The 144,179-nt window shown below is 33.8% G+C and overlaps 2 protein-coding genes, 18 non-coding genes and 4 pseudogenes across 20 annotated transcripts; 5 read left to right on the top strand and 19 right to left on the bottom strand.

Moving 5' to 3' along the window:
- The first annotated feature begins 41,389 nt into the window (after nucleotides 1-41,389).
- On the top strand, nucleotides 41,390-50,962 carry LOC132603124 (calmodulin-binding receptor-like cytoplasmic kinase 3). The gene is made up of 7 exons (XM_060316027.1): nucleotides 41,390-42,598; nucleotides 43,151-43,405; nucleotides 44,185-44,462; nucleotides 48,518-48,683; nucleotides 48,769-48,858; nucleotides 49,524-49,822; nucleotides 50,423-50,962. The coding sequence occupies exons 1-7, from the start codon at nucleotides 42,343-42,345 to the stop codon at nucleotides 50,630-50,632; spliced, it is 1,554 nt and encodes a 517-aa protein (XP_060172010.1). The 5' UTR covers nucleotides 41,390-42,342; the 3' UTR covers nucleotides 50,633-50,962.
- A 684-nt stretch (nucleotides 50,963-51,646) lies between these two features.
- Nucleotides 51,647-51,842, bottom strand: LOC132604663 (U2 spliceosomal RNA). The gene has a single exon (XR_009568782.1). It is a non-coding gene; the product is annotated as a U2 spliceosomal RNA (small nuclear RNA).
- A 3,223-nt stretch (nucleotides 51,843-55,065) lies between these two features.
- On the bottom strand, nucleotides 55,066-55,256 carry LOC132604660 (U2 spliceosomal RNA). Its single transcript, XR_009568780.1, has one exon. It is a non-coding gene; the product is annotated as a U2 spliceosomal RNA (small nuclear RNA).
- A 6,110-nt stretch (nucleotides 55,257-61,366) lies between these two features.
- On the bottom strand, nucleotides 61,367-61,562 carry LOC132604661 (U2 spliceosomal RNA). Its single transcript, XR_009568781.1, has one exon. It is a non-coding gene; the product is annotated as a U2 spliceosomal RNA (small nuclear RNA).
- A 2,378-nt stretch (nucleotides 61,563-63,940) lies between these two features.
- On the bottom strand, nucleotides 63,941-64,136 carry LOC132604652 (U2 spliceosomal RNA). Its single transcript, XR_009568772.1, has one exon. It is a non-coding gene; the product is annotated as a U2 spliceosomal RNA (small nuclear RNA).
- Nucleotides 64,137-65,532: 1,396 nt separating this feature from the next.
- On the bottom strand, nucleotides 65,533-65,728 carry LOC132604656 (U2 spliceosomal RNA). Its single transcript, XR_009568776.1, has one exon. It is a non-coding gene; the product is annotated as a U2 spliceosomal RNA (small nuclear RNA).
- Nucleotides 65,729-67,203: 1,475 nt separating this feature from the next.
- TRNAG-GCC (transfer RNA glycine (anticodon GCC)) lies at nucleotides 67,204-67,274 on the top strand. Its single transcript has one exon. It is a non-coding gene; the product is annotated as a tRNA-Gly (tRNA).
- Nucleotides 67,275-68,115: 841 nt separating this feature from the next.
- On the bottom strand, nucleotides 68,116-68,292 carry LOC132604667 (U2 spliceosomal RNA; annotated as a pseudogene).
- A 12,865-nt stretch (nucleotides 68,293-81,157) lies between these two features.
- On the top strand, nucleotides 81,158-81,260 carry LOC132604687 (U6 spliceosomal RNA). Its single transcript, XR_009568801.1, has one exon. It is a non-coding gene; the product is annotated as a U6 spliceosomal RNA (small nuclear RNA).
- A 415-nt stretch (nucleotides 81,261-81,675) lies between these two features.
- LOC132604671 (U2 spliceosomal RNA) lies at nucleotides 81,676-81,892 on the bottom strand (annotated as a pseudogene).
- A 2,078-nt stretch (nucleotides 81,893-83,970) lies between these two features.
- Nucleotides 83,971-84,072, top strand: LOC132604700 (U6 spliceosomal RNA). Its single transcript, XR_009568811.1, has one exon. It is a non-coding gene; the product is annotated as a U6 spliceosomal RNA (small nuclear RNA).
- Nucleotides 84,073-91,477: 7,405 nt separating this feature from the next.
- On the bottom strand, nucleotides 91,478-91,673 carry LOC132604665 (U2 spliceosomal RNA). The gene has a single exon (XR_009568784.1). It is a non-coding gene; the product is annotated as a U2 spliceosomal RNA (small nuclear RNA).
- A 1,093-nt stretch (nucleotides 91,674-92,766) lies between these two features.
- Nucleotides 92,767-92,870, bottom strand: LOC132604669 (U2 spliceosomal RNA; annotated as a pseudogene).
- Nucleotides 92,871-93,933: 1,063 nt separating this feature from the next.
- On the bottom strand, nucleotides 93,934-94,129 carry LOC132604668 (U2 spliceosomal RNA). The gene has a single exon (XR_009568786.1). It is a non-coding gene; the product is annotated as a U2 spliceosomal RNA (small nuclear RNA).
- Nucleotides 94,130-98,857: 4,728 nt separating this feature from the next.
- Nucleotides 98,858-99,053, bottom strand: LOC132604650 (U2 spliceosomal RNA). Its single transcript, XR_009568770.1, has one exon. It is a non-coding gene; the product is annotated as a U2 spliceosomal RNA (small nuclear RNA).
- Nucleotides 99,054-103,099: 4,046 nt separating this feature from the next.
- On the bottom strand, nucleotides 103,100-103,219 carry LOC132604670 (U2 spliceosomal RNA; annotated as a pseudogene).
- A 1,878-nt stretch (nucleotides 103,220-105,097) lies between these two features.
- LOC132603123 (uncharacterized) lies at nucleotides 105,098-110,544 on the bottom strand. Its single transcript, XM_060316025.1, has 2 exons — nucleotides 108,726-110,544; nucleotides 105,098-106,929 (listed from the first exon to the last, which is right to left on the bottom strand). Exon 2 carries the CDS (start codon nucleotides 106,616-106,618, stop codon nucleotides 105,977-105,979), a length of 642 nt encoding a protein of 213 aa, XP_060172008.1. The 5' UTR covers nucleotides 106,619-106,929; nucleotides 108,726-110,544; the 3' UTR covers nucleotides 105,098-105,976.
- Nucleotides 108,059-108,254, bottom strand: LOC132604649 (U2 spliceosomal RNA). Its single transcript, XR_009568769.1, has one exon. It is a non-coding gene; the product is annotated as a U2 spliceosomal RNA (small nuclear RNA).
- Nucleotides 109,641-109,836, bottom strand: LOC132604658 (U2 spliceosomal RNA). The gene has a single exon (XR_009568778.1). It is a non-coding gene; the product is annotated as a U2 spliceosomal RNA (small nuclear RNA).
- Nucleotides 110,545-114,620: 4,076 nt separating the features above from the next.
- On the top strand, nucleotides 114,621-114,723 carry LOC132604693 (U6 spliceosomal RNA). Its single transcript, XR_009568806.1, has one exon. It is a non-coding gene; the product is annotated as a U6 spliceosomal RNA (small nuclear RNA).
- A 3,669-nt stretch (nucleotides 114,724-118,392) lies between these two features.
- Nucleotides 118,393-118,588, bottom strand: LOC132604654 (U2 spliceosomal RNA). The gene has a single exon (XR_009568774.1). It is a non-coding gene; the product is annotated as a U2 spliceosomal RNA (small nuclear RNA).
- A 1,465-nt stretch (nucleotides 118,589-120,053) lies between these two features.
- On the bottom strand, nucleotides 120,054-120,249 carry LOC132604653 (U2 spliceosomal RNA). The gene has a single exon (XR_009568773.1). It is a non-coding gene; the product is annotated as a U2 spliceosomal RNA (small nuclear RNA).
- Nucleotides 120,250-121,205: 956 nt separating this feature from the next.
- Nucleotides 121,206-121,400, bottom strand: LOC132604664 (U2 spliceosomal RNA). Its single transcript, XR_009568783.1, has one exon. It is a non-coding gene; the product is annotated as a U2 spliceosomal RNA (small nuclear RNA).
- Nucleotides 121,401-128,722: 7,322 nt separating this feature from the next.
- LOC132604666 (U2 spliceosomal RNA) lies at nucleotides 128,723-128,921 on the bottom strand. Its single transcript, XR_009568785.1, has one exon. It is a non-coding gene; the product is annotated as a U2 spliceosomal RNA (small nuclear RNA).
- Nucleotides 128,922-144,179: the final 15,258 nt, after the last annotated feature.

Here is a 144,179-nt window from a genome sequence, read left to right as displayed (position 1 = left end):
TGGGTTGTATAATTATGAGATTTTTAAAAGAGACAGACATGAATAATTTTAAATTGTTCAGTAGTTATCAAGTCGCACACTTTTTACTTTTTAATACTAGATGGCGTATGCCCTACGGGCCCAACACTTTGGATTGTAGTGTATCTATGCGTATGTAGTTGCGTACAATTGTAAAGATTTATGTATTGGGTAGTATTAGTATATATATTTTATATTGGATAGTGTTAGTATATATATTTTATATTACTTATAAACATACAAAGATACATAATTTTGCACTGTTTATGCATATATATATATGCATATCATTTATATTATATATTTGCAGAAGCTGGTATTGATAAACAGTTAAAAAGTAAAGTAATTGGGTATTTTGTTAGTAGCAGTCATGCATGTTGTAGCTATGCGACGCCATGGCTGACAAAATACCTGTAGAAATTTGTTGTTAAAATTAGCGGAAGTGTTCAAGTGATAGATGTAGAGAGTGTAGTAGTAGTGCAGTTGAGTTAGTTGTGTCATATACCTTTTCAAAGCATAGGACGTCACATATGCTTGTAATCCAGCTTTTCAAAAAGACAGTGTTGTGGCAAAAAGATAGATGTTTGTGCTTCAAAAACTTGTTGGCAAAATCAAAGACCAAAGGTGACCTGATAACAAAGTGATGCCAGCATTGTCTAGCAATGTAGATGTTCATCAAATGATTAAACATAGTAGCTAAACATATATTCCTGCAAGTTAAATTAACATTGATATTTCTAAGAATAAAATAAATGAGGTGAGATTAAAAGATGTGAGGGCAGAAACAAAGACCAAGCATCATAACTATAAAATTAGGCAAAAACACTTCTTCATCTTGAGATAATATATAATCTTATAGTAATAAATCATTGAAAGTAAATGAAAAAAACAAAGGACTCCAACAGAAATCCCAAACAACTTATGTCACTCTTTTTTCTTTTTACGACTACCTGGTTATTGGATAGCAAACAAATCATTGAAAGTAAATGAAAAAACCAAAGGACTCCAACAGAAACCCCAAACAACCTATAAAATATCTAGCCACTATGTCCTCCATTAGCCACTCCAATTCACAGATCAGCATTACACAAAAGTGGTTTAGAGATATAAAGAAATTTAAATCAGCAGAAGAGCTCAAAATTTTCTCAGTATACATCCTATCGAACTTAAATAATGATACGAATATCTTGACATTGGTCACCGTTGAATTATATTTCATAGACATCAGTCTGATACTATAAAGGCACCACCAAATATTTATTGCTATCTTATGCATCCTGAAGAAGGGCTCCAAATTTCAGTTAAATGTGTAAGAAGATATCAAATAGGGTGTTCATGTAATTTCTTATGGGACAAACAGAAAGATCTACAACATGTGCAGTGAGAAGGGTAACATGTCATGCATAATTCGGCAAGTACTAATACACGCCATAATATATAACATCCAAACAAACCAGCAGAAGAACCAAATGAGCAAAGAAAAATGTCAATTTGGGTATATGTTCCAGATGTACCAGAGGTCCGTCAACACATCAAACTACAGCTCAAAAATTCGAGTGCTGCTTTTAGTTAATCAAAAGCATTTTCTATGCATTTCTGTTGGCCAAAGAAAGGAAGTTGACAACTTTTTTAACTTAGGAAAGTACCATTTTTCTACTTTTAAAACTTAGAATTAAATAGGCAAACTGATAACAAAAATCAAAACCGCATAATATCACTATGGCAGCATTGTAGCTTCTAACATTACAACTGCAAATTAGCAAAATATTAGAATCATCATAAGGTTTTGACTAACAATTACTGATATCATGAATAAATTCATCAAGAAACTGTTCAGAAAGATAGGAAACAAACACACACACAGACACACACACACATATATATATCTACTAATTTTCCAACCCACAATTTGGTACATTAAACCCCCCCAAAAAAAATGGAGTAAATCTACATCAAACTCCTTCATATCCCTCCATATTCAAATGACGAAGCTTTCTGTTTTTAGATCCTTAGTCCACTCAGTCTCTTCTTTATTCATCTTTTCTTTTCTTTATTCAAGTAATTTAGACTTCAAATATATGAATTTTTTCTTCCTAAAAAAGCGTTTCAAATACCATATTTCTCTTATTTGAGGTTTCTCTACTATAGACTATCTTTGCCTGCAGGTTTAAGATGAACATAATATCACAACAACTCAAACAGACATGAACAGTAGCGGTACGCAGAAGTACGCAGAAAGGAAGAGAAACTGAATAATTTTCTTAACTTCATGAGTACTTAGCAATGGTATAAATAGAGGATTAAAGCAAATGCATTAGTTCAAATCTACCGGGCATAAGATTTACTGTGCCACCATCGTTTAGTAATCAAAGTAAATCTACAAACAGCAAAAAACATAAGCTTTGGATACACCAAAAACTAATGATAAATCTAAAAGTAAAGAATGAAGAAGGAAAAGGCAACTTGAAGGCATTACAAATACTACTGATACTATGTATGTCAATTGTCAAGTAAATAAGTAAATGTCGGTAATAGCAAAATATGTTTAGAGGACTCCAAACAGAGAAGTGATACTTATAACGTAAGCTAGAGAAGATTCCCCGAAATGATAACTTCAATAATGATAATAAGTAAGGAGAACTAGAAAGGGTAGTTATAAGGTAAGTTAGAGAGCATTTTAGCCTGGGAAGTGATTCCACTAAGTTGAAGTTATAGCAGCACACATGAAGCAAATATCTTTAGCCAAAAAAGAATCGAGGAACCTATTAATCAGTTGGTTCTAAGTATTCTACTATGGCACACAATAGAAAACTACATTCAAGCAGTTAGTAGAAATAAATTACTACACCATCTAGAGGTGTGAAATTCATGTGTATTAAAATTGGTAAAGATAACGTAGCAGGTAATAGATTTAGAAGTAATAGAAGATTCAGTTATGTGTGAAATTGTGAGACTTACATTTCGAGTAGCTTTCAGTCCCTTTTGATAGGAGCCTTGGTTTCTGTTTTTTGTCTAGTGCTGGAAGGTCCGTCTTTGGTGGGCAAGTTTTGCTGGTTCCTTGGTTCTGAGCCAATCTCCATAGCCTTGCGCTTGCTTGCTTCAGCAGTGCCCATCATAGGTAGGCCTGTGCACGAATCGGTTCGGTTCGATTTTAGCCATCATCGAGTAGAAATTTTGAAATTCGACTTTACAAAATTCTCAACCGAGTTGCTTCGAATCGGTTCGGAAATTCGGGTTGAACCGATTTGTGCACAGGCTTAATCATAGGTGCAGTTGGTAATGGTTGGTTCTTTTTCCTCATAATTCAAAACAGCTAGCTTATCCTGATTTTTGGAAAATAATCTTTTCATTTGGATTCTGAAAGTCTTTGCTCTTAATTGTCTATGCGTATTGTCAAGAAGTAGCGCTTTTCTCTGTAGTGAGAAAGTAAGTTAGTCATGATGATTGTCGTAAGTTTATAAATTCGATCATATGAAATACCTTTGCAGGACAGATGTCATAAATCTCTTGTACTGTGAGGTTCAACATCTTCGCTGCTGATTGATCCGAGATGGAGGCTATTGTGCTACCAGTGTGATCGGTGACCATAACTTCAAATTGGATTCTGTTACAAAGTAGTATTTTTTTTTTTTTGAAGTTTAATAGGTGAGGAACATAAATGAGCTACTTAGTACAGTAGTATCATAGCAGTTTCAGTGGTTGAGTTGAACAATTTAATCGCACAGATGTGTAGTTAAGGGTAATGTAAGTGTACTTTTTATAAATGAAGCAAAAAAATCCAAACATGTTTCAGTACTTCTTTAAAGGTTGAATATTTCTTGATGCTATGTTTATTAGTAATACCTGGGAATAAGTTGGGTGGATCGTTCGCAGTGCATGCAGTAGATTGGCCTTGGTGAAGTAGTTCTTAAAAATGGCATCTTACAATCTGAGCACGCCATGGAGCAGAAATGTTGGTCTTCATTTATCAGTGAAAGTTCACCATCGATGTAGAATAATTGTCCTTGTAAATTCAGAAATTGATTTAGTTTTTGTTGAGTGGAAAAATAGTTGCAAAAAACTGAAAGGTTAAATGTCACTCTTCGTTGTTGTACCTGTGGCTGCATTTGGATATCGGATATGAATATTGATTCTTTTTCAAAGGGAACAAAAGGAAGAGTGCCTTCTGGGGATATGCTTCTAGCTGTGTACTCAATGAGTTGTCGTTGAATTGTTTTGGCCCTGCAAAACAGGTGGTTTCAGAAATGCTGTTTCACCTGTGTTTGATCCTTGAAAATTACACTACTTTTAAAGGATCTGACACGCACCCGTGGATATTTTTGAAGAGTCTAAATAAGTTATTTGAAGCAAATGTTATAAAAGTTGTATTGTCATTACCATGCAGCTAATGTGGTAGCTTCTGGATATGTGGGATCTAGGAGTATTGTCGTGTTGTATCTGCTCTATATATATGGATATTTATTTTTGGTTAGCCGTTGGGTGTTTAGAAAAAGAAAAAAAAAACGTAATTCTTTATGTATTTTGCCTGATGATGATTTAATCACTCTTCTAGCCAGGAAGACGGATAGTCTTTCACCTTCTTTGAAAGTTCATTTCCATAATGTTCAACGGAATCCTCCCAAAGTGTTAGCTTTTTAGGCTTTTTTCTGTGGATGATACAAAGCAGATGTTTAACCATTCGAATTGAAGTAAACTTCATCAAAACAAATTGAAAACAGACCAAGAGAACTCTGCACAACAACAATTGTTAAGTTTGTTAATAAAAAGTCAACCAGTTATGATATGACAAAGATAAAGTTCCATTCATGTTGTTCATTATTACAGAGACAAAATGACAAACCATCACCAGTTTCGCCCACAATTTTCAATTTTAAGAGAAATAGAGTTTTTGATAATATGTTTGGGAGGAGGTCGGAAAAAAAGAATAGCATTTGTAACCTACTTGTTCTTTACATCATTCTTGTAATTGTACTTGCGTTCAAGGATTATGTGGAACAAATCGGGTTTAAAATGCTATCTTTGCTGAAGCCTTTTGAACATTGCAACATTTAGAGTTTTCAAGATCAACTAATTTTCTGTTTCCTTCTATTTTCTCAAACTATCTCGCCAGTGATAGTAAATATAGACATTTCAAGTAGATCCAAAATACATTTTAAAATATGGAGCAACTCACTGATGACTACAGTACCCGTGACTTCTGGTCACCGGCAGCAGTGACCTTGGGAGTTTACTCAACGGGCAAGACTCTTTACTTATACAGTAACCAAATTTCTTTGCTTCTCAGTACTCTCCATTTTTTGAAAACAGTAAATACACAAATAAGATACTCGGAAATCAGCGTACAGGATTATTAGATTAAATAATTTTCGTCACAAAATTTCATGACTTATGAATGGACATTAAGCTTCTCAATCCAGAGCATTTTTTTTCCTGTATAATAAATAATGGTACTACATGGTATTGTATATAAATTGATTGAATATATTAATCTATGCATACAGAAAGGTGAATTCAATTCCCAGAATAGCAAATTGAGTTGCTTAAGGTCACATCATTAAGCATCTTGATGACTTTCTTGAAACAATTATGTGAACCAGAACTCGGTTAGTCCCAATTATCTATTTCAAAATTCTGAAATCTGATTTCAATTTTACCGTGCGGAATAGACCTTTTTTAAAATAATTTGATACCATCAGAACCTAAAATCACGTAAAAAATACAAAGCTAGTTTACGTGAAAGCCAAGGTGAATATTGAAATTAGTTAGTCGGGCAATACTCGAGAGAGTATAGACTTACTGAGTATCCATAATGATGAATTCTTGAATTTTCTTCCCATTTGATGCATTACTTGGAAGTCCAGCATTAATAAGTAGACCAAGGACATCTTTAGATAAAGAAACAATAAATTAATAAGTAAAAAATAGAGTGTGAGTTTGTAAATGAGATATTGAAGGTTTTTTACTTACCAAATTCAAAATCTTTCACTTGATACTCAACAGCCTCAAAAGGGGTGGTAGCCAATAGTGTTGGTGGCAGTGATGAATTCTTTGGAGGGATGACTTTCTCAATTGGTTCAACATTAGTATTTCTGTCAATTGTCCAAGTGTATTTATTGAATGGATTAGCATATGCGGGATTCGGTTCTTTCACTTGTGCAACTGACACTAGGTATGTTTGGAATGGCTTAAAATACTTGTCCAAACTACAGTATATCAACATTCCAAATGATGGGTTGAATTTGATTTTCCTGCAATTGAATAGCACATAAGATTGTTATTAAATTGTGGAAACATGTGTACTTCGTAGAGTATAAAAGCGGCAAAGGCACCTCTTCATCCTGCAAAACCATCAGTTGGTATTTTCCACTTTTGTCTTTCTTGTCTCTAGGAGGATATTTATCTACTGCTTGAATTTTGCATATCCAATCCTCAGTTTTTGAAGTGATTGACTTGATAGTAGATTTAACTGTCATGTCGATCTAATCTGCAATTACATAACAAACAGACATCAATACAATATATATTAACAATGATAGCTGTGACAATGTTCTATACACTAAGAAAAGGTAGATAACAACACAGTTGTTTATGTGCTGAACCAAATGGTAGCCTCAATCCACGGAAAAAGTCTTTTCAATGATTTCATCATAGACTACATTATAGGTAGAGTGGTCGTCGTTGTCCTCAACGGTAGATGGTCTAATTAATTCCTTCACGCAGTTAGAACTTTTGGCTCATGATAAAGCGACATATAGTTGACCATGGGAAAATGTTGGCTCACCTAGGTAAACACCAACAAAATCTAACGTTTGACCTTGCGCTTTATTTATAGTCATGGTGTAACATAATCGTATTGGAAATTGTGTTCTTTTAAACTGAAGAGGCAATTTTTCATCCTGCGATGTTAGGAGAGGGATTCGTGGAATGAATACATGTTTGTTTTTAAAATCCCCACTTGATATTGTTGCACTGATGATATGATTTTTGAAATCATTACATATTAATCTAGTTCCTTTACATAGATCGTCACAAGGATTTAGATTACGTAATAACATAATCGGACAATTTTTTTGTAACGTCAACTTGTACGGAGGTAAACTTGCAGGATTTAAACTGTGCATGAAATCTTCATATTCGCTTTGATCTCTTGGATCAATTGTTTCATCAATAGCCAAGTAATAAATGAAGCATCCGAATGATGTACATGTAAATTGGGATAAGTAACTCTAAATAGAAGCTGTAGGGATTCTTGTTCGGAAGTAAATGGAATAATTAAAGAATGAGGAATTGTAATTTTTCCTTGTATTTTTCTTTTCGTTCCCATTACCAATTCACATTAAGTACTCACAGAAAGCAGGATCTGTTTTTGCACGCATATTTTCTGTCAATTGTAATTTTTCAAGTTGATTCCAAATATCAAAGCATAATAAACTTTCACGAATAAAATCCTCTTTTTTTCCACTTCGTACAACGGGAAGGGTCTATCTAAAATCACCGCTGAAAACAACTACTTTTCTACTAAATAGTAAATTGGTCTCCATTAAATCTTTTAAAAGTAAATCTAAAGCCTCAACCATTTTCTTTTTTGCCATTGAGATTTCATCCCATACAATTAACTTAGCGTCTCGAATCAAAGAAGCTAATGAACTTTGTTTGCTTATATTACAACTAAAATTTTCTTCAATGTCAATAGGTATTTTAAAGCGTGAGTGAGCAGTTCGACCTCCGGGAAGGAGTGAAGCTGCAACACCTGAGCTTGATGTAGCTAAAGCTATGAACCTGCTATGTCTAACAGTAGCTAATAAGGCACGGTATAAGAAGCTTTTGCCAGTTCCACCGGGGCCGTCAATAAAGAAAGCGCCTGATCTGTTTGAAAATATTCTTTCAATTATGATATGGTAAGCTCTTTTTTGTTCGATATTTTTTTTTTCTAATAATAAATCTTGTTCACTAACTGTAATACTTCTTTCGAAATGAACATTTTTAGCTTCTTGTCTATCTCAGGGGGTTTTATCATTTCTGGTATAAGCTGAAATTCGTTGATATCACGACCCATTGAATGTAAAATATCATTAATATGATTCAATACTCTGTAACGTATATCTCGTGTGCCTAAGTTGGTATATTTCTTAAAATTCTTTTGGATTAGTAGAATTGCAATAAATTAATAATGTAGCAAATAAATGCCTCAGACTGTATGGCATTCGGTAACTTATAGCTTCAGACATACATTCTCTTCCAAATTGTTATCGCAAAGTAACAATCCTCTTTTTTCAACTGATTCTCTAAATGTATTGTATGGTATTCTATTTACAGTTCGTAGATCTTGATAAGATTTTGGTCCTCTTACATTCATTAGTAGAAGTCTAAGATAATATCTTTCTCCTTCTGTTGGATGGCATGTTACAACACGACCGATAACTTTTCCTTGTTTGCGACGGTACCATGTTTTATCTGTTGACCACACAAAGTATTCTGGAATTCTCGATATAGTAAATTCAGGTTTTTAGCATCTTCATCTTCAGCATTCATCAAGAAGAATTCTGTCAACATTGTTTTTCCGATCGTAGGATTATTTAGAATTTTAGTAATGTTATCAGTATTTCTGAAGGAAACAAATTGCTGTCCTTCTAGATGTAGTTGAAGGTGATATACACTTGGAATCATTTCACTGATATGAAAAGCAAATATACGCAATGTAGCTTCTGGCGGTGATACCCATCTAGCAGATTGATATTCTTTTATTTCATCTATTCCTATATTTGTATCATTTGAATGTACATGAAACGCAATTTTATCATGTCCTTTGCAAATATACTTATAAATGTATTTAATAACTTTTATATCTGAACATATCTCTACATTTATATGACAACTAAATTTACAAAGTAAGGATGGATTATAAGGAACAACCCATGAATTATCAATTAGATGTTCTCTAATTTTTACACTTTTTCTGGTGTTTCGTCTTCTATAAATTGGATATGAATTTTTTCCCTTGCTTGTTTTTTTAGCAAAATCTCTTGGATACTTAAACTTGCAGTAACCTTTCTTTCTAGTACACATAATTGCTGGATTTAACGCACCACAAGGACCATGAATTATATGTTTTGTAACAAGTGCATATAATTCAGGGTTGGTATCAGGATCTGGTAATTCAGCACAAACATAATTGTTATATGCTTCAGGAGTAAATAACTTGTATTTCTCCTCTAATATAATGAGAAAATGAGCATGCAGAAGTCCCCTTTTTTGGAATTCTACAGTATACATAAATGTCGTAACTTTACCAAACATATTTCTCCTTAAGATGTCTTTTTTTAACTCTTCTAATTTTGCATGAAATATTCAGCTAACTAAATCCGGTCTATTTTGTACTTCATCTATTCGTAGGATATTAGCTTTCATTTTAGGCCATGCAGGATTACATGTCATAGTCAAAAATATATCAGGTTTTCCAAAACGTTGCACCAATGCAATAGCATCCATATATCGGTGGCGCATGTCTCGTGGACCTCCTGTAAAGCTATGAGGAAGATATCTATTTCTACCTATTTGCGAAGCTTCTCTTTCTCCATGACGTAACATATCTAAGAGTCCTCCTAACATATCTATTCTAAATAAATCTTGATTAAGCGAAGCAAAATCTAATCGTTGGCTTTCAATTTTAATTCATTCATCCACTGTATAATGTTGAAATAATCTTCCAGAATGCAAAATTATATTTTCATCTTCTCTTAATTGTAGTTTGTAACAATAATACTCATGGCAAGAAACAATATTTCTTGTGCATTTTCCTTTTTACATGTTTTCAGCTTCCATATCAAGAAAACCATCTATTGAACACATATTTCTTACACTGGGCAATTCTTCATGTTCACAATACATTAGGTTGTTGGGTCTGACAATTGAAGGTTTTATTTTTTTAATACCACAGTGCCGTCCATTTTGACCATAAGGCAATAGTAATGGATATTGTAATGAATCATAACAACCGTAATAGTAATTTACTATTTGACTTCTATTACTTTCTGTATATATGCGAATATGCGGCGCAGACACACAATTATTATTATCATCTTCTACCCATATCGCAGCAACTTCTGAAACTGTTGGTAAGTTATAAATTCGTTGATCTAGACCAGCATCACATCTAAGGGCAATGTAGAAATCAGACAATTGGGAAATGTTTATTAAATACTTCAAAAAACTTAGAGTAGGGATTGTAAGATATTAAGATTTCCATCAAAGATTTCACAATTTTTTCATTAAGCTTGTTTGAGCATGCCATTCGATTTTTCAATTCGTTTTCACTATCAAAGAAATACAATTTTAAGTTCTTAGCTTTTTGATTAGTTGGAACCAAACCATTTATAAAATGGTACATTTGTCCTTGGACTTTAAAGGTATAAACTCCATTACTTCGTTTTGCCAATTTTTTATCATAAGTTACTCCGAGTGATGTGAAGGCGAATGTGTTATTGTATGTTCTAATGTAAGTTCGAAATTCCTTTGATTCCTTAGTGTTTTCCAAATAAAAATTTCTTAACTCTTGTGGCATTTGATGTGAAATTAAGTGAATCGAACCATTACTACAACAAAATGCAGGCGGTTCATATTCCAACTTTTTGGCTCCATAAAATTCACAATTTGGAACATCTTTCAAGCTAATATAACTGGTTTTTGCTTCTACACTACTTAAGGTACCAACTTGTATGAAATCTCTTCCTGCATATTAAACTTTAACGTAAGCACGAAGTAATAGGCAATTTAGGAAATGTGTTGCGATTATTATTTTTAGTGAAACGGTTGGAACCAACCTTGATTTGTAGTCATCACTGACTTTTTACCATGATGTGTAGGCTTTGTGCCTTATGACGATCCTGTTTATTGAATAAACAAAACCTTTTAGCTTAAGTTATTTTTTAGGTAAATTTGTAAGTTGTAGAAAAACTGCCTACCCTGTTTCATTAAGAAGCAGTGACTGTCTTACAACGGAGGAAGCCTGCTCTGCGAAAGAAGTGCAAACTTCAAAGGATGATGGATTAACTGAATTAGCTAGAACTGAATTGTCGTGCAGACAACGCTTTTTTATTTTTGCTTTGTTTGTTCGTTGTCGAGCTAAACATGCCTCCTTTTTTTCAGGTGCCATTAGCTTATATAACTCCCGTTGCCTAGCTCTTGTCTTAGCATTTATGGTTTTAGAGGTTTGATCTTTTGTACATTTATCGTCTGACATTGTTGCAATTTTTGCAATATTTTTTGTAAATAGACTTTAATGAGTGCCGTATATTCAGTTTGACTGTATAATTTTAAGAAAACAACTCAAACAAATGTAGAATACATATTTTCTATACTCAAAGTAAATAAACAACAAATCAAGAGATAGGAAAATCTCATAACAACAAAATAAATTGAAGAGGCAATTTGACGATAAGCTAACAATGCAGAAGAGTGAAACTTACTTAAATCAAAGAGGCTGAACACACATATGTACACAATTACTGCAACACGGAGTCAAACCTGCAACAAATAAGATCAAACATAACATAGCAATCCAACTATTAGTAATATAAAACTTATTGTTATTTTCTAAACATAAGGATTTAAAATGAAAATTTTAGTTTAAATCCAACCGACAAATTTCATTAACAGATTCAGCCAATTTTGTCACTAACATAAGCATTTGTAACTGAAAGTTCCAACTTTATAGTAATGGTAGAAATCAGACAACCTTCACACTATTATGTACCTCAGACAACATTAACACTATTACAGATAACAACTAGAACTGCAATTGTTGTTTATGGAGTAGATAAGCACATATGAGAAGTTCCTTTTTGTGGTGATGTGATATAAAAAGGTCTATTTGCAAATATAAACATATGAAAGAAAACTTCATTTTTGTAGAACATTTGCTTTAAGTATTGGAGATCCGGTCACTCAATGGTTAAAATCATGGGGTATTTCAATATGCAGAAGTTAATTATGAAAGAAAACTAAGTGCATTAGATAAATCTTGAAACCAGTAGAACATAAGATTTTACTGATCAAACAAAGCAAGTGGAACTTTCAGAAAGTCTTCACATTTCAGAAACTTATGGTAATTTCATTTTCTTGTAGAAGAAACAACATCTGCAAGCTTTCATTTTACTACTCATTATCTCTGTGCCTATCAATCAAAAGACTACAGTAGCATCTTCCCAGATTAGTGTACTTCATTGACAGTTCTAGGTATTAAACCTTGTAGAGCCTTTGAAAGAAAGGGAAAATAGAATTTAGAAGCAGGAAAGAGTGGTAAAAAAGAAACTACCAGTTAAGAGTGTCTCATACTTAATAACATGCTTGGAAACTACAACAAAGGTTAGAATATTTTCTTTACAGTGCTAAAAGAATAAAAAATTGTGACCACCTCATGCAGATTTCACCAAAAATAGTAGTATTTTTTAGAAGGTATACATTATTCTTCTACAGAGCAGTACAATAATCATTTTAAACTTTAAAGTGGATCACTGTCAGTCACCAAACCACATTAGAAACATGAACATCTATTAAATCAAGCTAAGATAAACACACAAATAACCTAAGACACACTATAGGCCCTTCTGGGATGGATGTGTAATTTCCAGTTTGCTGAACATAGAAGCATTTCAATCTCAATCACATTGAGCACAAAATGAGACACACCAGATTAATAATGAAGAAAAAGATGCTCCTTTCTTTCCTTCTTATCAACGCAAAGGCAGGCATAACAATTATAGAAAACAATGGCTACATAACAAAGACAACCCCACATCTTAAATCTAATGTGTAATTAATTACCCAAGTGACTCCTTCCAGGGCCAGAGTTAGTAGCTGCCAGTGATACACCACACCCAGAGAATGATATAAAAAATCAATTTATTGCAATCCCCTTTTTGACTCATATCTTGGTAATAATCAAAACTTTATGAAACCACAGAACTAAATCCATCAAATGCCCAAATAGATTGAGAAATACAAAGTTATGTATTGTGAGTGAAATTGAATATAATAATAAACCCAAGAATTAGCAAGCGGAAAAACTGAGAACAAAGAAAGAGGAGAAATTAAAAACTGATCAAAATTTCTACTTTATTAGAAGAGTCAAAGCGAAAGACAAAATTGGAGACGAACGGAGAAGAGTTCAAAAACAAATACCTGAAAATTGCAGCAACGGTCTGAGCTAGATGATATGAGCGAAAATTATACTGTATTTTTTGGTATAAGAAGATGAGAAGCTTCTTGATTTGGTGATAAAGTAGAAAATGTCATAATTGCCCTTAAATAAAGAAGGGACCAAAGATGGACGACAATACTTGCTGTAAACCGACTCTTCTAATAAAGTAGAATATTTAGGTTTAATCATAGTTATTGAGACTTTTATGGAATTAGTATATTATTTATTTTATGGTATCAGAGCTCTAAAAGCTCACACGAGTACGATTCCAAGCTCTTTTTCCAATACTACTGTCTCACACATAAACAATTCCCCCCCAACACCACTGTTTTTTATGCGGTCATCGTGTCATATATTTTTTTCACTAAATTGACAGAAGATTTACTGTAAATTTGTAATTTAATTAATTTTGGAAAACAATACTTTTGGTCCCTCTGTTACTCATATATATTCAGATTTTAGTCCACGTGTTATTCAACTTATCACTTTTAACTTTCAATTGAATTATGTAGGCGACTTTAGTCCAATCACTAACAATGTTAAAAAAATCAGACCGTCTGTGTACTACTGCAAAGAAAATATTTGGCATGTAAATGTCCAGTTTCTTTGTAATGAAAAATGTCTCCTTTTTTTTTTTTTTTTGGTAACTAAACAATGTATCCTTTGAATATGAATAAGGTGATTTTGTAATTATCTTTTATGCCACATGGCAGTAAATGAGTGTATATTCTTCCCCAATGTTCTACTTTTCCAATTCCATTGACCTGCAAGTGCTCCTTTTTTTTTTTTTTCAATAGTAAAACTAGGACAAATGATGTGTTAGAAGTAGCAAGAAGTAACAGATATGTGTTGTGTCGTTGATAATAAATTTTGTAGTACCAACATTCCTTTTGTGGTAGCAAATTGTCGGACTTTTCACGACTATTAGTGAGTGAACCAAATTCACACACACATTTTAATTGAAGGTCAAATGTGATGAGTCGAATAAAATAGGGTCAACACTTACAATCCTATATGAATCCAAGTTTATCCCTTGCACTTCAAACAGCCGTTGATAATATGGGGACTAAAATTGAAATATATGAATAACAGAGGGACTAAAAGTAAAATTTTCCCATTAGGTTTCAGATAACCACTTGAACAAGTACGAAGAGTCAAAGACTGGACAATTACAACAGTCACAAACGTTGTTGTTTTGATAGCAAAATTTATAGGTAGGCCAAAGAGTGTATGCTGCACTTATTTTGTCCCGTGTTTGGTATGATGAGAAAAAATATTTCCTTTCAGGTGTTTGATAGTTCAAAAATATTTTTCAACAAAAGTACTCTATCCCCACTAAACATGAGAGAAAAGACTTCTCATTGGGGGAACCAACATACGACTTGCGGGTTCGGCCGAATCAGTAACTTTGGTTCAAACTCTGTATTTGTCTTGAAAAATTCATTGAATATGTATAAATTATTACTTTAGAACTCAGTAGCTTAAACAAATTAGAATCCTGAATCACAAGCTTCAAATGCTGACTTCGCCTCTGCTTCTCATATAGTAACTGTCGTTCACAATTATTGCAATTCTCAACTTCTATAACCACACACAAACTTTTAGATTACTACCGATCTTTTATATTGAAAAATTTATCAAAATACGATCCCGTTTATAATAATTATATTATGAATCTTTAAAATATGTTTTTCGAAAATATATTCCACCCTCTAGAAATACACCAAAACGTATTTTTCAAATATAACTCATTTTTTCGAAAAACATGTTTTAGAAAACGTTTCCTCTTACCAAACACATTAAATAATTTGATTTGATATCTAAATAAACCATCTTTACCTACACTATTAATTAATGATCATATAAGTAAATACGATCACTATTACGACTAACTTTAAAATGTTAAAAAATAAACTATTTTAGAATTTCAATTGTCTAAAGCACGTGGATTTGACTTTAAGCTAGTAAAAGAACGTTGTTATAATAAGAAAAATAAATAAATAAGGAGTTGAGTTCTTTTAGGGCTTGCAGTACACGGCACTCAGTTGAAATCTTCGTTTTAAAGTTTTTTTAATTATTGTATTAGTAAAAACATACTCTTTGATATTAAGTTCTTTAATTAGGTTTGATGTCAGATTATGATCCATCTTTTGTTTCCATCTAAACCCATAATATCATATTAGTTTACACTGCAATTCTTTCTTTCTTTCTTTCTTTTTTCTTTTCTTTTTTTAATTCGGCGGTGTAGATAACGGTACATGTATCAACAATACATACTTGGTTAAAATCATCTAAATGATACATAGGAATAACTTTACTATTACTTATTCTCTTAATTATTTCTTACTCAATATTATCTTTCATTTCTCTGTAATAATAACTATAATGTTGATTTGAAATAAAGGGAAGTTTATTGAAGAAGTTGTCCATATTACAAAGAGGAAATAAGATTAATTTATGATTGATCAATGCCTTTATGTTGATATAAATATAACATTCTAATTTCAGCTTTCTTTAAACATTGTTGAACTTAAAATTGGAGTAATTAGAAACTACAATGTTATGTTTTTAATTCCTCACTATATTACTCTGATATTTTAATGAGCTATATATGTTAATAACCAAACACTAGATCCTACATAAGCTGATGATGCAATATGGACCAAGGATATAACTTGGACACCAATGTTATCCAATTTATTTAGTTATTTCCTAGGAATATGTTCCACATACTTTACAGTTTACTTTGTCATGTCCATCCATACACTTTGAAAAAAATATGTCCATCCATACACCTAAAATAATTTCTTCTTTAGATATTTGAATACATCTTATATGATATTCATATTTTCTATAGAAATCAGAATTTAACTTGGCGACATAGTGTGTGCATATACACTGTGAATGAATCTGAGTATCCAATTCAAAACTTTACGTGTATTTTCTAACACCTTCCATAACATACAACTCGGTTTGTGGTTTACACGTGATTTAAGTCGTGAAATAGGGATTTCCTTTTGAAGTTGAGAGAAGGCTCAACAAGAGTAAATATGAATGAGAGAGACAACTTAGACTCAACAAGCTAATGAGTGTAACTAGAGTAATATCAGTGGCTCGACGAGCTGATTTGAGAGAGAGAAGCCTAGAGCAATCAGAGCGTAAAACATGAAGAGATAACGCATTGGTGGTATGGGCTCACCAAAGTTTGTCCATGTGAAAAATTGGAGCATTCGATCCAAAATCTCAACGCTATTGTGTCGTCTAGGATATTATAAATCTCTTTGAAAACTCTTATAAAAGCAATGAGAAATAAGTGTATTTTCCAACTTATACGTACAATAATTTTTATACAACTTTTTCTGTTGAGTTGTATATATTATGCATTTTCCATATAAAAATTTCATTTTTTTCCCTTTTTGTAGATTTTACTTTTTCTTTAAAATAAAGAACCATAAGAATAGCCTACTCCTTGGGTATGGAGCTGATGTTCTACCCAATGATAGTTAAATTGCCTTTCCCCATGCCATGTAACCATGTCTTTCAAAACTTTGATTAATTATTACAAAATGTTTGCATACGACATTAGTTTTCAAAGGACTATCGTCATTAATTATATAGAGTTTGGTAAGTAATACTAGTACTTCCTCCGTCTCAAAATACTTATCATGTTTTTCATTTACTTGCCCCTTTAAAAAAAAAAACAGGAAGGATGTTTGACCTTTTTACCCTTATTAATGTCTTAAGATAATCTCTCTTCATTACATATTGGCTGAAGTGGTTAAGACACCCCTAAACTTGGCGCGGATTATTACTTTAGTCCGTGAACTATGTCTAGTATTAAAAACACCCCTAAGCTTGATTAACTGAGTTTAAAAACACACCTGAGCTGCCACATGGCATAGCAAGTGGTCTCAGTCTCTTCTACACGTGTGAGAGCTTTAAAAACATGCCACATAAGTAGCCAAAAAGCCAAGAAACCTCATTATTTACATTTTCCTTTATTTATAATCCAACCCAAAAGCTAAAAAGGCTCTTTCTTCTTTATTTAAATGCTCCTCCATGTTTCACCACAAGTTGAACTCAAATTTTTTTCTTGATCTTCTTCTCTAATTGCTAAAGTTCTTTGTTATATTTGTAGGTTTCTCTCTCAATTATCTTCATAAGCACTAAAGTTTAAGATAGAAGGAAAAAAAGAATTGGGTATTGAAGTTGCTATCCAAAAAAGACGGTCCAATTGAAAAGGATGAGGTAAATGCGTTTAAGAGCTGATTAAAACTCCAGCCATTGAAGGACACTGCAAAAAACTTCAATTTTTTTGCAAGTGATACAGTTGAGAAGAAAAGATTCGAATTGGGTATTTGAAGAAGACAAGTAAAATGGCTAATCAATCCACGAACTTGAACCCATCCACACTTAATAAACCCAAGAACCAATAGAATAAGACCCTTCCACCCGATGTTTATCGAGATTTCAAGGCTAAAGTACTAAGATTTCTATGGAAATAAAATGGGTTTTGCGATTTGAGAGAGTTCTGAGACAGAGGGAGATTTCTAGAGGGTTTTAACGGGTTGGTGATTTATTTAATCAGGTGGGTTATTGGGTCGGGTATTTTGATAGGTTAGTCTTTTTTCTTTATTATTTGGCTTTTAATCATCCACACGAAGGATACATCAGCTGAAAATTCTAGCTAGACCGCGAGTTACTACACTCACTAAGGTGTAAGAACTCGGGGGTGCATTAAAATCCACTTAGCCAAGCTTAGGGGTGTTTTTAAGACTAGCCATGGTTTGGGGACTAAAGTAATAATCCACGCCAAGTTTAGGGGTGTTTTAACCTCTTCAGCCTTAAATATTTACTCTATATATGTGCTATAATTGAGGTATTTGTCTTCAAGAACAGTTACTACTAATGGTAAAATTAGGAAAAAAATAATTAATTTTATCTTGAACTTCTAAAATGACAAGCATTTTGAGACAGATATTTTTAGTAAGGACAACAATTATTTGGGGACGGGGCATAATAAGTTTATAGTTAATAAAGTGCGCCTACTTAGTTTATTTTAGTACTCCCTTCATCTCAAGTTATATGTGGTGATTCTCCCCTTAAGAAACATTAATTAAGAGAGAATTTTAACTATTTTACCTTTTATTGATATTTGAACAACCTTAACATCAATCCATAATTGAGGTGTTTGTAGTATTCAAGAACAATTACTACTAAGGATAAAATAATGAAAAAAAATAGTACTAATTTTGTCTTGAACTTCTAAATTAATAAACAATTTGAAATAATTATTTTTGAAAATCACGATAGATAATTTGAGACCGAAGGAATAATAAAAAGAAAAAAAAGTAACAGATGGAAAAAAGTGAAAACTCCAAATCACTAAACAATCTTAAAAAAAGGTGGTTCTAAACAATCAAATATATTAACATGCATTGAATAATTAAAACCGATAGTGTAATTTAATGTGATATATACTTTCAAAAATTGTGTACGACAACAGTAATTTTCTAGAAAAGCATTTCTTAATAATTTATTACAAGTGTGTTTTGTTGGATTTCATGGTGGAAAACTATTATTCGAAATGAGGTTCCCCCTTATAGTCCCACGATGAAAGCCTGAGATTCACCATGTGAATAAAACTTATCTACTTATTATTTTGAGGTGCATTTATACTATAGAAAAATATAATTGAGTCGGCTCCATCCATAAAGGGTATTAGTTGGGTCACAAGTTTACTAATAATATTTTCATATAAAACTCTAGGGCTAGCATATATAAACACCATTATGGATGTTTAAGAATGGTGTTTTCATCATAATAGAAATTGCTAGCATTTTCAAACAAGATCTATATTTGCATCTGAGGGATAGTAGACCGCGGATTAAGGGAGTTCATCCACCTCGTGAGCAGGACCGGCTACACCCCAAAGCCATTCAAGCAATGGCTTTAGGCCCCTAGATAATTAAGGCCCCAAAAATTACTTAGTATAATATTTACTGTATTACTTATCAAGTGATAAATGTTATCTTTTCAATAATATGTTATCAAGTAAAAGTAATTACATATGAAAGTTGTAGATAATGTAAATAACATATATTTTCTACCGTTGTCTTAATTCACTCCAACTTAATCAATCTCCTTTATAACATTGCCTTTATATTATTTCTTTTCTTCAAATTTCTGAGTGCTTATGTACGTATTTTTCTAGCTAATTGGATTACTAATGTTGAATCATCATTTTATGTTTCTTGAAGTAAAATAGTCATTATGGTATTATTAATTTCAACTTAATTATTTCTGGAATTATAAGTGTTATGAAAACTTGTATAAGCAGAAAATAATTTAATTGTCATACCCAATCGAGTAAGAAGTGTCTTTTTTTTTTTTTTAAAAAAAAGAAGAATTATATTGCTTAAAGAATAATTTTAAAAAATTCCTTTACCATTACCTCAGTTGGAAGAGAAATTCAAAACTAAAATCAATAAAATCTCACACAATATCAATAATGTCTCAAGAAAGGTTAATGAGACTAGCTACATTGTATCAATAAAAACAATTAATCACGTATAAAAATACAGTAATTACTTTGCATTTTAAGAAGCTACTAAATTATAAGACTAAATTTTAATTAAATTATAAAAAAGTACTAAAAATGTTTAACCCTCTTTTGAAATTTTGGCTTTAGGCCACCTAATATGTTGAGCCGCCCTGCTCGTGAAAATTCCTGAGGTGACACAAGATCCACTTCCATTAAGAGAAAATCATAAGTCTCCTAACTAGTATGTACGCTTAAATACTACATACTTTCAACAGTTGCTGCAGTTACGCACATTATTTTCAATTCAAGCTCTCTACATATAGAAAATCGACAAAATCTAAACGATAAATATTTACACTTGATAGCTTTGCCGGTTTAAGTATCATAAAGTATACTTAATTCTTAATCTGAATAAAAAGGAAGAGATACGATAATCTTATAGTCTTACAAGTAATCACTAATTAAGTAAATAAGTCTAACATGAATCTCTTGATATGAGTTAGAACTGTTAGAGCGGGTTACAGTCCCACATTGGTTGGGGACTGAATTGGTGGTCTCCTTTTATAAACTTGAACAATCTTCCCCACATGAATTATGAAGTAGAGTTGTGAATCCATGGGAGATCCAGTACGGTTCAACTTGAAGGAGAGAACAGTACTGGTACTCCCAAGGGATACATACATTTAGCTTCATAGTTTTACATGCGATCAAACCTAGGTTCATCTCTATTTGAGCGCCCGGTTCACATTTCAGTTGGGCCTCGGCGTGGGGGGGGGGGGGGGGAAAGAGTGGGTTAGAGTCCCACATTGATTGGAGAAGAGACTGCAATATCCAATTTTTACCTAAGGATGGAACATGTTACTTTATCTGTTTTATGCTAGCGTCTTGCAGAATATAAACATCAGGTAGGTAAAGAACACATGAATTTTACATGGAAACCACCCGGCTCACAAGGGCGATGAAAACCACGACCTACACTTCTGTTGGATTTTCCCCAAAACTCCACTACAACAGTATTTGTAAATTCAAGTTACAAACTCTGTAACTGAGGAACTAACCTTTAATCTCTATATTACTAATCAACCTATGAGTAGCAAGCAACCTTCAAGTTGACCTCCAAATTGAAGTTGAATTTACAACATTTTGTATCTAACTGTAATGCTTCTAATAAAGCGAATAAAGATACAACTCGATAACCAAACCTAATACAAGTTTTCAAGACTCAAGAACAGTAAAACTTAAATTTTATTTGACAGTTTCTTCAATCATCTTCTCGTACTAGGGACGCATGCCTTGATTCTGAATATTCTTGGTATTTTCATTGATCGCTCAATATTTTGAAATCTCTCTTTCTAGGTGCGCAAACCTTATTCTTGGTAAGACTTAGATATATATAGCATTGAGTGCATAGTGAGTCAGCAAACACAAAACCTTATTCGAGTAGGCCCATGAGATATATCAGGGTTTGTGTTGAATTGAGATTCTTGACTTTTGAATCGATTTTATTGTCCTTATAGGAGTCCGAAGAACCTTGTTTAATTATGGTAAGGAATCCACTAATCTTGACCATCAAGTCTTTACCATAAAATTGCAAATTCTAGTTGCTATAGGACTTGCTCTAGAACATGTTCACGAACTTGTTTCATCCACCTGGTTCATCCGCTTCTAAATCTCTGCACTATCTGAGATGGAACATGTTCATGCACCTGTTTCATCGTTCCTTTCTAGTTCATTCCTCTGACTCTATCTTGAGCCTGCTTTTGTGATGGATGATGGAGCATATTGATAAACATATTTCAAGCATCATGCTCTTTGCTCTGTGTCTGTATTCTCTTCACTCAAATTTATTCGTTGCTAGAATAAATCATGTCTTCAGCCTTGTATCATTCTGTGACTCTGCTCATGTACTTCTAAGTCCTCTTCACCTTTTCTCCTCATGATCCCTTTCTCTTTTGTTTCCTTCATCACTGCACGTGATGACTCTTTGAGATAGAACATGTTTTTAAGCTTGTTCTATTTTTCATTAAATTGCTTTTTTGACTGAGTCATCTCTTTCTCATTGAACTGTACTTGTCTGCATCTGTCTCTGTGAATGAATCATGTATGTGGATGGTTCATTCTCTCTCTGATCTGATCATTGCACTTGTCTTTGCATTGACACACATGTTTGCGATTTGGGTTCATCTATATGTTTTTTTCTGTAGCTTCTTTGCAATGGAACATGTCTATGGACCTGTTCTAATCATCTAGTGTGTTTTTGCTCTTTCAAATATATCACTGTGTTTGGAACATCTTCTGAACCTCAACCATCTGTCTAGACCTGGTTTATTCACCTTGTATGTTTACTCTGTTCACTTTGTCAATCATCAAAATCCAGACGTATATTTAGACTTGCTAATGTCAACAGGTAACCTTTTGAGATTGAATTAGGCTCAAGATACATTGGTTTAGAAGAAGATGATAAATAGAAAGAATTTGAATAACTAATTCCAGCTAATTTGTGATTGAAAAATAAATGCACGATTCAATTGTCACAAGGATTAATGAGTAGTCTAAATACACTAACCTAAATTCTTAGATCAATCTCTTCCTTAAACCAAAAAGGGAGAAAAGTAAATGACATGATACAATTGTCGCGAGGAGTAATGAGCACTACATCATAATTCTATTTTTGGCTCCTTAATAGACGTGCCAAGCCAATACATGACAAGTAAAAATGGACGGAGGGAATATTTGAACAATCATAACATCAACCCATAATTGAAGTGTTTGTGGTATTCAAAAACAATTATTACTATGGATAAAATGAATTTTTTGTTAATTTTATCTCAAACTTCTAAATAATAAATCATTCGAGACAATATCTTTTGAAATCACGACAGAGACCAAAGGGGTAATAAGAAGAAAAGAAAGTAACATATGGGAAAAAGTGAAAACTCGCGAATCACTAAACAGTCTAAAAAAGGTGGTGCTAAACAATATAATAAATTAACATGCATTGAATAATTTAAACCAATAGTGTAATTTAATGTGATACACTTTTAAAAATTGTGTACGACAACAACAATATTCTCGAAAAGCATTGATTAGTAATTTATTACAAATGTGTTTTGTTGGATTTCATTGGTGGGCAAATTATTAGTCGAAATGAGGTTTCCCTTTATAGTGCCACGATGAACTGCTGAGATTCACGTGGGGAAAATTGTCTACCAATTGAAAACTATTATTGGGTCAGCTTCACCCTTAAAGGGTATTAGATGGCCCACAAGTTTATCAATAATTTTTCACATAAAACTCTAGAGCTAGCATATATAAACACCATTATGAATGTTTAAGAAATGACGTTATCATCATAATAGAAACAGCTAGTGTTTTCACTTAAGGTCTATATTTGCATCTGAGGGATTAGTAGACTATGGATTAAGGGAGGTCATCCATCTCGTGAGGATTCCTAAGGTGACACAAGATCGACTTCCGTTAAGGTGAAATCTTAAGTCTCCTAACTAGTATTTATGGTTAAATAATGCATATTTTCAACAATTGCTGCAGTTACGCACATTATTTTCAATTCAAACTCTCTGTATATAGAAAATCGACAAAATCTAAACTATAAATATCTACACGTAATAGCTTTACCACTTTAAGCATCATAAAGTATACTTAATTCTATATCTGAATAAAAAGGAAGAGTTACGATAATCTTATATTCTTACAAGTTACCACAAAGTAAATTAGTCTAACATGACTCTCTTGACAAGAGTTAGAACAGTTAGAGCGGGTTACAGTCCCATATCGGTTGGGAATGTCAAGATATAACTCGATGGGTCGAGCGGGCACTCACGCTACCCCCCCCCCTCCCCGGGTGAGCGAACCCTTCCCTTAACTCATTTGATTTTAAAAAAAAAACATGCGGAAATTAATATAACAACACAACAGTCTCAATTTATATACGTACTAAATAAGTGCGGAAATACAAATATATAACTCCAAGGATCTGGTCTGAATACAGTACCAGAGCCACTAACATAAATAAAAGTCTGTAATGGAATACTAAAGTTGAAATCCTAATAATAACTGTCTCAGAAGAAGGTAAATGACAGATAATAGAGATAAAGAGGCTTCGGGCTGCGGATCTGGTAATACTCACCCTAAAGACTCTGATATGAAGGCCTCGGGATCACTCGTGAGGCTGTGACAGGAAGCTGAAGTGAACTCTGCACTCAGAAAAGGAGTACAATAAGGTAGTATCAGTACAACACAGTACTGGTAAGCATCATAGGCCGACAACAATTAGTTCACATATATAAAAGACAGAAATCAACGAGTAAGCAGATAAGCAATCAAGCACATTCCAAGAATAGCCTCAGTATAAAGTCAAACATTAATAAGATCAGTAGAAATATAGAATCAATCAAAATATAAATATCAGTCAAGGCACAGAATCAGTCAATGCAAATGAGTGTATTAATATGCGATGCAATGCACTAGCCAACCTTTCTGTACTGTACACACATGCTAAGGACCAAGTCTCATAGCCATGACCTATGGGGGACCTGCGAAGTCCATGTACACCTCATCCCAGCAATACACCTCGAGCATCGAACACACTCTCTCTCTCCGGTAAATGACCTCGAATCCCAAGCACACATTCTGATCCGATAACAACCTCGGATCGCGAACTCTCATCTCTCTTTTACGCTATCCGGCAGAAACCTCGGAGGCTACACTCTCTCACTTATCATCATATCCAACACAGTTCATATCAAATCATTATGTGAATAAGAATGTATGCCATGCATGATATCAACATCGACAATAATCATATCAATCGCATCCTTTACTTGCCATGAATTACACAACACAAATTCAAGCCTATTTCAAGATTTTTCCTTTTTTCGATGATAAGTGAGAAGACAAGAGAGAGATGAATGCACACGAACTAATAGATATAGCAAATATGGCGACAAGCCCAAATAACAGCTGACGGAACCAACCTAATTGGATTTAACCTCTACACCATGCCTGGAGGTCTATCATACATTCCCCGTCAATAACTACTTCTACATATGCGTCACTAATCAAAGTTTAACCACAAGGTAAGTCGTAACCTACCTCAATGTCGAGCTGGTGCCAGGAACTATCTCACACGAACTTTCCCTTTACGAAAAGCTTCCGAACGGTCGAAGTCTATTCAAGAACATAATTTACGTTAGAAATCGGAACTGTCGATACCCATATTGCCATAAAAATAGTCGAATAAAAAAACGACCTGTAAAAGAAGAAGCTCGAGCCCACAAGGGTAAAAATGGAAATTCTAAGTTGGAAATGGTTAACCTCAAGCCTAAAAAGTCCAAAAACCAATTATTATCACAACCTAGTCCCAATTTAGCATTAATTCCATCATTAATTAAAAAAAAACAAATTTAGAGAAAACCCCAAATTCCATAACCTAGATTCTTGAAATAAAAGAAGGATTCAAGCCTAGGATTAATTACCCATAGATTAGATGATAGAAATCAGTAAGTTTCCCTTCAAAAATCAAATAGGTTGAAAAAGGATTCATAACAGTCAACCTAGGGTTATGACCCCATCTAATTATGAAAACTGTCATAGAATCCAACTTAAGCCATAAATAAAAGGAAAAGAGAGTGTAAGAAACTTATCCCAAGAAGAATCACTCACAAGCTTCCACAAATTGCCAAAAAATCTCCTCTAGGTGTATGTTTTGTGACTGGAAAAGAAATGGTTCGAATTGGGGAATTAAAAGTTTTCTGTTCAGTGATGTTCGCATCCACAGACACCTTGTCCGTAGATGCAAACTCGCCTCCATGACCTAACGCTCACATCAGTAGAGCCACTTAACACCTCACATCTTCACATTTGTAGGCCAAGTCCCGCGTGGATACCCATAGACGAACACATACCCACAGAAGCGGGACACCAGAAACTAGCAAAATCTAGGTTTTCACCAAGTCTAACCCAAAACCCGACACTCATCCGAGACCCCTCAGATACAAACCAGATATGTAGCCTAAAGTAAAAACATGCAATGAATCCACCCGTACCCCACGGAATTCCCAACGAAGCTCATTTTGACTCGGTCAACCCCCAAAACCCTAAAAATAAGTTTCCAACCAAGGACCCAAAATGCTCTCGAGTAAGTCGGGAATCAAACTTATCATCCAACCAAGTTATAAACAACTCTCTAAATCTCATGGAATTGACGGAATTCCTAAAAAGGTTCGTTTATCGAAAAGTCAACTATTGGTCAACGATTTTTCACTTTAGCCTCTAATTTCTTCAAAATCAATCCCGATCACCTAGGGAACCTCTCTACCCACCTCCACGAGTCAAACACACTCTAATAGAGCTAGGAAAAGGGTCAACAGGAGTAAAAGGGTCAAAAGGGCCTAAACAACTAAACGGGTCGTTATAGGGAATGAATTGGTGGTATACTTTTATGAAATTGGGCAATCTTCCCTCTATGAATTATGAAGTAGAGTTGTGAATCCATGGGAGATCCAGTATAGTTTAGCTAGAAGGAGAGAACAGTACTAGTACTCCAATAGATCCACACCTTTAGCTTCATACTTTTTAAAATGCTATCAAACCCAGGTTCATCGTATTTGAGCTCCCGGTTCACGCTTCAATTGGGACTTGGCGTGGAAGGGGGGGGGGGTGTTATAATGGGTTAGAGTCCCACAGTAATTGTAGAATAGACTGGTGATTTACTTATAGCACTTGGGAAATTATCCTCTCATGAGAAACCTTTTGAGTTTGAATTAGGCCCAAGATACATCGCTTTTCTTCAAAAAGATGATGAATAGAAAGAATTTTGAATAACAAATTCTAGCTAATTTATGACTGAAAAATAATTGCACAATTAAATTGTCATAAGGATTAGTGAGTAGTCTAAATACACTAACCTAATTTTTTGGATTATTCTCGACCTTAAACCTAAAAGGGAGAAAATTAAATGACATGATACAATTGTCACGAGACTTAATGAGCACTACATCAGAACTTATTTTTGGCTCCTAAATAGGTATGCCAAATCAATACATGACAAGCAAAAATGGACGGAGGGAGTATTTGAACAATCATAACATCAACCCATAATTGAATATTTGAGTATTCAAGAAACAATTATTACTAAGGATAAAATGAATTCTTTTATTAAATTTATCTTAAACTTCCAAATTAATAAATAATTTGAGACAGTTTCTTTGGAAATCACGACAGAGACCGAAGGGGTTGTAACGACTCGTTTGGTCGTTATTGCACTTTTGACCCATTTACCCCTGTTGACCATTACCCGAGCCCTGTTAGTATAATTTTGACCCGCGGGGATGGGTGAAATGGTTTCCGAGGTAATCGGGCTAGTTTTATAGCAATTTACGAGAATTAGAAACTTAAAGTGAAAAACCTTTGACCGATAGTTGACATTTGAGTAAACAGACCTTTTTCGAAAATCCATCATTTCCATCAGTTCCGGAGGTTGATTATGACTTGGTGGGGGGTGTTCAGTTCGATTTCTGAGGCACTCGGGAGCATTTTGGACTAATGGTTGGAAAGTTGGTTTTTGACCGTTGGGGGTTGACCAGGTCAAATAGACCTCCAATGGGAATTTTGAGACAACGAGTGAGTCCGTAGCGTGTTTTTATGTATGTGTGCATATCCGTTTTGTATCTGGGAGGTCTCGAGTGATTGTCAGGATTTGGGGAGAACTTGGTGAAAAACCAGAAATTACTGGTTTCTGATGTCTCGCCCCAGCATACCCGCCTCGGTGAGGCTTGGTCCACCGGCATGGAAGTTGTGGATTTTATAGAAATCTACCCTAGCGGTTGGTATTCAGCTGAGGCAAATGCACGGCAGCAAGACTTCTTCCGCTAGAGCGGAAGACGCTGCTCCAGATTCATTAGATGCCTAAGTTAAACCCTTCATTTCCCATTCCCAAAATCATTTCTCTAAAGTGTCTTAAGGGAGATTTAAAGTGTTACTGAGTGGATTATTCTCGGGGTAAGTCTCTTCCACCTTATTATCCATTATTTACCTTTCCTAAGCTTGAATCTTTGGTGAAAATCTAGAAAGCTAGTTGAAGAAGATGAGTCTCAACCTTAATTTTGTTATTTGAATTTTAGGCTTCAAATGTGAGATTAATTGATGGATTTCTCTAATCTAAGCATGGAATTTCATTAATTAGTAACCAGTAGACTTAAATCTTCCAGTTGAGTTAAGAAATTGAATAAGGAAAAGCTAGGATTTATGCCTAATTTGGGGTTTTGCGTTGAATGATTAAATTGATCAATACTTGAGCTAATTTAGCAATTGGAGAGTAGAATTGAACTTCTAGAACATTGAGTTACCAATTCCATCTTTCAAATATTCATTTTACCCTTGTGGGTCTGATTTCCCTCTTTCCTTAGTTTGATTTTCAATTCAAAACGAATGTATAGAAATATGAGTATCGTTATTCCGCATTTCTAACTTAGATTTTGATAATGACTAGACTATGAGTATTCAAAGGCTCTTTGGAAGGACAAGGCTCACATTTGACTGTTCGTGGCACCAATTCGGCATTGAGGTAGGTTACAGCTTACCTTGGATAGACTCAAATTAGTGGGGCATATGTAGGAGTTAAATATTAACAGGGAAAGCATGCTAGGCCTTCAGGTATGGAGTTGGGATGGAATTCTATTAGGTTGGTTGCTATTGATTCTAGGCTTGTCGCCTTGTTGTTATGATTGGGCATGTTGCTTTGTTGTTGTGATTGGGCTTGTCGCCTTATTTGCTATGTTGTGACTTGATTATGTATTCATATATCTTTATTATGTTGCTTATCATCGGAAAAAGGAAGAATTATGAGATTAGGCTTGAATTTGATGTGTGCTTATGATAAGACACGGGTGAGATTCTTTTTACGATTTATTGTCGATTACGATATCATGTATGGCATACATACTCATTTTCCCATGATACATTGATGTGAACATTATGGCTCGGTACTGATGACAATAAGGGAGAAAATGGAACATTTTGGTGACAAAAGACTTAATTGTGAGGTGCACTTGTGATAAGGCATGAATGAGATCTTGATTATGATTTACTGATGGTAACGATATTGTGGAAGATTTGATACGACTTATGGTGCTTGTGATCTTCATAGCATATTCATTTGCATTGATTTCACTAATTCCTCATTCTTGCATTCATACATTATCGAAATGGTTCAGAATTGATTGATGAAAGACTTATGGTAACTATGAAAGAAAATGTTTCAAAGCTTGATGGGAAATGGTTCCGGGAGATATGTTGTGAAATGATATGATATGGTTCTCATACTCTGAAGGGGAAGTGTTCCGGATGTAGTGAGAGGTACATGGACACCATGGGTCCCCCGCGGGTCATGACTGCCGAGTATTCCGGTCGGAGCATGTGTGTACAGGTTTGAGGTATTTGGCCAGTGCATTGCATTGTATTACACATCATTACATTTCACCCCACATCATCACATGGCTCTTTTATTTTTGATTTGGTATGGCTTGTTTGAATTGTTGTTGTGGTAAGCTCTGATTATTGACTAGACAAAATTGTGGATTGGTGACTGTACCTAGGTTCAGGACTTGGGTTTGAGATTCTTGAGATTTGGCAAACTTGTGGTTTAGGAGCTTCACCTAGGTCTATGACTTAAACAATTGAGTTTCCGTGTGACTTATGTGTGGGTAGAATTCCTTGATTATTGTGATGATATGATTCGTGAGTATGCTTGATTGCTTATTTGCCTACTTGTTGATTTTTCAGATATGTGAACTAATTTTTGTCGGCCTATGATAACTACCAGTACATAGTGTTTGTGCTGATGCTACCTTGCTGCACTCTTTTTTGGTTGCAGAGTTTGCTACAGGTTTCCCTTCAGGTCCTCGAGAGCGTTTTTTTTTCGAGGTTGTGCTATCCTAGTTTCCAAGGTGTGCTATGTTTCTGATTTGCTACCTGGAAGACTCTTCTCTTTGGATATCTGTCCTTCGTTATCAGACTATATTATTCAGATATTGATGTATCATTAGTATTCAGAATCATAAAATACTTAGTAGCTCCTGTACTGCTACTTGACCAGATTCCGTGGTTAGTTGTTGTACTTCCGCACTTATATACTTTTACATGATATTGAGACTGCTTGGTATTTCTATTTTCTTCCGCAAGTTCATTTTGAATGTTGATTTTGGGAAGGGTTCGCCCACCAGAAGGGTTAGTGTGGGTGACCGCTCGACCCACGTGTTGGGTCGTGACAGGGGTATAAGAATAAAATAAAGTAACATATGGAAAAAAGTGAATACTCGCGAATCACTAAACAACATAAAAAAGGTGGTGCTAAACAATCTAACAAATTTACATGCATTGAATGATCCAATAGTGTAATTTCATGTGATATAGTACTTTTAAAAATTGTGTACGACAACAACAATATTCTCGAAAAGCATTTATTACAAGTGTGTTTTGTTGGATTTCATGGGTTGGAAATTATTAGTCGAAATGAGTTTCCCCTTTTTAGTTCCACGATGAACTACTGAGATTCAACATGGGCAATCATATTATCCTTAGTATCTGTAGTACTCAAAAGCAATTATTACTAAGGATAATATGAATTTTTTTAATTAATTTTATCTTAAACTTTTAAATTAATAAATAATTTGAGACAATTTCTTTAGAAATCACGACAGAGATCGAAGGGGTAATAAGAAGGAAAGAAAGTAACATATGGAAAAAGTGAAAACTTGCGAATCACTAAACATTCTAAAAAAAGGTGGTGCTATACAATCTAATAAATTAACATGCATTGAATGATTTAAACGTAAAAAAATGCCATATACTTTTTAAAATTGTGTACGACAACAACAATATTCTCGTAAAGCATTTATTAGAAATTTATTACAAGTGTGTTTGGTTGGTTTTCATGGGCGGGCAATTATTAGTCGAAATGAGGTTTCCCTTTATAGTGCCACGATGACCTCATGAGATTGACCATGTGAACAAAACTTGTCTACCTATTATTTTGAAGTGGATGTACAATTGAAAAATATTATTGGTCGGCTTCACCCATAAAGGGTATTAGATGACCCACAGGTTTATTAATAATTTTTTCACATAAAACTCTAGAGCTAGCATATATAAGCACCATTATGGATGTTTAAGAAATGGCATTTTCCTCATAATAGAAACTGCTAGCGTTTTCAAATAAGATCTATATATTTACATATGAGATTAGTAGATTGGATTAAAGGAGTTTATCCACCTCATGAGGAATCCTGAGGTGACACAAGATCCACTTCCGTTAAGGATAAATCGTAAGTCTCCTAACTAATATTTACAGTTAAATACTACATACTTTCAACAATTGCTGCAGTTACGCACATTAGTTTCAATTCAAGCTCTCTGTATATATAAGATCGACAAAATCAAAACGATAAATATTTACACTTAATAGCTTTACTAGTTTAAGTATCATAAAGTATACTTAATTCTATACCTGAATAAAAAGGAAGAGTTACGATAATCTTACATTCTTACAAGTTACCACTAATTAACTAAATAAGTCTAACATGAATCTCTTGACATAAGTTAGAACTGTTAGAGCAGGTTACCGTCCCACATCGATTAGGGAATGAAATGGTGGTATGCTTTAGTGAACTTGAGAAATCTTCCCCTAATGAGTTATGAAGTAGAGTTGTGAATCCATGGGAGATCCAATACAGTTCAGCCAGAAGCAGAGAACAGTATTGGTGATCCCGTTAATTGGTTTCGCACCTTTAGGTTCATAGTTTTTATATGCGATTAACACCAAGTTCATCCCTATTTGGACTCCAGGATCACGCTTCCATTGGGCTTTGGCATGAAAGGGAGGGGGGAGGGGGGGGGGGGGTGTTAGAGTGGGTTAGAGTTCCACATTGATTGAAGAATTGACTGGTGGTCTACTTATATGGACTTGGACAATTCTCCTCTTATGAGCAATTTTTGAAATTAAAATAGGCTCAAGATACATTGCTTAACAAGAGGATGATGAATATAAAGAATTTGAATCACAAATTCCAGCTAATTTGTGATTGAAAAATAATTAAATGATTCAATTGTCACAAGGATTTATGAGTAGTCAAAATAAACTAACCTAAATTCTTGGATCAATCTCTACCTTAAACTCAAAAGGGAGAAAATTAAATGACATGATCCAATTGTCATGAGGAGTAATGAGCACAACCTAAGAATTTTATTTTTGACTCCTTAATAGGCGTGCAAATTCAATACATAACAAGTAAACACGGACGGAGGGAGTATTTGAACAATCACAACATCAACCCATAATTGAAGTAAATGTAGTTTTCAAAAGCAATTATTACTAAGGATAAAATGATTTTTTGTAATTAATTTTATCTAAATTTTTTAATTTAATAAATAATTTGAGATAATTTCTTTGAAAATCACGACAGAGACTGAAGGGGTAATAAGAAGGAAAGACAGTAACATATGGAAAAAAGGTGAAAACTCACGAATCACTAAACATTCTAAAAAAAGGTGGTGCTAAAAAATCTAATAAATTAACATGCTTTGAATAATTTAAATGTAATTTAATGCCATATACTTTTAAAACTTGTGTACAACAACAACAATATTCTCGTAAAGCATTTATTAGTAATTTATTACAAGTGTGTTTTGTTTGATTTCATTGGTGGGCAATTATTAGTCGAAACGAGGTTGCCCTTGATAGTGCCACGGTGAACTCTTGAGATTCACCTTGTGAAGAAAACTTGCCTACCTATTTTTTGAAGTGGATGTACAATTGAAAAATATTATTGGGTTGACTTCACCCATAAAGGGTATTAGATGGCCCACAGGTTTATTAATAATTTTTTCACATAAAATTCTAGAGCTAGCACATATAAACACCATTATAGATGTTTAAGAAATGACGTTTTGCTCATAATAGAACTACTAGAGTTTTCAAATAAGATCTATATATTTACATCTGAGATTAGAAGACTGGATTAAGGGAGTTCATCCACCTCATGAGGAATCCTGAGGTGACACAAGATCCACTTCCGCTAAGGATAAATCGTAAGTCTCCTAACTAGTATTTACAGTTAATTACTGCATACTTTCAACAATTGCTGCAGTTACGCACATTAGTTTCAATTCAAGCTCTCTGTATATATAAGATTGACAAAATCAAAACGATAAATATTTACACTTAATAGCTTTACTAGTTTAAGTATCATAAAGTATACTTAATTCTATACCTGAATAAAAAGGAAGAGTTACGATAATCTTACATTCTTACAAGTTACCACTAATTAACTAAATGAGTCTAATATGAATCTCTTGACATAAGTTATAACTGTTAGAGCGGGTTACCGTCCCACATCGATTAGGGAATGAAATGGTGGTATGCTTTAGTGAACTTGAGAAATCTTCCCCTCATGAGTTATGAAGTAGAGTTGTGAATCCATGGAGATCCAATACAGTTCAGCCAGAAGCAGAGAACAGTATTGGTGATCCCGTTAATTGGTTTCACACCTTTAGGTTCATAGTTTTTCTATGCGATTAACACCAAGTTCATCCCTATTTGGACTCCAGGATCACGCTTCCATTGGGCTTTGACATGAAAGGGAGGGGGGAGGGGGGGGGGGTTAGAGTGGGTTAGAGTTCCACATTGATTGAAGAATTGACTGGTGGTCTACTTATATGGACTTGGACAATTCTACTCTCATGAGCAATTTTTGAAATTAAAATAGGCTCAAGATACATTGCTTAACAAGAGGATGATGAATATAAAGAATTTGAATCACAAATTCCAGCTAATTTGTGATTGAAAAATAATTAAATGATTCAATTGTCACAAGGATTTATGAGTAGTCAAAATAAACTAACCTAAATTCTTGGATCAATCTCTACCTTAAACTCAAAAGGGAGAAAATTAAATGACATGATCCAATTGTCACGAGGAGTAATGAGCACAACATAAGAATTTTATTTTTGACTCCTTAATAGGCGTGCAAATTCAATACATAACAAGTAAAAACGGACGGAGGGAATATTCGAACAATCACAACATCAACCCATAATTGAAGTAAATGTAGTTTTCAAAAGCAATTATTACTAAGGATAAAATGATTTTTTGTAATTAATTTTATCTTAAACTTTTAATTTAATAAATAATTTGAGATAATTTCTTTGAAAATCACAACAGAGACTGAAGGGGTAATAAGAAGGAAAGACAGTAACATATGGAAAAAAGGTGAAAACTCACTAATCACTAAACATTCTAAAAAAAGGTGGTGCTAAACAATCTAATAAATTAACATGCTTTGAATAATTTAAACGTAATTTAATGCCATCTACTTTTAAAAATTGTGTACAACAACAACAATATTCTCGTAAAGCATTTATTAGTAATTCATTACAAGTGTGTTTTGTTTGATATCATTGGTGGGCAATTATTAGTCGAAACGAGGTTGCCCTTGATAGTGCCACGGTGAACTCTTGAGATTCACCATGTGAAGAAAACTTGTCTACCTATTTTTTGAAGTGGATGTACAATTGAAAAATATTATTGGGTTGGCTTCACCCATAAAGGGTATTAGATGGCCCACAGGTTTATTAATAATTTTTTCACATAAAATTCTAGAGCTAGCACATATAAACACCATTATAGATGTTTAAGAAATGACGTTTTGCTCATAATAGAATTGCTAGCGTTTTCAAATAAGATCTATATATTTACATCTGAGATTAGTAGACTGGATGAAGGGAGTTTATCCACATCGTGAGGAATCCTGAGGTGACACAAGATCCACTTTCGTTAAGGATAAATCGTAAGTCTCCTAACTAGTATTTACAGTTAAATACTACATACTTTCAACAATTGTTGCAGTTGCGCACATTAGTTTCAATTCAAGTTCTCTGTATATATAAGATCGACAAAATCAAAACGATAAATATTTACACTTAGTAACTTTATTAGTTTAAGTATCATAAAGTATACTTAATTCTATACCTGAATAAAAAGGAAGAGTTACAATAATCTTATATTCTTACAAGTTACTACTAATTGAGTAAATGAGTCTAATATGAATCTCTTTACATGAGTTAGAATTTTTATAGCGGGTTATAGTCCCACATCGGTTGGGGAATGAATTGGTGGTCTACTTTTATGAACTTGGACAATCTTCCCCTCATGAATTATGAAGTTGAGTTGTGAATCCATGGGAGATCCAGTACAGTTCAGCTAGAAGGAGAGAACAGTAGTGGTACTCCCAATGGATGCACACCTTTAGCTTCATAGTTTTTATAAGCTATAAAGCCAGGTTCATCCCTATTTGGGCTCCCGTTTCACTCTTCAGTTGGGCCTTGGCATTGGGGGAGGGGGGGGGGGTTAGAGTGGGTTAGAGTTCCACATTGATTGGAGAATTGACTGGTGGTGTACTTATACAGACTTGAGCAATTCTCCTCTCATGAGAAATTTTTGAAATTGAATTAGGCCCAAGATACATTGCTTTACAAGAGGATGATGAATATAAAGAATTTGAATAACAAATTCCAGCTAATTTGTGATTGAAAAATAATTGCACGATTCAATTGTCACAAGGATTTATGAATAGTCAAAACAAACTAACCTAAATTATTTGATCAATCTCTACCTTAAACCCAAAAGGGAGAAAATTAAAGGCCATGATCCAATTGTTACGTGGAATAATGAGCACTACATAAGAATTCAATTTTTGGATCTTTAATAGGCGTGTCAAGTCAATACATGACAAGTAAAAATGCGCGGAGGGAGTATTTGAACAATCATAACCGTTACACCCCTTATCTTCGAAGAAGCACTTATTAAATTTGAAACACAAGTACGTTGAGTTATGGTTAAGTAAAACCACTTTGGAATATAAGGAGCAAACATTATTAAGTATATTTAATGAGTGAAGGATGTATATAAGGTATACCGGAAGGTTTTATAAGGAAATGAGTGGAAGAAATGGAGTAGTACGACTTTGGAGAAAGGATGGGTAAAGTTTCGTGTGATACATTTGGTCCAACTTGAGGGAAGAATATCTCTTAACATATGAAGTGTTTTGAAGTGAAACAAAAGCCTAAAATGAAGTTCGTCGAGTCTAGTTTCCAAGTCAACAAATCGCTCATCGATATGACTTCGGAGTAGATAATTATTGACGTTACAAGTTCGGCTGACAAACCAGAAATGCGTGCTACATTACTGCTACAGTAACCGACTTGCTACAGTGACCCGAGCCGAATTTGACCCTTATATAAAGGGTAATAACCCCCTTTTTCATCAAATTTTGCCCAGAAATTAGAAGATCGAGAGCGAGGGAATCAAAAAGTGAGCAATTTTCAAGTAGCAGAGTAGTAGTTTAGGTCTGGGTAACGCATGGTTGTGATTCTAGTATTGTTTTGCGGTGGATTTTAGCGTGGATATTGAGGATATTGCTGTTTTAAAAAGAATAAGGTATGAATCTCTTTCTATTTACGTTAATACCGGTTTATTCTCGAAGACAAAGTCGTTAAATAATTGTGTAGTAAGTTGGTTAGTTATGGAAGTTGGAAAACAGCGTGTGGGCTGCTTTATGGTACATATTGGTGTTGGAAATGTTGTTATTTATGTTGGTATATTTGTTGTTGTTGGTTGCTGAATTGAGGTTTCAGGCTAGGCATATAAGCAGGGGAGATGCTGCCCGATTTTCGGCAGGATATAGAACGTTTAACTTGAAAGCTTAACACGAGTATACTATGATGAGTCTAACGATAGTGTGAATCCTTTTAAATGTAGACTTACGAGATCGGACGAATATGTGTAGATAATTGGAGAGTGAGCAGGTATGTAACGTTACCCTTCTTTCTTTTTGGCATGAATTACATAAACTGAGCGAACAACGAACATGCATGACTCCAATAAATTCTAATCCTCAGTGGTACTTGACATGATAGTTGTCTTTGATTCTCAAGTGTTGGTTCATTCTAATTATTCTATTGAGTCTCAAATTAGTCTAACATGAATCTCTTGACATTAATTAGAACTGTTAGAGCGAGTTACAGTCCCATATCAGTTGGAGAATGAATTGGTGGTCTACTTTTGTGGACTTGAGCAATTATTCCATCATGAACAAGCTTTTAAGGTTGAATTAAGCCCAAAATGTCAAAAATATGAAGCTAGGGCACTGGATCCATGGAAGATCTAGTAAACTTCAGCTAGAAGTAGAGAATTTTACGGGATCTACCATGGATCCGCAGCTTTAGCTTCATAATTTTGAAGTTTTTGCACGGATTTCCCTTCAAATACATTGGTCTTTAATTTTTGTCTCTGTTCATTTAATGAGAATTTATGATCCAAAGTACCCTTTACTATCCAGACCTGCTTCACTCGGCATAATTTCTGTAACTTTTATAGAGCTTTATCTTGTGAAACTGAACTTTTGCTTCGCTCGGTATAAGTTCTGTAGGAATTAAGTTATACAGCATAAGTATTGTAGCATTTTCAGAATTTATTGTATTGTTCAAAAGCTGGAGTTATGGTTTTTGGAGCATATGTTCTTTAACTGTTTTTGAGAAAAAATAATTTAGTAACTAACGTGGGATGATAGACTATATGTGTGGGTCTGTGTTTTTTTTTTTTCGGGGGGGGGGGGGGGGGGGGTGGGGGGAATACATTATCCCCTCCCAGCATAACTTGTGTAACATTTATAGAGTTTCTTTTTATTTTCTGAAACTGAACTTTCTCTTCGCTAGACATAAGTTCTCTAGGAATTAAGTTATGCAACATAAGTTGTGTAGTATTTCAGAATTTGTTGTAGTGTTCAAAAACTGAAGTTCGTTGGATTTGGGAGATATGTTCTTTATCCTTTTTGAGTTGAATAACATGCATGTTTTTGTGGAGTTTGATGTGTTTTTGGCTATTTTAATGTCGAGTTTTGAAAATTTTGCCGTGTCTAGCATAACTTGTGGGATATTATGATACAAAAATATAAACTTATGCCCTGCAAACAAGTTGTTTGGGGTAGTTTCGTCCTCTTATTTTTGGCTTAAAATGTTGAACGACAAAAATTTTAGACCACATATTAGAGGGACAAAAACTAAAGACCACCTCGAAATAGGGCCATTTGTGCGAATGACTCCCATAGATTTTACATGCTATCAGAACCAGGTCCATTTCTATTTGGTCTCCCGGTCCATGCTTCAGTTGAGCCTGAGCGTGAATGAGGGTGTTAGAGTGGGTTAGAGTTCCATATTGGTTGGGAATGAACTTGTGGTCTGTTTGTATGGAGTTGAACAATCCCCCTCATCAGCTAACTTTTGAAGTTGAGTTAAGCCCAAGATTCATTTCTTTACAAAAACATATGATGAATGGAAAAGGATTTGCATAACAAATTCCAGCTAATTTGTGATTGAAAAATAATTGCAGGATTCAATTGTCAGAAGGAGTAATGAGTACTCTAAATAACCTAAATTCTAGCTTCAATCTCTACCTTAAACCCAAAAGAGAGGAAATTAAAGGACATGATCCAATCGTTACGAGGAGTAATGAGCAGCTGAGCATTACATCAGATTGTTTGGCTCACTTACTAGTTATGTGAATATTATAATGCAGGAATAAATAATAAAAAGATTATGATAAATTATTAATAATGAGTAAAGTATTAGGCTTGATTATTTAATTTGAAAGACAATTTTTGTTCTTTAAATATCTTAATTCACACATTGCTAGTTCACATTCTTATTTCACGTTTTATTCTACATGAAATAATATATTTTTCCGCACATTATTAATATAAGTATTATTTTATACCGCCAACTAAAGGTTGCATTAGTTATGTGACAATTTATTTTTACGCAACCAATAAAAATTATATTATCTTATACGTAATTTTATATAGGAACTAATTGCTCCAGTACTACAACCAAACAACCCCTAGCTAAATCCATCAACCTAAATTCTGGGATCAACGTTGACAAAATCAAAAAATGGGTTAATGATACTATTGGTCCTTTAGTTATTGATACATTATGATTGTAGTTCTTGTGATATTTAATTAAACATATTAATTTTCAATTAATTGAAATGTGCACTCTTGATCCCTTTATTGTAAATATTCATAAATTTCTCATAATTATAAATTTTTTCATCACTTAATTACTTATGTGTTATGTTAAGTTTGTATTACTACTCCAGATTTAACAATGATATAGCTCTAAATATACTCCATATTTCCTAAATGAAGGAATAAAAAACAATATATTGATCAAAATAAGACTTTATCTATAACCGAGGAGCGAAAAATGCAATTATTAACACTTTAAAAATATAAGAATTAATGGTAAAAACACACCTAAACTTCATTTTTCGCAAGTTTCACACCCAGCTATCAGCTGTTCCCTTTTCCTACTCGAACAATCACCATATATCTACTCAATTAGGTTCGTTTAATACATAGATAGTGATAGTTCACGTAGAAAAATGTAACAATTGATAATAACGGCGTGGAACTCACGAAAAAAATAATAATAGTTCAAGTGTGTTTTTCTCAAATTATATATATATATATATATATATATATATATATATATATATATATAATAGAGAGAAAAGGAGAAGAAGACCATGTTTGGTTAACTTGTATTTTAGACACCACCAAAAGGATGTGGTCAAGGGCAGAGCCATAATTTTTGTTAAGAGGGTTTAAAATTATAAAGAGGTAAACACACGAATATATATATATATAAAATAGTTTTAATCTTGTATATTTCATTTTAATTTTTTACTGAAAGGGGTTCGAACCTCCTGGGTCCAACCTAACTCCGCCCCTAGATGTGGCGCAACAGATAGGGCTGATACTCTCTTAACTAGAGGTCTCAATTTCGAGCTCTGGGTATGAAAAAATCTGATAAAGAGAGCTTCCCGAATAGATCCTACGCAAAATCTGGATTAGTCGGGCTGGTTTTCGGACACCGGATGAGAAAATAAAAAAATTAGACTCCCTCGGTCTCAAAATATTTGTCGTCCTTACTAAAAATACTTGTGTCAAAATATTTGTGGTTTTATATACTCAAGATAAAATTAAATAACTTTTTTCAATTTTACCCTTGTATTAATTACATCAATGAGCTAATTTTGTGAGTTCACATACTAACATTTAAGAGTTTTTATCGTTAATGGAGTAAATATTTATTGAGGAGAAAGAACATAATAAAATATATTAAGAGACTAAAATAGTCAAAATGCTATTTTTATAAATATTTTCTTAATGAGCATGTAAATGAAAAATGTGATAAATATATTGAGACGGAGGGAATATTTTATTTTATTAGAGGTAATAAAGTAAAGAAAGAGTGAGCAAATGAAAGAAGAGGAGAAAAGGCCATAAATAGTCTCTTATCTATGGGAGTAGGTCTAAAATGATCCCTTAACTATACATTTATCGATTTTAGTCCTTTAACTATCCAAAAACTTATCAAATTTGGTCTCCGTCTATTTTTTTTATACAAACAGCTTACAAACTCATAAACCTTCATGAGATTAATCATTAAACCATTCCTCAGACCTATATTTCTCTCTCCCTGCTTCTTTTTCCTCAAGTTCCTCTTGTTTTTTTTTAAAAAGAAAAAAAAGAAAAAACAGCATTCTGGCACTGGTGTCGCTCTCTAGTCTCTAAAATTCGAAAAGACAAACTCAAGCAAAAAATTTCTATAACCATTCTTCTCAAACACTACTAAAAAACTGGTAAAAACCGACGAAAAAAAACGGATGGAAAAAACCACCGGAAAGACCGACAAATTTTGTCGGTTTTTTTAATATTTTTTTTAAGAAAACCGACGGACTGCGTCGATTATTTTTTGCACAAAAATGCGCGAAAAAATATAATTATTTGTTATATTATTTTCTAAAATAAACCGATGGAGTCCGTCTGTTTTTTATTTTAATTTTTTAATTTTTTATAAAAAAACCGATGGAGACGAAGTCCGCCGGTTTTTAGAGTGAAAAAACAGTATAAATTAAATCAATGTAAGTATATGAACAAAAAATATCAGTGGTCTAGTGGTAAAGCCCTTTAATGCCAAGGAACATACCCGGGTTTGACTCCAAGTTCCTATGGAACATAAGGAATGTAAGTCTGGTTTTTTTTTTTTTAACAAGAGGAACTTGACGAAAAAGAAGTAGGGAGAGAGAAATATAAGTCTGAGGATTGGTTTAACGATTAATCTCACGAAGGTTTATGAGTTTGTATAAAAAAATAGATGGAGACCAAATTTGATAAGTTTTTAGATAGTTAAAGAACTAAATCTGATAAGTATATAGTTAAGAGATCATTTTAAACCTACCCATAGATAAGAGACTATTTATGGCCTTTTCTCGAAAGAAGAGAGCGTATAGAAGGGTCAAGCATCTTGAGCGTTAAGTTGTCTGAATGCATACGTATGCATTGACTTCATATATTACCTCACTTGCCCCCACCAAGATTAGTCTATTATTTATTTTTTTGGAAATTACTAAAAACATCTCTAATCTTTTTATTTACATTTCTATGTTATTTCCAACAACAACCTTAGCCGCCTTTATTTTGCAGGTTTGTTTACAATCCATATTCACTGCTTCTTTTCTTTTGGTCTTTGTAAAATATTATGCTAAGGTCAACAGTGATTGATCCTAGTGTTTCAACTTCAATCAGTTTTCTTGGTCATGTTTTGTCAATAAGGGGTTGTTTGGTAAAGTGGGTGGGACAAGTTTTGTGAAAATACTAGCTTTTTGGAGAATTGGGTGTTTAGGATTTTAAGGTTTTAAGGTTCTTGATCTGATTTGTATGTTTGGGTTGTTTGGTGAAGTGGGTTAGACAAGCTTTTAATTCTCATATTGTAAAGATTCTAGCTTTTTGCAGAATTGGGTTTTTGAGGTTTTCTTGATCTGGTTTGTCTATTTGGGTTGTTTGGTGAAGTGGGTAAAGACAAGTTTTAATTCTCATATTGTAAAGATTCTAGCTTTTTGCAGAATTGGGTATTTGGGGTTTGAGGTTTTGTTGATCTGGTTTGTCTTATTTAAGTGATTGGTGAAGTGGTTAAGACAAGTTTTAATTCTCATATTGTAAAGATTCTAGCTTTTTAGAGAATTGGGTATTTGGGTTTTTGAGGTTTTCTTGATTTGGTTTGTCTTACTTAAGTGATTGGTTAAGATAGTTAAGAGAGCTTATCTTGAATTTATTGTGTCAATTGGAGTTCTATCGCAGTTCTGGATTGGTAAAACAAGAGAAATAAGAGATTCCAATCTGAACTTTTGAAAGTCCTGATTTTGAAGTTCTGAGGCTTTCGATTTCCGTTGGAATTTTAAAGTGAGTTGACAATTGAATCTAGATCTGAGTTGTTTAGTTGAAGTCTGAAAGAATCTGGAGTGTTTGGTTATTTTGATTGTCGAGTGAGGTAGTTTCCACTCTGGTCCTGTTGGGATTGGAAGAAAAGTTGACTAAAGAATTTGCGCAATGGATCGATTATATTTTGGTTTTATGAAATGGGGTGATTATGACATTTTTTACTGAAAATGGCTGTAGTTGTGCTGTGTTTACTGTTGCTGTTGCAAGTCCCGCTAATACCTGCTTCTTTGTTGTTGGGACATAAAGAAGCTTGTGGAATTTATCGAGTTGATTATTCAGATGATCTAAATCGCCAAGTATTTTATGTAAATGGCGTATTAGTAGATAAAGATTTATTCTGCAACACCCTCAAAAACGATCGTGCAGAACATTGCGGTATCAAAAATGTTGGGTTTGGATATTGTGGATCGTACTTATTGATTGGTATGCACCAATATACACTACAATATTGTTTTCAAATGTTTTTCCGCGAAATCCTCCTAGACGTTCTTCATTAGAAATCATTGAACTTTCTCTGTATCTTTCCTAATTGCTTCAATTGGATATCGCGGTTTATAATTTGTGTATGGGTTAATAGCACTTTTGGTCCCTCAGTTATTGATAAATTATACTTTTAGTCCTTGTGATATCTCATTAAGGACAGTTAATCTTCAATTACTTGAGATGTGCACTTTTGATCCTTTTGCTTATATTCACAACTTTCAGATTTATAATTGTTCCACCGTTTAAGTACATGTGTTATGCTAAAATTGTACTGTTATTCCATATAATTTGAGGGTAACATACTACTTGAAATAGTTCAAATATGCATATTTCCTACAGAAAGGGATCAAAAACACACATTCATAATGATTGAAGGTTAAATGTAATGAGTCATTTATCACAAGGACCAAAACCAGAATTTAACAATAAGGAGGGACAAAAAGTGTTTTTCTTCCGTTGTGTATTGATATACTAGTCCACACCATCTTGCAGATGAGTTGCATTTCAAGTCTGGAAGAAAATTTATACAGAAGGTGGTCAGACAAGGATCCAACGGACACAATTTTGATGATACATCACGGAAGGCCAAAGAAAAGCATCCTGATGATTTTTCAATAACCCCCCAAAAGTTGTCCATGGCAGGAGTACCAGCATTTTTTATTCTATGCTGTGGCTTAATTTGCCCCTGTTTTCGCACGAGGAAGAAGGAAACGGATCAATCCGCTCTTGTGAAAGATCCTAATTCAAGTGAGTTAACCGTTTCAATGTTCTATGTTCCTGTATTCAGTTCATAGTTGTTTACTTTCTTCTTCATAGATACTTGGTTCGCAAACAAAATATGGCCGTCATCTGTTGGACCTTTTTTTCTAATTAAAAAATGGCTTAATACATCGATAGCGCCATTAAACTTGCCAGTAAATTTCATTTAGATACTCGAACTACATTGTGGGATTTAACTGGTTATGTTGTTGTTGTTGTACTCGAACTACAGCTTGTACCAATCGAGCACATGAACACACGATAAAGTGTTCTTATCAGACACTTTCGGTTCAAATTTTGGAAAAACTTTTGCGTGTGTTCTCAGGTGCCAATTACATAGATAAGTTAACCACGTAAATATGTCACATCCTTTAATTATACGCATTAGCCTCAATAAGCCGTAAAACCTCAAGCATGTTCAAATTGAGGCGGATGTGTATAATTAAATGAGATGACATATTTTACGTGGTTAACTTAACTATCTAATAGACATTTGAGAGCACACACAATTTTTTTAACCGAAAGTGTCTAATAGGACCACTTTATCATGTGTTCTGGTGCTCAATTGGAACAGAGGGGTTGTCGATAAATTAGGCCAAGAAAACTGGCATTTCTGATTCAGAAGATAAGTTTACTTTAAGCACTGTCGGAGGAAAATTCCATTGACATGACTCCTTTTGTATCTGTTTAGTATCTAGTGAAACCCTGACACTTGCTGCTTTGTTAGATTTGAAGGTTATTTATAAAGATATGCATTTACCTTGCAGTGGACTCCTCTCTGGAGATGAATTTTGTTCCTGAAAAGGCACCAGGCAGTCCACTACGACCGCCACAGAGTCCACTTCGAGTGCCGCCTAGTCCCTCTAGATTTAGCATGTCTCCGAAACTCAATAGAATTGGCTCCCTTCACCTCAACATGAATCAGGCTCTCAAAGCGACCCAAAATTTCTCTCCAACCCTAAAAATTGGAGAGGGAGGGTTTGGAAAGGTCTACAAAGCTCAACTACCAGATGGCCAAATAGTTGCCATTAAACGCGCAAAGAAGGTAAGTTACCATTTGGTCTCTAGTGGTCTTTGAATATGCAAATCTTATACTCTGTGTTTCAATTTATGGGGCTTGATTCAGAGTACATGGGTCAAACTAATGAATGTCTGGAGTGTATCCGGACATAGTATTTTCAACTTTTTCAAAATAAAATTTACATATTTAGAAACTACATAAAAAGTAATATGAGTCACAATAATTAACAATTTATTCAAAATATTTAGAAAGTATTTGAACTGAAGGGGAGCCTTGGCGTAACTGGTAAAGTTGTTGCCATGTGACCAGGAGGTCACGGGTTCGAGCCGTGGAAACAGCCTCTTGCAGAAATGCAAGGTAAGGCTGCGTACAAAAGACCCTTGTGGTCCGGCCCTTCCCCGGACCCCGCGCATAGCGGGAGCTTTAGTGCACTGGGCTGCCCCTTTTTATTTAGAAAGTATTTGAACAAAGCATGGTCAAAGAAAATATCCTTTGACTCTCCAAAACTAATACATATAAATTAAAACAGAAGGAGTATATATTATGATTCTTTGATGATTTATCAGAAAAACCATTTGGAACAGCCTTTCACTATCAAGTCAAAGTTGCTGATTCAACATGAAAAGGCAAAGTAATTTTCCTACTTCCTCTCTCACCGATCTCCACAATTTAAGGGAATGGTTTAACAAAGTTTACTTGCACTTTTAAGTTAATTGAAGGCCTCTGCATATTATTAAGGATTCCTAGTTCAGGAATTCTTGACTTGGTTACGATATCTTCTTCACTGTTGGAAATTAGCCAACGAAAGCCGCACCTAACGGTGGGGCCTCGTGGTCATGAAAGAGAACCATGATGCCTCAAGTTAAAATCCCAGCAGAGACAAAAAAACATTAGCTGATTTCTTCCCATCTGCCTAAGCTTTAGTGGGCATGTACTGGTGGGACGTAGTAGGGTACTCGGTGGAATATCGAGATGAGTACAAGCTGGTCCCGACACCATCATCATTTTTAAAAATTAGAGAGCAAAGGCCTCACAGCTGATTAATCTAGTAGTTGATGTTGTGAGGCATTGAGTTTTGGCTCATAGTATTTGTTTCTCATATTCATTTCCTTTCTGCAATTTACCCTCATAAATCAGAGGTTTATTTTCTTGTCTAGTCATTTGAAATTGCTACAAGTGTAAAAAAAAACAATGATCAAGAGAATACCAAAGTGCATTTAAGAGAGTAATAAAGACCGATCTCTTCCAGGGATAGAGAGACTTGCCTAAGTAAGCAGACTATTGGACCATATAATGCATCTTCTATGAATATGCTATAGACGATAATCACCAGTTTGAAAATCAGAAACGGGTCAACGATGCATGAATTTAGTTTCAAACTCAATTGCTAGATTAAGAGCTATTTATCACCTGCTAGGTTACAAACATAACTAGTTTCTTCTAATGTGAAGAATCTTGTTGGTCATAATTCTTTCACAACAAAGGGGAAAGGGGGTCATGATTTAGGTTTTGTAAAGATAATTTGTATGTTCGACTTCTATGCTTCCTCTATTGTAGGCAAAGAACTCTCATTTGAAGTCACGTCTCAGTTTTTATCTATGAGTTTGTCTTTTTAGTTAGACTAATAATATTATAGAAGGCATAGGTTCTTAAATTCTGAACATGCCTAGTAAATGCTTTACCCTTGTTGAATTGTTTTTCGTGTGAAAGAGGAGGAAAGACGAGAAATTTAGCTAGGGATATAAGAGAGGATCTGCCAGTTAAGACATGGAAGGATCTTGCACTAATTTTGTGTCAAAAAGTGTAACATGCGTCAGTCAAAAGCCGAAGGACCTGTGAACAGTCCTAGCTTGTTCAAAAGAAAGATGTAGGTTATAAAAGCAGAGTAATAGATACACTGGGTTGTGAGTCTTGTGAGTTGTGACACATGTGCAAGTCAACTTAGAAACTGAGGCAAGAACTCCGATTTGGGACAAATGGAAAGAGAAAGGAATTGTGACTTGCCTGGAGTGTCCATACAAACTAAATTCTTATCCACTCTTGCAGAGAATGACTAAGTTGAAAGGGAAAGTTCGTTGGCTGCCTTCTTTACAATGTGCTGGGTTTCCTCATGTTGGGAATGGATAGTCTATGGAATTAACTCAATAAGATGTTCAAGATTTCAGGAGTAGAAATGTTTCGAGAAATTCCCCCCCCCCCCCCTCCCCCCCCCCCCCTCTCTTGTCTCCTCCTTTTGTCTTTATTTTTTTTGGGGGTGGGTGTGGAAGTGTTGTCCTGGCCCATGCATACGTTCAAAGTAGGCACGGAGATAAAGAACCGTTGGAAGACATTTGAAGTTGAAGTTACAAAAAATTGACGTTGAAATTGGAGAAAAACACTTGTGGATGCTGAACTTTGGGTAATTGTAGTTTTTTGAAAAACAAATTGTGGAAGTTGAAGACTTGTGAGTGGAAGTCGAAGATTTGAAAACTTCACTTGAACCTCAATTGCCACCACAATCTCAAGTACCAGAAAGAAAGAGGAACCCCAACTTTCACCATTTCAATATGCCTATTGGGATGCCGAGGATTAAGCCCGCATCAAGCACAATATGAAATGAATGAAAGAGTCCATCATGGGAGGTATAAAGCTAGAAGGGAGGCTTATTTAATACATCTTCAAGCCCCATCTTTTCAAGCTTGAACTTGGCATTTTCTTTGTAAAGTAGTTCTTATTTCTAACTACACAATTAGAAGGACTCTAAACCTTTCCTTTAGATATAAGGAATGAGATTTTGCCATATTAGTGATTTCCTAATTCTTAACACTCGCCCTCTTCAAGTTCGAGTGTACATATGGTATGCTCCTAACTTGCTACAAATATACTCAACCTCATTTGATGAGTGCTTGATCGAAGCAGAGGATGTTGTTGGAGTAGGCAATGAGTCACTAGGCGGACTTTGTGTACTAGGTTGAGCTTGCAACTGTAGATGAGGATGATAACGGTTGCTTTACATTCTGGGACTATCTAATCAACACCCGCCAGGGTAATAGGATGAGGTGTTCAATTGCTCTTGCATCTGATGAAGGTGGGTTTCCATTTTGTTCTTTGTAAACATAAAAATCCTCTACTGTATATCGGACTGTGATAAGAAAACAGTTCTACAGGGTGGACATAGTTACCTACCCCTTACTAGTGTGAGATGGCAAGTATTCTATAGAATTAGTCGAGGTGCGCGTAAGCTGGTCCGGACACCACAATTATATTTATTTTTTTTAAAAAAACAGTTCTGCAAGACCAAAAACAATAGTTACAACAACAAAACTAAATTAGCATGTGTTAGCACATTGTTGTAGGTTGCACTGATTGATGGGCACTACCTGGCCCCCGAGACGACTCACTAGGAGTGTCGTGTGACGGTGGGCTGTGAGTCATCTCGGGGGCCAGGTAGTATACATCAATAGGTGGGGCCTAGAACAATATGCTAACATGCGCTAATTTAGTTTTTGTAAATATTGTTAGACCATATAAGGAGACCAATTACGCAGCCCATATCCGATGTGGGACTCTTAACAGTCTGTTACGTCCAGACCTCGTTAACTGGAGTGTGTACAAGGAAAGTAATCTTGAAGAGGAAAGGAAAGTAATTCCTATGTCTAGCCAAGCGGGGTTTACCCTGTGCGCACCCAAAGGGTAGCGGCTGCGGGTTCCCTTGTCATAAAAAATATATTTAAGGAATGACATCTAGTCATATTAATAATTTTCCTAATTCTTAAAATTACTTTTTTCAAGTTCTGAGTGAAAAAAAAAAAAAACAATAACCAACTGAAAAAATATTACATGCAAGTGGATGGAAAAACCCCCACAAACAAATAGCACCTAAATTCTAGTAGGATACTCGTCGTTGATGACTATCTATTTTTCGTGTAGTTTGTTGCTTGAATTCTAATGGCTAACCGCTTTCTTAGGAGGAAAGATTGAACTTCTTTCTTGTTCCATTTATAGCTACTATCTGATTTTATCTGTGTGAGAAAAAACTTAACTAATTTTATTGTGTAAGAAAAAAACTTAAATCAGTCTAATATCTGAATATTTTACAGGAGCATTTTGATGCTTTGAGCAATGAATTTAAAAGTGAAGTTGAGCTTTTGGCAAAAATTGAGCACCGGAACTTAGTTAGGCTTCTTGGTTTTGTTGATAAGGGAAATGAACGCCTCATCATTACGGAGTATGTACCTAATGGTACACTAAGAGAACATCTAGATGGTATATCATTTCTTAAACTTAATGCACTGACCACAACTTCCACTCTGGTAAATGTGGAGACGATAATTTTTGAGTTTTCTGGCAGGTGGACGTGGAAAAATCTTAGATTTCAATCAGCGACTTGAAATTGCAATTGATATTGCTCATGGCCTAACTTACCTCCATCTATATGCTGGTATGATACTGTTCATCGCTAGTTTTTATTTTTTCTTAGTTAACAATTGTTTATCGATGCTTGAAACTCCATACGTAACCAATAAACAAAGTTGAAGAAAAGCGAAAAGATCAAATCTCCATTGGAATTTCTAAGACCAACTATGGTTAGATTTATAGCTTGTTTGGCCAAGCTTCTGGGATGCCAAAGGTGTTTTTTTAAAAATTTTATAAATGCTTATTTTAGAGAGTTGAGGTGTTTGGCCAAGCTTTCAGGAAAAAAACGTGCTTTTGAGTAGTAGCAAAAGCTGAAAATAGTAGTATTTTTCCAGAAGCATTTTTGGAACCTTGCCCCAGTACAAATTGCTGTTGTAATATCTGCAAAAAGTGCTTTTCAAATAGATTAGCCAAAACACAAACTCCACTCTCTAAAAGTGCTTTTTCGAAAAGAACTTTTGACAAAAAACTTTTTGAAATAAGCAAATTTTGGAAGCTAAGCAAACAGACTACTATTGACCTGATAGATTTTGTTAGTCGAGATCTTTTCATTTCTTATCTTTCAAGATGGATAAGGATAGTTTTGCCCATATAATCTATCCTTATGTTGAGCTTCAAAATTTCATAATCCATTCTTTTAAACCCGGATTCAAATGTTTTGATCGATTCCTATTTTTTTTCTTGCCACAGAGAAGCAAATTATCCATAGAGATGTCAAGTCATCAAACATTCTCCTGACAGAGAGCATGCGTGCCAAAGTCGCAGATTTTGGATTTGCCAGGCTTGGAGGCTCGGAGGCCGATAAAACTCACGTTTCGACCCAAGTGAAAGGAACCGTTGGTTACCTTGACCCTGAGTACATGAAAACATATCAACTCACACCAAAAAGTGATGTCTACTCATTTGGGGTACTTTTATTAGAAGTTTTAACGGGTCGTCGTCCTGTGGAGCTTAAAAGACCTCCTGACGAGCGGGTGACACTTAGATGGGTAAAAATTCTTCTACTTCTGTTTCCTCATTAAGTTAAATTTGGGTAAATCTTATATTGTTGGCTCTAGTTCTACCAATCATCTCCGTTATTACCCTATCTGTCCAATTTATGTGAAGGTGTTTGACCGGGCACGAAGTTTAAGAATGAAAGAAAGACTTTTGAAACTTGTGGTTTAAAACAACCCATAATTTTTTTTTTTTGTGGCTGTAAATCATTTCAGTGAGGGTAAAATAGTAAGTTTAAAGTTTAATTGCTACAAAATATAGAATGGTGTCATTCTTTTCAAACGGACTAAAAAGGAAAGAGTCACATAAATTGGGATGAAGGGAGTAATTAATTGCGGAATTAGCTTGTTTTTGCATCTGTTACTTTTACTGGTATCTTGCTCAGATCTTCCAAAAATTCCTGCGCACCCGTGACGGATCCTCCAAAAAAATCAACTACTTTTGAAGGATCCGACACATAGCTGACGGTATTTTTGAAGGATCCAAACAATGTAGGTCTTTAGAATATGAGAGAACATGTGATGTTTCAAATAATACATAAACTAATCCATATATATTAACTTATCGGGTACAAATATGATATGTATATGCAGGTTTTTAGGAAATACAACGAAGGATGCGTATTGGAGATGTTGGACCCTCAAATGAAGGAATCTGTAAACGGGGAGATACTAGTGAAAATGTTTGGTTTGGCAATCCAGTGTGCAGCTCCTACACGAAAAGATCGCCCGGATATGAAGATTGTTGGGGAGCAGCTTTGGGCGATTAGAATGGATTATTTGAGGAACGGAAGGAGACAGTAAGATACTGATACTGTGAATATACCGAGTCTTCCGCCAATTGACAGAAATGGCAGCCGGAATTCGAGAACAGTCCATCCTAGTTTATATCCCCTAGAAAGGAAGGAGATTCAGAGATACTTATTGCTCAATCTTCCACTTGTTGTATTTTATTGTATATGTAAAGAGCAGTTAAGGTATTTCTTTTCTTGATGTTGATTAATCGAGTTACGAGTGAGTAATAGGAAAAGAGTTCCTTACTGGCAGTAGTTCTAAGGTTTGATTTTCTTTTTTTTTTGATAAATGAAAATTTCCCGATTACCAGTGGTGCATGGTTTTAATTGTTCTTGGTAATTAGTCCACGTTTCTACCCTTCTTTACTTAAATACAGGTTTTTATCTATGGTGGGTTCGTACTAGCGACGTTTGCTTAATTCACATATCACGTGTTGTGCTCTTACTACTGGACTAGAAGCCTAGTGAAGTGATAGTTCTTAGGATCAATATTGTGCTGGGGCTGAAAGAAGCTTCTTTTGATAAGTATTTTTATGTCATTCTATTGACCAAGTATTTTATTATTCCATTTTTCTGCATCACTACTGGTAGGCATTTCTATCCTAATAAATGGTTCACGTACCACCTTTTTAATCCAACAAGGGGCATATGACAAGGGATCCCCTGTCACCCCACCTCTTCATTTTATGTATAGAAAGCTGTTATGAAAAATAATGAGCTAATGGTTAAAAACACACCTGAACTATCACTTTTTGGTGAGTTTTCTATTTGAACTATTAGGTGAGCGAGGCAGGAAATACTTCTCATTCTGCTCACTTTTCCTACCTGAATGATATAGCTGAATTGCTCACTTTTCCTGCCTAAATGATATAGGTAGGAAATACTTCTCATTCTGTGGGAAGAGTGTTTGCCAATGTTTCGGCATACAAGAAAACAGCGATATTAATAAATAAATTAAAAAATTCAGTTAACTCACCACAAAGTTTGTTTTAAGGTAAACTAGGTTTTAACAAAACTAAAATTGGTGGGGTGCGTCAGGCCAAGGCAATAGTGCATCGCCTAGGTGACACATGAAGACCGCGATAGCAAGCTACCGTGGTGGACCTTCCCCCTTAAAAAATTGAGTTAATATCATGTGAACCGATGACCCACATATTAGATATTAAACTGATAAGAACAGCTACTACACTTGATCTTAGCCAAAATGCCGAGAAAGGTATGCTTTTGTACGTTTTTATGAGCCCTTTTATATTTCATTTCTTACATAGGAGCTCTTCGAGTCCGGAGCCAAAATAACATATTTTTACAGCCATTAGACAAAAATAGTATGCCTTTTTTTTTTAGACCAAAATGGGTATTTCGTTGGATAACCAACGAAATACCCACACAGCGTACTGTTCCGTGCCGGTGAATTTCTTGCATTTCGCTACATGTGTAGCGAAATGCAAGAAATTATTTTTGGCTCCGGACTCGGAGCTCTTCTGTCTATTCAGTATGGGACTAATGAACTTTCTGCACTTCAAAAGTGAAAATATAGTATGCTTTATAATCATCAGAAGAATCTCATAACGAACAAACTTTTCAGTTCTGATAACACTATTATCAGAACTGCAGAACATTTTCCACAGTATCTTGCACCAAAATGTTGCTATCAATTGAACCTCAATGAAGAATACCTCTCTGAAATTGGTTTATTAGTACCAATTTTTTTCAACCATATAGTATGTGAAGATACTTTGATTTATTTGAGTTCACGTCGGTTAAGTTCCTCTAAGTGGGAAAGGAGCTCCCTGCCGAAAGATTCAATATTTCCTCGACTCGAACTTGAGATCTCTAATTAAAGTTGGAGGTATCAGACCATCTTAACATACTCGGTGGTCATGGAGAATAGTAACTTCAAACATACTGCGACTATATATATATTCTAAGTTCATCCACTAGAAAGAGATTTAGAAATGTTTAATTTATTTTCTAATCTTGTTTATATCTGAAAGCTGTTTAAGTTATTATCTGATGTTTGATTCACTAAACTCTGGCTAGTCCAAAGTATACTGTTTCTCTGAGTTGTCTACCCCATTCATTTATGATCAAAAAGTAATGAATGAGTTATAGCACAAAGGTGCCTAACAAAGGAATTGTTTTTAGTGGGAGTTGAAACAGTAGATCATTTGTTGTTAGTTTAATTCTTTACGATTCAGTTGAACATAGAGATTGCTTCCCAATGCTAAAAGATTTTCATCAAATTTTTCCTATCTTTGCTAAAAATCTAACATTCTACTGTGAAGAACCTGAAGAAATTTAACAAGCTTTATTAGCTATAAGAGGAACAATATATACAGTATAAGTGCTGAGAGTATTTAGTGGGGTCAGTGGCAGAATCAAGAATTTATTACAAAGAGATTAAAATATAAAGAATGTCACGTATGGGATTTAAACATGTGATCTAACAGCTATTTTGGACCCCTCTATGACACTTCATTAAACTTTTTCCTTATATTAAAGAGATTCAATGGTTTATATATAAAAAAAGGCAGCCCGGTTCACTAAAGCTTCCGGGGAAGGGCAAGACCACAAGAGTCTTTTGTACGCAGCCTTACCTTGTAACTAAAAATATTTGTTTTTTTCACTCTTTATGCAGTATAAATATTCAAGGAAGGAGACATCCTTCCCTCCTCTTAGCTCCGCCATGGGATAGGATATGCTCAATGAAGAACATATACATGCCTGATAATTAAATTGGCGTATAAACATTATATTTTAGGCATTACAAATGCATCAAGGTACTTAAATCCATACAGGTCCCCCAGTTCAAGTCAATTAGATATATTCCCCCATAATTTGTTCTTTTATGGTAATTTTCTTTTATCTCATATCAATAACTGAAATGATAAGTTTACAATTTCAATTGATAGTTTAGATCATCTGATACTTCTTGACAAGTAAATACAATGGAATTCTTGAAAAACATCAAGCACCAGTGGTCTAGTACTAGAATAGTACCCTGCCACGGTACTGACCCGGGTTCGATTCCCAGCTGGTGCATTATATGAGTGCTGTGATGATAATTGTGCTATGTGTGAGAACTTGGGTCTTCACCATGTCTGATAATAGACGACAAAATAGCGCATCTCAGCCTCTCTTTTTCTTTGAATTTATTTTTTCCATCATAAAGCTTTAGTTATGGCATTACTGGAAACTTAAACCATTTGACATATTTAACATGTCCTTTGTTGAGTTCTACCCAGTCCTGTTCTGTGTTATTTAGCAATGTCTAGGCCCTGCTTTAGTTTTCTTGCTATCCTGATGTTGCTTCTGCTTTACTTGAGCCGAGGGTCTATCGGAAACAACTTCTTTACCTGCCAAGGTAGAGGTAACGTACACACTCTACCCTCCCCAGACCCCATTTGTGGGATATGTTGTTGTTGTTGTAGGTCCTCAAGTATTTGAACTTTTGCTTCCCAACTGCTAACATGCTCTTTGATGTCACCAACAATGTTCTTAGACCACTGACTAAGTCTAGTGCTCACAGTGTTCAACGTCAAAGTCTCCACATAGCATTGCCTTCAACCTGTAAATTCAAAGAAACCAATTTGATTAGTCCAAAAATTAAGAAATCTAAAATATTTGATACATATTTGTTGGTCATTGTGGCTATTCATTAGTAGAGGCCTGTGGTCTGATCCAGTTCTCACCAAATGTCTAATGTTGTTGTGTTGGAATTCTTGAGTACATTGATCGTTAACAAGGATCGTATCAAGTCTTTTCCAAATTGGCTTTCTAGGTCTTCTATTGTTGCACCAAGTAAATTTTGGGCCAGTTAAGCCTAAATTAGTACATACGCAGGCTTTCATAGTACTTAAAAAGTCCATGATTGTGTGAGGTCTACCATCTAACCTCTCCTCAGGGGCGATTATGATATTGATGTCTCCTCAAATACACCATGATCCATTAATAGAGTTGGCAGTGTCTTCATGCTATTGTGCATTTGGCATACACAGAAGTAATGAAGAGGTCATATTGCACACAAAACTATAAATGTTAAAGAGTATTTTATTGATCATTGTTAGCACGAACATTCACATGATCTGATTAATTCCAGAAGCACCATATTTTGGCATTGTTGTAGGACAAGCACTGTTAAAATCCCTGTCTTCTTTGTATCCAGTAGTATTAGAGTTATCGAATTCCTTGCCTCCATTGTTACGTTTTTCAGTATCATTGGTCTCATCTGTTTTGTCATTTTGGTTTCCAGTGTTTCTGTCTTCCTTCTGTTCAGTTCATCAGTAGTCTGATTAGGAGGTGGTTCCAATCTGAACTTTGTCTTTTTCTTGCTATTCTTGGGTATTGCTGGCTTGAACATAACTTGTGCTTTTCTTCTTAGGCATATATAAAGGATCACAACAAACTAGGTTTTAACGAAAGAAAAGTTTAGAACAAGAATTGGTGGGGTGCACCAAGGCAATAGTGCAACACCAAGGCGAAACTTGAAGGCCCTGATAGCAAGCTACCATGGTAGACCTTCCCCCTTAAAAAATAGAGTTAGTATCATGTGGGTCGATGACCCACATATCAGATATTAAACTGATAAGAACAGATACTACACTTGATCTTAGCCAAAAGGCCGAGAAAGGTATGCCTCTCAATGATTTGCTTGGACCCTTTTGTGTCATGTTTCTTCAATATGAGTTCTCTTGTCCGTTCGATGTGGGACTAGAAGAGCTTCTATACTTCTGTTCTCTCCAAGAGATAAGGTTCATTAATCTCTTCTGGTTTATATTGAGCTAATTATATCCCATTAAATGTCTATAATATAATATTGATCAAAGAGCAGTGAATAGCTTAATTATGAAGGTTAATATATATACTGGGTTTAGGAGTTTGAAGAAGCTTCTTTAAACTTGCAATATTACAGTTTACATTTTGTTGGCTGCAAAATATTTTCAACTCTCTCTTGCTCCAAAATATTTTGCTTTTAGTGGGAGCTTAAACAGTAGATCATTTGTAGTTAGTTTAATTCTTTAAGATCTAGTTGAACATAGAGAGCTTCCTATGCTATAAGATTTCATCAAATTTTACTACTTTTGCTAAACATCTAGCATTCTGCTATAAATAAACTGAAGAAACAAGGTTAGCTTTAATTAAGAGGAACAACATACATAATTGTAAGACTAGACTTGATGCGGTCAGGACCGGAACCAGGTATTTATACAAAGGGATTCAAAAAAACAACAAAAGACAACATATGGAATTTGAACATGCAATCTTATAAACGGTCTATATATAACTAAAAATATTTATTTTTTTCACTATTGACGCAGTATAAATTTTCAATGAAGGGGATCTCCTTCCCTCTGCTTCGCTCCGCCACTGAATGGGGTGCTCAATGAAACATATCCCCCATAAACATTAGTATTTTACGCCTTGGAAATGGATCAAGGCACATAAATGACTATGTAGACAACCCCTGTAAGTCAATTAGAGAGTACTGAAATAATCAGTTACATCTTCATCAATTTATTGATATGAAAAATAGGTTAGACGTGGAACTTCTCGAAGAAGTGATACTAAAAGATAAGGAAATTCTTAGGCCAATAAGCACCAACGGTCTAGTGGTGGACTAGCATCCTGCCGCGGTATAGATCTGGGTTCGACTCTTGGCTGGTGCTTGGTGTGAGTGCTGTGAAAATAATTGTGCAATGTGTGAGAACTTGAGTCTTTCACTATGTCTGATATCAGACGACAAAATTGCTCATCTGAGCCTCTCTTTTTTCCTTAGATTACCTTCCCCCACCCCCGCCCCCCAATCTAAACATAATTCTTTAGTTTGTCTAACTGTAACTTAAAAAGTTCAACGTGAAAATGATAGTAGGTGCTGATGCTGAAAAGAAATTACGTAAGAGTTTCTATCGTTTTGAATAATAATTATTGCAAAATACAAGCAACCCGCCTTAGCGGTGTCATGTCCGGCCATCTAGGCATGGTGTAATCTCATCATTTTATATACTTATCACAAAGCATGCAGTAAAATCAATTAAATGCTACAACTCTATCGGGGTGACATAAGGTCGAGTACCCCCGATTCCATCATGGAGTAGTTATGATCATCATGTCTCACCTTGGAGGAACTACCATTATAAGGTGAATCTAGCAACAATGAATAATATCAAGGAATCATATAAGGATCATTAGCTTCGTAGGAATATCTATCATGAGCTTTAGAATCTCTAGGCTTAGACTCATCATCATCATTATCATATTCATGACATATCTCTTATTTTTATCTCATGACGTAGTTCTTAATAGTCATAGGCTTACAATTTCCGAAATATGAGAAAGTCATGGAAAGATAAAGGAGATCATATTATAGGAATCATGCCTTAGAAAAAGAAGAGACTAGCCTCACATACCTTTACGTCTCTCCAACTTTATCAATTAAACTCTTTTCTCCAAGGTTCACGATTCTACCTTCAAGAGAATTCGTACCAAGATTAGATAACTGGAACATACTTAGGCTTAAGCTAAAGCTAACGAAAATTGGGCAGCATTTCCTTTGTTTCTACAACTTCCTCCATATAATCAACAACTCCCAAATACCATTATCAACACCCAAGACATCATAATCAATAACTTTTTCAAGTTAAACATTATTCAATTCTCAAAATCCCCTTCCAAAGTCATCCATAACCATAATTATGACACAACATCATACTCATTCACATATAATGCTTTTACAATATCTCTAATACCATTCTTCGCAAGATAATATTCATAGCATCTCAAGAATCATGATCCATGTCAAACTACTATTCAAGAATACCGCTATTCTTATATTTGTAACCCATTTTCTACTTTCTTCCATAATCCAAGTCTTTCAACCCTTTAGTATTCTAATTAACATGAAATGATCATAAAACTCACCTTTGATTGTGTAGAAATGAGTTTTGGATGGAAATATTTCACTTGAAGAAAACTCTAGCTCCACTTCCAAAGAAATTCTTGATTTCTACCAATCCTAAAGAGCTTCCTTGCACTTGATTTCCTTGGATTAATGTTGTTGATCTTTGATTTGCCTTGGATCTATGTAAATGAAGTGTGGAGAAGGTTCTAGAGGGGTGGAGAGGGTTTTTGGGAGTATTTAGGGTCTGTTAGCGATGAAAAATGGGAAAAAAACGAAGTGGGCCAAATATATATGTAACTTGGAGCTTTTTCACGGACACCAACTTATGGTGGACATACGGTTCGTATGTCATTCTTACTGTCCGTATGTTGGCCAAAATTCTGCACAACTCTCTGATGTTGTTTTACGCCTCTCAGACATGGCAGACGGTCCGTATGTCACTTTTACGGTCCATATGTTGGGCCGTATCTCTGCCCAGTCAACAAACTTTCACGAAAAGTACTTTCTTCGATTATCTTAGCCTCGGAACCTTTAGGGTACATCCTTAATAATTATCAAAAGTCTTTCTTTAACCTGGTAGGGGTATCATAGCCTCTCTGGGCTTACATTAGTTTGCTTACGATGTAATCGATGTGGAAATTTTCAAGGTGTAACACTTATTTCGTACTTTTCCCTTTGATAATTATGATAAGACATACCACAATACTTGTGACATACTAAAAGTACGTGACCAGTGACCTTTTGTTCCAAAATAAATTTTCTTTATTTTGTCTCAAACCTCCCGTAGAGGTGAGTTGTGGTATTTATCCAACCATACATGAGCACGTCCTTATCCATCATTTTACACATTGCACTATAAGAAAAATGGGTGAGCATTCATAATGCTTATCACAAGTCACATTCTCTTCAAGGAATGGACTATAGTCATATATATATATATATATATATATATATGTGTGCGCGCGCGCGCGCGCTTCATAAATTTTCTTATAAGCCCAATGTCACACATGCCTTTACATTTTTCAAAATTATATGACCCAACTCTACATCACCTGGAATTGTATTCCTTTCTTTTGATGGAAGATTTATAAGATTTTATCAAATTAGGTCTCACGGCAACCGCGTGCCCAATGACCTTTCATACCATATTGATGACAAAAATTACCTTCACCTTTAGAAGAACCATTTCGAAAACCCATAATGTTCTTCCTCTTATATTACCACAATATGATTAACATTACTTTGTCATTTGCCACGCCCACGTTCATTCGTTTAACCACTTATTTACATTTAGACTTATTATGTACTGCTTCCACATTCTCCTCACGGAATGGAGCATATTAAGTGGGACGGGCTTCACACTTTTTCATCAAATACCCATTATTTTGCAATAGTCATCGTTATATCATCTATATAGTGCATTGGGGCTCAAACCCAATATCTTTATTATCCTCATAGTGCTCCAGGACTGTAGCTCGATGTCTTACCCTCTTGGTGCGATGGGACTTGAATCCACCGTCTTACCCTCAACTAATAATGGCATAATAGGCCAAAGTACAATTGAATCATTCTCGAGCCTTTAACAATTTACAATTCCGTAATTATAGGCACAAATAAATTTGGTCACAATATCACTTTAATCACCACATATATATAAATTGTAACCTCTAAAGTTTAAGTAAATATATCAACTTTTACTTTCCAGCTATAATAGTCCTTCATTGTAGTTGTGGTGATAAAATAAATTGTCAAAGTAGAAATATCTCTACCGCTAGAAATCCAGCAGATCTGTAAAAACACGTTTGTAACAAAGAACAAGCATAAACGAAAGCCAACATAGAAACAGTCAAATGGATTTTGTAGAAATATCATTCGACTGCTAAACCGTGTATGTCGTAGTTTTTTGTGAGGTCAGAAATATGAGAGAACTAAGCATGTACTGTTTACTAACACTTGATACATATTATCCTCAAATAACATACATCTAGAATCACTACAAGGTATAAAATTTACGACATCTTTTAATTTTCCAACTGCAATCTCAAGAGGAAATTGTCCAATATTAAGTAATATTGAGTATTACGTTGACTAAAGATTTCAGAGACAACAAACTATACCATTGTAAATAATATATATATATATATATATATAATATTGAGTATTACGTTGACTAAAGATTTCAGAGACAACAAACTATACCATTGTAAATAATATATATATATATATATATATATATATATATATATTTCAGACTATCAAGTGCATACAGTTGGCAAATAAGTCACATAAAAGTTGCCATCTTTTTAAGATGGAAGATCAAGATAAATTATTACGGTGAAAAATAATCTTTCAATCTAAAGAAAATGGCTAGCTACAATAAAGTTATAAATTCATACCTTCTCCTCAAAAGGAATTTAATTTGTGGATAGACATGATTAACCAAATAGCCATATCCAACCTTTTAGTTTCTTTGCAAGATAAAACAAATTTCTCACCACCACCATCAACTTCAAACGAAAGTAGAAAATTCCAAACGTTATGCAAACTGGTCAAGCTTTCCATAAGAGAAAAATATGTGGCCCACTTATCTAGACACTTCGTGAGTCCACAAAATATGAGTAAGTCTTCACAGAACAAAAAAGATAGTGAAATAAATAGTAATAATAATAAAGGATGAACACGTATCTGTTCATTGGCATCCAAGTCCTTTTTCATGAACTTGAACTTCGTCAAGTCTCACTGTGGTTTCCGGACAACTGCAGAATAAAAACCAAACTTGAACAGTGATAAAAATATATGCAAACTCAGTTGGTTAGAAACTCGTGTTGATAACGTATTGTAAAATTAAGCTAAAAGAGTAACAAAAATAAAGGTTGAAAACAATAGAAATAGAGAGACAAGAGAGAAGAGATTTCTTATTCATCCAAATGTGTTCAAGTATCCAACTATTACATACAACCCAACTATATATAGGAATACATTGAGAACATCAAAGCGTGTGTCATAAACATGGGTAGTATTGGGGGTTATAGAAATAAACTGCGGGGGGTAGTGGTCATAAAGTAATAGGGGTTACTTCTACAAGAGTTATGAACATGAAATAGTAGGAGTTATGTAGAGGAGTAATAAACATTCACACATTAACATTTTCATAACATGGGCAACATAGTCAATACAATAGAAGAAGAAGAAGAAGAAGAAGAAAAAGAAAGCATTGTAAATCATAACAAGAATCATCATGGAAAAAAAAATACTCCATTCTAAGATGTAGTAAAAGAAGAAGAAGAAGAAGAAGAAAAAAGCATTGTAAATCATAACAGGAATCATCATGGAAAAAAAAAATACTCCATTCTAAGATGTAGTAATACACTTTGTTGGCGCATGTATGAAATTGTTTCAAGTCACTGGCGGTGTGTATGTTCATACGATATGCAGTGGCATAGCCACATACATGAATGGCGGTCAGTTGAACACCCTTCGTCGGAAAATTATGCAAAGTATAAAGGTCAAAAATTACTTCTCTTATGTGTATATTAAATCTTGAACACTCTTAGCGAAATTTCTAGTTACTTATGCAGGTTTTGACACTTTATGTTGATTAAGGTTCAACTTCATGACATTGTGGATTGAATACTGCTTTCATAGAATGAATGTTAGCTAGCTGATCTAACCTCTTATTCTTAAAATAAGAATCGTTCACTCTACCAGTGAAATCTTTTTCTTCACTAAATGGTTCTGAAGGTTTTTATTACTTCTGGGGGTGCAATAATGATTCAAAAAGTACTGACGAAACATTACGACAAAAAAAAATGATCTAATGGAAGAAAAAGTTTAGAACTAGGATTGGTGGGGTGCGCCAGGCCAAGGCAATAGAGCAACACCAAGGCGACATTTGAAGAACCCAATAGCAAGCTACCGTGGTGGACCTTCCCCCATAAAACATAGAGTTAATATCATGTGAGTCAATGACTGACATATCAGATATTAAACTGATAAGAACAGATACTACACTTGATCTTAGCCAAAAGGCCGAGAAAGGTATGCTTTATAACGTATTGTGCGGGCTCTTTTATACCCTACTTCTTATGCAGAAGCTCTCATATCCCGTCAGTGTGGGACTAAAAGAGCTTCTATACTTTTCTCCAAGATATAAGATTCACTAATCACTTCGATCTGGTTTTATATTAAACTAATTCTATCCCTTAATCATCTATAATATAATATTTGATGAAAGAGTTGCTTCATTAAGAAGTTAATATACTGGGTTTAAGAGCTTGAAGAAGCTTCTTTAAACTCACGATATTACAGTTTAATTTTGTCGGCTGCAAAATATTTCCAACTCGCTTGCTCACAAATATTTTGCTGTTAGTGGGAGCTCAATGAAATATGTTCCCCCTCCGATATTTGGCATATAAACATTACCCCTGTTGGGTCCATCCCATAATTTGAGGAAGGAAACATTTCCCTCATTTTAAGAAAGAAAACATTTCCCTTGTTTTGAGGAAAAAAACATATTCCTTGTTTTAAGGAAGAAAACATCTTCCTTGTATTTGACAAATTGTCAAGTGCTTGCTTGAGTCACAAATGACATCAATAGGTTCATTTCATCCCTATAAATAGGGAAGCCTTCTATCATTTGTATACACACCAAAATCTCAGACAATACATCTGAGCGAGAGCAAAGTGAGGTATTTCATAGACTGTAAGAAAATAGTCTGTGAAGAAAAATAAAGTGTGAGTGATATTGTAGTGAGGTGGGAAAAATCAAAAGAGTGTTCTTCTTTTGAGGGTGTAGTGGTCTTAGGAGTATTTGTACTCGTTACTACACGGTGTAAAATTCCTTGCTATAGTGATATCAGCTGCTCCTCTTGATCGTGGTTTTTTCTCTTATTCAGAAGGGTTTCCATGTAAAAATCTTGGTGTCATTATTGCTGCATTTTATTCTTGCTGATTTAACCATAAGTTAGTGTTCCGTGTTTATCACTAATACCGGGAATATTATTCTTGCGGTCTATTTTTATTCCCAACACCCCCTCCGTCCCAATTTATGTGATATTTTTTTGCTTTCGAGAGTCAATTCGACTAAAATATGAAGCTAAATTCGATTTAGATTAACTTAATATTTTAAGATTAAAATTTATATATTTGAAAACTACATGAAAAGTACTATAAGTTGCAACTTTTCTTATATCAATTTGGTGAAAAAATGCATTTTAAAATGTTGGTCAAATTTCATGCAGTTTAAATCTCGAAAAGCGAAAAGTATCACATAAATTGGGACAGAGGGAGTAGTATTTTACGCCTTAGAAATGAATCAAGGCACATAAATGACTACATAGATCCACCAGTGTAAGTCATTAGAGAGTACTGAATAATAGGTTACATCTTCATATCAATTTATTGATATCAAAAATAGTTTAGTCATGGGACTTTTCTGACAAATCGAGTAGAAGATAAGGAAATTCCTTGTCCAACAAGCACCAGTGGTCTAGTGGTAGAATAGTACCCTGCCACGGTACAGACCCGGGCCCGGCTGGCGCATGACATGAGTGTTGTAAAGATAATTGGGCTATATGTGATGATTGGATCTTCACAATGTCTGATATCAGACTACAAAATAGCGCATCTGAGCCTCTCCTTTTTCCTTAGATTTTTTTCTCTTAATTCTTTAGTTTGACTAACTATAGCTTAAATAATTCAATGTGAATAGTTTTGAAATGATATTAGGAGCTCATACTAAACACTACGTAGGCGATGCTGAAAAGATATTGTTAAGCATTTTATCATTTTCAATTACTATATTAATTGCAAAGTACATATTTTTTATATCAAAAGCATATAAAATGTAACCGCTGAGCAATATAACATGATGATTAAGCCCCCTCCACCACAAACTAGAGGTTTGGGGTTACTGGGACTTCAAATATGGAATATCTGTGTTGATTGAGAGTCATATTTGTGGTTATAGTTAGCTTTACCGGTTTAGAGATCACCCAATCAAGAAGAAGAAGTAAATCGTAACAAGAATCATCATGAAAAAAACATTCTAAGATGTAGTTTGTTGGTGTATGAAATCATTTCAAGTCATGACTAGCGGTATGTTCGTACCATATGCAGGTTGTTTGATCCGAAGGGAGTTGGAAGATATTATGACACTTTATATTTGATTGAGATTCGACTTAATGAAAAGCAAAATATTTTGTGTATTGAATTGTTCTTCATAGAATGAATGTTAGCTAGCTAATCTAAGCTCTTATTCATAAAATAAGAATACTTCCGCTCTATCAGTGAACTGTTTTTTCACTTCATTGTCCTGAAGTTTTTTCTTACTTTTGTGGTTTCTTCTCTCAAAAAGTACTGAGGAACATTACGACAGGAAAAAAAAAGTCTAATGAGAGAAAAGTTATAGAACTAGAATTGGTGGGGTGCACCAGGCCAAGGCAATAGTGCAACACCAAGGCGACACTTGAAGATCCCGATAGCAAGCTACCGTGGTGGACCTTCCCCCTTAAAAAATAGAGTTAATATCATGTGAGTCAATGACTCACATATCAGATATTAAACTGATAAGAACAGATACTACACTTGATCTTAGCCAAAAGGCCGAGAAAGGTATGCTTTTCCAAGTATCGCGCGGGCTCTTTTATACTCCAACTCCTTACTGGTAAGTTTTTCTGTCCGGTCCATGTGGGACTCGAAGGGCTTCTATACTTTTCTCCAAGCGATAAGATTCACCAATCTCTTCTGGTTTTATATTAAACTAATTCTATCCCATAGTCGTCTATAGTATAATAGCTTAAATATGAAGGTTAATATACTGGGTTTAGGAGGTTGAAGGAGCTTCTTTAACTTACATTTTGTTGTCTGCAAACTTACTCCAAGATTTTTGCTTTGATCAGTAGAAGCTGAAACAGTAGATCATTTTGTAAGGTTAGTTTAATTCTTCAATATTCAGTTGAACAAAGAGAGCTTCCCAATGCTAAAAGATTTCATCAAATTTTACTACTTTTGCTAAAAAACTACTAACATTCTGCTATAAAGAAACTAAAGAAGGACCCCTGTGACACTTCACTAGACTTTTCCTTATATAACCAAAAATATTATTTATCCCACTATTTATGCACTATATGTCAACGAATTATGGATATCTCCTTCCCTCCGCTTAACTCCGCCACTGGATTGGGTGCTCAATGAATGACATTTAAACATTACAGTATTTTAGGCCTTGGAAATGCATCAAGGCATAGAAAGAACTACATAGATCCACCAGTTTAAGTCAATTAGAGAGTAATTTCCTTCATCTGTCCTTTTACAATAATTCTCTTTTATTTTGTGACAAACAGACAAACAAACAACAACATACCCAGTATAGTCTCACAAATGGGATCAGGGGACGGTGGGCTTTACGCAGATCTGATTTGTAATATTTTAGACATGGGAATAAAATGAAATTCGTAGGCCATCAAGCACCAGCGGTCTAGTGGTAGAATAGTGCCCTGCCACGGTACTTACCCGAGTTCGATTCCCGGCTGGTGCATGTTGAGTTTGTCTAACATTAACTTAAAGTTCAATGTGAAAATGATATTAGGATCTCATACTAAAAACTACATAGGCGATGCTCAAAAGAAATTATGCGGAATATCTGTGTTGAATGAGTCTCATATTTATGGTTCTTGTTTAGAAGAAGAAGAAAGCATTGTAAATCATAGCAGGAATCATCATGCAAAAACATTTGAAGATGTAGTAACTTTTTGTTGGCGTATGGAATTGTTTCAAGTCACTGGCCGTGTGTTCGTACACTATGCAGGTTATCATATCATGTTTGGATTGTGTCTATGCGGATTAAATTGTTCTTCATAGAATGAATGTTAGCTAGCTGAATCTTACTTATAGTTCACTCTATCAATGAACTGTTTCTTCACTTGATTGTCCTGAAGTTTTTCTTACAATAATGAGGAAACATTACAACAAAACAAAAAAAATCTAATGATAAAAGTTCATAACTAGAATTGGTGGGGTGCGCCAGGCCAAGGCTATAGTGCAACACCAAGGCAACACATAAAAGCCCCGATAGCAAGCTACCGTGGTGGACCTTCCCCCTAGAAAAATAAAGTTAATATCGTGTGAGTCGATGACTCACATATCAGATATTAAACTGATAAGAACAGATACTACACTTGATCTTAGCCAAAAGGCCGAGAAAGGTATGCTTCTAAATGTTTCGCTTGGGCCCTTTTATATACCACTTCCAAATTGCAGCTCCTCTATGCAATCAGTGTGGGACTAAGAAGTAAGAAAACACCTAAAGGAAAGTGCAAACATATATTAAAAATTGATGGCCTTTTCCACTTGTTGCAGCAGCACATGATATTCTCAAGTAAAAGTAACAAATATAATATTACTAGGTTTATGCCCGCGCTCCACCCCACGTTTGACAGATAGGAGGTACAAGTACAGCAAATGATTTTTTATTCACTGTAATGTTTGTATATTCTCTATGCAGCTTGTACTTTTAGATGTATCAGGAACTAATTACGTAAATTGGTCATGTGACCATATGGCTTAATTAACATAAAAAAAAAAAAAAATCAACCCCATTCATTGTTATGGAATTATATAGTAGGCATATGAAGAATACTGATTAAATTGGGTTATGCAGTGCCAGTTGTTTCTTTAATGATTCAAAAAATGACTTATTCAATCGGCAGTTTTTGCGATAGTTAAAAATGATTATGCTATTGTTTGTTAGAGATGGCAGTCCAATTTCTTTTAAACTGCAGTAGTATAGGAAAAGGAAAGTTAGTGATTTTAGATTTTATGTTTTTCCTCTGTCTAAGGAGGAACTCTAAAAGATCAATAGTGTAGTGATGGGAAAACTAAGTTCTGTTCTGATGCTAATAACTGCAGTATACCAAGTTGAATTTCATAAATGATTTGTTTGTCCTTAAATAATGAGCAACTGAAGAAGTTTGAATAGCTTAAAGAGAACATTATAATATATAGCTAGTGTTATACTAGAAGTTTAGCATACAACCATTGGATCATTGTTAGCGAAATTGTTTAATGATAGAGGGGAGTGGTGAATGGATGAGATTCCTCCAATAATACCAAAAAATAAAAATTGTTTAATACCCAATTACACAACTTTCTTGGTCAAGATATGTTATTTCTGTTTAATCTTATAACAAAAGAACACTATTAACGAGTGGAATATAGTAATGAAATTAAGCTCTTCAAAGTGATGCAGTGGTTATCTTCTTCATGCTTTCAGCTTGCTATACTTTATACGCATAGTTGACAGTATAAGATTCATTAATCTCTTCTGGTTTTATATTAAACTAATTCTATCCCATTAATCGTCTGTAGTATAGTAATAGCTTAATTCTGAAGGTTAATACATTGGGTTTAGGAGGTTGAGGAAGCTTATTTTTAACTAGCAATATTACAGTTTTCAATTTGTGGCTGCAAAATATTTTCAACTCTCTCCTACTCCAAAATTTTTGCTTTCAGTAGGAGCTAAGCATAGAGAGTTTCCCAGTGCTAAAAGATTTCACAAGTTTAAGTCAATTAGTGAGTAATTTCCCTCATTTGTCCTTTTATGGTAATTCTGTCATATTTTATTTCAATTCGATATATTGATATCTAATCGACGTGAGAGTTACATGAAATTCTTAAGCCATCGAGCACCAGTGGTCTAGTGGTAGAATAGTACCCTGCCACGGTACAGACCCGGGTTCGATTCCCGGCTGGTGCATTAAATGATGAGTGCTGTGAAGATTTGTTGTGCACTGTGTGAGAACTTGGGTCTTCACCGTGTCTGATTTATCAGATGACAAAATAGCACATCTGAGTCTATCTTTTTTCTGAAAAGAAATTGTGTAAGCATTTTATCGTTTTCAATTATAATTATTGCAAAGTACATTTTCTTTTATATCAAAAACATGTAAAATATTTTCTTTTATATCAAAAACATGTAAAATGTAACCGCCGAGCAGTATAGTAGGATGATTGAGCCCCCTCCACCACTAACTAGAAGTTTGGGATTACTAGACTTCAAATAGGGAATATTTATGTTGATTGAGAGTAATATTCGTGGTTATTGTTAGTTTTACCAGTTTAGAGATCACACAATCAATACGAATAAGCATGGTTTGATGAGACTTATATATGAGATGATGCAAAATAATACTTGGTGCAGCATATTCAATACAAAAGAAGAAGAAGAAAGCATTGTAAATCATAACAGGAATCATCATGAAAAAAAAAAAAATCCAAAAATGTAGTAATACACTTTGTTGGTGTATGAAATTGTTTGATCCAAAGGGAGTTGGAAGATATTGCTGGCACTTTATAATAATTGAGGCTTGCCTTCGTGACAAGAAACATGTTGTGGATTGAATTTGTTCTTAATTCATAGAATGAATATTAGCTAGCTGATCTAAGCAAATTAATAAAATAAGAATGGTTCAATTTACCAGTGCACCATCTTTTTTCGCTAAATTGTCTTGAAAGATTTTCTTACTTTTGGGGGTTCAATAATGATTCAAAAAGTACGGAGGAAACATTAATGAAAGAAAAGTTTAGAACTAGAATTGGTGGGGTGTGCCAAGCCAAGGCAATAGTGCAACACCAAGGCGACACTTGAAGGCCCTGATAGCAAGCTACCGTGGTGGACCTTCCCCCTTATAAAAATAGAGTTAATATCGTGTGGGTCGATGACTGATAAGAATAGATACTACACTTGATCTTAGCCCAAAGGCCGAGAAAGGTATGCTTTTCCATGATTTTCTTGGACTCTTTTGTATCATGCTCTTATTCAATACGAGTTCTTTTGTCCGTTCAAAAAGAGCTATTTAAATAAGCACAATGGAAAGTGAAGACAGATTAAAATTCTGCTCCTTTCTTTATGTAATCCTCATATAAATATGATTTCCTCGCTCTTTGAAAATCCAAATTCTATCAGTCTACCTATGGCTCTTACAATACCAAATTCTATCAGAGTTTACAGGTTGACGTGAACCCATTAACTTTTGTCCAGATATGTATTACTACTATATATCAACAAATATTTAACCTATGAACTTAGTTATTATTGTATATTAACTTGATGTTATTATAAGAATTCATGAACTTTAAATTTTGGATCCGCCTCTATCTATATATAATATTTATGCTTTATATCAAAGGTAAATCTTGAATGTTACCTCACTCATGTTGGACATGCAAAATTCTTTTTGGCAATAGTGTAACCCAAAAACTTGAGATTGAGGGGAAGTCTTTACAAAGAAGAATGAAATGACAATGAAACATTGAAGATAGCAGGCAATTCCTTCATATGTAGAGATGGTATTTTCCTGAGGTTCCTCCTTACTAAATTTTACTACAGTGTTCTGTTGCGTTTCATAAGGCCATTTTTGTCTTATTGGAAGCAAAATGCCTTATTTTGTACATTCTTTTTTTTTCTTATTTTTTCTTTCACCAGCTTTTTGTTTGTAGTAATGGGCGGACGGAATCCATTTCAGAAAAGTGAAAATAGCCGGCCCATCTTAGCAAAGTGTACGTTGTTAGTGTCAAGTTTTTATGATGACAATTTTACTTGTGCAGGTATAGTAATTAAATCACATAAGGAATATATGTGAGCCCACAAAACAGCCCCAACAAATTGGAAGCCCACAAAACAGCCCCAATGAGCTGGGCTCACTCGACAAATGGCTTTCTAGCCCTAACGGTGGTTAGGGCAAACAACTGTAATCTTCAGCCGTATATCTTTCAAGAAAGGAAAAGATATCTGCACAATAAAGAGGAAATATTCCAGCAGCATCAAATCGTTTCAAGAAGGAAAAGTATCAAAGGGATATCTCATGAGGTGTAAGAAATCTGCTGCTGCCTGGACGCACAAGGAAAGCAGCAAAAGCTCAGTCTTATTCTTGGAAATGGAATCAGTTGGAAATAGGATCTCTGATTCCATTTCCAAGGATCAAATTCCTTGGGTTGATCTCTCTGCGTGAAGAGCCTAAAACACTATAAAAAGGGCTGCTTCACAAACGCAAGAGGTATGCAATTGTCTCATTACCTCCATTGCTCTGCTTTACTTTCAAATAAACATTGTTAGTCTGAGTGATTCATAGTGTAATAAGAGAGAAAGGAGAGTTACAGTTTGTGAGGCTTTGTATCAAAAAGAATAAGAGTGTTTTGAGTGTAGACGTAGGAACTTCATTCAAAACCTTGATTGTACCAAACCTTATAAAAGAGCTGCAGAGATCACTCTTGCAACCCAAGGGGACTGGACTAGGATTCACATTGAATCTGAACCAGTATAAAATACGTGTGTCATTTATTTTCTGCACCTTACCTTAATATTCACTGAGTAGGTAGTCGACTACTGGTTTAACCTAGTCGACTAACAGATCGAAAATTTTAACAATTCACCCCCCCCCCCCCCTCTTGCACTTTCAATTGGTATCAGAGCAAGGTCTCACCTTCAGTGCTTAACCGCACGTGAGAAAAGATCAAATGGCTGGATATCAAATTCCTGGAGCAATATTGCAAGATGGGCACTCCACAACAAGACCACCATACTTTAATGGTGAACATTATGGCCACTGGAAGGAAAGGTTTAAAATATTCGTGCAATCAACTGATTATCAAGCCTGGGTCGTGATTAAAAAAGGACCTAAACCCATTCCCAGAGCGGACACTGAAAACAAAGAAGATGCAGAAACTTCAACAATTGATCTAAAGTCACACGACATTACTAAAGAACAACAAGAGACACTGCAAATAAATGCAAGGGCAATAGCCTTGCTCTACTGTGCAGTGAGTGGAGAAGAGTATGCAAAAATTTCAAATTGTGATACTGCCAAAGAAATGTGGGATAAACTTGAGGTCACTTATGAAGGAACATCAAAAGTAAGAGAAACAAAAATTGATGCTCTAAGACACGATTATGAAGCCTTCATGATGAAAGATGAGGAGAACATCGAATCAATGTTCACAAGATTTAGCAAGATTATTGGAGAACTCAAATCGCTTGGAGTAACCTATACCAACTCACAACAAGTTAGAAAGCTTGTTAGAAGTCTGCCAAAGACTTGGGAAACCAAAGCCATTGTTCTTGAAGACGGAAATCTGGATAAGTTCACCTATGATGAATTAAGAGGAAATCTTATAGCTTTTGAAAAGAATCATATCCAAAGATACCAGAAGGAAGAAAAGAAGAAAGTGGTCGCATTCAAGGCTCAAGTTGAAGAATCTGATGATGATTTTAAAGAAGAAGAAGTAGCTATGATTTCGAGGCATGTGATAGAAGCCATGAGAAGATCAAGAAGTAACAGAAAAGGAAGCTCAAACTTTAGAAAAGGCAAGACCCCCACTGGACAGCAAAAGAATGACGGAAAATGTTATGAATGTGGAAAATATGGCCATATTGCGTTTGAATGTACTGAGATAAGAAAGAAACCAATCAGAGGCTATCAAAAACAAAGATCCTTCAGCAGTTGGAGTGAAGATGAGATCTCAGATGAAGAATCTGAAGAAGGTGAAAATATGTGTTTTATGGCTCTCGAAGAAGGCAGTAAGGTAAGTTCTCATTCTTGTGCTAAATGTGAAGAAACTCAAGAATTATTAGATCAAACTCTTATAGATCTAAATAATGTCTTTGATGAATATAGAAAACTGAAGAGAGAGAAAAAATAATGGGAATCAAGATTAGAAATTTGTGAAAAAGAAAAAAATTCAATTCAAAATGAAGTTTACAATCTACAATCTAGATTAGATATTTTATTAAAACCTTCCAACCATAACCATGTCAAGTCTAACCAATCAACTTATACACATAAGTTCACTGGGAAAAAGGTTGTGCAAATAACTAGAAATTTTGAAGGAAAGAAAACTGGCTCCTTGAACACTGATAAGTCAACTAGAACTCTTAAAAGAACTGAAAGGAAATCTGGAATGCATAGTTCAGCCGATTCCTATGTTGTGGAAAGAAAACCTTTTCAGACGTGTTTTTGCTGTGGAAAACTTGGGCATAACTATTATAACTGTAGATTTCGTTTTTCAACTGCACCTGGTTGGATATGGAAACCCAAGAAAATTAAATATTTTGAAACTAACCATCAAGGACCCAAGAACTCTTGGGTACCTAAACAAGAATAAAAAATTTGTCTTGCAGGAACACCACAAGAAAAAGAAAAAGGGAAAATGGTATCTAGACAGTGCGTGTTCAAGACATATGACAGGCGACAAAAATCTATTCAAATCAGTCGCTGACTTTGATGGAGGATTGGTAACTTTTGGAGACAATTCAACTGGAACGGTAATTGGTATTGGTACTATTGCTTTCAATAATTCCTGTGACATTTCAAATGTTTGGTTGGTGAAGGGACTTAAGTATAACTTGTTGAGTGTAAGTCAGCTATGTAATTCAGATCTTGAGATAAGATTTAGTAAATCAGGCTGTGTCATAGAAGACTCCTCTGGAACAAAGATTCTTCCTGGAAGCAGAAATTAAAATGTGTACACTCTGAACTCTATCAAAAATCCTAAAGGTCATATATGCCTGGCATCAATGGGAGAAGATCCGTGGATGTGGCACAAGAAGCTTGGGCATGCTAGTATGCGACTAATTGAAAAACTAGCAAGACATGATCTTGTAAAAGGATTGCCAAAACTCAACTACACAAAAGATCACTTATACGATTCATGTCAAAAAGGTAAACAAACTAGAAACTCCTTGTCACGACCCAGTCCCGTGGGCCGCGACTGGTGCCCTACTTGGACACCCAAACAGACTTACATACCGGATCGACATATCAAAGACTTAATCACACTTAACATACATTAATTTAAGCAAATACTGGAAGCAAATATTGTCTTAAGCGGTTATATATACAGAATATGCATAACAGAAGATATGTACCAAAAATATAAGCTCTGGATCAAAAAAGAGTACTCCAAGTGGCAGAATATGTATCCTATACCGGAGGATCACCAAAACGAACGTCTGTACCTGTGGGCATGAAACGCAGCCCCCGAAGAAAGGGGGTCAGTACGAAATATGTACTGAGTATGCAAAGCATGAAATACAGAAATTTGAATCATAACCGAAGTGAGGAGTACAGATTATGGATACAGAATGAGTATATCAGAATCTGTGCAGAAAATATATGTACATATCATGCAAATAAAAATCATGCATAAGCCTCGGGAACGTGGCCGCCACTCCGACGCTGGCGCCACAACACATCATACTCCAGAAGGTTTCATATCTCCGTACAATCCCCGAACATATCGTATCATTGTACATATCACAACACCAGAACATATCATATGCCATATCACATCATAACGTTGTATATAAGCGGTACCCATCCCTATAGCGAGGCCTCGGGAACCGTAACACATCATACTGCCGAATGTTACATAGTGCGCACGATCACAAAACTGGCCCGGGATCCGGCGAACGATATCATAGTAGTAGGCACGAGCGGAGTAGTGCGGAAACCATATGCATATACATTTTAAATAAATTCCAAGACTCGACGGATAAATACATATACATACTGATATTAGAAGGCTTAAGGTAGGCATCGAGTCCATCGGAATTAGTATACAAAAGTTACGAACTTTCAAATTACGAACTTTCGAAAAATACATCATAGGTCATTTTCTGAAAATTTAGTATCATTCCTATTAAGGAACTTTCAAATAACCTTATAGGGTATTTCAAACGGAGTCTTAGAATCATATGCACATATCCAAAATTTACGTGTCCAACTTAGGCCATATCAAATATTTTTCAAACCATATCCGGAAACGTATCGACTAATACTTCAAACATCATAGTCATGTGACAAGTCGTAGGGATTAGTTCATGGAAATCAAAGACATAGGCCATCCTAGTGGCTCTAAGAGTAGAATTTTCTTTAGAACGTACATATATGTCATTCATTTATTTCATAAGGGTCATGCCAAAAAGGAAGAACGATAAGCTTCACATACCTCGATCGCTCACTACCAATCTCGATCACTCGCCAAACAAATCCCGACTCAAGTCTCGGGCTCTCCAATATCTACAATAATATTATCAATTTCCAAAAATTAGCTACAAGTACTTAGAATTTTAATTCTAATTAGTATTTGTCTACCGAAATTTCGGCAGCACCTCCCCTGTAAATTCAACATCCCCGAGAATTAAACTCGGCTAAATTCATCAACAACCATACCAACAATACCAACAACCAAACCAATAACATCAAAAACCAATCTAAAATGCATTCCATCACTAGTAACCTTCCTTTCAACATAATTCATCGACATTCAATTCAACTACGAATTTTTCAAGCCAATATCGACACTTACACATTCATTACCAATTCAAGATAATTCAAAAGCATTTCAAGGCATTTCATACCATTCTACAAAATATACAAAAATCCCACCAAGACTAGAATTCATCCGAAATCTCCAACCTTCGACACAACATTCACAACACATTTTTCATCTTCCAATTTCATCAGCAACAACCGAAATTTGCACTTTAACAATTCCATTCTCACAATTACATAATGTATAATAACTTCACATACTTTCCGACAACAACTTAACAACAAAGTTTTCATGCCAACTAGAACTAGAATTCTTCCATTTGCATTAAAAGTCCATTACAACACAAATAACATAATAAATAAAATTTTGACCATCCCTCTCCATTTACCCATTTTCGGCCACATACCCACATACCCATAACACAAAATTCTCATACTTTACCTTCACTTCCATATACTACAATATATATATATATATATATATATATATATATATATATATATATATATATATATATATATATATATATATATATATAATTCTTCCAAGATAAAAAGAGTAGAATTCTTACCTTTTTCAAGAATTCCCACTTGATAAAAAAAATACTTTCTTGCCTCCAAATTTGTATCACATTGAAGAGGGTTTCCAACTTAATAGGAATTCAAAAGAGATGAGTTTGAACCAAAGATTTGAGCTGCACAAATTATTATTTTTTTGAAGTGGCCGAATGGCCTTTGTTGGTCTCTCTCTCTCTCCTTTGTTTTGTTCTTGAAACTTCCAATGATGAATGAAGAATTGTGGCCTTTTGTTGCTACTTATTAGACTTGGATTTTTATGGCACTTGGGCTTGGCCCATTTTTCTCCTCCATAACCGGCCAACACCAATTTTGGGCCTCAATTTCTTTCATTTTTTTTTCTAGCCCAATTCATTTAGGGGCTTATTTTGTAATTCCCGAAACTAATTTCCGAAATTCCAATTTTTTGCCCTTAGCCTTCCTCGATATTTCCATATCAACATTTCATGGAAAACACACATATTTTAAATAAAAATCAAATTATGGCCTTATTTCTTACAAGTCAAAAATTATTTTGAATTTTCCGAACATGCGAAAATACGGGATATAACACTCCTTTAGTTTTAAAGATATTGTGTCTACATCAAAGCCCTTGCAATTACTTCATATGGATTTAGTCGGTCCTACTAGAACTGCTAGCATTGGAGGAAAAAGGTACGCATTTGTTATAATAGATGACTTCTCTCGTTTTACTTGGGTAATATTTGTTGCTCATAAAGATGATACGTTAAAGAATTTTAAGTTTTTTTGTGAGAAAATTCAGCGTGAGAAGGGATATTACATCACTTCCATTAGAAGTGATCATTTAGGAGAATTTGAAAATAAAGCCTTTGAGGAATTCTGTAATGATCAAGGATACACACACAATTTCTCCTCACCTCGATCTCCGCAACAAAATGGTTTAGTTGAACCAAAGAACAGAACCCTTCAAGATATGACAAGAACAATGATCATAGAAACAAGCCTACCACATCACTTTTGGGCAGAAGCGGTAAGTACAGCGTGTCATATTTTGAATAGATGCCTAATTAGAACAATTCTTAAGAAAACTCTGTATGAGCTATGGACGGGTAAGAAACCAAATATTAGCTACTTTCATCCTTTTGGATGTAAGTGTTTTGTTCACAATAATGGGAAAGAAAATCTTGGTAAGTTTGATCCTCGAAGTGATGAAGGTATATTTCTTGGTTACTCTCCTACTAGTAGATCTTATAGAATTTATAACAAACGTACTTTATCTATTGAAGAGTCTATTCATGTTGTATTTGATGATACTAATCACCTGGCCGAGAAAAGGAAAATTGCAGATGAAAAAGACAGTCAAATACTTACTGCAGTGGTTACAAAACCCACTGAAGAAAAGGCGTCCTGTGAGTCGACTTCTGATGAACCTCAGTCGACTGACGTTACTATTGGAACAGTTCCAAACGAATGGAGAAGTGAACCTGACTATCCAAAGAAATTTGTTATTGGTGATATCCATGAAGGGAGGAAAACTAGAGCATCTACTAAAAATAATGTAAATCTTGCTCTTATTTCTCAATGCGAACCAAAGAAAGTTGGTGATGCCTTAAAAGATGAATACTGGGTCAAGGCTATGGAAGAGGAACTTGATCAATTTGAAAAGAACAAAGTGTGGAATCTAGTTCCCAAACCTGAGAATGCTTCAATCATTGGCACAAAATGGGTATACAGAAACAAGCTAAATGAGGCTGGAGAAGTGGTTAGAAACAAAGTCCGACTCGTTGCTCAAGCTCACAACAGGAAGGTGTTGACTATGATGAAACTTTTGCTCCTGTTGCCAGGTTGGAATCCATTAGAATTTTGCTTGCATATGCTTCTTTTAAAAAATTCAAACTTTTTCAAATGGATGTCAAAAGCGCTTTCTTAAATGGGTTCATTGAAGAAGAAGTGTACGTCAAACAGCCGCCACGTTTTGAAAACTTAAAATTTTCTTATCACGTTTTTAAATTAAGTAAAGCTTTATATGGTCTTAAACAAGCACCTAAGGCATGGTATGATCGCTTAAGCTCCTTCTTGGTAAGTCATGGATTTTTTCAAGGAAAGATCGATACAACTCTTTTCATTAAACGATCCTCCTTAGGGAATCTTCTTATACAAATATATGTTGATGATATTATTTTTGGAAGCTCTAACCCCTCTATGTGCAAGGAATTTTCTGATCTTATGCAAAGCGAGTTCGAAATGAGTATGATGGGAGAATTAAAATTCTTCTTGGGACTACAAATCTGACACTGGAATATTTATATGTCAAGCTAAGTATGCTAAAGAACTAGTCCAAAATTTTGGGATGTCTGACTCAAAAGCTATGGGAACTCCAATGAGTCCTACTTGCTCTCTTGATAAGGATGAACAAGGAAAACCTGTTGATGAAACCAAGTATCGCGGTATGATTGGATCACTGCTTTATCTAACTGCTAGTCGACTAGATATTATGTTCAGTGTGTGCAGGTGTGCTAGATTCCAAGCTGCTCCAAAGGAATCTCATCTTACTGTTGATAAACGTATCATTATATATCTTCATGGAACAACTAACTATGGTTTATGGTATCCTAACACCACTGATTTTACGCTTGAAGGTTTTTCAGATACAGACTTTGCAGGTGATAAAGATGATAGAAAAAGTACCAGTGGTACTTGCCAGCTTCTAGGAAAATCTCTTATTTCCTGGAATAGCAAAAAACAGGGATCAGCCTCTCTATCTACTACTGAAGCTGAATATATAGCTGTTGGTCAATACTGCACACAGCTAATTTGGATGTCTTATCAACTAAGTGATTATGACTTGTTTTTTAAACCTGTAAAAATTTTCTGTGATAATTCGAGTGCTATCTGTCTATCCAAAAATCCTGTGCATCATTCTAGGGCCAAGCATATAGATAATAAGCATCATTTTATCAGAAATCATGTTGCTCAGGGAGATTTTGAAATAGTTTTTGTTAACACTGAAAACCAGCTGGTTGATATTTTTACTAAACCCCTTCTTGAGGAACGTTTCTGCATGCTAAGAAGCTCTTTGGGAATTATTGATAAATCAGTCTAAATTCTTAACAATCCGTGCCAAGATTTTCGGCTACTCAAATATTTGCCATAAATTGTATTCCCATCAAATTTATGACATTCCCATCTTCCCATATTTACTTTTTACCTTTTCCATAAAACCTTTTGTTTTTACCCGTATCCCCATAAACCCTCTTCATCTTCCTCCTCACCTTTCCCTTCCAAACCTTCCGTCCTTCTTCTCATCTCTTCAATGGCGAAAAACGCGAAAACCCCTACTCTCTCCACCCGTCAAAGCTCAAGGCTCCAGGAAATGGGTAAGAATCTCCCCTCTACTCCTCATGACCCCGTCATCTCCGATGACCCTGCTTCCTCTGACGACTCCGACTCAGTTCCCATTTGTAATCTTGGAAAGCGAGCCCTTTCTGAGGCTGCATGCTCCACCTCCTCCAAGAAAAAACCTCTTGATCTTCGAAAGAAATTTTGGGATGACCATCATCAAGCACTGTTCTCGTCTCTTAAGGACAAAACCACCGTTTCTGGTAGGAATGTCGATCTTGACCTTATGCTCTCTCTAAGTTGTAAGATTAAACAATTATTTGTCTATCAAGGATGGGAAAACTTTTTTAAAACCCCTCCTCATGTCTATGAAATTCCTGTTCGTATGTTCTATGCCAATCTTAGGTCTTCTAAAGCTAATGAACTTGAAACATTGGTTCTTGGCACTCACATTGTGCTAAATTGCTCTGTCCTTGACTCTATTTTTGGTTGCACCTGCTCTGGTTTTTCGGAATTACCCAAAAACTTTTGGCCTGAATCTCTTGAAGTGTCTTTTAACGATGTTAAGAAAACCCTCTCAAATTCTACCTCTGTTCCTGCTCAAATTGGTCCGTCCAATATCTCATTTGAGGCTCGTGTGCTTGCTCATATGGTTGCAACTACCATTGTTCCTCGTGCTGGGTCCTACTCTACTATCTCCCAGCGTGATGCTATTTTTGCATTTTGCCTTCTGTCCAATTACATGATTGAGTGCGCTTCAAATCCTTCTAGTCTTCCATATGGTATGCTTATCTCCCGCATACTAGAAGTCCACAAAATCGATTTAGTCGACTATCCCGTCACTCCAGTTAAGCAATGCTACAACTCTAGGGCGTTTAGTAGCATGGGATATGTTTTAAGCAATGATTCCTGGTTGTTAAAGGATGTCTATGAGGCATCTCAACCTGGTCCCTCCACCAAAGGAAAAAAATCAGATCCCTCGGCTGTTTCCACTGAATGCTATGAAGAACTTCTCGCCAAACTTTCTGCTATGGATGAAAAAATTGAGTCCATCAAAGACTTAATGGCATCCACATTGTTTCAAGTAGAGAAGATTCGTGATGTGACTAAGGAAACAGGTGTTGATGTCTCTAAGCTGAGGCTGAAACTGGATGTTGTTATTAAGGAAGCGGTCAAACTGTCCACCAAGCTTCAAGCCAGTGTTGCCGCCATGCCTGAACGTCTTACTACCCCGCTGACGGAAATGAAGGATGCTATTGTGAATACATTAGCCTACTTTCTTCGTCGTCCAGTCTTCCGCCATCAAGAATAGTTTTTAGCTATTTTTTTTTGAACTGTTTAAACAATGTTTTTTTGTGGAACTTGTGCTTGGCCGTGCTACTAGTTGCTATTTGTTATTTGCTATTTGTTCTTTAGTTTAGCCTGTTTTGTTGTGTTGTTTGTTTGCTGGTTCTTTGCCTTTGCCTTTGCCTTTGTTTTGTTGTGTTGTTTTTTTGAGTGATGCCAAAGGGGGAGAATGACAGTCAACTAATCAGGGGGAGCCTCCACCTATTCAAGGGGAGCATCTGTTACAGGGAAGTTGACTACACTTTGTCTAAAATTGTCATCCTCAAAAAGGGGGAGATTGTTAGTGTCAAGTTTTTATGATGACAATTTTACTTATGCAGGTATAGTAATTAAATCACATAAGGAATATATGTGAGCCCACAAAACAGCCCCAACAAATTGGAAGCCCACAAAACAGCCCCAACGAGCTGGGCTCACTCGACAAATGGCTTCCTAGCCCTAACGGTGGTTAGGGCAAACAACTGTAATCTTCAGCCGTATATCTTTCAAGAAAGGAAAAGATATCTGCACAATAAAGAGGAAATATTCCAGCAGCATCAAATCGTTTCAAGAAGGAAAAGTATCAAAGGGATATCTCATGAGGTGTAAGAAATTTGTTGCCGCCTCGACGCACAAGGAAAGCAGCAAAAGCTCAGTCTTATTCTTGGAAATAGGATCTCTGATTCCATTTCCAAGGATCAAATCCCTTGGGTTGATCTCTCTGCGTGAAGAGCCTAAAACACTATAAAAAGGGCTGCTTCACAAACGCAAGAGGTATGCAATTGTCTCATTACCTCCATTGCTCTGCTTTACTTTCAAATAAACATTGTTAGTCTGAGTGATTCATAGTGTAATAAGAGAGAAAGGAGAGTTATAGTTTGTGAGGCTTTGTATAAAAAAGAATAAGAGTGTTTTGAGTGTAGACGTAGGAACTTCATTCAAAACCTTGATTGTACCAAACCTTATAAAAGAGCTGCAGAGATCACCCTTGCAACCCAAGGGGACTGGACTAGGATTCACATTGAATCTGAACCAGTATAAAATACGTGTGTCATTTATTTTCTGCACCTTACCTTAATATTCACTGAGTAGGTAGTCGACTACTGGTTTAACCTAGTCGACTAACAGATCGAAAATTTTAACAATTCACCCCCCCCCCCCTCCCCCTCTTGCACTTTCATACTTCAGAGGGCAATTCGCAGGAATGCCCTTATTTTGGGGTGGTCTTTAATTTTTGCCCATTAAACTGATGGTCTTTAATTTTTGTCCTTTTTAGAATCTCTTGGTTTCGGGTTCGAACTCCCGTTCAGTCAAAAATAAAAAAAAAAATCACAAGACAGGAGTTTGGATTCGCAAGGCAAAATTTTGAAGGTGAGTTCATTTGCTACATAATGGAGCTGGAACAAAGTGTCTCAATAAGGCATATTATCTGGAATTATGTACTCTTATTAACTGAACTCAACCACCCTTTTCTTTACTTTACTGCATTCATTAACACACTCTTCTTCTTCTTCTAATTTCTTCTTCATTGAACTAAAGAGCAAATAGAATCTAAAAAGGCATATGGAGGAATCTCTGCTTACAGGACAGAGTAGTAATAGGAGGAGGTTGAGTGGTTCCAAGCTTGATTGGAGAGATGCTATTGCTTATGGATTTGCTTATCAAAAAGGTGAATTCTACTCACCTTCAATGCATATTATTTGGAATTATGTACTCTTTTTAACTGAACTCAACCACCATTTTCTACTCACCTTCAATGCCTTAAGGTAGAGTTTTGCTCAAAACTTAAGGGGCAAAATTTTGAAGGTAAAATTATGCCTTACGAAATTCCTTTTTTTTTTTTTTTTTTTATATTGAGCTGGGGTTCGAACCCAAAACCTCGGGGTATTAGGCGAAAGGGAAAAATTAAAGCCCACCAATTTGAGGGGCAAAAATTAAAGACCACCCCAAAAGAAGGGCAATCTGCTGAAAAAAAATGTACTTCAAATAGTTCATTACAAACCAGAAACAAAAGAGTCCAGTTGAATCCCAACTATCTGGCTACCACATTGTCTTCAGAAGAAAGCTTTTTAAGCGTTTATATACATGAACTAGAAGAGATAAGCTTGTTCCTTCGGGGACATTTGATAAAGTTGGAACGATACAGAGAAGATTAGCACGGCCCCTGCGCAAGAATGACACGCATAAATCGTGAAATGATCTAAAAAATTTCCTCTAATTGACGGTCGTGTTCCCCACCTAGAATTTCTTAATAAGCTTTCAGTATTTGTTCTATTCTCAAAATATTTGTAACATTTCGCTTCTCTGAAAAAATTTGACTAATTTTTAAACTAATGTTAAGTTAATTTAGATCTGTTAAGTTAATTTAGATCAATTTAATATTTTAAAACTAAAATTTAGATATTAAAAAACTACACTATAATTCTATTTAATTATTACACCAAAAGAACACTGTTAATGAGTGGAATTTAGAAGGGAACTAAGTTCTTCAAAATGATGAAATGGCTACCTTCTACATGCTTTCGGTTTGTTATATTTGTTACTTATGGGTTGACAGTAAAAGAGCATAGAAACATGAAACCCCAATCAGAGGTTGAACACCAACAAAGTTTAGAACTGGGCTTAGTGGCGCGCGCCAAGCCAAGGCAATAATGCAAGACCAAGGGAACATTCGAAGGCCCAAGGCAACACTCGAAAGCCCCAATAGCAAGCTACCGTGGTGGATCTTCCCCCTTAAAAAATAGAAATAGAAATAATATCGTGTGAGTTAATAGCTCACATATCAAATATTAAACTAATAAAAACAGATACTACACTTTAGCCAAAAAGCCTAGAAAAGTATGATTTTCACTGTTTCGCTTGGGCCATTTTATATCATGTTTCTTTAATATGAGTTCCCTTGTCCGTTCGACGTGGGACTAGAAGAGCTAGTCTGTAAATAAGCAAAAGGTAAGTGAAGACAAATATTAAAAATCTGCTCCTTTCTTTCTTTAAATAAGCTGAAGTGCACCTCACCAATACTGGTCCAAAGCTTTTCTTGGATTGGAGTCCAAAGCTTTTCTTGGATTGGACCTTTCTTAGTATTTCCATTGGATTGAAAAGTGTTGTGAAATGTGAGTTTGATGAAACAGTATAATTTCTAATATTGGTTCTTTAATTTATCCACCTCAATTCCCCGAAGGTAAGTTCTTAGCCTGTTTTTTTTTTAATACGTATAAAGATTATATTTATGATATTCCTTGAATTAAAGAAAAGAAAAAGAAAAATGTGTTGGGATCGAAATAATGGGGCGTCAAGTGGAAGCTAATAATTGCAAACCTTAAACGACTATAAATTAGACGACAAATAAATATACTAATAGAGATAATATTCTAATAGGGTGGATCAATTGATCTAAATATGACAAAACTAACGTAATAAAATCATAAAAACTATTGAGAGAATAATCTCCCCTAAACAAGACTCTTTAAACGATTACATTGTGGATGCTATTATATGATTTGTGTGAGAGAGACGGACCTTCAAGTTATAGAAGTCCAAAACTTTTCCTCCAAGAAAGAATTATTCAAATGTGGAAGAGATCTTTTCCACTAGGGAAACATTTTCCATCATGAAAATTTTGAAATAAAATACAATTATGGTAGAATTCAAAAAAGGTAGAAAATTCAGGGCAAACCCTTACAATTTTCTCCTAGTCGTGTTGATAGGCTTCGAACAACTTGTTAGGGCTTCTTCTAGTGAGTATAATTTTGAGGCAATGCACATATAAATATAACCTTATCTGCTCTTCGGATGTACTAAATTCTATTAATTAAGTCTCCTATTGCTCTACCAAGTTGATTCTTGTTTCTCATTTCATTTTCGTCTAAACTTCATAATGTTTGGCAAAGAAACATAATGAGTTTTCTTTAGGCTGCTACAATGCTAGAGTTGCATTTAATATAATTCTTGTGTGATTATTGGTTTCTATACTAATGGTAAATCTTGTGAATGGAAATTTGTTGAGTCGCGATGGAGGGTCTCTCCGTGGAAAGACAATCTTCTTACTTTTTGGGAACACTAAATTTTGATAGAATCTCCTCTTGCTCTGCTATGGCAATTTATGCGTTGTTGTTTGGAAGGAAATTGTTTGAGTTTTTGAAGTCTCTCACCGCGCTAAAGTTGCATTTGACACAATTCTTTGATCATTATGTACGAGGCGGATCTAGAGTGTCGTTTATGGGTTCATGTGAATTCACTAGCTTTTTTTCAGACTCGGTATATATATCAAGAAGTATACCAAGATATCTGTAATATTAGTGTATATTAACTTAGGGTCATTATAGGAATTCACAAACTTCAAATTATGGATTCGCCAATTATGTATAATGCTCATGGTCTATATGGAAGGTAAATCTTGTAATATTAGCTCACTCATGTTGGACATGCAAAAATCGTTTTGGCAAAAGTTGAATCCAAAAACTTGAGATTGCTCTAGCGGAAGTCGTTACAAAGAAGAATGAAATGACAATGAAACATTGCAAATAGCTTGGGCAGGTGTAGTTCCTTTATATGTAGATATGGTCTTCTTAGCTACTTGAATTACTAAATTTTACTAGAGTGTTCTGTTGCTTTTTCTGAGGTCATCTTTGTTCTCTTGGAAACAAAATGCTTTATTTTATACATTTCTGTCTTATTTTATCTTTCAGTAATTTTTTGTTTGTACTAATGGGCTTAGAAGTGTGAAATTGGAGGTAAAACCCAAAAGGGAATCCATCTCAGAAAAGTGAAAATGGCCGGCCCATCTTAGCAACTGTACTTGAGATAGCTCATTACAGACTAGAAACAAAAGAGTCCAGTTGAATTCCAACTATCTAGTTACCATATGGTCTTAAGAAATTTTTGAAGCGTTAATATGCGTGAACTAGAAGAGGGAAGCCTGACCCTTCGGAGACGTCTGATAAAATTGGAACAATACAGAGAAGATTAGCATGGCCCTGCGCAAGGATGACACGCACAAATCGAGAAATGGTTCTGTTTACCCCGAATTTGGTAAATCAATTGAATTTGTACGCGGGTATAGGATATGTGTTTGAATCTCGATATATTTGATGGATACAAGATTCGTATGGTTAAGATGTGAAGAAAACGATGATGCTTAGAGGACCACTGTGGATTTATACATCTACTAACATATAAGTATTATTTGTTTGAACAAGTAATAGAGATGAACACAATGATTCCGGACCAAAATCTAATATTGAGAGAGAGATTTGTATATATCTTCTAGTACAAAAATGTTGTTGATCCCAGGGAGTCAGCCCTTACAAAGGAGGGGGATGTGCTCTATTTATAGTGTGACCTCCATGGGTCTCATGTGATGTGAGCTAATAAAATAATAGCAATAAGGACAACTCTGCACGGATTTGGTGGGATTAGACTGACGGCGCCGTCTGACACACGCATGGTGGGTAGTTGACCAGGACAGGACGTTACTGGCGCTTGACCCGCGTGCAACGGCCACCCGGACCAACGGCTACTCGGACCAACGGCCACACGGACCAACGGCTACTCGGACCAACGGCCACACGGACCAACGGCTACTCGGACCAACAGCCGCGAATGCTCGGGTCACCGGGCTTGGTCGTTCGAATGACGAAGAAGGCAGATCAGTCGGCCCCCTCGCTCCACCGGTTTGCCTCGCATCCGGTTTTTACCGTATACAGGTTCAAATTTCTTTCTCCCATTGACAGTCATTTTCCCCACTTAGAATTTCTTTATGTGCTTCAAATATTTGTTTTGTTATATATGGCAACCCCTGAAAGTTATGACTTAAATAACGGGGCATAAGGATTTGCATATGCGCCTTGAGTTATTACAATAGATGTGGACGCTGCATCAATAACAACATATCCAGTGGGGTTTGGGAAGGGTGTATGCAGACTTTTACCCCATCTTTGTGTGGTAGAAAGATTGTTTTCTATAAACCATTGGCTAAAAAAAATGATTTTCAGAAGAGTGCAAGGGTGAAAAGGCTACGATGAAAATATACACAAAAGTACCAATGTCAAAAATAGTAAAGATAATTAAAGTATAAGAAACAACAGTAGTAATATAATGCTAGCACACTAGTGATAATAATGATAAGGAAGCAACTCCAGGCTAGAACCATGCTCTACCACTAAAAAGAGATATATCGCTCGACAACCTATTAATCGTCTACCCTAATATTGGACCTACCTGTGAACACTAGCATATAAAAATATTTTTAGCCCTATTTTATTTTATGTGATATTTTTTTATTTTTTAGTCTTAGCAAAAATAATGACACTTTTCTATATTTTAAAATAGACAAAATATAAGTATCATTTACCCTTAAAAGACCACAAATTTTCATACAGAAAGAAGTTTTTAGAGTTCGCTCACAAGGGAAAGTTTAATTTGACATAATTCTTTTGGTTTTTGTGTTATGAAAGATGATTTTGCAGTATTGCTCAGTCATTTTGGACAAGCAAGATCCTTTTGACAAAGTTAAACAAAAAGAACAATCAAATGATGAAAATTGGTTGCACCATCAGCATAACTTGTCCTTCTAGGATTCCTCATCTATTAACATATGGAGTAATATAAATTTGAATACCAGAGAAGTTTATGACAGTTAAAAGCACACAAAGTTTCAAAAGTTTTACATCCACATAAATGTTATGACATTTTTAAGATCAAAAATACTAAAAGTCTTCATTATTTATTAAATTTTGTGTCAAGTCAAACTGTGATAAATAAAGTGACTGAGGGAGTATATGTTTCTCTCCTCAATTTCAAAGTATTCTATTTAAGGATGAGTGCTCTCGTAGAAAAAATGGTGATCATTATTTTTATCGTAATTTAATTTGTCATGAAGTTTGACGGAACGACCGAAAATGAGTGACTTATAGCCTAAAAGAGATTCTGTGACACAATTTTAAAATTATATATTAAGAAATTAACCATTTACTTCAGCATTACCATGATATTGAAATGAAGTTATTAACATAGAAAAATTTAATTATGATGTGATGACAAAAGTAAATTAAAGATAATATTTTTTATCATAGATTTAGATTTTCTTTTCAGAACTTTCAATATATGTATACTGAAGGTTACCAGTCTCTCTTTCTTACAACCAGTCACACGTATATCAAACAAATTTGAAGATTTGTTAACAAAGACAATGACAAAAATGATTGGGAGATTTTGAGCCTATGATTTTGCAGTGGCCTCCATTGCAATTTTTCTTGCAAAGATTATCACATATGATATCATCATTGGAGCCTGGAATGCAACTTCCGATGTGATTGTCGGTGCAACATTTCGAACCATCTATTCGGATGATACCTGAAATTCAAATTTCATTATAAATTTTCTCATATCTATCTCCAAAAATCTTTTAACATAAGGTAACATAACAAAATATGAGGAAAAAATATATAAGCAAAGTTTTTTCCTTTCCTAGAATTGGGAAAGAATTATTGGCATTATATTGTAACTTCAAATAATCACTTACGCACTTCATTTTTTGGTAGAATATATTAACTTTTTTTATTAATATTTAATAATATAACAGAATGTTTGTAAACAAAAGAAAGTGAGTACGTGATACTATGGGATGTTCATGGTTCGGTTTTCCTCTAAAAGGAAACTAAGATGGGCTTATGGATTTTGACTTATAAGCCAACAGTCATAAGTTGGGAATTTTAGCTTACGACTTTTGGCTTAATTTGTCATTTTAGCTTAAAACAAGTGGTTAAAAGCAAGTGCGTAAAAGCTATTTTGGCTTAAAGCACCTAAAATAAGTCAATCCAAATAGGCTCTTAGTCAATTTTTCATAGATCTGATTTTGTCTGTTTTTCAATTAATTCAATTTTTTGCACCCCCACCCTCCGCCCTCTCTTTCTTTTTTTTGGGTCAAACATATGACAATATACTTCCAAGCACATATTAGATTGGCTATATTCCAATATAACACTGTCAAATCAATTGTTGCATTGTTCAAGAACTTAGCCATTTCCAAGAAACATAAAAATATTCTTATAATGTATTTCCCTTTTTATGAAAAAACTAAAGATCTAGTTGTGATATAGCAAGATATCTTGACATAATTGAATGAAATAATGATGAATAATTAAAGTACTCAAAGACAAGTTATTTTGAAATAAAAATTACAAATCAAACCAGAAAGTAAAGACAAATAATTACTATAAAGGTAAACAAAGAAAAATCAATAGTGCAAAATATTAATATTGTACCGTAAATTTTTAAAAGTCTATATAAAAATATACATATGCAATTATAATTTTTAAATAGGTATTTATGCAGTTGATTTGGTCCGGTTATATTTTGCATAATATCAAAACCAAACTAAATCTTTTCAGTTTATAAAATTAAGAACCAAAGTCAAACCAAACCGAAAGAGTATCTATTTTCTTTCTTCGATTTCGTTCAATTTTCAATTTGGTTCGGTTTTCTCTTTTTCGTGAACACCCCTAGTTAAGCTATTACTGGGATAAACGGGGTGAAAAAGTATATACCTGAGAGAAGGAACACAATGAAAAGGACACCATAAAGGAATTTTGAGACGTTGAGCTTTGCCATTATTCAATATTTTGAGGTTATGAAATAGTCTCTATTTAACAATTCTTTCACTTAATTTATAGCAAAGGGTTCAGAAAATTTATGGAAAATTATTGTTAGTTCTATATTTATTGTGTGTCTATGAGATTTTTACATTTATGGAAAATTATTGTTAGTTCTATATTTATTCTGTGTCTATGAGATTATTATGGTATATTGTTTACTTTTGCAGTCCATTTCAGGAATTTTCCTTGCACGCCTCCTGTTATAATATGCTAGTATCATAGCACAAATTCTAGTGCTTTAAATTTTGGTAAAAAAAGATTTGGCCCTTTTAATATTGTTAAACTATGACAACATATATATATATATATATATATATATAAGGGACTACAAAAGGGCTTTTGTAGTCCTCACAAAATTTTCTCAAAAAATGTCCAACTTTTCAATTAATTACCTCTAGGTCCTGATCTTATTTTTTAAAGTCAAATTTATTTTTTGTTCTTATGGTTTACTTTTTAAAAGCTATCGAACATTCTGTCTTATTTACCTGTTTTCCATCCAGTATCCGATACTCGTATTGGAGCTCGCTTAATCCAGATTTGTGTCGCATAAGGCCCAATCGAGGGAAGCGCTCCCTACCAAGGATTTTTGTCATACTCAGGCTCGAATCCGAGACCCCTGATTAAGGGAGGAACAACCTCATCCGCTGCACTTTATGTTGCTTTCTCCTATTGATCTTATCTATTAACCTAAAAAATAATCATTTCTTCGCTAGATATTCTTGCTTCTTGTTGCTCTTTGTTTTCTTCTTTTTCATTTGTTGCTTATTATAGATTTTTACATGTAAGCATTTCTTTTACTATATATTTTTATTATGAAATTTGAGAATTTCTGAAAATGCTTTTACTCATATGTAGGCATTTCTTTTACTTTATATTTATACTTTAACGAGCTCATATGTTGTTACCAAGATTAGTACTAAAATGATTTTCAGATAGTTTTAAAAATTATTAAATGATGCCATATAATGTTGAAAATGAAGATAATATTATCAGTCAAGATCGGGTTATTTTTAAAATCTCTTATTTGGTTAACTAAAATTAATCTTTTAAACACAAAATGAGTTTGGAGTAGGGCGGATTTAGAGTTAGCTACCGATTTGATCGGATTAGGTAGCACTTTGGTTCAAATTCTGTATTTGTCTTAAAAGTTCATTAAATATGTTTAAATTATTAATTTAGAACTAAATAACTTAAAAAATTAGGATTCGAAACTCATATATTTCAAATTATGGCTCCGCATTTAATTTGAAGTAAACAATTTCATCAAAATAAAACTTAAAATATTAAAGGAGTGAAATGAAAGTTTTGCTTTTATATATTGAAAATATACTTATTTGAAGTTTAATTATTATCAACATAAATTATATTTCTTTAATTAAAATATTATTTTTTTATATCTGGAGTTGGGCCCGGGCTTAGCATGGGCCTCGTGAGACTAGTATATATATATATATATATATATGTCTATGAGATTATTATGGTATATCGTTTAAGCCCGGGCCTCGTGAGACTAGTATATATATATATATATATATATATATATATATATATATATGAGATTATTATGGTATATCGTTTACTTTTGCAGTCCATTTCAGGAATTTTCCTTGCACACCTCCTGTTATAATATGCTAGTATCATAGCACAAATTCTAGTGCTTTAAATTTTGGTAAAAAAAGATTTGGCCCTTTTAATATTGTTAAACTATGACAATATATATATATATATATATATATATATATATATATATGGACTGGTAACATCCCTTGACTTGGAGATAATTCCATTTTTAACTATATGTCTTCTAGAGTTAAATTTTTTATTTCTAGCTTATCTTTACAACATGTATTATTTTTTTGACACTCTTTACAACAACTATCTTCTTTCTTTTGCAGGTTGATTTGGTCTGTGGTAGGGATCTTCTTATGATGGATTCTAGTTTCAGTCTTAAGAACTTGTACCGGTGTATGAGTAATATTTTTTAAGAAAATTACTCCATCTCTTGTAATCATACAGCTGCCATTATTATGTAACATAAAGTCTAATCCTATGACAAAATCTACATTTATATTAAGGTCTCTTACCCATATCTTATCCATTTTATAGCTTGGTTTGTAAAATTCTGAACATGTATTTATAAAGCTAATGTAGGCCTTATGAACATAATGTCTATATATGTTATGTGTTCCATCCATTTGTATGGTTGCAACTGGTTTTTCTAGAATTTTTATTAAATTAGGTGGAACTATTCTCTTGTTTATTATGCACTTTGTGCACCCTGAATCTACTAATGCTAATGTTTCTATCTCATAATCATCTATTTTAATTCTTGCAAGTATTTTTATTGTTCCTAATTTTTTATCTTCATCACATACTAATGCTTCATGGTCTTCTATATTCATTAATTCTGCTTGAGAATTTTCTGGTATTGTTCTTAATGGTCTCATTATTGGTTGTATGTTTGATAATCTTATTTCTTCGTCTTCATAGCACAAATTCTAGTGCTTTAAATTTTGGTAAAAAAAGATTTGGCCCTTTTAATATTGTTAAACTATGACAACATATATATATATGTATACATATACATAGAATTTATATATGTATATATATATATATATATATATATATATATATATATATATATATATATATATATATATATATATATATATATATATATATATTGACTGTAATATTACGTATTGTTTAAATATGGACGCATATATTTTGATTATTTGTCTTAATCTTTGAAAAATATAGAATGACATAAAAATAATGGACGAGACAATAATAACTGTTGTATATACTGCAATTATACCAAGTTCATCCCTTAGAAACTAGATAGAATTTAAAACTCTGTATCTACTTCTTGTTCTTGTTTACTACTAGCAGTTAAGGTATTTCTCCTATGTTGATTCACCAATTTTTGGTTTGTCTAAAGTTTACTGTATTTTGTAGTCGTCAAACCCATTATTAGTCGTTTATTTTGATCAAAGTTTTAATGGAACGAGTAACAGGAAAAGGGGACCATACTGAAAAAGGTTTAAAGCATATGAGTATTCTCTTTAGTGGAGCTTGAAGATGTTTAACAGAATGCTCCAACACCAAGTTTGTCACGCCACAATTTTGAGAAACTACATGTGATCGGCAATCCCCGCCCGCAGGCGAAGGGTGTTCAAATTTTCTTCTCAGTTGTGTTAACGGTGTGCAAAACTAAATGTATACTCATAATAGCTAACATGTAACCTCTTTAGACCACATAGTTTTCCGGTGAAGGGTGTGCACCGGACCACCCTTCGCCTAAGGTGGCTCCGCCCATGCCCCAGTGGGAAGCTAATAAAAAGTTACCGGCAATGTAATAACATTAAACAATAGATAATGCGATAGATAAAAAAAGGTTTTTCCATAATTATATGATTCGCCTACTATAGTGTCATAGAAACTTTTTTTATAGGGTATATCACGTTGAGAAATAAGATGACAGTTGAGATTTTGTTAAAACCAATACGATTTGATGTGCTCGGACAATCGAGAAAATATTTGACATAATTAATATATTTTAATAAGCACCGTTGGTACTAATACTAGTTATGATTAGAGAGTAATGAATGAGTTAAATGGAAAAGGTGCCTTACAAAATTATAAAACTTAATATTTTGGCCTGGAGCTTGAAAAAAAAATACTTCTAACTACCCATTTTTTCATGTTATATTAGAGTTGATCGTTTTTATATGTAACTAAACAAATTCAAGAAAAGCTTAGGAATAGATTTGATGGGGTGAGCCAGGCCAAAGCACTAGTGTAACTTCAAGCCGACACATGAAGGCCCCTATAGCAAGCTATCGTGATGGACATTCACCCTAGAAAAATAGCGTTAATATCGTGTGAGTCGATGACTCACATATCAGCTATTAAACTGATAAGAACAGATACTACACTTGATATTAGCCAAAGGGCCGAGAAAGGTATGCTTAAAAATGTTTCGGTTGGGCCCTTTTATTTGCTTCTTCCACATTGCAGCTCTCCTATGCAGTCAGTGTAGGACTAAGAAGTAAGAAAATTCGTAAAGGAAAGTGAAAATCTGTACAAAACAGTTAGTTAGCAGAATTAAAGTGTCTTAGCCAAGAGAATAATGCCAAAATCTTGAGGTAAGTGTTGCAACGCCAAATTGTGAGAAACAAGGCCTGCTACAATTGATTGATCGGTTGATCTGTCTATTAACTACAAAGTTTGTATTTTTAGATGTATCAAAAACTAATTACGTAAATGATTAACCGAATTCATTGTAATGGAAATAGTAGGTACGTCAAGAAGGCTCTCTATTAAACAACTTAAACATCATGTCCAGTCAAATTAAGATACAAAATGAATTCAAGGGTATAATCAATTTGAGATTCTTTGGCTCCCGCAAGGATTACACTTATCAAGAAGGACGGGAAGGGGAAGTAATAACTAATTGTAACTGGAAACACACTCCGATCAAATAATCTTTTTGCGAAGATAACATTCTGCTTAAGATCTGAAGAAACATTAATAACTTTAAGAAAAGTAGTATAATGGCGAAATACTCTTTCGGTTCCAATTTATGTGATGCACTTTACTGGGTGCAAAGTTTAGGATACTAGTGAAATAATGTTCTTCATTAAGAGTAATTTGAAAAGTTTAAGTTAAATTGCTTCCAAGTGTCACCCTTTGTCAGACAGATTAAAAAGGAATGTGCATCATATAAATAAAAACGTCATTAATGAACGAAAAATACTAATGAAATAATGTTCTTAAGTATGATGTCTTAAGTGCAAAATCTTCTTCCTACTTCACTTTCACAATGTTTCCTTATAGTAGGGATTTATAATAGAATTAAAGAAGCATGACATCTAAACACTACAACAGAACATGAAATTAGCTACGACATTTGTCGGTAATCTCTAGCTAATCCATCGCTAAATAACCCTTTGCTAATTAGATTTCCTTATAATCCGTCGCTAAATGATATTAGCATGAAATTTTGCTATTTAGCTACAAAATTTTATCCGTCGCTAATTCCATGCAGTAGTGCAACACCAAGGCGACACTTGAATCGTGTGAGTCGATGACTCGCATATCAGATATTAAACTGATAAGAACAAATACTACACTTGATCTTAGCCAAAAGGCCGAGAAAAGTAGGCTTTTCCATTGTTTGCTTGGACTGTTTTGTATCCTATTTCTTCAGTAGGAGTTCTCTTATCCAATCGATGTGGGACTAAAAGAGCTACTATTTAAATAAGCAAAGGGAAAGAGAAGACTAATATAATATTAAAAATTTGCAAAATTTGCTCCTTTATTTAAATAGGTTGAACTCCATCCCACCAATTCTAGTCCAAAGCTTTTCTAGCATTGGACTGACAAAAGAGTTGTGTAATGTGAGTTTGATGAGATAGTATAACTTCTAATATTGGTTCTTTAATTTATCCTCCTCAACTCCCTGAAAGTAAGTCCTTAGGTTGTCTTTTATAGTTATAAAGATTATACTTATAATATTCCTTGAAATAAAGAAAAGAAAAGAATTTGCGTAATGAGTTTTCTTTAGGCTACTACAGTACTAAAGTTGTACTTAACATAATCCTTTTGTGATTATTTTTGTTTGTATACGGATTGTAAATCTTGTGAAGGACAATTTACTAAGTCGTGATGGAGATATTTTGGATCGGATAGTTCCTCTGCATGCAAAGACGATCTTCTTACTCGTTGGGAATACTGAGTTCTAATAGAATCTCCTCTTGCTCTTATCACTGCACTAAAGTTGAATGTGACACAATTCTTTGATGATTTATGTATTTTGCTTATGCTCTATATGTGAGCGTGCGCAGGTGAGTGAAAAGTGAAAATGAGGGGGTGGTTAGGTGTGAGTAAAAATTAGGTGCGGTTGCCAGTTTTTGGGTATTGCTATGAGTTTTTAGCCACTATTTAGAATCTAATACTAGGAAAATAGTCACTCTTTAACATGGATATAAAATTTGGACACAAATATCCCTACTTAAAACAAGGGAAAACTCTAGGAACAACTACTGGAGTTTGAACATTTATCAATTCAAAATTTGCAAAATTTCAGATGTAGTGTGTTGTCGTTCAAGAAGGAAGAACTCGAGTACACTATACTGAAATTAATAGTACGAACAACTATTTTTGCATTGTCAAGTTGGCTATCTTTGATTAGAGTACTACTTCCTCTATTTCAATTTGTTTGAACCTTAATAGTACGAACAACTATTTTTGCATTGTCAAGTTGACGACACTTGAAGGCCCCGATAGCAAGCTACCATGATGTACCTTCCCCCTTCAAAAATAAAATTAATATCGTGTGAGCCGATGACCCACATATCAAATATTAAACTAATAAAAGCACATACTACCTTTGATCTTAGCCAAAAGGCCAAGAAAGGTATGGTTATCCAAGTACTGCGCAAGCTCTTTTATCTTCAGCTGCTTACATAGGAATTCTCTTGTCCAGTCGATGTGGGAGTATAAGAGCTATTAAACAAGTTGGAGAGTGAAGACAAATATTAAAAATCTGGTTAGTGCACCCCACCAATTCTTTGTCCTATGCTTTTCTTGCGTTGGACCATCGTTTTGGTTTCATGCTTCTCTTAGTATTGCTTTTGGACTGACAAAAGAGCTGTGAAATGTGAGTTTGATGAAACAGCATCATTTCCAATAGTGGTTCTTTAATTTATCCACCTCAATTCCATGAAAGTAAGTTCTTAGGCCGTTTTTTTGTAGTTGTATAGATTATATGTATAATATTCCTCAAAAATCAAAATAAAGAAAAGAAAAGGAACTTTCTTTAAGACTTGAGTCTTTACAATTTATTATTAGTATGAGATTTATGCTTCTGCATATAAGTTGGCTGCAAATTGCTCATGTTCATGTTGAAAGGCTTCGAACAACTTGTTAGGCCTTCTGCCTTCTTAAGATCAATCAAGACACAAATAAGCAGCACATAAAATCAAAGGCGGAACCAGGATTTCAAGTATCACATCTGAAATTGCCAAAGAACCTCATTTAGTTATTGAGTTCACAATTAAATATTTACACATATTTAGTGAATTCTCAAACCCATACCTAATACTATAGCTCTGCCCTCTACAAATATCTCATGTTTACTTGCGGATGTGTTTTTGCTGTTCTGCATAATTAATAAGTATATATGAACATGTGCCTGTCAGATGCTTGTGAGTGTAATTTTGAGGTAATCTACATGTAAAGATTTGGGCAACAGCAATATCAGCAGAAATTCTTCCTTGATTCCTTTGTCCTGAGAGGTGTGATTTGTAACATCTCGTACCTTTAACTTAAGCTATGACCATGATCCTAGACTTGGAAAATCAGATGGGGAATGTTAGAGTTGAAATTTTTGCTGCAGTTAAGGAGATCAAGTTTTACGCCCAAAGTTATGGGTTGTAAAATAGATTACGAGTCGTGTCCCGGTCCATAAAAAGGCATCAAATCCACTTTGGATTCTGGAAATTAGACATGAAAATTTACAACCAGAATTATGGACCGTAAAATGAATTACAGCCCACATCAGTGACCGTAATTAAGGAGGTGTTTTACTGGACATTCTGGAAATTGACATTGTTAATTACGGTCTGATTTTACGGACCGTAATTTGGTCCTTAAAACTCAATCTGCACCAGAACCTATAAATACTTGGTTTCAATTCTAATTTTTATTTTACAAGTCCCTAAACCCTAGAACGACCTGTTCTTCTCCTCAATCACCAAGAGCACTAAGGTAGGTCCTTTCTAATCATCCCGAGTGAATTCTAACATATGTTAATGATGAATTCAATGTTCCTAGGGTTTTCAAAAAAACACACCTCAAGGTTCAAGACTCAAGATTTTGAGGATTCTTCTTCAAAGATTAAGATTTTCTCGAGTTTTTGGAGTGATTAAGGTATGTAGGGCTTCTATCCACCTGTGGGAACATCTTTGTTCTTCCCTATACCACGTTCCTCCATGATTATACAAGAGTTCACCAAAACTGGGGTTTTAGACATGTTCATGATAACCCTAAGTCTATATACTATGATGTACCACGTTTCTATACGCAGTTCGTTATTGTGTTCTTGATATTCCATTTTGGTTATTGAGAATCTGTCCGTAATTCATGAAAAACCCATCCTTTGCATTCCATGGATTCTTACATGCAAATTATTAATTACTATGTTTATTTTCATGAGCACTTGCATGTTTACACGTTTTCATACAAGTATATTATGTAATTACATCCATGTATGATGCAAGTAACGTTTTACGAAAAACCATGGGCTCAGATGCCACCCATATTATGTTCATGTTTTTTGAGAGTTTCACAGAGTATTGAGAAGGCTTTAATAGACTGAAACTACATTCGCCACCGTAGGATAAGGATCGCTCCGCCCATGTTTAGAACCATTCCTTCGTGCATTATTGATTGGATCCTTTCATGCCATGTTTATATCTTATACCCCCGGCAAGGTATAAGAGCTCTGCCGGTCCGGTCATGTACCAGACTCCAAGTACCCACGTGGTGATTCATGTTGTCGGTTATATTTATGCGCTCCCCACTTAAAATGTTTTTACTCATGATATATATATATATATATGTGTGTGTGTGTGTGTGTGTGTGTGTATTATATTGCTAATAAACATACATAAGTTTGCACTGTTTTTACACGGGCTCAACATTTTAGATTATAGTGCATTTATGTGCTTAGTTGTTTTTTGATATTGCTTGATTTTTAATATGGGGTCTATTTTTTTAAATATGAGGTCCACCTTTTTATTTTATTTTTTAACATGAGTTGGAGGTGGACGACGATACCACCTCCAATGCCCGTGCTGGTCACGGGCCCAACACTTTGGATTATAGTGTATCTATGCGTATGTAGTTTTGTTTGGCTAGTGATTATATATATATATATATATATATACTATGTTCAAAATACGATTAATATAACATTGTAGTTTGTGCTTCGTATCCAAAACCATATTATATTAGTGTTAACAACGAATACAAAGTTTGTAAAAATTTATTAATACTTTTTAAAAGAGAAGACTTGTTTAAAACGAAACTATTTTCCTCTCTTTCAGACAAAATAATAGCAATATTTAAGCATCAGTTGATACTTTAAATTTTAATTCGATTAATTTAAAGGTGTAAAATATTCTATTGTTAATGTATGTAGATTGGACTTAAACAATACTTATTATTTCTTATCAAATTTTGATTTGGATAATTCTAATTCAAATTATTAAATTAATTTTACATGTTTAAAACGAAACAAAGTAGAAATTTGATTTTCTATTTAGTATTTTTACATGTTTAAAACAAATCAAAGTAGAAATTTGATTTTCTAGTATTTTTTTTTTTTGGTGAATTTTCTTGGTTTAGCTCATTTTACTTGTCATGTTGTCTTTTGCACTTTTTTTTAAGGAAACGTCAATTGAAATTATAATTTAACTAATTTACCTTATTTATTATTTGATCTCCATTTAATATTATTTTTTCTTTTACGACATTAATCTCTTTTCACATTTATTAGAGTAAGAATAAAAATAAAAATATAAATATTTTAAGTATATTTATTTTAGTAAACATAACAAATAATGACATGGCGGAATAGCAAATACAACAGTTAAATATCTATATTAGATCTCAAGCTAATATAAGAAAAGAAAGGAAATTGTATGGTTTGAGTACTTAACCTTTTGAAGAAAAACAATAATATGGGGTCCACGTTTTTTGTTGTACAATAATTTCATTTGCTCCCGCTAATGGGATGATACGCATGTGGCCATGAATCCACCATTATTGACTTAATGGGAATACTTTGGGAATTACATGAATATTGTTTAATTTTTTAATATGGGGTGCACTTTTTTTTTTTTTTTGATATTGTTTTTTTTAATATGGGGTCCAATTTTTTTTTCTGATATTGCTTAATTTTTTTAATATGAGATCGACCTTTTTTTTTTTTTTTACATGAGTTTGGAGGATTGTTTTTTTATATATTTTTAATTTTTTTAACATGGGGTCCACTCTTTTTTTTTTTTTTTAACATGAGTTGGGGACGGACGACGATCCATCCCCCAACCGATGCTTATATATATATTCATGTTTATGACCAAGTTTCAGCTCTCATCATGTTATTTCATGTGTCATGTTTGTTTCAGTCAGTTGCTTTACATACTAGTACATTCAGCAATATATATATATATATATTCAACAAAATATTGACTGTATTATTACGTATTGTTTAAATATGGACGAGAATGATATGAAAATAATGGACGAGACAGTAATAACTCTTGTATATACTGCAATTATACCAATTCATCCCTTAGAAACTTGACAGAATTTCAAACTCTCTATCTACTTCTTGTTCTTGTTTACGACTAGCAATTAAGGTATTTCTCCTATGCTGATTCACCAATTTTTGGTTTGTCTAAAGTTTAGTGTATTTTGAGTCGTCAAACCCATTATTAGTCGTTTATTTTGATCAAAGTTTAATGAAATGAATAACAGGAAAAGGGGACCATACTAAAAAAACGTTTAAAGGATATGAGTATTTTGTTTAGTGGAGCTTGAAGATGTTTAAAAGAATGCTCTGACACCAAGTTTGTCACGCCACAATTTCGAGAGAATACATGTGATCGGCAATCCCCCCTCGGCCCAGTGGGAAGCTAATAAAAGTTACAGGCAATGTAAAAGCACTGAACAATAGATAATGGGATAGATAAAAACAAGGAAAAAAAGTTTTTCCATAATTATATGATTCGCTTTCTTTAGTTTCATAAAAACTTTTTTTATTGGGTATATCACATTGAGAAATATGATGACAGTTGAGATTCTGTTAAACCAATACGATTTGATGTACTCGGACAATCAAGAAAATATTTGACATAATTAATATATTTTAATGAGCATCGTTGGTACTAACACTAGTTATGATTAGAGAGTAATGAATGAGTTATATGGAAAAGGTGCCTTACAAAAATTGTAAACATTATTATTTTGGACCGGGAGCTTGAAAAAAAAAACTTCTAACCACCCATTTTTTCTTGTTACATTAGAGTTGATTGTTTTTATATGTACTAAACAAATGAAAGAAAAGCTTAGGAATAGATTTGGTGGGGTGCGCCAGGCCAAGGCAGTAGTGCAATGCCAAGGCGACACATGAAGGCCCAGATAGCAAGCTACCGTGGTGAACCTTCCCCCTAGAAAAATAGAGTTAATATCGTGTGAGTCGATGACTCACATATCAGATATTAAACTGATAAGAACAGATACTACACTTGATCTTAGCCAAAAGGCCGAGAAAGGTATGCTTCTAAATGTTTCGGTTGGGCCCTTTTATATGCTACCTCCACGTTGCAGCTCTCCTATGCAGTCAATGTGGGACTAAGAAGTAAGAAAATTCCTAAAGGAAAGCGGAAATCTGTACAAAACAGTTTGTTAGCAGAAGTAAAGTGTCTTGAGGTAAGTGTCGCAACGACAAATTGTAAGAAACAAGCCTTGCTACAATTGATTGATCAGTTGATCTGTATATGAACTACGAAGTTTGTATTTTTAGATATATCAAAAACTAATTACGTAAATGATCAACCGAATTCCTTCTAATGGAAATAGTAGGTACATCAAGAAGGCCGATTAAATTGTTTCTCTGTTAAACAACTTAAACATCATGTCCAGTCAAATTGAGATACAAAATGAATTCAACGGAATAATCCAATTTGAGATTCTTTGGCTCCTACAAGGATTACCCTTATCAAGAAGGACGGGAAGGGGAAGTAATAACTAATTGTAACTGGAAACACACTCGATCAAATAATCTTTTGCTAAAATAACATTCTTCTTAAGATCTGAAGAAACATGAATAACATTAAGAAAAGCAGTATAATGGTGAAATACTCTTTCGGTTCCAATTTATGTGATGCACTTTACTGAGTGCGAAGTTTAAGATACTAATGAAATAATGACTAAGGGTTATGTAGAAAAAGGTGGCATCCTAGGAAGGAGTATTAGTGGGTGAGTATTACTTGGAGGCCACATTTAAAGAAATAAAAATAGAGTTATATTATATCATATCATTTCCCCATTTTATGTTATAAATGTGTATGCAGCCACTATGTTATTTCGTACAACAACATTTAGTAAATATAACAGCAAAAAGATGACTATGACTATATTTTAATATCTGACACTTTAGGGAGATAGATAAAATGTAATGATTAGTTGAGACCCATTTGCATTTAATGTGTACAATTCTTATCGTACTTTATTAAAGGCAAACATATCTTTGGATTTTGTTGACAAGGAGGCAGCAGTCACATTTTATATATATATATATATATATATATATATATATATATATATAAAGTGAGAGATATATGCTTTTTCTTATCTTAAGTTAGAAGAATCTTATATGAATTAAGTCAGCAATAGCTTGATATTCAATTTAGGCGGCTACGTGATTTAAGGGGGTGGACAGCCTCTAATGACTAGAGGTGGTCCTAACGTGTCCTTCTAGGTGCAAGGACCCAATTAAATCCAACACCTTATTTTATATAGTAGAAAATTGTCTTGAAAGGACACAAACGTTTTCCAGCAACATTAATCCCATTTTCTGGTTGAAGGAGCAATATTATTCTTTGGAGGAACGAAAAATATTTCTATTAACTCTCATACCCTTTTTGAATAAATCTATTAGTAGCAGCTGCATACGACTGTAGTTGTTTGAAGCTCTCGGCTAAGCTTCATTTATTGAGAAGAGGATTTATGACTTCCAGCAAAACTTTTAAGAGGCCAAGCTTGCTAAGGAGGCAGCAACATAAGGAAATTGAATTAAGGAAGAAGAAGCGGTGTAATTGGTGCAAGTGATTATAGGATCTGTCCTAATTACATTAAGACTTTGTCCGTTCGGAAGCACTTCAAAAGGAAAAAGCTTTGGCGTGGAAGTTGGTGACACCTGTTCGGCATTGAGGTAGGTTACGGCTTACTTTATGTCTAGACTCCGGTTAGCAAAACGTATGTAGGTAGTAGTGATTGACGGGGAAAGCATGATAGGTCTTCAGGCATGGTGTGGAGGTAAATTCCATCTAGGTTGATATTGTCAGCTGTTACGTGGGCTTGTCGCCATTATTGTGATACTGTTATGTGGGCTCGTCGCCATTATTGCGATATTGTTATGTGAGCTTGTCACTATATTGTGATTTCATGTACTTGATATAATTTCCTCTCTCTAGTTATCTCACTGGTCATATGGAAGAGGAAGGTTATTACTGAGAAATTGACTATTGAATTACACTTCCTAGTATGAATCTATGAAACCTATGACTGCGGTGATTATTGAGGTTGATTTCATGCGAGGCATGCATCCCATATTCTATGTGCTATGTGATGTAATTATCACGTAGTTGTATCTTTATCACATACTAGCTCACTCACCTTATGAAAGGGAAGGGTAACATTGATTATTGAGCCATGGACAATAATATGACTTGTACTTGTTTATTGCATATTAGTGATATAGTTGAGACTGATATCATGCATGTCATGCTTCCATATTACTTTTACGTTGTCCTAATGGTGAGGAGAGTGATTGAGAGACTCCGAGGTCTTTGCCGGAGATTGAGAGTGACAGAGAGACTCCGAGGTCTTTGCCGGAGATTGAGAGTGACAGAGAGACTCCGAGGTCTTTGCCGGAGATTGATTATGATTGATAGCCTCAGAGGTTTCTGCCGGAGAGCACGAGTGGTGCATGGACTTCGCGGGTCCCCCATGGGTCATGACTATGAGGCATTGCCATAGCATGTGTGTACGAGAGTGGAGCGTGAGAGGTGACTACTGCATTGCATAACATTTACATAGCACGACATTGCATTGCATAACACTCCATTTGAATTGCTATTCATGTCATTTCATGGTACATTCTCTGATTAATTCTTGATTTTTAAACTATTGAGTTGTTGTTTGTAAGTATTTATTTTAGAGGCTTGATGGACTCGAAGTTTAGAGATTTCCCCCTAGACTTATAACCTGAGATATTGAAATCCCGTGTGACTATCGTTACTGCAAGACTTTCATATGTGCTAGAGTTGTGACTGTGTTTGATTACTTATCTGCTTACTTGTTAGTTGCTTCTTGTTTATATGCATGAACTAACCATTGTCGGCCTATGATACCTACGATCCTTGTGTTGTGCTCATACTACTCTTGCTACACTCCTTGTGGAGTGTAGAGTTATTTTCAGGTGATGTTCGGAGTCTCACGACCGTTTCGAGGCATTCGTCAAAGGCGTTTGAGTGAGTTATTGAGATCTTGCAACCCAGAGGCTCTTCTTAGATTTTTGTTGTTCTCTATCCTTAAATAGAAGTCGTATCCAGTTTGAGTCTGTTATCTACTTCAAATTGTAAACTTCTTAGAAGCTCTTGTATGAGTCTAGACCAGATTTTGGGAATTTCTTGTAATAAAAGTATTTATTCCGCATGTTGTATCAAATTAAGGTAGTTAACTGAAGGGTTCGCCTACTAGGGAGGGTTAGTGTGGGTGCCCGCATGATTCATGATTTGGGTCGTGACAGTGTCACCCCTTTTTCAGACAGATTAAAAAGGAATGTGCATCATATAAATAAAAACGTCATTAATGAACGAAAAATACTAATGAAATAATGTTCTTGAATATGATGTTTTAAGTGCAACATCTTCTTCCTACTTCACTTTCACAAAGTTTCCTTATAGTAGGGATTTATAATAGAATTAAAGAAACATGACATCTAGAAATTAATATATAAATGCTACAAAAGTTAGGGCTAGAATTGGGGGGGGGGGGCGCCAGGCCAAGGCAATAGTGCAACACCAAGGCGACACTTGAAGGCCCCGATAGCAAGCTTCTTTATGGCTATATCGTCCTGAAGACGGATGCGACGAGAAGAAGTGGCATTTGGAAGTGTTCATTTAGGTTTCGGCATAACAAAACTTGCACTGTCTTTTCGCACTTAGGCGCACTGCGTGCCATTGGTATCCATGGCTACACTTTTTTTTTTTCTGACTTCTAAGTTCTTCTCCGTCTCCCTTTGCCAAATAGAGACTTCAAGAAGCTTCTATTAACCCCGTCACTCCCCGTCTTCATCCTAGACGCCACTGGTACTATTATCCTTGACTTTGTTGTTCACAGTAGCAGCCAATAAATGTCTTTGTTTAAGAAGTTCCTTTTAAAAGCTCAAGTGGGAAGTATTGCCCAAGAGATTGCATCATAAGATATGCTCTCTAAAGACATCCGATACCTAGGAAAACAAGAGCTGACAGCCCTTCCAATGTCATAGCTTTTACCTTCTCTGCTCGCTCTGTTTTTATTCGGAACCCAATTTCACCAATCTATCTCACTATGACCACCCAATTGATATCGTGTGAGTCAATGACTCACATATCAGATATTAAACTGATAAGAATAGATACTACACCTGATCTTAACCAAAAGGGCGAGAAAGGTATGCTTTTCGAAAAACTTTACCATGGGTGAGGCATAGATATGACATGGTATGTGAGGAAATATTTTATTATAATTATATTGTGAGCCCCACCACTTTATGCTCTTCCTCCTCTTGCTTTCTTCTTCCACGTTTTTTGTCATTTCTCTTCCCTTTTTTTTTTCTCATTTTTTTTTTGCATCAATTTTAAAATCAATTCTATTATATGCAGATCAATTTTTTTATCAATTTTTTTAAGATATTCTTCCGTTTTATTATTTACCTTTTCAATTATTTCTTAAAAAATCAGTTAAACTCCGTACAAGTTTAAAAGAAAATAATTGGCACTCAAAAAAAAATTAATGTAAAAACTGATAGCCAAATATGAAGTTATATTTTGTACCCGAGAAATTTAAAGTTCTAAGTGTCATCAAAGTAGACCCTAAATTTAGTGGTGTGCAAAAATCGGCTTAACTGATAAACTGAACCGAAAAAAAAAAGTTATTGGTTTAGCAATCTATCTGGTTAATGATTTTTTAAGTTCTAAGTTTTATGAACTTAAAATTTGAAATTGAGTAAACTTAGAACTTAAAAAATCATTAACCAAATAAATTTCTAAACCAATAACTTTTTTTTTTCGGTTCAGTTTATCGGTTAAACCGATTTTTCCACACCACTAAATTCAGGGTGTACTTTGATGACACTTAAAACTTTGAATTTCTTGGGTACAGAATGTAGCAACTTTGAACAATATATACCAAAAGAAAAAGGAAAAAAATAATTCCAATAAATTTTCTAAGGTGATTTTACTTTTAAAAGCATCCTACATTCATTTTTGCTTATCAGTTTTTGCATTAATTTTTTTATTTTTTTTGACTGCCAATTATTTTCTTTTAAACTTTTACGGAGTTTAACTGATTTTTTTTTAAGAAAAAATGGAAAATATAAATAATAAAACTGAAAAATATCTTAAAAAAATTTAATCTGCTTATAATAGAATTGATTTTAAAATTGATGCAAAAAAGAAAATGAGAAAAAAGAGGAAAGAGAAATGACAAAAAATGTGGAAGAAGAAAGAGGAAGAGCATAAAGTGGTGGGGCCCACAATATAATTATAATAAAATACTCCCTCATATACCATGTCATATTTATGACTCACGCATGGTAAAGTTTTTCATGTTTTTCCATTGTTTGCTTGGACTGTTTTGTATCCTATTTCTTCAGTAGGAGTTCTCTTATCCAATAGATGTGGGACTAAAAGAGCTACTATTTAAATAAGCAAAGGGAAAGAGAAGACTAATATAATATTAAACATTTGCTCCTTTATTTAAATAGGTTGAATTGCATCCCACCAATTCTAGTCCAAAGCTTTTCTAGCATTGGACTGACAAAAGAGTTGTGTAATGTGAGTTTGATGAGATAGTATAACTTCTAATATTGGTTCTTTAATTTATCCTCCTCAACTCCCTGAAAGTAGGTTCTTAGGTTGTCTTTTATAGTTATAAAGATTATACTTATAATATTCCTTGAAATAAAGAAAAGAAAAAGAATTTGCATAATGAGTTTTCTTTAGGCAGCTACATTGCTAAAGTTGTACTTAACATAATCCTTTTGTGATTTTTTTTTTATACAGATTGTAAATCTTGTGAAGGACAATTTACTAAGTCGTGATGGAGATATTTTGGATCGGATAGTTCCTCTGCATGCAAAGACGATCTTCTTACTCGTTGGGAACACTGAGTTCTGGTAGAATCTCCTCTTGCTCTAAAGTTGAATGTGACACAATTCTTTGATGATTTATGTATTTTGCTTATGCTCTATATGTGAGTGTGTGCAGGTGAGTGAAAAGTGAAAAGTGAAAATGTGAGGGTGGTTAGGTGTGTGAGTAAAAATTAGGTGCGGTTGCTAGTTTTTTTTTTTTTTTTTTTAGTTATATAGATTATATTATATGTATAATATTCCTCAAAAATCAAAATAAAGAAAAGAAAAGAAATTTTCATTAAGAGTTAAGAGTCTTTACAATTTATTATGATATTGCATATGCATAAGATACGAGCCCTAGGAACGGTCACGACTGAACGCCTAGGCGCACAGTAAGGATTGGTCATGGACGGCTTGGAGCATGCATAGTCCAACCCGAGTATGTGAGCCGTACGGACTGTCTCCACGCACGTCTTGAAAGCATGTATATCCAGGTGTCGCGCCTTATTTTCATCAAGCCACGCTAAAAGCAAAATAAGAAACTTTCCTCTCCAAGGTAATTCAGTCGTCTTTGGTGCCAATGTTGTCGGGTAGAAGTAAACGCCTCTTTCAGCAATATAAAAGTGAGTAAAAGTTGAAGAACGAGCAACTCCTCATGCCGAATCAGATTGCAAGATGTAGGGGTTCACACACCTAGATTGTCCGGGATCCCACACTCTACGTCTAGAGTAAGAATACACAATTAACTAAAACTTGCCAGAACATCCCTACAATTGTAGTGCCTCCACGTTCACGGGATAACATGTTAGAGCCATGACCTCAAAACTTATTCCCGGATCCCATACATGAAGATTCGACGAAGTTACACGAATGGGTACCATAAAGTATTTAGTACCAGGATCAAACGGAAAACATGGAATTGTGTAAATGCGATCCTTGGCTATTTGCAGCAAGGGCGAAGCCACATTGGCTCCAGGGGGTTCGAACCCCCTCGGCGAAAAATTACAGTGTATTTTCAAAGTTAAAATTATTTTATTATGTATATATAGTAGATGTTGAACCCCCTAACTTCTCCGTGTATTTACCTTTTAGAATTTTTGAACCCCCTAGATGAAAATCCTGGCTCCGCCACTGATATGAAGTGGGTGTTGGCCGAACTAGGATCAAACAAAAAAGGACGCAACGTACTCGGAGTAGGCACAGTTTCAATAAAAAATGAATCAGATGTTACCTCATGACCCATAAAAATAGAGGCAACGGGCAAATCGACATGGCCCTCGATATCGGGCATTATATCCCAAACTGCAATAACAAGAGACGGAGAATCTAGATCAAAAGTTAGGATGTCCCCTGTCTTGTTGTTCTCTTCAAAATCGGTGTTGCAAGTTTCCTTTTTCACTTGAGTTAGCAAACTTTCAGGGCACCAGGTAGATTCGTCAAGAACTTGAGTTACCTGCAAAGGAAGCCCCTCTGAATCATCTGCCACCAAATCAAACGCGGTGTCAACTTCATGGACTGAGTTTTCACTTTGGTGAGAACTTTCATCGGACACCTGGTGCACATGGCCTGAATATTCAGTGTCTAACGCCGAATCAGTTCCAGCTCTAAGGGGGTTTGTGTCGATCGAAGTATGAAACATCTCAGGATGGCCCTCAACATTATTCACAGGGATAGCTGTAGCAACATTAATCCTTGTATCTTCTATTGTAACCTGCTGAGACATAAATGAACAGTTGTCCTCGATCTTCTATAGCAAAGCAAGAATACTGGTAATTTGATTGTCCACCATAGGAGACTTTGCGTAGGTTTGTTTCCTAAAACACAACGCTAACTTCTCCTTAAAATGTTTTCAATCAAAAAATTATTTGTTGCGAAACATCCAACAGGACCATTTGAGGGCCTCACCATCAAGATATAAGGAAGGAAGAGGTAGCCAATATTCTTCAGAGAAGCCAAGGAAAGTGAAGTATCTCTCTGCCCGATAAATCCAGTTCTTTGGATTAACCGCGCTGCTGAATCGATCTAATACCACCTCTGCCATTAGAGTACGCCAATGAAAGCACCGATGTAACAAACCAGAATTCTCAGCACAAATATATATAATCACTGATAGCCAAATTACATTTATAACACTCAAAACTACTAAATTACAATGAGAATTACTGAAATCAAGTAATTTCATATAGAGATAAGAATGGGGATGAGGAGTTAGACTCTGAGAAAGAGGACGGGAGGAATAGATAGTTTCTTCATAACCATACGCATAACCTATTTTGCTCCAACCAGTTGCTATTTATCAATCTGGATCCCATACAAGGCCACTTAATTTAGTGTTGGGCTGCTTTACAAATATTGGTCCATAGCCATTCTTAACAATACCTCCAAGTATGCCCTTCGGGCTAATATCATTCACAACAGGTTCAATAGGAACAACACTTAGTTGACGTGTCAAAATGGAAAAAATGAGCAAGTTTAGGGGGCCGCATATGCATTAAGCCTCAAAAATTTAATGTGAAAATAATTTTGAAATGATATTTGGAGCTCATACTAAACACCACGTAGGCGATGCTGAAAAGAAAATGCGTAAGCATTTTATCATTTTCAATAATAATTATTGCAAAGTAATTTTCTTTTATATCAAATGTATGTAAAATGTAACCGCCGAGCAGTATAGCAGGATGATTGAGCCCCTCCACCACTAATTAGAGGTTTTGGGATGACTGGACTTCAAATAGGGAATATTTATGTTGATTGAGAGTAATATTTGTGGTTCTTGTTGGTATTACCGGTTTAGAGATCACCCAATCAAGAAGAAGAAGAAGTTGTAAATCATAACAGGAATCATCATGAAAAGACATTCTAAGATGTAGTAACACTTTGTTGGTGTATGAAGTTGTTTCAAGTCACTGACGGTGTATTCGTCCCATATGCAGGTCATGAGGTTTGGCTTCATGACAAGAAAAATATTTTGTGGATTGAATTCTGCTTCACATGATGAATTTTAGCTAGCTGATCTAAGCTATTACTCATAAAATAAGAATAATTCACTCTATCAATGAACCGTTTCTTCGCTTGATTGTCCTGAAGTTTTTTCTTACAATAATGAGGAAACATTACAACAAAACAAAAAAAATCTACTGAGAAAAGGTTAGAACTAGAATTGATGGGGTGCGCCAGGCCAAGGTAGTAGTGCAACACCAAAGCGACACTTGAAGGCCCCAATAGCAAGCTACCTTGGTGGACCTTCCCCCTTAAAAAATAGAGTTAATATCATGTGAGTCAATGACTCACATATCAGATATTAAACTGATAAGAACAGATACTACACTTGATCTTAGCCAAAAGGCCGAGAAAGGTATGCTTCTACCAGTATTGTGCGGGCTATTTTATACTTCAGCTTTTACACAGAAGCTCTCATATCCAGTCAGTGTGGGACTAGAAGAGCTTCTCCATCTCTCTCCAAGAGATAAGATTTTATATTTGAATAGGCTAACATTCTTTTACCCCCTTATTTCTTTCTTGGATACAAATTTACTGGTCTTAATTTTCCTACAAAACGAGAAAATGTTGAATGATATGAAAAGAATGGATGAGACAGTACTAACTCTAGTATATACTACAACTATACCAAGTTCATCTCCTAGAGAGTAGAAAATTTAGAAATATTTTTTATTATCTCTACTCTTTGTTCTTGGATACAAAGTAGCAGTTAAGGTATTTCTCCTACGATGATTCACCAATTTCTGGTTTGTTTAAAGTAATACTATATCTCGTGGTCGTCTGTCTTGATCAAAGATTAATGAATGAGTAACTTGAAAAGGGTGCCTTACTAAAAAAAGCTTCAAGGATATGAGTATTCCGTTTCGTGGTTCTTGAAGAGAATCCCCCCCAAGTGGCTTAAACTAGCACCGAGAGAAATTTTAATCCTTCTTGCTCTGCTTTTGTAGCTGTCTTATGTCATTTGAAAATATTTCAGATACCTTCCCCCAATTTTGTCTCTGTACGTAACACTGGCTTCTTTCTTTTTTTTTTTTCTTCCTTACGCCACCACCAAATTTGCCGCTGCCTTCACCTTCAGTTTCAGATATCTGAAAAACCAGTCAAAAGACCACCACTACTTGTTGAAGGAACGGTGCTGGTGTTCCCTAATGGAGAAGAAGGGTGATTGATTTCTGATGGTGGAACGATTTTAAGGGTCGTGCTGGTGTGTTCAATTTTGGCTGAGGGATGGTGGAGAGATGATGTTAAGAGTGGTAGAGAACAGGCGGATGGAGGTGATGCTGGGCGGTGGTTATGGAGGATCGGTGGTGCAGCTTGTGGAGAAACTAATGGGAAGGCTTTATTAGGGACGGTAGGATGATTGGTGGCTTGTAAAGTTGCACTTTATTGGCTGAAAACGCCAGATTAGCTCATCATTAACTGTGGCTGCAGTGCATAGCTAGAAGAAGTTTCAACAGAAGAAACCATAGACAAATATTATACTTGCGTTTAAAAATTGTTCATGGGGTAAATAGGACCACCGAAAAAGAAAAGTCCGTCCTTGGAACTTCGGTCATACTGGGGTACTTGTGCCTTTTCCTAAACACATTCTAAGATGTAATACCGTTCTTAGGGTATGAAATGATTTCCAGTCACTGATAGAGAGTTCATACAATAGAAAATTCCTGAAATTCCTGAATTTGTTATTATTCTCTATAAAACAAATTAGGTTTAATAATGAAAAGAAAATTTTAGAACTAGAATTGGTGAGGTGCGCCAGGCCAAGGCAGTAGTGCAACGCCAAGGCAACACTTGACGGCCCCAATAGCAAGCTACCGTGATGAGCCTTCCACCTTAAAAAATAAAGTTAATATCGTGTGAGTAAATGACTCACATATTAGATATTAAACTGATAAGAACAGATACTACACTTGATCTTAGCCAAAAGGCAGAGAAAGGTATGGTTTTTCATGTTTCGTTTGGGCCGTTTAATATCATGTTTCTTTAATATGAGTTCTCTTGTCCGTTCGATGTGGGAATACAATAGCTATTTAAATAAGCAAAAGGTAAGTGAAGACAAAAATTAAAAATCTGCTCCTTTCTTTACTACTATTAAGAAGTATGGGTTTGCACCCAGCTTCGTCGTCCGTTTTCCAACCAACCAATATTAGCCAATATTTAGTCTGTTTTCCAACCAACCAATATTAGCCAATATTAAAAAAAAAAAAAGTGGTGCTCATATTAAACACCAACCAACCAATATTAAAAAAAAAAAAGTGAAACCCACCATCTTCAAATTCACGGGGGAAAAAAGTGGATCCCATATTAGCAAAATCAAGCAATATTAAAAAAAAAAGTAAATCCCATATTAAAAAAATAAATAATGTCAAAAAAAATGTGCAGACTTTGTATTCGTAGCAAACACTAACATAATAAAGTTTTAGATACGGAGCACAAGCTATAATGTTATATTAATCGTGTTTTGAACATAGTATCTCATATTGACAAAATCAAGCAATATAAAAAAAAGTGAATCTCATATTAAAAAAACAAACAATGTCAAAAAAAAAAAAAGTGGAGATTTTGTATTCGTAGCAAACACTAATATAATAAAGTTTTAGATACGGAGCACAAATTACAATGTTATATTAATCGTGTTTTGAACATAATATATATATATATATATATATATATATATATATATATATATATATATATATATATATATATATATTATATGCATAAAAATAGTGCAAACTAATAATGTCCAAAAGGGTGAGCCTATACTAAACAATACCAAGCACTATAAAAAAAAGTATGGTCCCCATATTAAACACCAACCAACCAATATAAAAAAAAAGAATTAAAAAAAGTGGAACCCACCATCGCCAAACTCACGGGGAAAAAAAAAAGTGAACCCCATATTAACAAAATCACTATATAGAAGAGTGAGTTTTGGACAATGGATCGTCGTCCGTTAAGCATTAAAAAAAAAGTGTGGTCCCCATATTAAACACCAACCAACCAATATTAAAAAAAAAGTAAAAAAAGTGGAACCCACCATCTTTAAATTCACAAGGAAAAAAAAATGGACCCCATATTAACAAAATCAATCAATATAAAAAAAAGTGAATCCCATATTAAAAAAACAAACAATGTAAAAAAAAACGTGCAGACTTTGTATTCGTAGCAAACACTAATATAATAAAGTTTTGGATACGGAACACAAACTACAATGTTATATTAATCGTGTTTTGAACATAGTATCCCATATTGACAAAATCAAGCAATATATAAAAAAAAAAAAATGTGAATCCCATATTAAAAAAACAAACAATGTCAAAAAAAAAAAGTGGAGACTTTGTATTCGTAGCAAACACTAATATAATAAAGTTTTAGATACGGAGCACAAACTACAAATGTTATATTAATCGTGTTTTGAACATAATACATATATATATATGCATAAAAATAGCGCAAACTAATAATGTCCAAAAGGGTGGGCCTCATACTAAACAACACTAAGCAATATAGAAAAAAAAAAGTGTGGTTCCCATATTAAACACCAACCAACCACTATTAAAAAAAAAAGTAAAAAAAGCGGAACCCACCATCTCCAAACTCACGGGGAAAAAAAAGAGTGAACCCTATATTAACAAAATCAAGCAATATAAAAAAAAGTGAATCCCATATTAAAAAAACAAACAATGTAAAAAAAAACATGCAATGAATTAACAAAATCAAGCAATATAAAAAAATAAAAAAAAAAGTGAACCCCATATTAAAAAAAAATATAATGTTAAAAAAAAAAGTGCAGACTTTGTATTCGTAACAAACACTAATATAATAAAGTTTTAGATACGGAGCACAAACTACAATATTATATTAATCATGTTTTAAACATTGTATATGTATATATATTATATGCATAAAAATAGTGCAAACTAATAATGTCCAAAAAAAAAAGTGCACCCCATAAAGGGTGGACCCCATACTAAACAATATCAAGCAATATTAAAAAAAAAAAAAAAAGTGGAATCCACCATCTCCAAACTCACGATAAAAAAAAAAGTGGACACCATATTAACAAAATCAAGCAATATCAAAACAAAAAAAAGTGAACCCCATATTAAAAAAAAATAATATCAAAAAAAGTTGCAGACTTTGTATTCGTAGTAAACACTAATATAATAAAGTTTTAGATACGGAGTACAAACTACAATGTTATATTAATCGTGTTTTGAACATAGTATATATATATATATATATATATATATATATATATATATATATATATGCGCATAAAAATAGTGCAAATTATTAGTGTCCAAAAAAAAAAGTGCAACCTATATTAAAAAATCAAATAATAATTATGTAATTTCCAAAGTATCTCATTAAATCAATAATAAATTCATTGCCACGTGCGTATCAATCCATCACTGGGAGGAGCAAATGAAATTGCTTTTCTTTAAAAAGTTAAGTAGTCAAACCATACAATTTTCTTTCCTTTTTTATATTAGCCTGAGATCTAATCTAGATATTAAACTGTTGTATTTGCTATTCCGCCATGTAATTTATTTGTTATGTTTACTAAAATAAATATACTTAAAATATTTATATTTTAAAATAAGATAGAATTTAATTACTTTTTTATTTTTATTCTTACTCTAATAAATGTGAAAAGAGATTAATGTCGTAAAAAAAAATATATCAAATGGAGATCAAATAATGAATAAGGTAAATTAGTCAAATTATAATTCTAATTGACGTTTTCTTAAAAAATCATGCAAAAGACAACATGACAAGTAAAATGAGCTAAACCGAGAATATTTACCAAAAATTAAAAAATAGTATTTCTTCATTTAAATAGAAAATCAATTTCTACTTTGTTTCGTTTTAAACATGTAAAATTAATTTAATAATTTGAATTAGAATTATCCAAATCAAAATTTGATAAAAAATAATAAGTATTTTACACCTTTAAATTAATCGAATTAAAATTGAAAGTATCAACTGATGCTTAAATATTGCTATTGTTTTATCTCAAAGAGAGGAAAATACAAGTCTTCTCTTTAAAAAATATTAATAAATTTGCTGATTTTGTATTCGTAACAAGCATTAATATAATGAAGTTTTAGATACGGAGCACAAACTACAATGTTATATTAATCATGTTTTGAACATAATATATATATATATATATATATATATTATCACTATTCAAAAATAACTACATACACATAAATTCACTATAATTTAAAGTGTTGGCCTGTGCGCAGCACGGGCATAGGCCGTCTAGTTTTCTTTAAATAAGCTGAAGTGCACCCCACCAATACCAGTCCAAAGCTTTTCTTACATTGGAACTTTCTTAGTATTTCCATTGGATTGAAAAGAGTTGTGAAATTTGAGATTTGATGAAACAGTATAATTTCTAATATTGGTGCTTTAACTTATCCACCTCAATTCCCCCAAGGTAAGCTCTTAGGTTTTTTTTTTTTTTTTTTTAATAGTTATTAAGATTATATTTATGATATTCCTTGAATTAAAGAAAAGAAAAGGAATTTGATCCTAGTCGTGTCGATAGGCTTCGAACAACTTGTTAGGTGCTTCTGCTTGTGAGTATAATTTTGAGGTAATCCACATATAAATTTGATCTTCTCTGCTCTTTGGAAGTACTAAATTCTTTTAATTAGAGTCTCCTACTGCTCTTCCAAGTTGATTCTTGCTTCTCATTTCATTTTCGTCTAAACTTCATATTGTTTGGCAAAGAAACATAATGAGTTTTCCTTAGGCTGCTACAATGCTAGAGTTGCATTTAACATAGTTCTTTTGTGATTATTGGTTTATATACTGATTGTAAATCTTGTGAATGAAAATTTGTTGAGTCGTGATGGAGGGTCTCTGCGTGGAAAGACAATTTTCTTACTTTGTGGGAACACTAAATTCGGAAAATTTGAGTTTTTGAAGTCTTCTCACCGCGCTAAAGTTGCATTTGACACAATTCTTTGATCATTATGTAAGAGGCAGATCTAGAGTACCGTTTATGGGTTCATGTGAATTCAGCTGCTTTTTTTCAGACTCGGTATATATATCAAGAAATCTACCAGATATCTATAATTTTAGTGTATATTAACTTGAGATCATTATAGGAATTCACAAACCTCAAATTATGGATTCGTCGATTATGTAAAATGCTTATGGTCTATATGGAAGGTAAATCTTGTAATATTAGCTCACTCATGCTGGACATACAAAAATTCGTTTTGGCAAAAAGTTGAATCCAAAAACTTGAGATTGCTCTAGCGGAAGTCTTTACAAAGAAGAATGAAATGACAATGAAACATTGGAGAGTAACGTTGGAGGTAGATTTGGGCAGGTGTATTCCTTTATATGTAGAGATGGTCTTCTTTACTCCTTGAATTACTAAATTTTACTAGTTTTCTGTTGCTTTTCTGAGGTCATCTTTGTTCTCTTGGAAGCAAAATGCTTTATTTTACACATTTTTGTCTTATTCTATCTTTCGCCAATTTTTTGTTTGTACTAATGGGCATTGGAGGTAAAACCCAAAAGGGAATCCATTTCAGAAAAGTGAACAGGGCCGGCCCATCTTAGCAACTGTACCTGAGATAGTTCATTATAAACTAGAAACAAAAGAGTCCAGTTGAATCCCAACTATCTAGTTACCACATCGTCTTAAGAAGACATTTTTAAAGCGTTTATATTCGGGAACTAGAAGAGGGAAGCTTGTCCCTTCGGGGACATCTGATAAAATTGAAACGATATAAAGAAGATTGACATGCCTCCTGCTCAAGGATGACACATACAAATTGAGAAATGATCCAAATTTTTTCTCCCATTGACAGTAGATTATATCGCTCGAGAAAGCCCCATTTTATTTTATGTGATATTTTTTCTTTTTTAGTCTTAGCAAAAATAATGACACTTCTATATTTTAAAATAGACAAAATATAAAACAGCATTTACCCTTAATGACATGATTTTATAGTTTATCGCTCGAGAAAGCCCCATTTTATTTTATGTGATATTTTTTCTTTTTTAGTCTTAGCAAAAATAATGACACTTCTATATTTTAAAATAGACAAAATATAAAACAGCATTTACCCTTAATGACATGATTTTATAGTTACAAGAATTTCGTGGCATATTTAAATGACCGCAAATTTTGGTAAAGAAAGAAGTTTTTAGAGTTCGCTCACAAGGGAAAGTTTAATTGACATAATTCTTTTGGTTTTTGTGCTATGAAAGATGATTTTGCAGTATTGCTCAGTCATTTTGGACAGGCAAGATCCTTTTGGCAAAGTTGAACAAAAAGAACAATCAAATAATGAAAATTTATTGCATCATCACCATAACTTGTCCTTCTAGGATTTCTCATCTATTAACATATGAGTAATATAAATCTGAATACGAGAGAAGTTTATGACATAGGTAAAAACACCCAAAGTTTCAAAAGTTTTACATCCACATAAACGTTATAATATTTTTAAGACAAAAAATACTAAACGTCTTCATTCTTTATTAAATTTTGTGTCAAGTCAGACTGTGATAACTAAAGTGAATCTGTGGGAGTATATGTTTCTCTCCTCAATTTCAAAGCATTCTATTTTAGGATGAGTGATCTCATAGAAAAAGTGGTGATCATTATATTTATCTTAATTTAATTTGTCATGAAGTTTGACGGAAAAATTGACACGACCTAAAATGAGTGACTCAAAGCCTAAAAGTGATTCAGTGACAATTTTAAAATTATATATTAAGAAATTAATCATTTACTTCATCATTAACATGATATTGAAATGAAGCTGTTAACATAGAAAACTTTAATTATGATGTGCTGACAAAAGTAAATTAAAGATAGATTTAGATTTTCTTTTCAGAATTTTCAATATATGTATACTGAAGGTTACCAGTCTCTCTTTCTTACAAGCAGTCACACGTATGTCAAACAAATTTGAAGATTTGTTAACAAAGACAATGACAAAAATGATTGGGAGATTTTGAGCCTATGATTTCGCAGTGGCCTCTATTGCAATTTTGCTTGCAAAGATTATCACATATGATATCATCATTGGGGCCTGGAATGCAACTTCCGATGTGCTTGTTGGTGCAACATTTCAAACCATCTATTCGGATGATACCTGAAATTCAAATTTCATTATAAATTTTCTCTCATCTATCTCCAAAAATCTTTTAACATAAGGTAACATAACAAAATATGAGGAAAAAAAATATATAAGCAAAAATTTTTCCTTTGTCCTAGAATTGGGAAAGAATTATTGGCATTATATTGTAACTTTAAATAATCACTTACACACTTCATTTTTTGGTAGAATATATTAAATTTTTTTATTAATCTTTAATAATATAACAAAATGTTTGTAAACAGAAGAAACTAACATGTTGATGCATGGGATGTTCATGGTTCGGTTTTCCTCTAAAAGGAAACTAAGATAGGCTTATGGCTTTTGACTTATAAGCCGAAAGTCATAAGTTGAAATTTTAACTTAGGACTTTTGGCTTGTTTTTGTCATTTTAGTTTAAAACAAGTGGTTAAAAGCACTTTCTATTTTACCCAAACACCATTAAAGTGCGTAAAAGCTATTTTGGCTTAAAAACACCTAAAATAAGTCAATACAAACCGGCTCTTAGTCAATTTTTCATAGATCTGATTTTTGTCTGTTTTTCAATTAATTCAATTTTTTGCCCCCCTTTTTTTTGTTTTGTTGAACATATGACAATATACTTCCAAGCACATATTAGATTGGCTCTATTCCAAGATAACACTGCCAAATCAATTGCTCTTTTAAAAAGAACTTCCTTAAATAATATGTATGCATTGTTCAAGAACTTAGCCATTTCCAAGGAACATAAAAATATTCTTACAATGTATTTCTTTTTTTTATGAAAAAATTAAAGATCTAGTTGTGATATACCAAGATATCTTGACGATAATTGAATGAAATAATGATGAATAATTAAAGTACTCAAAAGACAAGTTATTTTGAACACCCGATAAATTCTTGAATTTATCGAAATAAAAAGGACACCATAAAGGAATTTTGAGACGTTGAGCTTTGCCATTATTCAATATTTTGAGGTTATGAAATAGTCTCTATTTAACAATTTTTTCACTTAATTTATAGCAAAGGGTTCAGAAAATTTATGGAAAATTATTGTTAGTTCTATATTTATTGTGTGTCTATGAGATTTTTATGGTATATTGTTTACTTTTCCAGTCCATTCCAGGAATTTTCCTTGCACGACTCCTGTTATAATATGCTAGTATCATAGCACAAATTCTAGTGCTTTAAATTTTGGTAAAAAGAGATTTGGCCCTTTTAATATTGTTAAACTATGACAACATATATATATATATATATATATATATATATATATATTCAACAAAATATTGACTGTAATATTACGTACTATTTAAATATGGACGCATATATTTTGATTGTTGGTCTTAAATCTTTGAAAAAATATAGAATGACATAAAAATAATGGACGAGACAGTAATAACTGTTGTATATACTGCAATTATACCAAGTTCATCCCCTTAGAAACTAGACAGAATTTGAAACTCTGTATCTACTTCTTGTTCTTGTTCACTACTAGTAGTTAAGGTATTTCTCCTATGTTGATTCACCAATTTTTGGTTTCTAAAGTTTACTGTATTTTGTAGTCGTCAAACCCATTATTAGTCGTTTATTTTGATCAAAGTTTAATGAAACGAGTAACAGGAAAAGGGGACCATACTGAAAAAAGTTTAAAAGATATGATTATTCTGTGTAGTGTAGCTTGAAAATGTTTAACAGAATGTTCTGACACCAAGTTTTTCACGCCACAATTTCTAGAAAATACATGTGATCGGCAATCCCTGCCCTTAGGAGAAGGGTATTCAAATTTTTTTCTCAGTTGTGTTAAGGGTGTGCAAAACTAAATATACACTCATAATAGCTAACATGTAACCTCTTTAGGCCACATAGTATTCCGGTGAAGGGTGTGCACCGGACCACCCTTTGCCTAAGGTGGCTCTGCCTATGCCCCAGTGGGAAGCTAATAAAAAGTTACAGGCAATGTAATAACATTAAACAATAGATGATGCAATAGATAAAAACAAGGAAAAAAAGTTTTTCCATAATTATATGATTCGCTTTCTTTAGTTTCATAGAAACTTAATTTATTGGGTATATCACATTGAGAAATAAGATGACGGTTGAGATTTTGTTAAACCAATACGATTTGATGTGCTCGGACAATCGAGAAAATATTTGACATAATTAATATATTTGATAAGCATCGTTGGTACTAATACTAGTTATGATAGAGATTAATGAATTGAGTTATATGGAAAAGGTGCCTTACAAAAAGTGTAAAAATTAATATTTTGGACCTGGAGCTTGAAAAAAAAATACTTCTAAGTTACCCATTTTTTTCATGTTATATTAGAGTTGATTGTTTTTATATGTAACTAAACAAATTCAAGATAGATTTAGAAGGGGTGCCAGGCCAAGGCAATAGTGCAACGCCTAGGCGATACATGAAGGCTCCAATAGCAAGCTATCATGGTGAACCTTCCCCCTAGAAAAATTGAGTTAATATCGTGTGAGTCGATGACTCACATATCAGATATTAAACTGATAAGAACAGATACTACACTTAATCTTAGCCAAAAGGCCGAGAAAGGTATGCTTCTAAATGTTTCGGTTGGGCCCTTTTATATGCTACTTCCACGTTGCAGCTCTCCTATGCAGTCAGTGTGGGACTAAGAAGTAAGAAAATTCCTAAAGGAAAGTGGAAATCTGTACAAAACAGTTTGTTAGCAGAAGTAAAGTGTCTTAGCCAAGAGAATAATGCCAAAATCTTTAGGTAAGTGTCGCAACGCCAAATTGTAAGAAACAAGGCCTGCTACAATTGATTGATCGGTTGATCTGTATATTAACTACGAAGTTTGTATTTAGATGGATCAAAAACTAATTACGTAAATGATCAACTGAATTCATTGTAATGGAAATAGTAGGTACATCAAGAAGGCCGATTAAATTGCTTCTTTATTATAGGTCTGTGCACGAATCGGTTCGGTTCGGTTTTGGCCATCATCGAGTTGAAATTTCGAATTTCGACTTTCTAAAATTCTCAACCAAACTCGATCCATTCTAGGTTCAATTTGATTCGTTTTTTATTATTTTGGTTCGGTTACACAAATCGATTTGTTCGGTTTATTCGAAATTTAAACCAACAACTATTTCATTTCAGTTTTAGAGTAAACATAACAAAAAATAATGAGATCCTAAACTTGCAGCCTTATAACCAAGACATTAACCAAGAAAAAACCATAAACTTGCAAGCATAATGGCATATAAATAGCAAAATAAGAGCTTGACAACTTGTGCAAGCATACAAATCCGCCAACACCACATTACATATACCAAATTAGTCATATTAGTCACTAGTGGCATATAAATTCGGTTTGTTCGGATCGGTTCGGTTGATAATTGACGCAAACCATATCCGAATCGTTAAACCGTAATATTTTACAATTGCATTTGTAAATCGAAATCGAATTGCATTATCCAAATTAAATTATCCGAATTGTTTCGAATCGGTTCGGAAATTCGAATTGAACCGATTTGTGCACAGGTCTACTTTATTATACAACTTAAACATCATGTCCAGTCAAATTAACATACAAAATGAATTCAAGGGAATAATCAATTTGAGATTCTTTGGCTCCTGCAAGGATTACACTTATAAAGGAGGGGAAGGGGAAGTAATAACTAATTATAACTGGAAACACACTCCGATCAAATAATCTTTTTGCTAAGATAACATTCTGCTTAAGATCTGAAGAAACATTAATAACTTTAAGAAAAGTAGTATAATGGCGAAATACACTTTCGGTTCCAATTTATGTGATGCACTTTACTGGGTGCAAAGTTTAGGATACTAGTGAAATAATGTTCTTCATTAAGAGTAATTTGAAAAGTTTAAGTTAAATTGCTTCCAAGTGTCACCCTTTGTCAGACAAATTAAAAAGGAATGTGCATCATATAAATAAAAACGTCATTGAACGAAAAATACTAATGAAATAATGTTCTTGAATATGATGTTTTAAGTGCAATATTAAATGCTACAAAAGTTTAGGGTTTGAATTGATGGGGTGCGCCGGGCCAAGGCAATAGTGCAACACCAAGGCGACACTTGAAGGCCCCGATAGCAAGCTACCATGGTGGACCTTCCCCCCAAAAAAATAGAGTTAATATCGTGTGAATCGATGACTCACATATCAGATATTAAACTGATAAGAACAGATACTACACTTGATCTTAGCCAAAAGGCCGAGAAAGGTATGCTTTTCCATGGTTTGCTTGGACTTTTTTGTATCGTATTTCTTCAGTAGGAGTTCTCTTATCTAGTCGATGTGGGACTAAAAGAGCTACTATATGAAAGTGAAGACCAATACAATATTAAAAATTTGCTCCTTTATTTAAATAGGTTGAACTGCATCCCACCAATTCTAGTCCAAAGCTTTTCTAGCATTGGACTGACAAAAGAGTTGTGCAATGTGAGTTTGATGAGATAGTATAACTTCGAATATTGGTTCTTTAATTTATCCTCCTCAACTCCCTGAAAGTAAGTTCTTAGGTTGTCTTTTGTAGTTATAAAGATTATACTTATAATATTCCTTGAAATAAAGAAAAGAAAAAGAATTTGCATAATGAGTTTTCTTTAGGATGCTACAGTGCTAAAGTTGTACTTAACATAATCCTTTTGTGATTATTTTTGTTTGTATACGGATTGTAAATCTTGTGAAGGACAATTTACTAAGTCGTGATGGAGATATTTTGAATCGGATAGTTCCTCTGCATGCAAAGACGATCTTCTTACTCGTTGGGAACACTGAGTTCTGATAGAATCTCCTCTTGCTCTAAAGTTGAATGTGACACAATTCTTTGATGATTTATGTATTTTGCTTATGCTCTATATGTGAGTGTGCGCAGGTGAGTGAAAAGTGAAAAGTGAAAACGTGAGGGTGGTTAGATGTGAGTAAAAATTAGGTGCGGTAGCCAGTTTTTGGGTATTGCTATGAGTTTTTAGCCACTAGTTAGAATCTAATATAAAATTTGCAGAATTCCAGATGTAGTGTGTCGTCGTTCAAGAAGGAAGAACTCAGTACACTACAATGAAATTAATACTACGAACAACGATTTTATCTTTGATATTAGAGCACTATTATTCTTCTACCAGATTGAACCTAATCCCCAAGCAAAACACTGAAATGCAAAAGTAACTTAGAACTAGAATTGGTGGGGTGCGCCAAGCCAAGGCAATAGTGCAACACCAAGGCGACACTTGAAGGCCCCGATAGCAAGCTACCGTGGTGGACCTTCCCCTTAAAAAATTGAGTTAATGTCGTATGAGCCAATGACCCACATATCAGATATTAAATTGATAAGAACAAATACTACACTTGATCTTAGCCAAAAGGCCGCGAAAGGTATGTTTTTCCAAGTATTGCGCAAGCTCTTTTATATTCAGCTTCTTACATAGCTCTTGTCCAGTCGATGTGGGAGTATGAGAGCTATTTAAATAAGTTGGAGGGCGAAGACAAATATTAAAAATCTGGTTAGTGCACCCCACCAATTCTTGTTCTATGCTTTTCTTGCATTGGACCATCGTTTTGGTTTCATGCTTCTCTTGGTATTGCCTTTGGACTGACAAAAGAGTTGTGAAATGTGAGTTTGATGAAACAGTATACTATCCAATATTGGTTCTCTAATTTATTCACCTCAATTCCACGAGAGTAAGTTCTTAGTGTTGACACCCAATTTTGTCCCGCCTTCCTCCAAAATATCTATTTACGCTTCTAATATTTTTTGGCAACTTAAGAAATAATTATTTATACTTTACTACAATTATTAGTTTTTATTAATATCGGCGTTTCATTATTCTATTGTAGTCACTGCTGTTACTATTTTTTTTTATTTCATTACTATTACTATTATCACTATTATCATTATTATTATTATTATTATTATTATTATTATTTGTCATTATTATTATTACTAGTAGTATTATAATTCGCATTATAATCATTTCAACATTTTTACCACCTTATGCACATGCATCGCATTTATTTTGCGCAGTTAAATAATAGCGTTTATTTACTGATATTATCGCACGACTATTACGACGTCATATAATTTTATTTTTATCCGAGCACTAATAAATACATACTTAATTAACATAGGTCTTTTATTTAAATTTAGAAGCCCAAATTGTTTCTTTCATTCAGCCAATATTAGCCCAAACCCGAGTTCAATCAATCCACAAATGTTTTTCGAACCAGTCCATAAAATCAGCCCACAAATCGTTTTTTCGGACCAGCCCAAACAAATAATCGACCCAGCCCACTTTTTAATTCACCAGCCCATCACCGGTGACCCGACCCGGAAGTTTCAACATAGATGAAGCTTTAGGGTTATCTCATGAGATTTCCCTTCACGCCGTACACCCCCCACTGCCCTTCTCCTTCTAGCTGTGGACAGAGTTGACCATTCCTATTTCCGTGCAAAGCCTGTTCGTTTTCGAACCCTAACAGACACGCCCCTTTTCTCCTTCCTCTCTCTCCTCGACAATCTTAGCAATATCACAGAAAACCTTCGCGATTACAGGCCATGCATGGCCATCTTGGGAAAAGAAATTAATGATCGTTCCTTTCTCCTTCAGAATTTCAACGGTTGAAGGTTTGAGTTTTTGTTTCTTTCCTTGCCCTCTGCTTTCAATCTGAAAGCATTTTTATGGGCTTCGTCCGTTTGTGAAGTAAAAAAATTTCTTTACCAGTTCCTTTTCACTTTAGGGTACAAGCTTTAATGAAGTTTTGTCCATTTCGCTCTTTTCTGGTCGGGGGTCAAAACACTTGCAAAATCCGAGCGTTGAACCACAGAAACCCGGCCCAAATTTTTGAACTCCAGCAAACCCTAGAAATCCCCTATAAATATTCGCTTCTTATTCGGAAAAAAAAAGGGAGAAAAAAGTTCGGGAGCCGCCCAAATTCCCCTAAAAATATTAGTTTTCAGCCGTCGTAATATTCTTGATATCGAGTCAAAAAATACTAAACCATTTCCTGTTTTTCTTTTGCCCTTGGTATTGCTTCGAATCCGAGCACACGCAAGCTGAGATTTGGTAGTGTTCGAGTGTGTATTGGAGAACCCGCACCCACTTCGCTGCACCCGAAGAAGGTCAGTAAACATCCCTTTTATTTATTTATCAGTGAATTAAGCATTTTCTGTTTGTGTTATGTGTTTTATGTGCTTTACGTGTTTTGTTGGTTTACTGCTAGGTTCATCTAGTAGTTTGACAATGTCAATAGATGTTATTCCAGTTCTGCTTAGATTAGGCTTGTGTAATTTCTGCATATGAATCAGTTAATTAGTGTAGTCTTAATGTGTGTTAGCATTAGTTTTTTCTTAGTTTACACATCAATGTTAGCAGGTAGCAGCTGAGTTCAATTAGCCCATATGTGAACCTCCTCCCTTTAGTTATTTTATTTTCTGTTTGATTTTTGTTTGTTGTCCTGCTATGTGTTAGTTTGTTAGTTAATATTAGTAGTGCAAGCATGATTAGGGTGCATTTAGGTATTGTTTGGTAGTTAAGTTAAGTTAGTATGCTTATACTTGTACTGTTTAGTTAAAATTATTGTTGAATGTCTATCTAGATAAGTTTGTCTATTGGTAGTGGCTTAAGTATGGTAAATAAGCATTTAGTTGCCTTTATTAGTTAATTTCCTGATTGATAGTTGCTTAAGCATGCTCAAATGTGCATCAGTTGTTTGGTTGTGATTACTTAAGCCATATTTAATTATGATTAAGTATAATGGGTGCTTTTGCTAATTGAAATTGGGATTCCTAATAACCTAGCATGTGAGTAAGTGTTCACTAGTTATTTTAGTAAATCAGTAGTGAATTATTGTAGTTTGAGGTTCAATTTGCTGATCTGATACAAATGTTAACTTAGTTTAATAACAATATGTGTCTCATTTGCTGACTCAGTCATGTCGTTAGTAGCATGTTGGATAGTTTAGTTGTGTGTCCTGTTTTATTATGTCAAAAGGGCCACTGAATTACCTATGTGGATTATTTCGTCTGCTGTTTTGGTATTTGGAAATGTTAAGTGAGACTCAATGTAATTTGTACTTTCAATATGAGCCTCATACTATCTGATAACTGAAATAAGCCTACTCCTATGTTTCATTTAGCTTTAACCTTGATGCTAGCATGTGTTTGCATTGTCTGAACTCACATTAGTTATAAGTCTACACATGTTTATGGCTTAGTTGACTAAATGGCGTGATTAATAATCTCTAATTGACATATAGTATCCCCAGCCTGAAATAGTAACAAATATGTCCTTATGCTGATTCATAGGCTGAAAATGGTGGGTTTGGTGTTAGCATGAGTTACTTGTTTCATTCAATCCTCAACATGATAAGATAATGAGTTAGGTGGACCCTGATTAAGTCTGAATGAAGTAAAATAGGAATCTGAATTCAGTTATAGTCATGGAAATGAAATGGTAACTTTGAGTAGATAAGGTCCTATTCACTTTGCTGCACAAACAAGTCACATGAGAGCACATTTTAGTCCCTTTTGTTTTCTTGAATTGAATTGTTGCTTGCTTGTCCTGCATCCTGCACACTGCCTTCATTTTAAGTGGAATACTCAACTTCTATGATGTGTAATGAAGATTCTCTGCATGTTAACTAACATACTTAATCCATGTTAACTTTAAAAGTTTTGTGTTGTTTTCCTGAGGCCAAATGTCTGTTTATGTGATATTCTTTACATCTGAGCATGTCTTTTCCTTTCCTTTGAATATTAGTGTTTTGTCTCAATTGTCCCATATGAATTGGGAATGCATTGTTTCCCTTTTGAAGTTTGATCTAAACCTAGAAAATGTTGGTGTCTTATTTGCCTGTTAGTCCTTTATGTGGAAACTCATGCTTATTTTGATTTCCTATAGTTATGATAAGACTGCAAATAAGGAATAAACTATCTAGTGTGCATATCCATATGTCAAATGATTTTGAAGTCTTGTTCTGCACTTCTGTCTGTCTACAGTCAGTTTGGCTTTGTCAAATTGCTCATTGTTGTATCTTTGCGATCCTGTTGTATCTTTCCATTTACCTAGAGTATACTTTAGTTATTACATTTATAGGGAGATTAATGGGTCATTATGGATTAATCTTGAACCCTCCCCGGTGTTAGCCATGCCTGGGATTCATGAAATCCCTTGGAACTTGTGCAACATCGAGAAGACGAGGGCAAAAGCTTTCCAATATTAACCCTCTAAGCCTCCTTAGGAATGTGTATACATGAGGTATATTTAAATATACACAGTATATACATAATCCACTAGTCTGCTTTAAATTTACAATATATGTGTTTAGCCTTATTTATTGATTACGTACTAACCCTTTTCTTTCGTTTTTATGCATGACCATCGCGTACGAGTCTGAGGGACTCGTCTTCTTCCGCATTCGATGTTGGGCTAAAAGTCGAACGAGATCTCTCTCTTGAGTCAGCCCCCCGTCCGCAGCAAAAAAAAAAAAACTGGGCCAAAGCCCAATAGCAAGCACAGATCGCAACAACATTAAAATGGGCCGAGCCGATTTAAACATTTTATTTCCGTTGCTCTGTTTTTCTTGTATATTTGATTGCTTGACTAACGTTTACCTTCTCTTTTGTTTTCTTAGTTTAGATAAATTCTAGTAAAATTAGTGGGGATAGTTTAGTGATAATGGTTAGTTAGAGTTTGAATTTGCTTTCGAAATAACGTATTTAGAAGTTTAATAATTTAGTCTATTTTGTCAAGTTCAAAATTTCTATTAATTACTCTTTTACAAGTCTAAAATGGATTAAGTAATCTGATTAAGCATTAAATCCGATTTCAAATTATCCACCTATTTCAAACTATAACTTAATGTTATTTTTATAAGCCCCCCTTTTTCTTTAAGTCTTATGGTTAATCCTATTTCAAAGCAACAAATGACCATTTCTAGTAGTGATAGGAGATGGGTCCCTTTTTTAAAATTTTAATTTATGTCTTATTTTCCAAACAAGGCCCAATTTTCATAAAGAGGCATTTACAGTTTTAAACCGCTTTTCACATAATAGTAGGGAGCTAATTTGTTATTTGTCTTCTTAATCTTATTTTGTCACTTAATAAACTAAGCAGTTAAAATCAATTGATAATCAATCATTGAATTGTTTCAAATGCCTATTAGTGTATTGACTAATCCAACATATTTTTAGTATAATATGGCTAAAATCTTTTTTCTATAAATTACTACCTTATTTTAATCTAAATAGCAGCCTTATATTTTCCATTTTTGAAATCCTGATAATATTTACAAACTATTTTCTTAAATATTTAAAATGTTATATTTGTATTTTTTAGTCCTAATTAATTAACCTAAGTTTGACCGGTTAACTGTAGTTAACGGATTCTAAAGGATGCCTAACCCCTTCCCTTTAGGATAATCAAGAACCCTTACCTAGAATCACATTATTTAAGTAGATCATTAATCGGAGTTAATTTTGAGCATTTACTTAGTTAAAATAGGTGTCCTAACTCTCCTTTAAAATAATTAGGTGGCGACTCCTTGAGTTAAATAATATAGGAATCGCTAATATGTTGTACTCTACTTTAGCCCGATTAAAATGGGGTATAACACTTAGACTGTTGTTTTTGTAGTTGTATAGATTATACGTATAATATTCCTCAAAAATCAAAATAAAGAAAAGAAAAGGAATTTTCTTTAAGACTTGAGTCTTTACAATTTATTGATAGTATGAGATTTAAGATTCTGCATATAAGTTGGCTGCAAATTGCTCATGTTCGTGTTGAAAAGCTTCGAACAACTTGTTAGGCCTTCTGCCTTCTTAAGATCAATCAAGACACAAATAAGCAGCACATACAAATCAAAGGCTGAACCAGGATTTGAAGTATCGCATTTGAAATTGTCAAAGAACCTCATTTTAGTTATTGAGTTCACAATTAAATATTTATACATATTCAATGAATTCCCGAACCCATACCTAATACTATAGCTCTGCCCCTCTACAAATATCTCATGTTTACTTGCGGATGTGCTTCTGCTGTTCTGCATAATTAGTAAGTGTATATGACCATGTGTCTGTCAGATGCTTGTGAGTGTAACTTTGAGGTAATCTACATATAAAGATTTGGGTAACCGCAATATAAGCAGAAATTCCTCCTTGATTCCTTTGACGTGAGAGGTGTAATTGTATGTATAGAGTCTCCTATTGCTCTTCCAAAGTGATTTTTGCTCCTCATTTTTTTGTTTGACCTTCATATTGTTTGGCATAGAAAGATAATGAGTTTTATTTAGGCTGCAACAGTCCTAAAGTTGCATTTAACATAATTCTTTTGTGATTATTGGTTTGTAAATCTTGAGAATGAAAATTCATTGTCGCGATGGATATAGCTTGGATTGGGTAGTTCGTCTGCATGCAAAGCCGATCTTCTTACTTTTTAGAAAATAGTACTAAATTATGATAGAATCTCCTATTGATCTTCTAAGGTGATTTCTGCTCTGCTGTTTGAAAGGAAATTGAATGAGCTTTTGAAGCCTTCTCAGTGCGCTAAAGTTGCATTTGACACAATTCTTTATTGATTAGGTACAGGGCGGGCCTGCAGTGTTGTCTACGGGTTCATGTGAACTTAAGTAACTTTTTGTTCGGATACTTATTAAGAAATCTACATACCTATATACATTTGATTATAAATCAAATTATTGTAGTATATTAACTTGACGTCATTATAGATTCATAAATTTCAAATTTTGGATCTGCCTCTGATTATGTATAATGTTTATGCTCTACATTATGGAAGGTAAATCTTGTAATATTAACTCACTCTTGTTGGACAGGCAATATTCTTTTTGGCTAAACTTGAATCCAAAAACGTGAGATTGAGTGGAAGTCCTTACAAAGAACGAATGAACTGACAATTAAACATAATTTGCAGAGTAATAATGGACGTGGCTAGGGCAAAGTAGTTCCTTCACATGTAGAAACGGTTTTCCCTACTTGAAATACTGGAGTTTACTAGAATGTTCTGTTGCATTTTCTAAGGTCATTTTTGTTCAGTGTTGTCTTTTAGTTTTTTTTTTTTTCTTTGCTGTTGGTATGTTACATACACATTTGATTTAACAGCACAAGATTTCTTAAACGTTAATGTCTAGTCAAATTAAGATAACATCGTATGAAAAAGGAACTAATCAGTTTGAGATTTTTTGGCTCCTACAAGGAATAAACTTATCAAGAGGGATGGGAACTGGGAAGGAGATAACTAATTGTAACTAGAAACACACTTCCGCCAAATCTTTTGCTAAAAATCTAACGTTGTGCTTAAGAAAAATAACTTCTAGGAAAACAGTATAATTGTGAAATACAATCCCTTTGCCTGTTTTAATTTATTTGATGCGTTTTGACTGGCACGAAATTTTAAGATACTAAAGAAATAATATTCTTCATTTAAATTAAATTGAAAAGTTCAAAGTTAAATTATTTTTAAATATAAATAAGTTCATTCTTTTTTGGACAAATTTAAAGAAAAACGCATCGTATAAACTAGGACATCACTACTGAAAGAAAAATACTGATCAAATAATGTTTCAAATGCAACATCTTTCAGAGTTTTTCTTATACTAGTACTAGTAGGTTATAAGAGTATTATAAGAAACATGAACTATGAACTACAAAAGTAGATGTATGCCAAAAGTTTAGGACTTGAATTGGTGGGATGCGCCAGGCCAAGCCAGTAGTGCAACACCAAGGCGACACGTAGTAAAGGCCCCGATAGCAAGCTATCATAGTAGACATTCCCCCTTAAAAAATTGAGTTAATATCATGTGGGTTGATGACTCACATATCAAATATTAAACTGATAAGAACAGACACTACACTTGATCTTAGCCAAAAGGCCGAGAAAGGTATGCTTTATTAAGGTTTTCGTGAGTCATTTTATATCTCACCTCGTACACAACAGCTCTCTTATGCAGTCAGTGTGGGACTAGAAAAGCTTATAAAGTTGATTGGAAAGAGTGAAGATGGATTAAAAACTGCTCCCACTTTAATCTGCTTATAAGAGAATTATTTGGTATTTGAAGAAAATAGAGCGATAATTGATATGGAAGGTTCAGGTAACTCCAACTAATTTGAGATTGAGGTATATAGATGATCGATTGATATCTTCTTAGTGGTTTTTCATATTTGTAAGTTGGTTCGCTAAAATATGTATTAGACTTGCTTAAGAAGTGATAAGATGCAAATGATACTCTCCAAAAAAAAAAATTCAAAAAAGATTGTGAGATTGCCATACGTCTACAACTACGGCATCTATATTCAGAACACTAGTATGTCGTAATGAAAATGGTATGCAAATTAGCCTATATATTACACTAGTTACAGAGGGCATCAAGAAAATACTTGGTCTTTTTGAACATGTCATAGTTATGAATCGAGTAAACCTGAGGTAAATGGCTGATTTTTGTATGTAGGAATATAGTACAATCATTTGAGCATAGGATATGGAAGTGTAATCACACTGGTAGACATAACTAAAAATGAAATAAGATGTCTGAATATATACATTTATCTAAAAGAAAAGGGGAGACTTCGCATTGGTTCTAGTTCGTTTAGAAACGTAACTGTTATTCTTGGGACTATATGTGGAGCAATTCAGCATAAATTGATACTGACTCCTCTGAATCTGGTACTTCAAACTCCTTTATAACAACTATTTATGCATCATTTTCTAGTTTACACCCATTATCTCGAGTTTTGGATTGAATTAGTTCATTGACAATGATAGTTTATAAGAGAAAATTAAGTTAATTGATTATAGGAGGACTGACAGGGCGCACTACTTGTCTTGCGAGCTAGTACATCTTCGTCATCACGAGCCCATGCCGCCGGTCGGGTCACAAAGGATTGTGATCAAAGGAACTCCGCTACCTTCCCTGGTCAACTCCCTATTGCTATTGCGTGCGATCATAAAATTGGGTAATTTTCATAAATGTTCACTACCGAAGTTACATAACTTTGTTTTGTCACGTAATAATCACAGTACTCTATGCCATTTTTCTTTCGCGTCCGAATCCCTAGAACTCAACCCCAAATCATCCAAACAAGTCACAAGAAGTAGAGCAATATAAACAACCTAATATGCTTAAAACACAATATGAGACACAAATAAACCAAACGAGGGTTCAGTTATTATACATTTTCTCTAGTACGTGGCATTTTAATTGCATAAGATTTGTGAATATTAATACTTCACGGTTCATGACTTTATTCGACCGTTTCATTTGGTTCCATTGAGCACTTCCGTTTCTTGAAAACTTTCACTACATTACAGAATTTTCAAAGTACACAGCTAGTACTATTTTTTTTTAACTGCTTTTTCTCAAAAGTGTTTTAGTCCATTATTTACTTGGTGGTGAGTATGCCTGTCAACCGGTTCCAACCGGAACCGGACCGGTAACCGGTTAGGAAACCGGCCGGTTCCGGTTCCAAAACCGGAACCGCCTAACCGGTTCCGGTTTAACCGGTTCCGGTTAACCGGTTTGAAGGTCCAAACCGGAACCGGTCCGGTTTGGACTCGTTAAATTTTTTTTTTTTTTTTTTTTTGTATTATATATATATATTATAGTATTTATTTGTATATTGTAGGTATATTTACATATGTTATACAATTTTATAATTAAAGTTTAAATATTTACTGACTAACAGCCTAACAGCAAGTCAGCAATACAGAATAATGCTTTTCATACACATATATATGTATAACTTACATATACTTATATATATGTACTATATACTTATATATATGTATAACTTAATATATATATATATATATATATATATACTATATGTACTTATATATATGTACTATATACTCTATATACTTATATATATGTATAACTTAATATATATACTATATATACTTATATATATGTATAACTTAATATATATACTATATATACTTATATATATGTATAACTTAATATATATACTAAATATATGTATAACTTAATATATATACTATATATATGTACTATATACTATATATAGGATAGCTTAATAGATATATAGGTATAACTTAATATATATACTATATATACATATCTACTATATATACAATATATACTATATATATTTATATAATATATATACTTATATACTATATATACTTATATATGTGTATAACTTAATATATATACTATATATACTTATATACATATCTACTATATATACAATATATACTATATATATTTATATAATATATATACTTATATACTATATATACTTATATATGTGTATAACTTAATATATATACTATATATACTTACTATATATACTTACTTATTATATATACTATATATACTTACTTATATACTATATATACTATATATACTTACTTATATACTATATATACTTACTTATATACTATATATGTACTATATACTATATATAAGTAAGTATATATAGTAAGTATATATAGTATACTTACTTACTTATATATGTGTATAACTTAATATATATAGTATATATACTTGTATATATGTACTATATACTATATATACTTACTTATATACTATATACTATATATACTTACTTATATACTATATATACTATTTTTTCTATATATACTTAAAATATACTAAGAATATACTATATATACTATATATACTATTTTTTCTATATATACTTATATACTATATATACTATTTTTTCTATATATACTATATATACTTATATATGTTTAAGTATACTATATAACTTAAGTATATTCTTAGTATATTTTAGGTATATTCCTAACTTAATAAAAGTAAAAATATAAACACAAATAAATAGAAGAAAGCTCAATGAGCCATATATTTTATTCATTCTTGGATAACATTTATTTGCAAGTTGTATTTTTTTTAACTTGCAAATAATACATGAGTTATACAAAAATAGTAGAATAATAAAATCACCAATTTTGAACCATTTCGTTAATTTCCCCCACATCATATTCGGTCATGGAAATATCTTCAAAGTCTTCCATTTGGTCCGGTCCACTAGCTATCAAATCTTCAATTTCTTCGTCTTCGCCTTGCTCCGCTTCTGAGTTTTGGTTGCGTCGCTCCGATCTAATCCAATCTCGAATGCACACTAGTACTTGCAAGCTAAAGCCGGATAATGAATGTCTATGGTCTCCAATTTGCTGTCTTCCTTGGCTAAATGCGCTCTCCGAAGCCACGGTTGATACTTGAACCGTAAGGATATCTCGAGCCATTCTTGAAAGTATCGGATAGCTTGCCTTGTACTTCTTCCACCATGCTAAGACGTCCACCTCATCCAGTTGGCTGATATCCACATTTGGCTGCATCAAATAAAAGTTAAATTCATCAAAGTTTGCAGTAGAAGAAGATAGAGGCTGTGAATGTAAAACTTTTAAACCCGACAAGCCCTTTGTACTATCATTTCAAAAATAGCCACTTGATAATCGGGTTTATATTTATACTCTTGTAAAACTCTAGCTATTTCCGCTAAGTAGGCTAAAATTCCGGTTACCGTGGGATAGAATTGTCTAGAAAAAGCAAGAGTTGCATTATAAAAATTTTCTAAGAGTTCAATACATTCTTTAACATCTTCCCAATGCCTATAAGTTAACCAATCCTCACTATCAATATTATATTTGTTGTGAACTTGTTGTATGGGAATCCTATACTCATATGCTTGTTGTAGCATAATGTAAGTGTAGTTCCACCTAGTCTCAATTTCTACTTGAATTTTCCTAGGTCTAAGGTTATTTTCCACACAAGCATTCTTAAAATCTCTAATTCTTCCCCTATTAGCATTACAAAAAAGAAACGCAACAGCATTTCTAACTTTTTGAACAGAATCATCAAAATGCATAAGACCATCTTTAACAATTAAATTTAAAATGTGACAACTACATCTTACATGAAAAATATTTCTTAGAGGAGGGTTTATTTCTCTTTTTAAAAGACCAATTGCCTTTGTATTATTAGAAGCATTATCTAAAGCAATACAAAGTGTTTTTCTATAAATGTTAAAAAATCTCATTATAGTAGACATTGAATCGGCTAAAAATTTTCCATCGTGACGACCTTTTCCTTCGTCGTATAAAAAAGCTATAATTCTTTTTTGCATAACCCAGTTGTCATCAACCCAATGACATGTAATAGCAAAGAAATCTAAATGGTTAATACTAAGACCCAAATCAGCGGTAAGACAAACATTACAATTTAAAGAATTAAATACATGACGCAAATAAAATCTATATTTTTTAAACAAATCTATAACATCGGCTCTACAAGTACTTCTAGGAATACCCTCAAATAACGGGTTATAACAACGTTGAATGTAAGTAACAAACCCTAAACCCGAGGGAAAGGAAAATGGTAAACAATCATAAGCTACCATTTTAGCTACTTCTACGCGTTCTTTTTTCTTGTCATACTTAAAATTTCTACCAGTTCGTGGGTCTATCGTCATTTGAATCCCCCCCACATTTGAACCCGTTTGCTCTCCCCAAACATCCATATGTTTGGTTCTCATATGAGCATTTAGTGTACCCGTTCCACCATCCTTACCAGTTCCTTGCTTAAAACTAAATACTTGTCCACATAGGGTACATGTAACTGATTGATTTTCCCTATCCTTAGTCATAAATTTCCAAACTTTAGCTGTTGGCCTACGAGTTCTAGGCGGTTTGTCTTGTGTATGTGATTGTGCAGGACCTGTATCTCCTATAGGATTTTCGGGGGGTTGTGTTTCATCATCATCATCATCATCTAAGTCTTCATTAAAAGTGTCGGTAAAATGTTGTTGCATTGCCTCATGACCTAAAAGTGGATTATTTCCACCAACATCAATACCTAAATTAGGTGTTTCTTCCACAAATGTTTCCTCATTAAGCGCACCCCTAACAGTACGACTACTACTACCGGCACCACGTCTTAATCTCTTTGACATTATTAAATAGAAATAATTTAAATCACAATAAAATAAATTACAACAAATTAAATTGCGTAAATTAAATTTCAAAAAATAAATTGCTAGAATTAAATTGCGTAAATTAAATTTCGAAAAATAAATTGCTAGAATTAAATTGCAAAAATTAAAGATAGAGTTGGAACGAAGGTACCAAATTGCCGGAATAATTTCCAACAAAGCGAAGGCGGCTAGAATTGCAAATCCACCAAAGCTACTTCGGATTGTTGCAAAATCACCAACTCCACCAACAATATTATAATTGCAAAATTAATAATTGAAAGTTCAAACTATAATAAGACTTTGTGGCTAATTATTGCAAAGTAACTATAATTGAGAGATTGAGATTTGAGAGAAAGATGAAGAAGAGTGAATTGAAATGAAAATGAAGAAGGGTTTATATAGGGGTGGGGGAGGGGTTAAAGTGTTAAAAAAAAAAATTTGGGGGCCAAAAATTAAGAAAATGACCGTTTGGCAACGGCCATTTTTGCAAATGGACCGTTGCCAACGGTCCATTACCGAGGCCCAAGTCCAACGGCTCTTTTTTTTTTTTTTTTTTTTTTTTTAACCGGTTTAACCGGTTTAACCGGTCCGGTTCCGGTTAAACCGGTTTAACCGGTTCCGGTTAACAAAAATTTGGAACCGGACCGGTTAACTAATATCCGGTTAACCGGAACCGGTTAACCGGTTATACCGGTTCCGGTTCCGGTTCCGGTTTAACCGGTCCGGTTACCGGTTAAAACCGGTTACACGGAACCGGTTGACAGGCATAGTGGTGAGTACGTACAATGTGAACATGCCTAAATCATTTTGAATTACAGACTCGTGAATCGCCATGTACCTTTTCCTTTTATCTTATTTTTTGGACAGGTAACGACAATATAGAAGTGCAATCATTTTCACAAAGAGACATATTGCAATTAGTCATGACTAGACTAGTCACTGTCCCACTGTCCCACTTTTGTTATCTTTTTTCCAAATACATGCTTTCCACATAGGATTAGAAATTACTGCTAACTTTTTTTTCGGTGTCCTTTCTTTTTACTTGAATTTCTACCAACTATGAGAGGCCACAAGTTACATTGTGGTTTTTCTTCCACCTTGTGATCGGCACCAGTTTTAAAGTTTCACTTTAAGGTATAATTAATCACTGTCCCACTTTTGTTATCTTTTTTCCAAATACATGCTTTCCGCATAGGATTAGACATAAGGCTGTCAACCGGTTCCAACCGGAACCGGACCGGAAACCGGTTAGGAAACCGGCCGGTTCCGGTTCCAAAACCGGAACCGCCTAACCGGTTCCGGTTAACCGGTTTTAAGATCCAAATCGGAACCGGTCCGGTTTGGATTCGTTAAAATATTTTTTTTTTTTGTTTTTTGTATTATATATATATATTATAGTATTTATTTGTATATTGTAGGTATATTTACATATGTTATACAATTTTATAATTAAAGTTTAAATATTTACTGACTAACAGCAAGTCAGCAATACAGAATAGTGCTTTTCGTACACATATATATGTATAACTTACATATACTTATATTTATGTACTATATACTCTATATACTTATATATGTGTATAACTTAATATATATATATATATATATATATACTATATGTACTTATATATATGTACTATATACTTATATATATGTATAACTTAATATATATACTATATATACTTATATATATGTATAACTTAATATATATACTATATATATGTATAACTTAATGTATATACTAAATATATGTATAACTTAATATATATAGTATATATATGTACTATATACTATATATAGGATAGCTTAATATATATATAGGTATAACTTAATATATATACTATATATACATATCTACTATATATACAATATATACTTAATATATATACTATATATATTTATATAATATATATACTTATATACTATATATACTTATATATGTGTATAACTTAATATATATAGTATATATACTATATATACTTACTTATATACTATATATACTATATATACTTACTTATATACTATATATAAGTAAGTATATATAGTAAGTATATATAGTATACTTACTTACTTATATATGTGTATAACTTAATATATATAGTATATATACTATATATACTTGTATATATGTACTATATACTATATACTATATATACTTACTTATATACTATATACTATATATACTTACTTATATACTATATATACTATATATACTTACTTATATACTATATATAAGTAAGTATATATAGTAAGTATATATAGTATACTTACTTACTTATATATGTGTATAACTTAATATATATAGTATATATACTATATATACTTGTATATATGTACTATATACTATATATACTTACTTATATACTATATATACTATATATACTTATATACTATATATACTATTTTTTCTATATATACTTATATATGTTTAAGTATACTATATAACTTAAGTATATTCTTAGTATATTTTAGGTATATTCCTAACTTAATAAAAGTAAAAATATAAACACAAGTAAATAGAAGAAAGCTCAATGAGCCATATATTTTATTCATTCTTGGATAACATTTATTTGCAAGTTGTATTTTTTTTTAACTTGCAAATAATACATGAGTTATACAAAAATAGTAGAATAATAAAATCACCAATTTTGAACCATTTCGTTAATTTCCCCCACATCATATTCGGTCATGGAAATATCTTCAAAGTCTTCCATTTGGTCCGGTCCACTAGCTATCAAATCTTCAATTTCTTCCTCTTCGCCTTGCTCCGCTTCTGAGTTTTGGTTGCGTCGCTCCGATCTAATCCAATCTCGAATGCACACTAGTACTTGCAAGCTAAAGCCGGATAATGAATGTCTATGGTCTCCAATTTGCTGTCTTCCTTGGCTAAATGCGCTCTCCGAAGCCACGGTTGATACTTGAACCGTAAGGATATCTCGAGCCATTCTTGAAAGTATCGGATAACTTGCCTTGTACTTCTTCCACCATGCTAAGACGTCCACCTCATCCAGTTGGCTGATATCCACATTTGGCTGCATCAAATAAAAGTTAAATTCATCAAAGTTTGCAGTAGAAGAAGATGTAGGCTGTGAATGTAAAACTTTTAAACCCGACAAGCCCTTTTTGCTACTATGAGAAGTAGTAGGGCGTGGAGCAACTGGTGTAGCACGTTCTTCCAAACTAGAATAATGAGTAAAAACTCTTCTAAACTCATCATCAATAGCGAGATCGGCTTCAGCTAAAGATGGTTGAACTCCCTCTTCAATTTCTAAAAATGTATAAATTTGACTAACCAAATTTTTAGTATAAGACACTTTTAAACAAGGATTTAAAAGGGAACCCAATATAAATAAAGTTGGGATGGGAAAAAAATACTTCTTAAATTTGATTATCATTTCAAAAATAGCCACTTGATAATCGGGTTTATATTTATACTCTTGTAAAACTCTAGCTATTTCCGCTAAGTAGGCTAAAATTCCGGTTACCGTGGGATAGAATTGTCTAGAAAAAGCAAGAGTTGCATTATAAAATTTTTCTAAGAGTTCAATACATTCTTTAACATCTTCCCAATGCCTATAAGTTAACCAATCCTCACTATCAATATTATATTTGTTGTGAACTTGTTGTATGGGAATCCTATACTCATATGCTTGTTGTAGCATAATGTAAGTGTAGTTCCACCTAGTCTCAATTTCTACTTGAATTTTCCTAGGTCTAAGGTTATTTTCCACACAAGCATTCTTAAAATCTCTAATTCTTCCCCTATTAGCATTACAAAAAAGAAACGCAACAGCATTTCTAACTTTTTGAACAGAATCATCAAAATGCATAAGACCATCTTTAACAATTAAATTTAAAATGTGACAACTACATCTTCCATGAAAAATATTTCTTAGAGGAGGGTTTATTTCTCTTTTTAAAAGACCAATTGCCTTTGTATTATTAGAAGCATTATCTAAAGCAATACAAAGTGTTTTTCTATAAATGTTAAAAAATCTCATTATAGTAGACATTGAATCGGCTAAAAATTTTCCATCGTGACGACCTTTTCCTTCGTCGTATAAAAAAGCTATAATTCTTTTTTGCATAACCCAGTTGTCATCAACCCAATGACATGTAATAGCAAAGAAATCTAAATGGTTAATACTAAGACCCAAATCAGCGGTAAGACAAACATTACAATTTAAAGAATTAAATACATGACGCAAATAAAATCTATATTTTTTAAACAAATCTATAACATCGGCTCTACAAGTACTTCTAGGAATACCCTCAAATAACGGGTTATAACAACGTTGAATGTAAGTAACAAACCCTAAACCCGAGGGAAAGGAAAATGGTAAACAATCATAAGCTACCATTTTAGCTATTTCTACGCATTCTTTTTTCTTGTCATACTTAAAATTTCTACCGGTTCGTGGGTCTATCGTCATTTGAATCCCCCCCACATTTGAACCCGTTTGCTCTCCCCAAACATCCATATGTTTGGTTCTCATATGAGCATTTAGTGTACCCGTTCCACCATCCTTACCAGTTCCTTGCTTAAAACTAAATACTTGTCCACATAGGGTACATGTAACTGATTGATTTTCCCTATCCTTAGTCATAAATTTCCAAACTTTAGCTGTTGGCCTACGAGTTCTAGGCGGTTTGTCTTGTGTATGTGATTGTGCAGGACCTGTATCTCCTATGGGATTTTCGGGGGGTTGTGTTTCATCATCATCATCATCATCTAAGTCTTCATTAAAAGTGTCGGTAAAATGTTGTTGCATTGCCTCATGACCTAAAAGTGGATTATTTCCACCAACATCAATACCTAAATTAGGTGTTTCTTCCACAAATGTTTCCTCATTAAGCGCACCCCTAACAGTACGACTACTACTACCGGCACCACGTCTTAATCTATTTGACATTATTAAATAGAAATAATTTAAATCACAATCAAATAAATTACAACAAATTAAATTGCGTAAATTAAATTTCAAAAAATAAATTGCTAGAATTAAATTGCGTAAATTAAATTTCGAAAAATAAATTGCTAGAACTAAATTGCAAAAATTAAAGACAGAGTTGGAACGAAGGTACCAAATTGCCGGATTAATTTCCAACAAAGCGAAGACGGCTAGAATTGCAAATCCACCAAAGCTACTTCGGATTGTTGCAAAATCACCAACTCCACCAACAATATTATAATTGCAAAATTAATAATTGAAAGTTGAAACTATAATAAGACTTTGTGGCTAATTATTGCAAAGTAACTATAATTGAGAGATTGAGATTTGAGATTTGAGAGAAAGATGAAGAAGAGTGAATTGAAATGAAAATGAAGAAGGGTTTATATAGGGGTGGGGGAGGGGTTAAAGTGTTAAAAAAAAAAAAATTTGGGGGCCACAAATTAAGAAAATGACCGTTTGGCAACGGCCATTTTTGCAAATGGACCGTTGCCAACGGTCCGCGAGGCCCAACGGCTCTTTACTATTTATTTTTTATTTTTTTTTATTTTAACCGGTTTAACCGGTTTAACCGGTCCGGTTCCGGTTAAACCGGTTTAACCGGTCCGGTTACCGGTTAAAACCGGTTACACGGAACCGGTTGACACGTTTAATTAGACATTACTGCTAACTTTTTTTTCGGTGTCCTTTCCTTTTTCTTTTTACTTGAATTTCTACCAACTATGAGAGGCCACAAGTTACATTGTGGTTTTTCTTCCACCTTGTGATCGGCACCAGTTTTAAAGTTTCACTTTAAGGTATAATTCCTACCAAATACACATCTATACTATTAAGAATATGGTGAAATAAACATCAGTTTTGGACAAAATTGAGTTCTTGAAACTTCTATAGACTAGACCTTAATTCATATATAAGCCAAATTATAATAATAAGTCAGCATTGCTTGTGCAAAGTTCTGCGTACATACGAATATTAACTAAAGTATTGATCCAAAATTCTTAATCAACCACACCGCCAAAAGTTATATGGTGAGTAATAATTGCTTCTTCATCTTTAATTATTCATTAGACGTTTTTTATTCGGACAACGAAATGAAATCATCTTGGATAAAAAATGTGTTACGTCCCAAAATGGGACTTCCTAGTTAGTGCCTAGTACTATCGTACTTAAATTTTTGAGGTTTTGACCGAAGTAAGCCATTATTTAAACCAATTTACTAAAATAATGCATTTCAATTTTTTTTTACATAACTAGAATAAAGATATTCTGCAGTAACGTATTAGGCATTATTTTATTCAAAAAAATCTAACGGGCAAAAAAGTTAGTACTTGACGGTGTTAAAGGATACTACATACTTGTAGGTAACGTTTTATTCTTAATACGTAACTGAGAGTAACGACTCTAAGAATTCAGGAACAACTTTTGTATCAAATCTGACATTGATTGATTTAGGCTCAAACATAACTAATAATAACATTTCTACAGTTATCCAGTGAGCGAGTTTAATCATTTGATTTTGAAAGAATGAGATAGATCATCACTTTTACTATAACGATTTTAATTGTAAACCAACTAGTAAAATGAGTTGTGCATTTGATGATGAGTTCATAACGCCTAAATTTTAAATTATAGCTCCGCCTATGTTTAGAAGATATTATGTATATGGTGTTTGGGAGTGTTCCTTTATTTTGAAACTTTAACACTTGAGAAAAAATTTACCGTGAATTTATTCTTAACTATAGATATTTAAGAATATAATATTTGTCCAATTGATTATAGATGTAGAAAAAAATTCAAGTCTTTGCATAACAATTTTTGTTGGTTTTATACGTATGATATCTCGCTTATATGTGTCACGAAAAACATGTACATTAGCGGTGCATATTTTATCGTTGAATTGTAATTCACTTTAAAATGATGCTGACAATTGATATGTCACGTGTAAGCCATGAAACACATCTAATCTATACTTACGAACATTATAAAATGGGTCTTTTAAGATTCACTTCCATTCAATTTATGCATTTTATTAAAAATTTGCTTTTTATATTTAAAACTATTTTTTTATTCCGCCATATAACATAGCAGATTTAAAGTTATATAAGAAATATGGTAATATATTTATTAAAACCACCAAATTTACAAGGCTTTTTATTTTTTTAAAATTTCGTATCTAATTAAATTAATATAAGATAAAATGAAATATGAAAGTTATATAAGAAATATGGTAATATATTTATTAAAACCACCAAATTTACAAGGCTTTTTAATTTTTTTAAAATTTCGTATCTAATTAAATTAATATAAGATAAAATGAAATATGAAGTATTTATCTTTTTTATAACTTTTACTCTGCACCGTCATAAGTTCACTGGATGAAAGCGATCTATCTCATTCTTTTGAAACCAAAATATTAAACTTAGCTCATTGGATCATTGTAGAAACATTACTGTTAGTTACATTTTAGCCTGAAGTCGTAACTCCGGGTTACAACTTTAAAATCAATCATTGTTAGATTTCTTACAAAAGTTGTCTCAGCTGCCTGAATTCTTAGAGTCGTTACTCTCAGTTACGTATTAAAGTAAAACGTTACTCACAAGTACGTATTATTCTTTGACACCGTCAACCACTAACTTTTAATGAGAACTTTTCGTAGTCCTCACAAAAATTTTGATCCTATAATGTTGTTACACTTGGCTTTGCTTTGTCTTTTTATTGCATATTTTTATTTTTGGTCTCATTTTTTCTCCTCCAGTCCATTTCTATGTGGGCCTATGTAATTGGTGTATATATTGAATTGTAGTAATATTTTGTGAATCTTTTCTTGCCCTTTATTTCTTTCTATTCATATTATAGCTCTTATATTTAGTTCGAATAAATAATTTTTTTATATATAATCGAGAAGGTATTAACAGTTTATTTACCAAATTTATCATTATTCACATAAGTGAATTTTTACATAATCAAAAAATCATATTAAGTTGATACTATTTAATCAAGGTAATTTAGTGAAATGCTTCTTACTTTCTAGGGATATAAGTTATGTCTTAATGGGTGTGCCCAAGCTAAAAATACAAGATAATATAATCCGAAAGGAGTATTAGATTGCCCTTTAATTATATCATTTGTCATTATATATTAGTAAGATTTTGGCAATTATGGAGCCACATTATCATTTTCAACTTGAGCATTTATTAGATTTTACTAATTACTCTTGCTCCCGTTTAAATTTATGTGGCACTTTTCATTTTCCGGAGTCAATTTGACTAAATTTTAAAGCTAAATTGAATTAAATCAACATAATATTTTAAATTAAAACTTAGATACTAAAAATACAAAAAGTAGTATAAAGAAATTTTAACTTAGAATTAATATTTTTCGGCATAAACTATATATGAATAACTAAATTGATTCTTGAGGTCAATCAATAAATATAGTTTTTCCCTTAGTTTCGTCAAATTAAAAGTAAGCTTATATCACCACATTTTTAACTAACATAAACTTTGTTACATGAAATATTATGAGTGAAATTTAAACTTAATAAATATTAAAAAGAAAATTAGTATTGCTTTTATATTTAAAGTTTGGGCCGGGGCCTAGCACGGGTCTCGTGTAACTAGTGTATATATATATACTAGACGGACTATGCCTGTGCTACGCACGGGCCCAACACTTTGGATTATAGTGTATCTATGTGTATGTAGTTGTGTTTGGATAGTGATAATATATATATATATATATATATATGTATTGCTAATAAACATACATAAGTTTGTACTGTTTTTATACATATAGATATATATACTATGTTCAAAACACAATTAATATAACATTGTAGTTTATGCTCCGTATCCAAAACTTTTTTATATTAGTGTTTGCTACGAATACAAAGTCGGCAAAAATTTATTAATACTTTTTAAAAGAGAAGACTTGTTTAAAAGGAAACTATTTTCCTTTTTTTGAGATAAAACAATAGCAATATTTAAGCATCAGTTGGTACGTTCAATTTTAATTCGATTAATTTAAAGGTGTAAAATACTTATTATTTGTTATCAAAATTTTATTTGGATAATTCTAATTCAAATTGTTAAATTAAGTTTTACATGTTTAGAACAAAACAAAGTAGAAATTTGATTTTCTATTTAAACAAAGAACTGCTATTTATTTTAATTTTTGGTAAATATTCTCGATTTAGCTCATTTTACTTGTCATTTTGTCTTTTGCATGGTTTTTTAAGTAAGCGTCAATTAGAATTATAATTTGACTAATTTACCTTATTCATTATTTAATTTCTATTTGATATTATTTTTTCTTTTACGACATTAATCTCTTTTCACATTTATTAGAGTAAGAATAAAAATGAAAAAGTAATTAAATTCTATCTTATTTTAAAATATAAGTATTTTAAGTATATTTATTTTAGTAAACATAACAAATAAATGATATGGCGGAATAGCAAATACAATAGTTCAATATGTAGATTAGATCTCAGGCTAATATAAAAAAAGAAAGAAAATTGTATGGTTTGACTACTTAACCTTTTAAAAAAAAGCAATAATATGAGGTTCATGTTTTTTACTGTACAATAATTTCATTTGCTCCCACTAATAGGTTGATACGCATGTGGCAATGAATCCATCATTGTTGACTTAATGACATACTTTGAAAATTACATAAATATTGTTCGATTTTTTAATATGGGATGCACTTTTTTTTTGACATTGTTTGTTTTTTAATATGGGGTTCACTTTTTTTTTTGATATTGCTTGATTTTGTTAATATGAGGTCCACTTTTTTTTCGTGAGTTTGGAGATGGTGAGTTCCACTTTTTTTTTTTTAATTTTTTTATATTGCTTGGTGTTTAGTATGAGCCCCACTTTTTTTTTTTAAATGGACACGGACGATGAAACCGGCTCTTCTATATGGTCCACAATATCTTTTATCTTATTACTTTCGTGATATTGTTGCCCTTTGTGTTTCAGAGCAAGTTGCCGTAAAGTTCAAAATGTGCTTTATCATTACACGGAATAATAATAATAATAATATTTTAAAAAAAATAGGGATAAAAAGGGGCCAAAATTGATCACGCATTCACCATAGATATTTTGTTGAATAAGTAGAGGATTATTATAGTTATAAGTGCTAATTAAATATGGTCTAACGAGAGCTACAAGCACAGCCGAATAGCTTTTTAACACTTAATTACGTGCATGACTTGCAAAGAATTTTTAAT

Source organism: Lycium barbarum, chromosome 7, assembly GCF_019175385.1.
Source record: "Lycium barbarum isolate Lr01 chromosome 7, ASM1917538v2, whole genome shotgun sequence".
Taxonomy (NCBI): Eukaryota; Viridiplantae; Streptophyta; class Magnoliopsida; order Solanales; family Solanaceae; genus Lycium; species Lycium barbarum.
This window is presented reverse-complemented; position numbering and strand designations above follow the sequence as displayed.

Bases quoted from the DNA above. Each gene is read 5' to 3' on its own strand.
- LOC132603123 (XM_060316025.1), bottom strand. From the start codon at position 106,618: ATGTCTCAGCAGGTTACAATAGAAGATACAAGGATTAATGTTGCTACA.
- LOC132603124 (XM_060316027.1), top strand. From the start codon at position 42,343: ATGGCTGTAGTTGTGCTGTGTTTACTGTTGCTGTTGCAAGTCCCGCTA. The intron at 42,599-43,150 runs GTATGCACCAAT...ACCATCTTGCAG, and splicing joins TGGATCGTACTTATTGATTG to ATGAGTTGCATTTCAAGTCT. The intron at 44,463-48,517 runs GTAAGTTACCAT...AATATTTTACAG, and splicing joins CCATTAAACGCGCAAAGAAG to GAGCATTTTGATGCTTTGAG.